Genomic DNA, 129,123 nt, shown 5'->3' on the forward strand with positions numbered 1-129,123 from the left:
AGCTAGAATCACTTGAAGTGATCATTTTTGCATGAGAGTCATGTAATAAAACCACTCTTGATTGAGTGGAAAAGCTGATGCAATCACTAAATTGCTGAGTTTTTTAAGGTTGAAGAAGTTGTTCTCCAACAAGCTGAAAAACCAGAAAACCTCTCCTCTAATTCCCTAAGTTCGAGCTTGTTTTGAGTTCTACAACCCAATCTAAAACTCCTAAAGAATAGTAGGGAAGCTCTAGTGGTGGTCCATAGCAAGAATTGGAGAAGATTGTAGCTGAATTTCGAGTTTGAAGAGGAGCTTCAAAGGTATGTAATGAAATCCTCTTAATACTCTATGAACATGCTTATTTTGATGTCAAAATTAATGAATTAGAATGCTTAATGATCTTGTTTTCTTCTGCTGCATGTTTCTGTATTCCAACAATGGTATTAGAGCATCATTTAAGCATTCAATTCGAGTTAATTTTGGCTTGGTGGGTGTTTTTCATAAGTTGTATGAAAATGGTGAAATGATATGATTTTTCTGAGTTTTGGCATTGATTTCCTTTCAACTCTGTTGTAATTTTTGCAACTGACTCTCGATTGATGGGCCTTAATATGTGATTAAGTGTCTGTAATTCGATTGGAGTCATAAGAGTTGCATTTAGGTTGTAATTGAAGATAGAAGTAAAGAACGTTGAGCAGCAGAAACTATTTTTTCAGCCACTGCCCCATACTCGATGAAAATGCAATTGGTATTAGAGCATCATTTAAACATTCAATTCGAGTTAATTTTGGCTTGGTGGGTGTTTTTCATAAGTTGTATGAAAATGGTGAACTGATATGGTTTTTCTGACTTTTGGTATTGATTTCCCTTCAACTATGTTGTAATTCTTGCAATTGGCTCTTGATTGATGCGCCTTAATGTGTGATTAAGTGTCTGTAATTCGATTGGAGTCATTAGAGTTGCATTTAGGTTGTAATTGAAGAAAGAAGTGAAGAAGGTCGAGCAGCAAAAACTGTTTTTTCAACCACTGCCCCATACTCAATGCACGATGCCATACTCGATGGTACTCGATGGCATTTAATAGATGATATTTTGGTAAATACTCGATGCACAATGTCATACTTGTTAGTACTCGATGGCATTTAATCAATGGTATTTTGGTAAATATTCAATGCACGATGCCATACTCAATGGTAATCGATGGCATTTACTCGATTGTATTTTGGTAAATACTCAATGCTCGATGCCATACTTGATGATACTCAATGGAATTTACTTGATGGTATTTTGGTGCATACTCGATGCACGATGCCAAACTCGATGATACTCGATGGCATTTACGCGATGGTATATTGACAAATACTCGATGCACGATGGTACTTGATGGCATACTTGATGTTCGTGCTTGATGGCATACTTAATGCATGTTGACATACTCGATGCTTGATGACATACTCGATATTCAATGGCATACTCGATGCTTGATGACATACTCGATATTCAATGGCATACTCGATGCTCAATGGCATACTCGATGCTTGATGGTACTCGATGGTTTTTGCTCGGTTTAACCCAATTTTGAGCATTGGAGGTCCGATTTGAGAGATTCGAGTTCGGTTCAGGGCAGTTCAAGTGGTCCAAAGTGTTTTGAGCAAGTTTTTTTTATTATTGTAATAATTAGACCTCTGTTTGCTTGAGAATGCCAAAACTAAACCATACCAATTTGAGTTTAATTATTTATGTGTATGATGTATGTTATAATTAAATAAATCTTGTATGTGCATATAGTATGCCATGTAGATTTAAAATCCCACCATAGGAAGCATGTTACATGCAATTAAGTATGTTATAAGGTGTTATAATATATAGTATGCATGTTTAGGGTTTCATATGTTTTAATATAAGTGTTATATTAAATCATGATGTATGTTATGGATGTACACCATGTCTAAAGTTTTATAAGTTGTTATAAAATTAGATTAGATATTAAAATCCATAACAAAGATAAGTTGCATGCTCACGTAGGCTAACTACTTGTTTTAATAGTTAAAATAGATCGTTATTTTATAAAACTTTGGTTAGAAACTCAACAGGTATATAATCTTGTCTAAGGCTGGGGGTATTTAAGTTGATAGTCTACGGAACACCTCCTACTTGGGAATTATGGGCAAATAATTGAATGTTGTTAACCAGTTTTATGAGCAATACATGAGCGGTGTGAGGTTTTAAAATTGGTTTATCACCTAGACATCGCAGGTTAAATCAAAATATAAACATTATACTTGGATAAACCTCTGAACTTAGGTTGTTTAATTAGCTGGAACATTCCTAAGTAAATATATACCCAAACAAATGTTAGGATACTTCAATGGAAGTTTAATAGCATATATGATATGTTATTAGAACACTTCAGTGGGAATTTAAGAATGCTTCAGTAAGAGATTAATAACATATGCGATATGTTGTTTTTAGCTCTCACGTTATTAAGAGTTCACAGTCGAGATTCATGTTTCACTTCGTGTCACCCTGGGAGTGACCTCCATTTGGAAATTGTTTACATAAATCAAGACTATGGTGAATAGGGGAAGTTGTTCACAGTAAAATCAAAAGTGATGTTTTGATTTTGATTCTCATGTCCTAAGAGGTTCACACTGTGAGATTCATGCGACATTTTGTGTCACCCTGGGAGTGACCTCCATTCGAAAACACTTTCATGAGTCAATATCAAATATATAATATATTGATTTCAATATTAATTCAAATATACGATATATTGATTTCAACTCCCACGTCCCTAGAAAGTTCACACCGTGAGATTCATACGAAGCTTCGTGTCACCATAGGAGTGAACTCCATTCGAAAAGTATTTGTATGGGTCAAGATCAAGATGAATGGGGGAAGTAGTTTATAGTAAGTAGGTGAAGGATATGTGTCAATGTGTTCTGCGGTCTCTTCCGTTGGTTTGGACCGTGAGATTCCTATGTTGTGCCTGCTAGTTAGCTTTAGGAAACCCTTGCTAGTTGTTTAACGACGACTATCTCCTCGGAGGGTTGTAACATAGGATTCGAAACAACTCAAACTCAAGAAATGGATAGGATTTCTTAGGTCGTTTTCCAACCTTGACTTTTCAATTTGGTAGCATCGTTGGGGCCGACCTCTAAGGTCTAAAAGTTGATTGTTACATTTACAGAATTACTAAGTGTTAGTAAATTCTTAACCGAAAACGGTAGCTAAATGACTATCATAATATGAGTTATTTTGGAGATAGTATTTAGTCAAGAATGTCTTGCTTTACTGAAAAAAGTATTTGACTGCCCCTCCGTAGCACTTATTTTGACCTACTATAGTATCATTGCAAAAAATAATGAAATTTGTGTACATTATTACTTCACTAAATCTGATTGGGTTTAAAAGCAATTCACTAACAAAGAAATTGTTTATTTTTCAGATGGACTAGTTCATTAGTACAAATGTTGGCTTCAGATTAATTAAATAGGGACAATTATGCTACATGGAAATCAAATTTGAATACAGTACTTGTGATAGAAGATTTAAGGTTCGTTTTGATAGATGAGTGTCCTCCCATCCCTAGCTCAAATGCAAATCAAACTGTTCGAAAAGCATACAAAAATTGGACGAAAGCGAATGAGAAAGGTCGTGTCTACATTCTTGCCAGAATCTCTGATGTCTTGGCTAAGAAACATGAAAGCATGAATACTTCCAAAGAGATTATAGAATCTCTACATGGGATGCTTGGACAACCGTCCATCTCCCTGAGGCATGATGCTATCAAATATGTTTACAATTGCCGAATGAAAGAAGGGGCCTTTGTTAGAGAGCATGTCCTGGACATGATGGCCCTTTTCAATGTGGCAGAGGTAAACAGAGTTGTTGCAGATGAAAGAAGCCAAGTCAGTTTTATTCTAGAGTCTCTTCTGAAGAGCTTCTTGCAATTTTGCACCAACGCGTTAATGAACAAGATAGAATATATCTCGACTACACTTCTCTATGAGCTACAAGCTTTTTAGTCCATTTTAGAACAAAAGGACAAAGAAACAGAGGTAAATTTTACCGCTTGTTGAGAAAAGGGATCGTCCTCTAAAAAGTCTGATGTTGCTTCTTCTTCTAAGAATAAGAGTATTCCCTTGAAGAAAGAAATAAGGGGAAAGGGAAAAAGAAAACTTCTACTGGCCGCAAAGGCAAGGCCAAAGCGGCAGAGGTAAACGGAGTTGTTGCAGATGAAAGAAGCCAAGTCAGTTTTTCTAGAGTTCTTCTGAAGAGCTTCTTTGCAATTTTTGCACCAACGCGTTAATGAACAAGATAAAATATAACCCGACTACACTTCTCTATGAGCTACAAGCTTTTTAGTCCATTTTAAGAACAAAAGGACAAGAAACAGAGGTAAATGTTACCGCTGTTGAGAAAAGGGGATCGTCCTCTAAAAAGTCTGATGTTGCTTCTTTTTCTAAGAATAAGAGTATTCCCTTGAAGAAGAATAAGGGGAAAGGGAAAAAGAAAACTTCTACTGGCCGAAAAGGCAAGGCCAAAGCGGCAGATAAAGGAAAGTGTTTATACTACAGAGAGGACGAGCACTGGAAGAGAAACTATCCACGATAACTTGTAGAGAAAAAAGTGGAGAAAGAAAAATGAGGAAACAAGTTCCTGAGTATTGCTTGTAGTGAGATAATGCTCCAGATTGTGAACGTGGGAGAGTATCTCAGTAAAACCACTAGGAGACTTTGGAATTGCTGACAAAAGATGAATTCAGTTACTTTTAGTAATGTAATAAAAGTTGTTTTATCTTTCATAAAGGACATGTTGTATAAAATCTTTTGTTGTAAATGAAATGTTCATTTGCAAAAGATATATTTTTGTTCTACTTTAAAGCAATTTCTATGTTAAAACTAACCAAGATTAAGACCATTTCAAATATTTGGATATTTAAAACGGCTGAAAAATAATAAGGCAAAAGATGTATTTTGGTACTTATCTTTGGTAATTAAGATTATTGTCACATCATGTCTTAATGAGATTAAGAAAGTTAAAAGTGGTCATCTAAATAAGTTAGAAGACAAATCTTTTAACTCTATGTGTGTCTTATCTTGAAGATAAGATGATCAAAAGAATCGAAGAACCCTTAAAAGCTTATACATTCAGATCTTTATAGTCTGGTGAATGCTAAAGCATATGGAAGGGTATGAATATTTCAGTAGTTATTCTAAAGTATAGTTGTATTTACCTAAGTTGTAAGTTTAGAACACTTGAAAGGTTCAAGGTGTATAAAACTTGTTAGATAAAATAATCAAACCACATCGATTAGATCAAAGTAGAGAGTATAGAGAATCAGAGATTTCCATGGCTATTTTGATAGAACATGAAATCTAGTCACAATTCTCTACATCTAGTTGTCTTAAATCGTTTTGAACGTCATTCCATTTTAAGGTGTTTTTGAAACTCCATATGAGATATGGAAAGCTCATAAAAGCTGTTATGTTAAAGATGTTTACATAGCTTAGAAATATGGAATAGATCGACACATGTGTTAATGTCGAACCCTTAAGTATTGGAATATCGTTCAGATGGCATACCTATCTATAAGCAAACCAAAAGTAGTATACTTTTCAAGAAATATAAAGTCACGTGTTTGTGTTGACAAAGGCTAATTTTTTTTCTAGAAAAGTATGAGAGATCACAATGTATGATTTAGTTTCCATAAAAAGCAAAGTGTCTATCAATAAAGAGTTATTGATTAAAGATGACACTGTAACAAAAGTTGTTTGGACAAGTCAGATGCATCTTACTCAAAGAGTTGAGGGTATCTCGATGTTGTGGGAGGAATGAATAACAGCCTAGCCATTATTTGGGTTTAGTGGAAACTCAAGTCATCGGGTCTTGGTGACAGTATCGAAAAACAAGAAGTTGTGGGAATAAGATACATTCCCTATATTGTTTTGAATCGAAGTCTGTTGTACACTAATATGTTTACAGAGATTCTCTTGGCTAAAGTGTTTAAGGATCACCTAGTGGGACTAGGTCTACGGGTTATATAACCTAGGGCAAGTTAGAGAAAAACCCATGGGTATGTGATACCTAAGGATGGGTATGTAATACCTAAAGGCAAACCATGGGTATGTGATACCCTAGTTTATTGTATTTCTCTGTAAAACTAAAAAAACTCAGTATATTCATATGTATGTTACCACTAGTGTTTTAGTCCAAGTGGGAGTTTATTAGATTTTATGTCCTAAAACTCGTGGTTTGTAAACAATAAACTTATTCTGTAAATCGATAAAGTTGTTATTGAATATATAAATTGCTTATTTTATTTTAGAAATAAATCTAATAAATTAACAGATCCATAACTATTACATGAGAATGTGAACTTTATGTGGAGACATCAAATTGTATAAGGTTCGAGTAAATAGTCAAAATTATCTATAGTATACGAATAAGGTTGGGTGGCTTATTCTGGTAACACTATCGGATGCGGTCCACTCTATAGTTGTTACAAAGAGTTGTAAAGTGCTACAAACGAAGTGATCCTGATTCGTTCATGTGGTGATATGAGCAGTAGGTGCGTCCTATACAATGAGTTTGCATAAGGATGAACCAAGAAATAAGACACTCTTACTTTATAACGCTGTTTGCTGTTTAAGACTGACTATTTCATAACGATGACCTAGGTAACTTAACCTTATCCTGAGTTAACTATGAACTCCTGTTTATTCGGAGTTATCCTTAGATTTTCATGGGTGAAGGTTGGCTCAATAGCGCCGATTCAATAAGCCTCCATTTTCAAGCGTAAGACCGGATAGATAGTTGGGGACATAGGGTGCAAGACGAAATTCACTCCTACCTGCTTTTAGGGATAGTAGAGAGGTTGTTCTCTTAAGTGCTGATTTTTAGTCTTGAACAAGGGGCCCCACCCTCTTATTGACTTGAGACGGACTCAATTTGATGATCAGATCAAAAATCAATTGTTCGTTAGAGGATTAGTGGGACTTAAGAAACAAGAGGTAATCTCGGATGTAAAACAACCTTTTGACCCAGCCGTTATTACGAACAACCTGTGAAGGGTTAACTGACTAATTATGGTTATATCGAGTGGACACAAGATATCTACAGTGAGGGGAGTGCAACTACTGGGCTTTAGTGGAGTGACCCGATAGTTAACGATTAGGGGGTTAATTCGGTGTAAAGAGTTTAGCCAATTAATCTCGGATCGTTAGAGCCCATGATCTGTAGGTCCATTAGGTCCCCCTACTAGCTCACAAATGGATTAGTCTTAGAATAGCGTGATGAGTTGATTTGAAACGTTCAAAATCGAATTAAAGGAATTAGTAATTATATAAGATATAATTACACGTTTAATTTTAGAATTAAACGTAATTGGAGAATCGATTAACATATAAATATGATTTAAATATTAATTTCATGAATAGGGATTCGTGGTAATGGAATTTGTGACAAATTAATTTAATATTTGATATTAAATTAATAGAATTAATTAAATTGTTTAATTAATTATTAATTATTAATTTTATTAGAAAAATTGATTATTGAATTATTTTTTGTAAAATTAATAAAATTTCAATTTTAATTAAAGAATTAAAATTGGAAAAAGTTTTGATTTTAAAAATCAATTTCAAAATTTTTTTTTAAAAAAATGAAAATGGAGAAAAATCTCAATGTGAGATTTCCCCACTTTCAAGCAAAAAGGTTAGTCATCTTCTTACACACAATTCCACCACCAAATTCAAGAAATAGTTGGAATCACTTGAAGTGGTCAGTTTTCCATGAGAGTCATGTAATAAAACCACTTTTTATTGTGTGAAAAAGTTGATGCAATTACTGAATTGCTGTGTTTTTTAAGGTTGAAGAAGTTGTTATTTAACAAGCTGAAAAACCAGAAAACCTCCCCTCCAACTTCCTACGTTCAAGCTTGTTTGGAGTCCCACAACTCAATCTAAGGCTCTTAAAGAATAGTAAGCTGTAGTGGTGGTCCACGGCAAAAACTGGAGAAGATTGCAACTCAGTTTTGAGTTTGAAGAGGATCATCAAAGGTATGTAATGAAACCATCTTAATACCCAATTGAGGAATTAGTAGAATATCCTGTTTTCTTCTGCTACATGTTTCTGTATTCCAACAATTTCAAATTTTATATATTTTAAAATCTTTTTCTAATTCGGTTATCTTTACCAAATACACATAATTTTGAAATCTTTAATGCAATTTATAATTACCAATTCAATTTAACAATTATCCAAATTATTTTTTTTAGAAATGCAAACTAATTTTTTTTAGATGGATCTCAGGTGATTTTTTAAAGTTTAGAAAAGATTAAATTTTACGAAAAAAAATATAGATAAAATATGAAAAATATATAAAATCTCGGTATTACAGATTAACACCCATATTCTATATATTTGGACTTTTTCGGTGAATTTTCGGAAAAATTAAGAGCGAGATTCTATATATTTCTCATATCTTCTTCTTCTTATTATTATTATTATTATTATTATTTTGTGAAATATGATATTTCTAAAATTTTTAAAATCACAAATCTATCGCTTTAAATCCATTTGGATTATTTGAAAATGCAATATTATTGTAGAACCATAAATTGAAGATTTGAAAAGTTAAGTAAATATTTGATATAATATTTCTAACTAATTTGTAGAAGATTTGAAATTATATAAGATTTGGTACAAAGTGTTTAAATAATATTTGAAAAAATAACCGAATTTGAGGAGGTTAAATAATATTTGGAGAAAAATAACAGAATCTAGATATAATGACAGAGAAGGTCCAAACATAAATGAATAAATTAGAAAAAATTGATTTTTTAACTATATCTAGCTGACCAATCTTGCTCGAGATGGATCTAGAAAAACTATTCTAACGAGTTTGCAAAAAATTATGCTAGTTTTGAAAAGTGAAAACTTGGAGAGATTATTTTTGACAATTTTCCATATGTGTTAGAGAGATTGAGAAGGAACGTGAGAACCAAAAACTCGATGCAGGAGAGAAGAGAGGAGACAGTAGAATAGTGGGTGACTTTGGAAGTTCTTGCTCCCCGGATGAAGAGGCAAGGAAGATTAGTCCATTGGGAATATGGTTGATCATGAGTGTGAGAGTTTTGAACCGAACTTAGATGACAAAACAGAACACACAAGCAAATCAACAGAATAAATCGAAAGCAATAAGAACGAAGACTAAAATTATAGTGGTTCAACCAATTTGGTTTACATCCTCTTTGAGAACCAGCTTGAATCAATTTTATTACAAGTAATGAGGAATCTACAATTACAGATAATCAATAATAATCACCAATCTATAATTTTGGTTACCCACGGATACCGATAGATCCACACACGACGTCACATCTGAAACTGAGAACAACCCACGTCAAGTGCACTACAGCCCGCCTCTGACCGGCGAACTCACGCTACCCTCACCATTGGACGCAACCCTGCACGGCTAAACAGAAACCTGAAATCCCACCCCGACAGACCCATGGTCGAAACCACTGCCTCGTCGGATGCAACCTCTACGGTCAAAAAGAACCTGCGGCCGGACGTACCAGACCCATACGAAATCGCTTGACGAACTCACCGGCCACGCATTTCTCGCCTGTCGAACTCGCCGGACGCAAACGTTCATCGCCCCATGAATTAACCAAACACCTCTCTCTCTCACGGTGGTCTACAACTTCAGCTGTCCCTCTCTTCCTCAAAAGGTGTTTCACGATTTTCAGCCCTAAAGAATAAAAGATGGGTTTATTTACAAAATTGCCATTTGTCCATAATTACCAGAATGTCACTGTGCCTTTAATTTCACCAAAAACCCAATAAGGCCTACTTAAATACCTTGTTATTTTCTAAAAATCTCCCTCATGACAAGAATATTTAAGTATCAAGTTGATTCTCCAATCTCTATATCATCCATATTTAATGTTCAGCCCATCTAACAGGTATTTAAACCTATGGGTATGGGCTGAAAGAACCCTGATTAACATATCTGACCAATTCTCAACTGTATGAACCTTTACCAGTTCAACATCTTTCTGGGCCACAACTTCTTTGATAAAATAAAATTTGACATCGATATGCTTAAACCGTTCGTGATGAGATGGATTCTTTGCAAGATGAATAGCACTCTGGCTATCACAATGGACGATAGGAATGAACTCCTACGACAACAACTCACCAACTATCCTTTTCAACCACACTGCCTTTTTAACAACTTCACCTACTGAAATATACTCTGACTCAGTAATAGACAAAGTAACACTTGACTGTAGAGCAGCCTTCCAACTGACCATATTACCAAACAATTGAAAAATGTGACCTGATAGAGACCTTCTTTTGTCAAGGTCTATAGTATAATCTTCATCTGTGAAGCCTTCCAACAGTACTGATTAATCACAATCCTTGCTAAATACAATGATACATTGGCACAACCTTTCAAATATTGAAGCACCCATTTAACTGCATTCCAATGCTCATTCCCATAATTTGACATAAACCTACTTATCATACTCATAGCGTAACCCAAGTCAGGCTTAATACAAATTATCAAATACATAATACTTTGAACAACATTAAAATAGGGAATATTAGACATCTCTAAGCTTTCTTGTTCAATAACAGGACACTGAGACGAAGAAAGCCTAAAATGAGATGCTAAGGGTGTCGAAACGGCCTTACAACCAGACATATTATACTTCTCAAGCAGTTTATGCACATAACTCTCATACGAAGCGGTTAACAAACCTTTCTCCCTATCTCTTTTCACATCCATACCTAGGATCTTTTTCAGTTCACCTAAATCTTTCATCTCAAATTCACTACTCAACTGTTTCTTGAGATCACAGATATCAAAATAATCCTTAGACACTAGGATCATATCATTTACATACAGAAGTAGATAAATATATGTACCTTCCTGAGATAGTTTTCAGTACATGCATGCATCATATAAACTCCTATGAAACCCCTGCTTCAGAATAAAGGTGTCAAACCTAATATACCATTGTCTCGACAATTGCTTCAGTCCATAGATGGACTTGTGAAGACGAAAAACCATGTCTTCCTTTCCCTTCACCTCATAGCCCTTAGGTTGAGCCATGTAGATCACTTCCTCAAATTCTCCATGAAGGAAAGCTGTGGTGACGTCCATCTATTCAACAAACATATCAAAGTGAACAACAATAGATAAAATTAATCGAATGGACGAATGCCTCACCATCGGAGAGAAAATCTCATGAAAGCCAACTCCTCCTTCTGAGTGTAGCCATTGGCTACGAGTCTAGCCTTATTCCTAGGCTTGTTGTCACCTCCTGTACCTGACTTGATTTTATAAATCCACTTTGACTGAATGAGTTTCTAATTAGGAGGCCTTGGAACCAATGACCATGTCTGATTCTTCTGCAACAAGAATAACTCTGCTTCCATAGCATCCTTCCATTGTTCCTTCGAATCAGATATAATTGCGTCTTCAAAAGTAAGAGCCCCATCTTCAATACTTTCAGCTACAAAAGTAAAAGCATAAGCAACTAAATCAGCATAACCATACCTCGTAGAAGCCTGCTTCATCCGCTGAGGCCTGTCACGTGTAAGCTAATAGATCTGTAGGTCACTGTTACTTAGACTTTCTTCACCGAAAGCTCTCTCATCGATCAAAGTCCTCTGTAGTTGAGGCTGTCTACCATCAGAACTGGATGACTGATCACTGGATTCACTTGAACTAACTGATGGTCGTACTTTAGAATCAATTCTAACCTCTACATCAACCTGATCAACTGTCTGCTGTTTCTGCTACTTTTTGACACAAAATGGCAACTCTGCTTCATTAAAGGTCACATCTCTGCTGATAATACATTTATTTCTACACTCTTCCAAGCACCAAAGTTTATATTTTTTTATCACCCCGAGGATAACCAATAAACATATATTTCAATGCCTTCTTATTCAGCTTCCCTTCTTTAACATAAGCATAAGCTGAACATCCAAACACTCTGAGATGATCCAAACTTAGAGCTTTTTCTGTCCATATCTCCTGAGGAGTCTTTAGGCCTAAAGCGGAAGACGAACTCCTATTAATGAGATAACAGGCAGTTTGGGCAGCTTCCCTCCAAAACTTCAAATGTAATGAAGCATTTGTCAATAGACATCTTGTACGCTTCATAATTGTTCTATTAAATCTCTCAACTAAACCATTCTACTGTGGAGTGTACGTAACAGTGAAATGCCTCATAATTCCCTCAGATTTGCAAAACTTATCAAATTTGTGATTCACAAATTCTAAACCGTTGGCTGTCCTTAGATACTTTACTTTCTTGCCTGTTTGATTCTCAACCTACTTTTTCCATTCAAGAAATTTCCCAAAAACTTCATCCTTTTGTTTCAGTGGATACATCCACACCTTCTTTGAAAAATCATCGATGATCGACATGAAGTATCTCGAACCTCCCATAGAAGGTACCTTTGTAGGACCCCACAAATCTGAATGAACATAATCCAAAATTCCTTTGGTAGAATGCTTCCCTTTCCCAAACTTCACTCTGGTAGACTTTACCATTATGCAATGTTCATAAAATGGGAGTTCAGTGTCTTTAACTCCGCGAAGCAAACCTTGTTGTGAAAGAGCTTGAAGACCTCTTTAATTATATGTATCAATTAGTTTTGGATTAGGGCCTAATTTAAGTTCTTCGCCTAACTATGCAAACTACAACCAACTTCTATAAGTTTACAATAAACTTCAATACCTTGCCTTTGATCAATGCGTTATGCACTAAAATACATCAAGTAATGGACGTTTTGAGGAATAAGAAATCTTACTCAGTATCGCTATAAGAATGCATAAAGTTGAACTCTCTGTAACCACTGAGCTTGATCAGTATGGTTCCCCGATTCTTTTCACTCCATTCGACACACTCGTTTTCTAGGAGTTTGATAACCTGCACCATGAAAATGTTGATATTATATGATTCTTAGAGATGGGTTTTGGAAAATGTTTGCTTAGTTTAATTTTCCAAAGCCACAACATGAAGTCAAAGCAACATGCAGACTTAATATTTATTCAACTCAAACATGGGTAAAAGCAAGGGATGTTCAACACATACCGAAGTTTTCAACTTTGATCTTCCTACACCATGTGATCTACATCCAGTGATAACCTTGAGAGACTGAATGGCTAAAATAAAAAAGACAGAAAAACTCATTTTTTAACCTTGTACGTTAGCTCAATAAGTCAATTTTAACCATCAACTTTTTCAAATCGAACTTTAACTTGAATAAGTTGAAAAATTATTCCCCTAAATTAAGTTGTTCTTTTTCTATATGAAAGAAAAACTCATAGCTTCATGAATAAAGAGATCAAGAAATATTCTTTTCAGATAAGCATAATTTGGCTTATCATAAAAACAAAGTGATCGATAGTGATAGAAATATGATGCAAACATGGATATCCATGACATAATGCCTAGAAAATAATTAAATTCAATAAGACACAAAAGTAATGTTAAAAATACTTCAAAATTTACATTTGAGAACAACTTACCTCAATAGATGTAGAAACTTTTTTTTCACTGATTTGATATGACATGTAAGGCCTTCTCTTATGCAGTTCTCAAGTGATATTGTAAGGTCTTCTCTTATGTAGTTATCAACACCGAACTTAAATTATAAAACAGACATGTATATATTCTTAGAATTACAAATATGCAAATGATGAGCAGGATTTGCAAAACAATCAAATGAATACGTAACTGACCAGATGAACAGTTTTCTTTAATTTTCAGAAATAAAGAAAAGACTCTACAAAATGTCTACGTTTCCTCTTCTCATTATAACACAAATAAATTTCAGATCATGGCAAACCACAACAAAAATATAAAATTTAGAACTTTAAATTAATTCAAGCATATTTCATGAGCATGAATTCAGGTAGAATATACAACCTTCTCGATTTGAAGATCTTTCTTTTTAAGTAGGGCTGCATATTCAGAACTGGATGAAACAGGGGTAGGGTTCCTCAATTCACTCTCCAATCTCGCCAACTCTTTCTGCAAAAAAAAAAAAAAAAAGTACGACACAAGATGAATTAAAATAATAATAATAAATAATCGAGCCGAGTGATTCTTGTACCAATCTAGACAACTTTACACTTTGTTTCCATCGCAGATGAAATTTGTCAAGATCTTCCTTTTGTTCTTTCCTAGAAATATGATAAAGTTCAAGGGGACTGCCTAAAAGCTATTATATATACATATATATATATATTCATCCCCAATCAAAAGACACAAGCTAAGCTACTCTAATAATAAATTGCTCAATCAAAAGAAATTAGGCTTCTTCTTCTACTTAAAGCAGATTATGGAAATGAGTCCCTAAGTTATGGAATTGTACAGAGAGATTACAAACCATAATCTTTCATTGTCATTTTTCATGGTTATCTTCAGTTGGGTCTATCTTGAGTATTAAAGGCTGCTTGAAATCTAAAAGAACATCAGCAACAATCGGTAGCTGACCCGATGTGATATCGTCATAATCCTCATTTTCGGCCAAAGCTTTATTTAGAGTAAAGCTTTTTTGGTTATTAAAAGGTCAACAAAGCTTCCAACTATACCTAAGGAACCAAAGTTGTGCAGATTGTAGAAGATGTGGAGTTAGCTGAACATTAGCATTAACTAACAAAGTCCAACAAATATGATTCTATTGCTAAAGTAAACATGGTACACAATGACTATCAAATTTCAAGAACCGAGTTAATTCTATAGCTAATTTATTCATGTTCCATGATAGAAATTCGGTGTCTCTTAAAAGGAATTCAATAAGACAAATTGAAGGAAACAAAATATTAATCATTAATGATATGATAAGTGTAATCAGTTTATCTAAATACACAATTTGATTATGTATATTCATGATTGATGAACTCAAAAGGAGAAAAAAGATCTGCAAAATTGACCCTTCACAATACTCACAGTAAGGGAAAGAGAGCAAAACATCTCTAATCATAGGTATCTTGTTAGGATCCTTTTCTGTGCATCTCAAAGCCACCAAAACCACCTTCTTAATCTGCTCCCTTTGATCAGCATCTACAAGTTCTTCGATCATAATCACCACATAATTTGATACTTCAAAACAAAAACATGAGAATGAAGAGCTAATTCCTAATGTATGTGTAGAATGATACCTGGTGTAATGTAGCCAATTGTTCCTGCAAAAAAAGAAGAAGACCTTGGTGTAGAAGTTTGGTTCAGCAGCTTTGCAAGACCAAAATGAATATGAGGTTCCATCTCCGAACCTAGGAAAAGGAAGGGAAAATAAGCGCATCTAAGTGAAGGAAGAGAGAGAGAGTAGGCGGAGCTAGAATCGTAGTGTTGAATTAAGATCAGAACACTTACGAGTTTAATTGCAACCTCTTCATTCGTCTGTAAATAACCTGCAGATGGAATTGAAGCATTAAAATCTAGTTTTTGTAATAGAGTAGCATAATGAGAAGCTGAAATAAAGAAAAACCAGAAGAACCAAAATAGATCTCCCCGAAGGAGCCGCTACCGATCTTCGGCCAAGGCGAAACTTATTGCCGATGAGAGGTTCTATATTGGAAGGAAAAAGAAGAAAGAGAAATGTAGAAATGGGAGATGATTAGGAGAAGTTGAACATGGAATCGAGGGAATCGACGATGAGAAAAAGAATCAAAGGTTCATCGATTAAGAAAAAAATGAATGAAAGTGAGAAATTGCAATTGGAGATCCAGGGTAGGGCAAGGACGGCTAGGGTTGGGTAGGTAAAAACTTAGAAATTGCAATTAATATCACTTGCGCATAGCCTATCGTTTACCTACCGCGTTGATCGTTTAGTGCTGATGCCTTATCGTCTAACACTTCCGCCTATCGCTTAACGTCATCGTCCAGCGCCTGCGTTTATCGCCCAATGTCCATTGCTTAGTATTCTGCCTATCGTGTAGCGTGTCTCCTCATTGTTTAGAGCAGCACGGCTAGCGTCTAGCGCTATCGTCCAACTTCTACGCTTATCGTCTAGCACTTTCATTGATCGTGTTGTACTTTGCCTATCGTATAGCCTGATCATCTAACACGTCAGCCCTCATCATTTAACGCCGCGTGCATTTTCACGATCGTCAAACGCATCCGCCTATCGCTTAGTGTCATCGCCCATTGCCTGCATCTATCGCCCAATGCCCAACGTTTAGTATTCCGCCTATCGTGTAGCACGTCTGCTCATCGTTTAGCATAGCACGGCTATAGTCTAGCGGTATCGTCCAACTTCTATGCTTATCGTCTAGCGCTTGCACTGATTGTGCAGTACTTTGCCTATCGTATAGCACAATCATCTAGCGCATCACTCCTCATCGTTTAACGTCGTGTGCATCTTCACGATTGTCTAACGCATCCGCCTATTGCTTAACATCATCGCCTAGCACTTACTTCTATTGCCCAACATTCATCGCTTAGTATTCCGCCTATCGTGTAGCATGTCTGTTCATCGTTTAGCGTAGCACGACTATCGTCTAACGCTATCGTCCAGCTTCTACGCTTATTGTCTGGTGCATTCACTGATCGTGTAGTACTTTGCCTATCGTATAGCCTGATCTTCTAGCATGTCACTCCTTATCGTTTAACGTCATGCGCATCGTCATGATCGTTTAACGCATCTTCACGATCCTAACTTTTCTTAAAGATTTTTATTAACCTTCAATAAAAGGTGCATATTTTTCAAAGGACTTATCAAAGCCTTCGATAAATGTATGTCTTTCTCAAAGGTTTTTATTACCCTTCGATAAAAACTATATATTTCTCAAAGGTTTTTTTTCAAAACCTCCAATAAATATATATCTTTTTCAAAGGTTTATATTAACCTTCGATAAAAAGCATATATTTCTCAAAGATTTTTCCAATACCTTCAATAAATGTATATGTTTCTCAAAAGTTTTTATTAACCTTCAATAAAAGGTGCATATTTTTCAAAGAGCTTATCAAAGCCTCCGAAGAATGTATGTCTTTCTCAAAGGTTTTTATTACCCTTCGATAAAAACTACATATTTCTCAAAGGTTTTTTCAAAACCTCCAATAAATATATATCTTTTTCAAAGGTTTTTATTAACCTTCAATAAGTACATACTTTTCAAAGGTTTTTCTAATACATTCAATAAATGTATATTTTTCTTAAAGGTTTTTTATATTCTCCGATAAAAGATTGTCAAAATAGCTCAATTTTCTTGTAGTGACTTTTGATTCTGGGGCTACTTTTCATTTTGATACTTATAAAGGGACCCCTATACAATTATTGAAATTAGTGTACTTCACAATAGATCCAAATATGAGGAATATTTGAGTACATCTTAAATAGATTTATCTTGTGCATCCTACTCTAATCACACTCACAAAAAATAAATTCAAATATTTTTTTAAAAAAATTAAGAAGCATTAGATGATATGATACTAAATTTGCTTAAACTAATCAAACTTAAGTGTTTAGGTCAAACAGGGATTTAAGATGATATCGAACAAATGGCCAAAGAAGGTATTTTCCTCCAAATATTGCTCGCTTTAGAATATTTTAAAATTTTATATATGTGCAGAAGCGAGAAAAAGAGAGAAAAAAATAAATAAAATAAAATTTTAAAGGGAATCCAAAGACAACTATAACTTTCTCCAGACAACAAATTTAGTTACAACCTCCAAAAATGATGGAGTTCCAATTCCCCTCCTTTAACCCAGAATCCATCGCAATGCTTTTCGTTTTGTTTTTCATTTCATGTTATTACCTTTGGCGAAAGTTGGAACAGCACAACGTTAGTGAACGGAAACAGGCCCCGGTGCTGCCCGGAGCGTGGCCGATAATCGGCCATCTCCATCTGATGCACAATGCGAAGCTCCCCCATCATGCTCTTGGAGCCATGGCGGACAAATATGGGCCCATCTTCCGGCTGCAGCTTGGGTCACGGTCGGCTTTGGTGGTGAGCAGTTGGGAAATGGCTAAAGAAAGCATGTGTGTTAACGACGCCGCTGCTGCCTCCCGTCCTGGAGTCTCTGGCACCAAACATTTTTCGTATGACTTCGCAGCCTTCGGGTTGGCTCCTTATAGTCCTTACTGGCGAGAGATTCGTAAGGTCACTCACATGGAGCTCCTCTCTAATCAACGCGTTGATCAGGTTCTAAACTTTATATCATACGCTTAAATTACAAATTTTGTAGTTATAATTTCGAGAAAAATAGAATTGAGTCCTTATGATTGGATAAATTATTGTAAATGGTTTATATAGTAATGAGTTTATCAATTATAATAATTAAAGGGCTTCTTTGCAAAAGAAATTTAAAAAATCAGGTCAATTGCCTAGATTTATTACTTTTGCCAAAATAGCAAAAAGAAAGCTCATCCTACATGATACACTTGGATATACCCCATACACTAAATACACTATTGATATACATTTGATACACTACTAGTATACGCTTGATACACATGATACATTGCTGATGCATAGACACTTGATCCACTCGATAGTCAGTTGATCCACTCGATATATTATTGATACATGGTTGAAAATGATTAGATATTAAGTGTTTAAAAAAAATTTGACAAAAATGTTTTTTTAAAAAACACTTTTTTCTGTAATTATTCCAAATACGTCCAAATTGTCAAAATGATTATACTAAATTGAGTGTTAATGAGCTTCAAGTTCAATCTCCTAAGCCTATTCTCAACCTATTGTACATTTATATTTTATGAAACAAACAATATCATTTAAAAAAGAAAAGACTACAAAAGATACAAAAGGTGTAGTAAATACAAAAATTAAAGTGAGTAATAATTCATATTGCTGCAAATAAAAAATATAAAAGGTATACAAATCAATGGAAAAAATACATAATTTATATACTTTAAATGTGGTATATTAATTGACTGATATACCAAAAAACGTGAATTTTTTGTCATATTTATAATTTTTCATATGTTAAAGACACATTCCTAATTATATATTTTGGCTTTACCAGGCATGGTAAATTTTCATAATTAAATACTAACGTTTAAATTCTAATACTTTTCCAATTATAGAATTAAATTTGTAATTCAACCTTCCTCTCTTACGAAAAAATTAAAATCGTCAGTGTACTCTAGTCCATTGTGTCTTGTATATTTCAATAATTTAAAAATGAGTACTCCCCCATCAAGTTTGTTCAATAATTTTAAATGGTCCACTCCACACCTACCTTGGGGGTTGACAATTAGTTTTTTTTTTTTTTTTTTTCTTTTTTTTTTCTTTTTTTTTCTTTTTTTTTCTTTCTTCTTCTTCTTCTGTTGACTTGACAGATAGAAAAAAAAGATGTGACATCTTGCATGGGTAACATGTTTTGTGGTTAAAAAATCATTTCAGCTATTGTAGTTAAGAAACTCTTTCATTTTCACTCAGGTTTGTCAAATGAAAAATATATTTCGACTTACATTCGTTTTTGTAGTGCAACCTTTAAAATTGTCCTATTATAAATATTCATGACAAATTTATCTCTTTTAAAAAATATATTCTTTATATTTATTTCCTCATTTTGTAATTGAGAAATGTACGTAGATGAGGACAATCTAGACTATACTTGATTATTATCATATTAAATTAATTAATTTAATGTTCAAATTTATTCTCATGGTAAGAAAAAAAGTGCTTGATTAGGGTATTTTAATGTTCTAATTAATATTACGAAACGACACAGTTTAAGAACACCATGTTTGGTGAGATCAAGACATCATTGACAGAGCTGCACAAAACATGGGCAGCCCAGAAGGACGAATCCGGGCAGGTTCAAGTGGAGATGAAGCGTTGGTTTGGGGATGTGATATTGAATATGCTTCTTAAGATCATCATCGGAAAACGATGTGTCGGTCCGAACGCTGAGGGAGGCGAAAAACAAGCTAAGGATTTTCAGTTGGCAATTAGGGACTCCTTCCATTTGATGGGTCAAGGGTTACTGAGAGACTACATTCCTCTGATCGGACGGCTGGGATTTAATGGACAAGTGAAGGTGATGGAGAATATAGCCACACGATTCGACATGGTTCTAAGGGAATGGCTGGAAGAGCACAAGCGTAAGAGAGCTTCTTCTTCTTCTGGTAAAAAAAATGAAGACTTTATGGATGCTCTCCTTTCTTTATATGATGGCAAAAGGATTGAAGGTTATTATGATGGGGATACCATCATTAAAGCCACAACCCTGGTAGCTACCCTTAATTCTCTTTTGTTTTTATTTTATTATTAGGTACCCTAACGATTGAAATTGATTCAATTATGAAGTTTATAGTTTCGATATATCGATATAATTATTAATTATTAGTTTGAGATTTTAAATTATACAACTATTCACAAACTTTAATAGCATAATTGATTTTTTTTTCCTTTTCTAAAAATTTGCAAAAATTAAAAAGAAGTAAAAGATGCAACACACATATGCCCAAGTCTATGTTTCGATGTGAAGATGAATTTTCTTTTTTACACTTGAAATCAATATATCAAATTAAATTTATCGGAACACACCAACATAAATCTTTGAGTTTAATGATAATTTAATATGGTATTAAAGTAAGAAATTTTATATTAAAAGGTAGATTTAAATTTATCGTAGTCTACTAATTTAAGCTTTTGAATTTGATAGTAATTTAACGACGTATATTTTATATGTGCAGAATATGATAGCAGGTGGAACTGAAAGCACAACGGTGACTCTAACATGGGCGATGTCATTGTTACTAAACAACCCACACGTCCTTGAAAAGGCACAACAAGAGCTCGACACGGTGGTCGGTCGAGATAGGCGGCTGAAGGATTCAGACATACCCAACCTTGTTTATTTACACTGCATAATCAAAGAAACAATGCGACTGTACCCAGCAGGGCCTTTATTAGGACCACGTGAGTTCTACAAAGACTGCATTGTGGATGGCTACTTTGTCCCCAAAGGCACCCAATTGATCCCAAACATTTGGAAGATCCAAACCGATCCACGTGTCTGGCCCGACCCGTTTGAGTTCAAGCCGGAGCGATTTTTGACGACTCATAAGAATGTGGATTTAAAAGGGAATAATTTCGAATTGATTCCATTTGGGACCGGGAGGAGAGGGTGTCCTGGAATTTCGTTTGGGCTTCAAATGGTGCATTTTGCTTTGGCTGGGTTTTTACACTCCTTTGATGTCAGAAAACCGACCAAGGAACCTATTGATATGTCGGAGAATTTCGGAATGGCTAATGAGAAAGTGGTTCCTCTAAATGTTTTGGTCACTTCACGGTTACCTTCTTATCTTTACGCACTCAATTAGTCGCTTTCGCAATGGTGAATTTTCTGGTGCCACTTTCGTTTGTATTGTTTTATCTTATGTTGTTGGCCACACAACAAGAACACATGTGGTACCGAATAAGGGTGGTTTTATCTATCTATCTATATATATATTGCTTCTCTTTTTCTTTTTTGGGTTCAATTATTGAAGTACTCTTAGAAAGTATTGTTATAGTAATTTCAAAATTTTCAATATTATAATTGACATTTCATAAATAATAGTTTACGATTTTGGATGAAATTTGGGATCTAAAACTAAATGGTGTGACAGATAATGGTATTGTGTTCGAAATTTGTGTATTAAGTCACCACAATATCTAAAAATAATGGAAGGATAAAAGAGGAGAAGATTAGACGGAAGAAAGCAACGACCGTAATTTCCATTAGATGGAGAAGAGAATAATAATGGAGCAATAATTAGGTGTAGTTTAATGGAGTTTTTTTTTTTTTTTTTTTTTTTTTTTTTTTTTTTTAATATCGTGATTAGGGAAAACCTATTTAGGGAAATTTAGTGGTTTTGAAACTATTAGAAAATCTATGGTTGTTTGAGAGATTTCGAAGTGGGGATTTAGTTTAAAATATTTTGTTGAGGGTTCAACCCTCGACCTGTTGAAAACAAAGAAGAGATCGAGAGTTTGACCCTTGACCTGAGAAGAGGAACAAGGGTTCAACCTTTGACCTGAGAAGAGGACAAGGGTTCAACCCTTGACTTGTTCTAAAATTAAAGAAGATATCGAGGGTTGACCGCTCGACCTAATGAAAATTGAGAAGAGGACGATGGTTCAATTCTCGACCTGTCAAAACTAAAAGAAAGATCTGTAAGGAAGATGAGAAAATTTGAAAGAGACCCTCGACATCTGGAAAATTAGCGCCTATCGTCTAGCTTCCAGCATCTATTGTCTAGCATTCAATGTCTATCGTCTCCGTCCAATTTCTATCGTCTAGCACCTAACGTCCATCGTTCTAGTGCCCAACGTCTATCGCTTGCTCAATCGTTTAGCAAACGATCTCGCTCTCAATGATCTCGCATTCAGCGATTCTCGCTGATCTGCTTTCATACGATCTCAGCCATAGCCTATCGCTTAGCTACTGTGAGTATTCGTTTACCTCCGCGCAATTACTACACGATCGCCTACCTCCTCGTGTAGTGTCATTCACTTACTAGACGATCACATACCCAATCGAATAGTGTTGCTCATCTGCTACACGATCGTTCAGCACCTTTGCTCGCTTACACTTGAGGTTGCCGCAAACCTTATCAATGCATCATGCCTTTCAACCCATGTGTTCATCTTTAGTACCAATGCATAGTTTACCCTTGCCTTCAACACTTAACCTCTACAACCCTTCCCTATACATTCTTTATTAACGTACAATAGGTGAATACTTCCGGAAGAACAAGTGAACAATGAAGAACTTCTTTATTAGAAGCTAAACGATTGTTTATAATCTCTCCACGATTACTTAGTATGACTAAACGATCACTTACTAAATCCTCTACGATCGGCCACAAACTCCTACATGATCACTTAACTATTACTATTACACGATCGCCTTCTCTTAACCTATATGATCACATACCTTTTACTACACGATCGTATACCAAAGTCTACATGATCACTGAGTTTTACTACATGATCGTCTAGTGGAAGTAGACATGAGTGGCACGCTGTGATGGCCTCTCAGCGACAGCGTCTTCCGAACTCCCACTTTTGAGAGCTCTCTTTCCTCACTATACGATCGCCCACAAACTCCTACACGATCGCTTAACTATTATAATTAGACGATCGCCTTCTCAAAACGTATACGATTGCCTACCTTTTACTATACGATTGTATACCAAATGATACGCGATCGCTAAGCTTTACTACACGACCGCATAGTGGAAGTACACGATGAGGGCACACTGCGATGGCCTCTCGAGAGCTCTCTTTTCTCACTACACGATCGCTCACAAACTTCTACAAGATCGCTTAAACCTATACGATCACATACCTTTTACTATACGATCGTATACCAAATGCTATACGATCGCTAAGCTTTACTATACAATCACATAGTGGAAGTAAACGATGAGAGCATAATGGAAGTATTCATTTTATTGTATATTCAATTTTTTTATTATAATTTATAAAGTTGTACATTACTCTTTTAATTAAGTTATACATTATTCTTTTAATTAAGTTGTACATTATTTAATTAAGTTGTACATTATTCTTCTAGTTGAGAAATAAATATATTTTTTTAATTGAGAAATAAATATTTATTTTAATTGAGAAATGAATATTTTTTTTTCTTTCAGATCATGGCTTTAAACCCAAGACCTGTTGATCCTGATGTTTTATATGACCAGTCCATTCATCGATCATCTGTTATATGGCGAGATCGTACTACTAGAGAAATATCTTGCAGGCGTCGAGGGCAGTTCTCCAGCGCACTATCCCAGTCCACCCTCGAATACTACTGCTACTGCGCACATTTGGATTCTATGGGATTGCTAGATTGGGATTTATTCAGTTGGACTGGCATCTGATCACAACCTTGGTTGAGAGATGGAGGTCTGAGATGCATACATTCCATATGTCTGTTGAAGAGTGCACTATCATTCTACAAGACATAAAAGTGTTGTTGGGGTTACCTGTTGACGTTGAGCAGGTCACCGTAGTGATGTACGATGATTGGTCACAAGTTTGTCAACTGTACCTCGGTGTGACCCCACCTGCCGATAAAATTAAAGGAACGAGGTTAAGTTTGATATGGTTAGGAACACAATTCCGTGAGCTCACAGATGATGCAGACGAGGAAACCATCATAAGATATGCTCGAGCATATATACTACAAATGATGGGTGGAAGTCTGTTTTTCGACAAATCAAGTCATTTTGTGCACTTGATGTTCCTACCACTATTAGCTAACCTCTATGTTTGGCATGGTTGTATAGACAACTATGCAAAACAATAAGACCTGAGGTTCGAGAGATAGTTGGGCCTCTCATACTTTTGCAACTATGGGCTTGGAAGTAATTTCCAACAATGGCTCCACAGTTACAACATGTTAATGACGCTTAGTTAGCTAGATGAGCCTACGGTTCTCGGTATGTTGTTTTAATTCAATTTAATTTTTATATCACTGATCTAGATAATTTAGATTCTAAATTATCAATTTAAAAATTTAAGTGGAGAGATATTTTGTGTGACTAGGACAGCCACACATGTAGTCAGCCAGTACAGATACATGTTTGATCTGCTTTAACTTGATCAAGTACATTACACTGAACCTAATTGATTATTTTATACAAATTTGTATTGTATTTGTCTTTAATGTTCTCCAATAAAATATTATGTGTTTCAAGTTATTTGGGAGCCGTACAAAATTATTATGCATACTTTGCCCAATTTCTGTACGAATGGTAAAAACATATGGTGGACGATGAATTCTCTCATATGTTTTCATATTGGTGAGTGACATCTTCTTGACAAGGTGATGAGACAATTCGGTTTTCAGCAGGATGTCCCATAACCTTGTAATACTGAACCATTACTGCATGATATCGACTTAAGGACTGTAAATTGATCTGAAAAAGTTGCACATTTGGTAGTACGATAGCACTATGATGCAAGGTTTATTACAGTGGGGGTTTCTATTGAATAGTTTGATAGGGATGTCACTCAAGACTACATTTATTGGTATAATAATACCACAAGGCGCTACGTCACTCGTTCGGGAGCAGCTGCGGTTCATCTGGTAAATGAATGAATATTATCTAATTATTTTTAATTTAAATTTATTTTAAATATTATCTAATTGTTTTATAATTCATAGAGATCGAACAACAGTAGACTCTGTGATGTTATGAATGATTCGAACCAAGTTCTTGCTATATGTAGTGACAACTAAAGCTATATGGAGGAGATGCATTATATGTACGATATACTTATTGTTCCTCCACCAGCTCCTAGACGTAGAGAACCTGTACGGGAAGAGGACTCTCATATCTCAACATGAATGATTTGTGGATCACATCGTTTGTTGCACCTTACAACTTCTTATAACAATTATAGAGTGGGCTGCATCCAATAGTGTTACCAGGATGAGATATTCAATGTCATCCATATACTTATTAGACCATTTAGGCTATATACTGTCAACTTGATCCTGTTTATGTCACTATATAAAGTTACAACATTCAGACTATAGCCAAGGATGTGTTTATTGGATTTTCATAATAAGATGCAAAATCATCAAGTTATTGTTATTGATAAAATAAAATGTTTAACACGAACTGTGAGTTCTAGGACATTTTCAACAGGCTGATCCATTTACAAAGGCCCTTTCTGCTAAAGAGTTTGAAGGTCACCTAGTGGGACTTGGACTGCGAAACAGATAGAACTAGGGCAAGTGAGAGAAATAATGGGTATCTAATGCCCTAGTTTATTGTATTTATTCTCTCATTACTCAACATTGTATATATATTTGTATATATATATAAAAGCCACTGGAGTTTTAGTCCAAGTGGGAGTTTGTTGCGTTATATGTTCTAAAACTGTAGTTTGTAATGTTAAACATATTCTATTATCAATAAAGATGTTATTGAAGTTTATTCAATAAATTTATTGAATATATGAATTGGACTTGTAAAGTCTAAATCCAATAAACTAAAGATCCATGGCTATTATATGAATACATGAATTTTATGTGGAGACATAAGAGTGGATCAAGTTCAGTAAATAGCCAAAGTGGTCTATAGTAGACGAATAAGGTTGGATATCTTATTCTGGTAACACTATTGGATGCGACTCACTCAGTAGTTGTTACAATTTGTTGTAAAGTACCACAAATGAAGTGATCCTGATTCGTTTATCTATTGACATGAGAAGAGGGGGCGTCTTATGCAATCTGTTTTCTTAAGATTGAACCAATAAATAAGTCACTTTTACTTTATAACGTTGTTTACTGTTTAAGGCTGACTATTTGAAAGCGATGACCGAATAAAGAAATCTTCCCGATCTTTGAATATAAGATTGATACTGTGATTAAATCTTATAGGTTTGATCGGAATGTTATGAGCCTTGTCTTTACAAGAGAATCATCAAAAGTTCAGTAGCTTTTCTAGTGCTACATATAGACGATATCCTACTCATTGGGAATGATGTAGGCCTACTGACTGAAATTAAGAATTGGCTAGCGACCCAATTCCAAATAAAATATTTGGGAGATGTGCAGTTTGTTCTGGGCATTCAGATCTTTAGAGATTGAAAGAACAAAACGCTAGCCCTATCTTAGGAATTGTATATTGACAAAATGCTTGTCAAGTTTTCGATGTAGAACTCTAAGAGAGGTTTAATACCATTCAGGCATGGAGTTATATTGTCTAAGAAATAGTGTCCTAAGACACCTCAAGAGGTTGAGGAATTGAGATAGATCCTCTATATATCGACTGTTGGTAGCCTGATGTATGTGATGTTATATACTAGACCTGACATCTTTCATGCGGTGAGGATAGTCAATAGATATAATCACTAGACTGTAACGACATACTCAAGTATCTACGGAGAATGAGGGACTACATGCTCATGTATGGTTATAAGGATTTGATCCTTACAGGATTCACAGAGTCTGATTTTTAGATTGATAAGGATTCTAGGAAATCCACATTAGAATTAATGTTTACTCTTAACAGAGGAGTAGTAGTCTGGAGGAGTACCAAACAGGAGTGAATTGCTAACTCCACCATGGAGTCTGAGTATGTAGCAAATTGTGAAGATGCTAAAGAAGTCTTCCGATCAGAGATCATAGACATTAGTGCAATAACCTCACCATGAGAGTGATGGAAAACCACGCCTCAGTTGGGGGTGCAGTCCATTTAAATAGGCTAAAAGTACTCGAGCCTTAGCCCCTCTATGGGGCTCATGACGCGAAAGCGCTATAAAATTTTATCTTTGATATGGAGTAGAATTTCAGAGATATGAACATTGCTATTGAAGTGTCAAAGATCACTTTAGGGACAATACATCCAAGAGGGCCGATGTATCATCGACACGTGGGAGAGACCGAAACAGGAGTTGCATTCTCAATTCTTCCACGAAAATGTTGAAATTTTGACAAGGCATAAGCTACGAGAATTGAAACATACTTGCACTATTACGGACTATGTGAAACAATTTTTCAGGCTGATGTTGAACATTTGGGATATGTTCGAAAAAGAAAAAGTTTTCTATTTTGCCCGAGGTCTGAAACTGTGGGCAAAAAAAAGAACTACATGAATAAAGAGTACAGGATCTCCCTGTCGCGTATGTAGCAGTCAAACGATCCTTCGACTCAACTAATGAATCTCAGGAGATTAGGCAACAATCAAGATCCTCAATTAGCGGGAGTAAGAGCAACTGTTCAAGCACATCGAGAAATAGTAGGGGAGACAGAGACACTAGTGGGGATGGCCAACCACTTCAATAGAAGACTGGAAATACGTGGTGGGGGCCAAATTAACATAATTTTTATCAGCCCTTATCTTTGTTATATATGCGAGAGGTAGCACAAGACAAGCAAGTGTTCGAAACGAGCAACCTTTAATGCCTTTCAAGTCTTATTAGCCTCATACTCGAAAGGCAAAGTTGTTCACACAGGCAAAGTTATTAACACAAGTTGCGACCCTAAGATTCTTAGCTGCCTTCCAGAGGAACATGGGAGAAATAAGGGAATCCCAACAGGGGGGATTGATGTATGTAGATGCTTGGGTCAACAATAGATTGGCCAAGAGTACCATGGTCGATTCTCGAGCCAGTCATAATTTGATGTCAAAAATAGAAACCAGACGATTGAAACTCCATTGGGAAGGAGGCATAGGGACAATGAATGTAGTGAACTCTATGACCTTACCTATTACAGGAATCGTAAGGAGAACAATCGTAAAGTTGGAGGATTAGTGTGGTCCTGCAAATTTTGTGATCGTTAAAATGGACGACTTTGACGTGGTGTTGGGTATGGAATTATTGCTCGAGTACAAGGTAATATTGATACCTCTCATCAAATGCTAGTAACATAGGGTCTACGCCTACCGTTGTGCATGCTGGGATCAAACAACCGAATGACATATAGATGATCTTGGCCCTTTGATGCGTTATTTTATGTGATGAAATAATGGAATGAAATGCGGTGATGGAAATGCATTGAGCAACAAGTTTTCTCAGCAGAATCCAAGTATAAACCCCACTGAGTTTCTTGGTAAGTCCAGGGTCGAACTTAGATACTAGGGAAAATAGTATGCGATGATAATTTCTAAGAAGACTTTGCGGTAACCAAATAATCAAATAGTTGTTTTGAGTTGTTGTTTGCGGTATAAAATAAATATATGCGGCGAATTTGAGAAAAGATCGATTATGCAGTAGATACACTGAGTATGTGGAGGAACGGGTTGAGAAGGTCATTCGCTAGCGTTTCCCGAGAATACGTCAAACTATGCGATCATGCTACACTCATGCGACAGCAAATCATTTTCTAATGCAAATGCGGTGCTCCTAGTTCTAGGACGCATGTGTTGAATGCAATAAAGTCCATAGAGCTTATTCCTAAGTCTCTACTCCTTTCCTATGCGATGATGCAAGATGCACACAAAGACAAGGTGACTGCACACAATCATATCCTATCTATAGGATGCATGCGATGCATTAATAGTAAACAATGCTTATTTCTAACCTCCTATATCTTGATTATGCGTTCTAATTTGACTCTCCCGAGCCTAGATTCTAACCTGACTTTTCCAAACCTAGATTATGCCCTTAGACTACCTTCCCGAGTATCTCTAATGGACGAATGATGCATACATAATACAAGATAATCGCATAGAATGAAGATCCTCAGTTCTGCTAGCTAAGTGCTTCTCAACTCATTCGACAGATTTAGCTACTATGCGTAATAAACAGAGAGTGAATAGATATAAAGAAGTAAATTCTATTTCTATAGATAAGTTTAAGTACAAAATGACAATAGAAGATAAGGATAGAGAGCCTGGTAGCAATCCCCTGCTTCCCAAGGCTTTTACACCGTCAACTCTATTCTGTTCAAAAGATATTCTTGCTTCCGCAGGAGTTGGCCCTCTCTCTGATCTCGATGCTTCTGACACTCTTCCAAGTTCACCGGAACAATCTCTCAGCACAATCTCGCTTCTCTCACTTCCGCCTTAAATAAAAGAAAAACTAAGAACAAGGCTATTCTATCAAAGGAAAAATTCTCTAACTATCCGAAGTTCTTTTTTGAAGGTTGCCTTCCGTATTTATAGAGCTTTGGGGTGAAAGGCGTCTTCTCACTTATAATTGCACTGATGGGATGGCTTTAATTCTCTATCTGATGTGCCGAATATTTGTCACCGAAAAGCAGAGTGTACTTGCTACAGTAGATCGTTAGCGGCTTGTCAACTTAGTTCGGACTCAACCATCATCAGCTTTCTGTCCCATCATGATTAATTATGCTTTTCACCCAGATGCGCCTACCAAGTTTCGTCGGCTCTATGCGGCAATCCTTCTTAAGCAGATGTTTGCGAGCACAAATCACCGCAAAGCCTTGCGGTAACGCTGTGCTCGACCGTTGATTTCTTGTGATCGCATTTCACGCTTTGCGTCAATGCATATTCTGCACAAAAATACAAAAGTTAATTGTTTTTATATGATGAACGTATGCGACCGCAAAGTTATAAACTTAATGCTTTTTGGACGCAATCTTATATATTTTATCAATGCAAACCTGCATTGTTTAATAACTTAGCACTGTAATAACGTGTATTTCTACCCGTTATCACCCTTTAGTTGGAGAGAGACCTTACACACAAGTCAGTTGATACCATGGAAGGGAAAGCCCCTCAAGACATTTTGTTGTCATGGAAAAGTGTTGCATTGTTGAGTCGGATAGCTTACACAAGTCCCTGCCTCCAAAGAGGAAGAAAAGGAAGCCCAGACGTTGAGAGTTCCTACCAGGGGACAAAGTTCTGTTAAGATTGTAACAGTTTCGATTGCAAGGCTAAAGAGAATTTCGCCTCGTAAAAGCTATAAAGGGCTAGTAGAAGTCATTAAAAAGGTTACGAAAGCCTCTTATCAGGTGCAATTACCATCGTGGATGGAGATTCATCTTGTCATCCATGTAAGTAAATTGAAGCCCTATCACCTCAACCATGCTTGAGACATACGCAGCGGAATTGGGACCTAATTACACTCTGATTGCTCTTAAATTAAAGGAAATAAGCATGCATCATGAAGTAAAAACAGTGAATTAAAAGTGTAGAGATGCTACTTTTGAAGCTCCTGAAAGTCGCTTCTCCTTGTTGAATCTCGATTTGAACTCTTTTGAACCACAACTAGAGTTGGCCTACTATCCTCTGGACTCAGAACCGAGTGGTGGGACCCGGTGGATGAAGAGAAAAGAGATGAAAATAAGGAATGGAATTTTTTGAGTAGGTTTGGGTGTTTCCTTTTCTTTTCTTTACAAAGTTGTAATTTACTAGCCCAAATATCATAAAACTAATTTTCAAAATGGCAAAAGTCTTTTAACTGAATTGAAGAGCCCAATTTATAGAAAAAAGGTATGCAACAATTGCATGAAAAATCTTCACAAAAACCAACACCTAGAATCCACTCACTTAGTGGGCTTAATGTCTCCACTATAAGCCAACATCTGCCCACTATTTTTTTAGTGGAATTATCAAACAAAATTTTAGTTTTTCCCACTAACTATAGTCAAAGGGCAAAATAGTCATTTGGTCAAAGTCAAACTTTGACCAAAAAGTCAACATTTTGACTTTTTATGATTTTTTCTGTGTTGACTAATTTTGACCTCCCGAGCATGAATCCTCATTCATTTTCTCGAAATTCAAATCACATTTGAATATAAAGTCGGTCAAATTTTTGACTTTTCAAAGTCAAAAGTTAACTCTTTGACTTTTTACAACTTTGACCATTTCCATCATTTTCGAGCTTCCGAATATGAATGTATTCATATTCTTGATATTTAAATTACATTTAAATATTAAAGCTGTATCTCTAAGCTAAAAAAAAGACCCGACCACTATATCACATATACTTGTCGGTTTCTCTCTCTCTACCTAATTCGAACAATTCAAATTATTCTATCATACTGTTCTAAGTTTATTCCATATGAGCTAATAGGGGAACCTAATGAACCTATAGATCATGGGCTCCAACGATCCAAGATTAGCTAGCTAAACTCTTTAGACGGAGCTAATCAACATTCGTTAACTAGGGTCATTTCACTAAAGTCCTTTAGTTGCACTCCCCTCACTATAGATATATTTGTGTCCATTTGATATAACCATGATTAGTAAGTTAATCCTTCACAGGTTGTTCATAATCTTGGTTGGGTCATAAAAACCGTTTTATCCCCAAGACTACATTTTGTTCCTTAAGTTCCACGGATCCTCTAGTGAACAATTGGTTTAAGGTCCAACCTATAAACCGAATCCCTCTCAGGCCAAGGAGAGGGTGGGGTCCCTTGTTCAAGACCTGGATTCAGTACTAAAGGAAACAACCTATCTACTGTCCCTATAACGGGTAGGAGTGAATTTTGTCTTGCACCCTATGTTCCCAGCTATCCACCCGATCTTACCCGTGAAATGGGAGGCTTATTGGGCCAGCGATATTGAGCTGCCCTCACCTATGAAGATCTAAGAATAATTCTGAGTGACATGAGTTCATAATTAGCTCAGGATTAAGATTACGTTACCTAGGTCATCAATTAACGAAATAGTCAGTTTTATACATAAAACGGAATTTAGAACATAAAAAGTGACTATTTCATGGTTCAGTCTTATGTAAACTCTTTACATAGGATGCCTCCACTCACATATCTCTATATGAACGATTCAGGATCACATCGTTTGTACTAACTACAAAGTAGGCCACATCCATAGTGTCCCCAGAATAAGGCGCCCAACCTTATTCATATACTATAGACCATTTTGGCTATATATTTGAACTTGATCCACCTTTATGTCACTACATAAAGTTCAAACTACATTAAATAGCCTCAGGACCTTAGTTTATTGGATTTAAGATTACAATTTCAATAACAAATTTATCGAAAAAAAAAACAAAATATATTTATTAATTTACAAACTACGAGTTTTAGGACATAAAATCCAACAGCTGATGTGTGATGTAGTGTTGTGACTTGTCCGCCTGCCATGACAAAGAGAACGACAAAGGAAGAAGTTAATGAGAGACTTGTTGGAAGAAACAATAGAGTTAGAAGACCAAAAGAAGGTTTGGAAAAGTCCCTGGAGAGGTGGAAAAGCCTCCAAGATAGAGAAGACCGTTAGGAGTGCATAGAAGACCTCAAGGAAACTACTAAAAAATTTGCTGAGTTCAAGTAGCGTCAGTTGATAAGGATGTCGACCAATTAAGTGAGGAAGAATGTCACAATCATGCTTGTCCAGCATGTTGCTCAAGGTCGCATGTCCGCCTCCACCTTTTTTTACCATGCTTTCATCCTATGTATTTCCTTTTGCTAGTTAGTTTATTTTCTATGTACTTTTCTTAGTGTATGACCGCTCGCCCGTTTCCATATGCAAGAGTGGTGGGTGTCTTTTTGTTTGGAATGCACTGTGTGGGGTTATGACTAGCTATCCTATCTTCACATCCGAGAGTCTAGGTGATAACTTGTAGAAATACAAGTTATATATACTGCTTTATTTAGATATTGCGGCCAAAAGAGATGAAAGTTGCGTCAATTGTATGGAAATTGGCTAAGAAATACAAGAATTATTAATTTTCGTCAATACATCCACTGACACCATTGCGATAGTAGAAAAGAATATTTTAAGTTTATTTTGCAAGAAATCAAGTCACCGTATGCATTCATTGCTCAAGAGAAAAAGATCAACGCATCTACGTTGCATCGTGCCCGTCATTCAGGAATGAATAGACGATCAACGCAATGACGATGCATGCGAAAATCGATCAAGAGCTAAGCGATCAACGTAACTTCAACCGCATGCGGTAATAAAAAACANCGATAGTAGAAAAGAATATTTTAAGTTTATTTTGCAAGAAATCAAGTCACCGTATGCATTCATTGCTCAAGAGAAAAAGATCAACGCATCTACGTCGCATTGCGCCCATCATTCAGGAATGAATAGATGATCAACGCAATGACGGCGCATGCGACAATCGATCAAGAGCTAAGCGATCAACGTAACTTCAACCGCATGCGGTAATAAAAAACATCACCGCATGTGGGCAAACAATCGAAGATGCAAAAGAGAAACGCAATTGCGGAGGATTCAGACACGTGTACAGCTGACCGTTGTGCATTTCTGACGAGATTGATCGCGTAATAGAAGAAATATTCACTCCACCATTTCTAGAATTGACATAACAATAAAGTGGAGTCTACATTGCAGAGAGTCAAAGCTGAGCCTATAAATAGCCTGAAATTCTATGAGAAAATATACTTGATATCGGGGATAATTGATACGAGGCTATTGAAAGAGAGAGGCTGATCTGAGTGCTGATCGGAGAAGATCCGGGAAGATAAGAGGCAAGGCCGAGAGGTGAGTCTCAGGGAAAATCATTCCAAATCCCCATCGTGAAGCTCCGTACCTAGATCAACTCTACCAATTGAGCAAGCCTTAGAAGGAAGCTCATCCTTCTGTTCACTCCATCTATGCCGGCAAGCAATCTCTCCATCCAAATCAATGTCAAGACATTAGCACTCTTCTGTATCTGTTTCTAACTCTTATTCATCAATTGTACTTCATCTTCTTAGTTTAAATCATTCACAACCATGTATCAGACGCTTGATTTTATAATTAATTGTCATGATCATTCTCATTTTCACATTTCTATCTATTTCCGTTCCTCCATTAATCGCTTTCTCCACGATTTTTTCTTAATCCCTTGGTGATTAATATTAATTAAACAAGTAACTTAATCTGTGCTAAAGAAATAAAGATGTTTAGCTAAAGCATGCTAGACGACATCTTCACCTGTGAGAGTAGAAGTGAAGATGCCATTCTGATCTGTCGAGAGAAGGTTAGAAGAATACATTAACTAAAGCAAGAAATACTTTCAGAGATGGAAGCAACCTTGTGTTCACTACGTTCGTCCCTGTTTCACCACAGAGATGTAGGAAACGCGGCCGATCACCGAGAGGTGTACGCCAAGGGAAAATAGAACCGTACTTATATCTTTAACACAATTAAGGAACTTGCGATGTTTATATTAATTATCCTTTCTATTTCTGCTTCGCACATAAGCCTTGCCATCGCATAACACAATCTTTGTATATTTTTCACCGTTAGTCTCAACCTCGGTATCTTATATCATGTAATCTGTATCTTGTATCATCATAGCTTAGGTTTATTTTATCGTACTTTACCTTTATCGTAATTTACTTTATTATCGCATTTTTTATCGCTTATCTTTATTTTACTACACAATTTAAGTTATCGCATTTTTAAATACCTATACACACAACTTTTATTAAATTGAAAAACCCTAGGTCGCATATATCACGAATATAATGCAATTAACCTAAAACAATCATTGTGTTCGACCTCGGATCACACCAAGAAACTTACGGAGGAATTATACTTGGTTCCAACGCAAGGAAACTTATGACAATGCATGGTATACTACAAGATTCTCATAAATAATGCATATCTAGAAGTAGTATCACATAAATAGAGTGTGTCTGAATAAGCATAACACGGCATCCGCATTCCATTTCCATCCCAAGTCATTGAGTTTATGGTAACATGAGCTTGTATGATCCATTGTTCATCACCATCCATATGCCTATTAGAATCACCGCATCTTAAGCGTTGTATGACATAAGAAGATAAATTTTATGCACATCAAGTTTATGGCATCATGGCATTCTAACATCATTGCATTACATCTTATGTCAGTAACACTATGCTATAAAGAATTGTTAATCCTTTTATTGCTTTGTAGCTGTACGACTAATCTTCATTGCTCAATCATGCTTTCAAACATTTGCGAAAACCCTTTTCTCTAAACCCGTTTTCTAAAAACATTTTCTCAAGAACAGGGATGGAGGTTGTGAAGAATGCCCATTGTGCCATCGGCTATTCGAATTTGGATCGGTTGACTTATTCCAGGGTGAGAATAAGTGTCGCACAATCTCCTTGAGACCCTTATGAGGGTGCGAGTGTGACACTTGGCACCACCCATTGCACGCAAAGGCAGTAGGTGACCATTAGCGAGAGCACCGTGGTGCTCGATGCATTGGGCGCAGCATAGCACTGCATGTGCAAGGCTACGCTACGACACCAATGGCGAGAGCATAACTGTGCTCGACAATTGTGCCGCTGCATTTTGGCCGATTCTATATATAATCCCTTGATTTGTTTTTCAGGGTTTGTTGACATGGAGAAAGAGAGAGTGAACACATAGAAATTGTATCCCCAACAAGTGGTATCAGAACATTTGGTTCAAGAGTCATGTAATCATCAGAGCCAAGAGGTTTCGAGGGAATTATGAAATTGACGGAAAAAATTTTAGGTATTGGAAGATGCAGGTTAAGGATTTGTTAACATAAAAGAAATTGTAAAAGGAATTAAAGGAGAGTCTGAAAGGTATGTTGGATGAAGATTGAGAAAACCTAAATGGAGAAGCAGTTGCAATCATGAGGACGTGTCTTTCAATGAACGTTGCTAGTCTTGTAGCCACAAGTAGACATAAGAAATCATCTCCCAATAGTAAGACTTATCTTCTTAAGAAGTATTTTAACATGCAAATCGCTGATGATGCTTCTGTTAATTCTTATATTAACGAGGTTACCACTTTAATTAATTAGTTAAAATTTGTTAAGATAGAATTTATTGATGAGGTGTATACTATTCAATTATTAATGTCTTTACCTGATAGTTAGTAGACCATGGACTGTAGTGTCTAATTCAATTGGGGTTAACACATTAAAGCTTTAAGAGATTTGTGATTTAACTTTATCTGAAGAAATTCATTAGAAAGACAATAGTAAAGAACCTGCTGTAGATTCAGCTTTACCAGTGACTAGAGGTAAAGGCAAGATAGACCCTAAAAATGATGGGTCGAGTTCCAGTGAAAAAAAAAAGTGGAAGAATAGGAATAAAGAAACAAAATGTTTTTATTGTTGCAAGAAGGGTCACTTCAAAATTCAGCGTAGAAAATTATAAGATGATCAAAAAAGAAAACAAGAGGCAAGTCTAATTGAAACTAAAGAAGAAAAAGTAAATCTGGTTGAAACTGCACAAGGCTACTATTTTCTTTGTTACTCTCAACACAGGCATAAACATCACTAGTTGTGCTATTCGGGATGTACCAAAGTATTTTTCTATCTAAATGTAAGATGCGAATTATAAAGTACATAAATAAAGTACATGTACTCTTTATTTATGTCAATGAATTGTTTTATATTATTAGTATTTTTAACATACCAAGTAAAGTATATCTTGACATTTTTTATCTATGAAGATGACCGATGGTTTTTATACTAGTTGTTTTGATGTTTTTAAAAATGTCAATTACATTAATAGTTGACATTCAAAAAGTGTCAAGAAATTTTTCTTGTAACATAAAGAGAAAGAGAGGGAGGAGAGTGTGAAAATCACCCAAGGTCGGAGGGATTGCTCGTCTCCCAACCTAATGCCCAATAGTGATATTTACAATTAGGAATACCTTTCTTCCATAATTGTTATTGTCATGTTGTAATTGGTGTTGCAATTCGATGGCCAAAGTTGCCACAAGGAGAATTTCTAAAACTGTATGGTGTCACAATGCCATATGGCAGCGTCACATCATACGTGCATTATTGATTCTACGATGAACGCTATAGTACCCCTACATTGGTCTTATTTTCCTTGGGCCGCCCACTAGCATTGCGACATTTGGATTTACTGGAGCATTTTTGTAATTTCATCTTTGTTTGACTTAGTCCCGCGTACCGTTTTTGACTCCAAATGTTTTATTTTAGTTTGATTTTAAATCTAAACGCTGAAATCTACCTCTCTACTGTTCAATACCAGCAAAATCATAGATTAATGATACTAAAATGCACAAAAAAATTCAAGTTAAACGGAGTAAAATGACATATTTTAGATAAAGAAAAATTCAATACGCCTCCTATGGTAAGATAAACAAAAATAATGTGTCCAGAATTATGTTCATGCACTCAAGAAACAATTGCACATCTAATTGAAACATCTAACAGCTAACACGTGTACTTAGATGCAAATTACTGTTTTAGCTTCGAAGATGATTAAGCATATTAATGAAATAATTAAAAGCCAAAAAAAAAAAAAAAAAAAAAGAGGCAAACATGATAACACAATTAAAAGTATACCTGCCAATACACTCCAAAGTAACTCTCACTAACTCTCTGGATCACTAACTTTCACCAACTCTCACTAGGAATATAATATTATCATTGAACAATACGAAAGTAAGCAAAATATATTTTAAAAATTAAATTATTAGTGTCGTTATAAGTGGTTATGAAGTATAAAATAAGCTCAAACATACAAATCAAGTCTTCAACAGCTTTTTATAATTTCTTTATAATTTGTTATGTAACTACTTGTATCAGCTCAAATTATAAATATGCATCATTTACATTTAGTAGTGTGATATTTGATAAACTTACAAGAAAGCTACAAGATCTGTACAGAGAGTGACTTAGCTCTTGAATAATAAAAGTTTCTTCTCCTTCTTGTGGATGTAGGCACTCCATTGCCTAACCACATACATCTTTGTGTAGCTCTTCTTCTCTTCTTTCTCTTTATCACATTGCATGTTTCATCTTCTTCTTCATTCACACAGTAAACTCACGCAAACAATCGAAAAAGAAGATGGTTAGAGAGAGTTTCTGTAAACAGAGGACTGAAACGAGACAGAGAGAGAAAATAAAATTTGTTTGTCATTTTTCTTTTCCTATTAGAAGTGGTGTCTCTTCCATCAAGTAGTGAAAGTGGTAATAACCATGTGTTGCACATCAGTTGGAAGGTTGTGGAGCAACCAGATCCAAGCAATCTACCTACCAAGTTTTGGGACAAATTAACTAAGACTTTTGGATCATGGATCTGTTCAGCTGAAGTCATTTCATCATTTGGGCTTTTCTTGAATTTAAGAAATTAAGTGAGCAGGACCAACAAGTGGATTTAAACTAATCTTGAAAATTAAAAGTATCGTGGGGTTAATTTTAAAATAATTAATAATGAATTGAATGAAAATTGTGTTTAGTTTTATTCACATATTTTTTCTTTTATAATTTCAATACACTTTCAATTTGTAACATATCTTTTTCACTTTCATATTCATTCTACATAAGTCTGAAATTTCGATGAATATGTAACTACTTTTCATATATCAAACACAATATCACAAATAAATATAATGACGTGCTAGTAACAAGAGATAGATAAGACAAACTTAATATATAGAGATGGTATTTCAATTGGATGTAACCACACTTACGTCTGGGAGGCACAGTGCCTAAATAAAAAAAGTTTCTCTAGTAGAATCAAGCGATTATGAAGGAATTCTTATTTGATAGTTAAACAATCTTGATTCGCTAATAGCTATTCTTCTAATGAGCAGTTTAGGCTCCCCTAAACTTAATGCTTCTTCTCAATGGAACTTCTGTTAAGAGTGCGAATAAAATCCCACATTGGTCAGAAAGTGATCATGAATATGTAAGTAAGAACAATTATCTCAGCCATATCGGTAGAATTCTCAAGTTGAAAGTAGTTATGATGTAATTAAGTGGGTGCTTCTATGAAGAGGAGTAAGCCTTAAATAAGAGTTAAACGGAGTTAAAATCAATTTTGTTTTTAATCATTTAGAATGAATTTTGAAAATATGAAATTTGTATTTAATCGTGTAAAATTAAATTTGAGTGATTAATATGTATTTTACAAATTTAAAATCACTCCTAATATGAACTAGAAAAACGTTGTAACTAACTAGATCAAATTTCTCAATGAAAATACAATCATCGAATATATTGTGAAACACACCTGCATAGGTAGGTTTCGAGATGGCTTTCTACCACATCCACATATAAGAAATTTGATCTTGTGGTTTATTGTTACGTGATAGTGAAGGCTCATCAAACAGTATTTTGGTTCTGTGGTGGATATTTACTTGTCAGTGTTCTTGTCGAGCCACTATAAATAAACCAAAAAACTCGATCGATTACGATCATTCTCGCCAGCTATAATCCAATTCCAATCCGTAAACAAACAAATAATGGAGTTCCAATTACCCATCATTATTTTCCTCTTCATTTTTTCTTGTTGTTATCTGTCACGAAAGTGGCTGAAAATTAGGGTAGTTAGTGAGCTGAAGAAGGTCCCATCGCCGCAGGGATCATGGCCTATTATCGGCCACCTCCATCTTCTCAACAAGGCCGGGAAGCTTCCCCACCATGTTCTTGGAGCCATGGCTGACAAATATGGGCCAATCTTTATGTTGAATCTCGGCTCTCGCCCTGCTTTGGTGGTTAGTAATTGGGAAATGACCAAAGAAAGTATGTGCATTAACGACGCCGCCGCAGCCTCACGGCCGGAGCTCTCCGTCTCAAAGAATTTCTCTTACAACTTCGCCATGTTTGGCCTTGCTTCTTATAGCCCTTATTGGCGTGATATGCGTAAAATTACTCACTTGGAGCTCCTCTCCATCCCACGTGTGGATCAGGTTTTAAACTACCATTCGATTCAGAAGTTTATGCCAGCATTCCATTTAATAATTATTTAGTTTTTTAAAATTAGTCTTATAAACACTTTTCCACTCTTAAATTTATTTGCAATATTTTCAAAAATCAAAAACAAAAAACGAAATGGTTACTAGTTTGTATTGAAACGGTAATTTTTAAACTCTTTCTTGTTAGATACAATTTTATTCAATTTAGACTTTAATTCTATTTGGTTTATAGATTATAGAAAGTAAGGATTGATTTTTGGTATTTGGATCTAATTTTAGAAGCTGGAATTTGAGTCAACAGTACCAAATAGTTTATTTTTTCTTTCTTTTTTGTGGAAGGATGTTCCCAAATAGGTTTAATCATTAATTGATATAGCACAATAATAACAGACTTTCTAATAATCAATATCGGAAGGGATTTTTAAATTGTTAGAATCACTTTTAAACACATTTTTTATCATTCAAAATTAACTTAATATTTAATTTTACATCTTTCAAATGCAACTTTCATATCAAACTATACATTCATTACCTTAAATTCCGTCTTCGATAACAACAAAAAGATATTTTTATTTTATTGAAGAATCGGATGACAACTTTACATCATCTGGCTCAAGCACAAATCAAACGAACCAACTAGATCCAGATAAAAATCGATATCTTATCCAAAGTTTTAATTTTGAGGAATTATAAAGATAATTCATAGCAATTTTAGAAACAACAAAAGAGATTTAACTATATTAGAATCAGGAACAAAACAACGTTAAAGATGTAAACTCAGTTACATACCATTATAATCCGTCATCATTTAATATATATTTCCGCACAGGTTAAGAGCGTCATGTTAAGTGAGGTGATGACATCGTTGAAAGAGTTGTACACAAGATGGGGTGGTAAGAAGAAGGAAATGGAGGAGATTTCAGTGGAAATGAAACGTTGGTTTGGGGATGTGACAGTGAATATGCTTCTTAAGATCATCATAGGAAAACGATGTGTAGGTCCAAATGCTGTTAAGGAAGATGAAAATGATGCATTAGAGTTGCAGATGCGAATTAGGGAGTCATTCCATTTGATGGGTGAAGGGTTATTGAGAGACTATATTCCTTTGGTTGCAAAGCTTGGATTTAATGGCCATGTTAAGGCTATGGAGAAGATAGCGAAACGAATCGACGTCGTTCTTGAACGTTGGCTCCTAGAACATAAACGGAAAAGATCAGCTAATGATTTCGATCAAAAAGATGGTGACTTTATGGATTCTTTAATTTCCTTATGTCATGCCAAGGAGCTTCCGAGTTACTACGATCAAGATACAATTATCAAAGCTACAACCTTGGTACTCTCTCCTTTTGTTATTTTGTTTTATTTATTTTGTTTTATTTGAAAACATCGTATTTTCTTGGATGAAAATTATTATAATTATTTAATTAATTTTGGTAAAATAATAATAAACCTTGAGGAATTAAGTTTAATATTGGTTAAAAGTACAAGAAGTAAAATTGAATAATTAAGCTCCCATTTAGTAACCATTTTGTTTTTTGTTTCGATTTTTGAAAATTAAGCTTATTTTTTTTCTCATTTCTCACAATGATTTGCATTTTTCTTAAGTACAATTGCTGAATTCTTGACCAAATTCCAAAAATAAAAATAACATTTTAAAAACCACTTTTTTAGTTTTCAAATTTTAGCTTGGTTTTTTAAACAATCAGTAAAAAGAGGATAACAAAGGAAGAAAATTGGAGCTAAATTTAGTATCTATAGATTTAATTTTTAAAAATTAAAAAAACGAGGCCTAAAAGTATAAGGACTAAAATTGAACAAACTTTAAAGTACGATGACCAAAATGATATTTATACCTTCTTTTTATAATATTTTAATATTTTTTAGTTGCATTTTAGGATGCACACTCTAAGTGAAATTCATGTCAAATACCCAAAAAAAAAAAAAAAATGGAAAAAAGAAAAACATGTTTTCAAGTAAATCTAATAAAGATTGTATTATATATATACAGAATGTGATTGCTGGAGGAACTGAAAGCAGCACCGTGACTCTAACATGGGCGATGTCTTTATTACTAAACAACCCATTGGCCCTGGAAAAGGCTTATCAAGAGCTTGACCAAGTTGTAGGAAGAGACAGGCAACTGAAGGAATCAGACATAGACAACCTTGTTTATTTGCAAGCCATTGTCAAAGAGACAATGCGACTGTACCCAGCAGGACCTTTATTGGGCCCGCGTGAGTTCTACAAGGATTGTTTTGTTGCTGGCTATTTTGTCCCCAAAGGCACCCAATTGATCCCAAACATTTGGAAGATCCAAACCGACCCTCGGGTCTGGCCCGACCCGTTCGAGTTCAAGCCGGAGCGGTTTTTGACGACACATAAAGATGTGGGTTTGAAAGGGAATAATTTTGAGTTGATTCCATTTGGGACTGGGCGAAGAGGGTGCCCTGGAATTACGTTTGGGCTTCAGATGGTGCATTTTGCTTTGGCTGGGTTTTTGCATTCTTTTAATGTCAAAAGTCCTACAGACAAAGCGATTGATATGAGGGAGCATTTTGGGATGGCGAATGAGAAAGTGGTTCCTCTTAATGTTTTGGTCACCCCACGGTTACCTTTGCATCTTCACGGTCCAATAGTAATGTAGTTTGCCTTCCCCCAAGTTGACTTTTGGGAGTTTAATTATGACGAACTTTTTATTTCAAGCCTTGTTTTCTATTTTTGTATATGTGATGTATGCATGCGAGAGCAATGTATTTATCATATGTCATTGTAATATCCATGATAATAAAAGGGTATTTTGGGTAAGAACCGTTATGTTGTATTGATATTTTACATAGAAAAGATGAGGGGAGGGAATATATATTTTTTACTTTCTTAATTTGCAAATGTCATATCAAAACTAAAATAGTATAAAAATATTAAATTAATCTATAAAATGATAGCGACTTTCTCAAACCTATTTTACAAAATTGAGAGTCTAAATTAGTTATATTGAAACTCAAGGGATTAAATGCACATATTCGTGAAAATTTATAGCTAAAAGTGCATTTTTTTTAAAGATATATCTACCTCAAAATTTTCTTAAACAATCTGTTAAAATATCTATATGAAGACTTAAAGTAATTTTTAATGCAATATTCAAACATGATAAAACAATTAGAGTTTTTTTGTATGGATGTCTCGTCTCGAGCATGTTTATATTTTCTATTAAAATATTAATATGAAAACTCGAAGTAATTTTTAATGCAATATTCAAACATGATAAAACAATTAGAGTTTTTTTGTATGGATGTCTCGTCTCGAGCATGTTTATATTTTCTATTAAAATATTAATATGAAAACTCGAAGTAATTTTTAATGCAATATTCAAAGATGATCAAATAATTGGAGGGTTTTGTATGAATGACCCGTTCTTGGGTGTGCTTATGCCTTTTTTACTTTCCCCATTAGAAACGTATGGATATGCTTACACCATAATGCAATATCAGCATTTTAACAGGCATCGCTTTATGGATGACCTCTGCAGTTCGACGATAGCTTATCTCTGACGCAATTACTTGGGGGGAGTGCAACATCCCATTTTTTCACTTTTTTTCCATTCAACCTCGTCTTGCGTTAAGGATGTTCATTCAAGGCTAATTCTTTTTCCTCAGGCTATCCCACTTTTTGAAACCCATCCTGATATTGAAATAAAATTGGACTCATAAACCCACGTGAATTAGAATATAACAGAATCAGAGATCCATGCAAAGTAAGTGTTGGGCTAACCACTCTTCAAAAGGCCCAAATACTCAAGATCAATGCTGGAGAGATGAAGAAATGACTCAGAAATATTGTGTCAAATTCTTGATACTTGGAACTCGATGCTCAACTGCTTCCTACTCGATCTTCGATGAGAATTCCCTTCTTCGTCTGACGAGTCTCTGTTAAATCCTCAATGGAACTCGATGACAACAGAACTAATACTCGATCGTACTCGGCGGTTCTATAACGATACTCAGTACGACTCGACAGTGAAAACGATGTACTTGAAGCTACTCGATAGCGAAGAATTGATGCACGATTGACTCGATATTCAGATCACTCGATGCGATTTGAAAGATAATTGAATGACACACGATTTGTAGTAAAGAAACATTTGAATGAACAAGAAAGATAAGGTAAAAAGATGGAGACACGGTGTTTACGTGGTTCGACATGATTGCCTACGTCCACTAGAAGATTTGAATTCTTTTACTGATGAAGATTGCATACAGATTTTTGTTGTTTATAGAAAACTGAGAAAATGATGATAACTCCCTTATATGAATTTAAAATCAGTGGTATTTATAGAGTATTCCAGCTGACCATTTACAAAGTTAGTTATAAACAAACAAAAATTCCTTGCTTCGGGCATTTACAAAAATTTATAGAGTATTCCAACTGACCATTTACAAAGGCGCTCACTTGTACCTTTGGGCATAATTTCTTGCTTGGATAGTGCTTGCATCCCTTTTTCACTAATATGAGATAGTCTTTTGTGTCACAAGTCAGCCTCTGTTAAGCTTGCTGTTGAAGCCGTGTAGGCACTTGTCATCATCTATACTCCTCTCACAATGTAAAAGTCATTGACCTTCTCACCTACCAACACAACTTAAAATCCTTGATCACCTTAAGAACTCCACCTTTTCATCTGCATTCACACCCAATGCAGTCCAACATGCAAGATATATCAAGTTTCTTTTCAGCAAAGGTACATGTCTCACATTTATTAGAAGCTTGATTGATCCATCCTCTAGCTTCAAGGATACTAAACCAACCTCTTTTATCTTGTAGGCTTCATTGTTTCCCATGTACACAGATTCTCCATCTATTTCCTTGTAAGTATTAAACCAAGGTTTGGAAGGTGTCATGTGATAGGTACAACCGGAGTCAAGTACCCAGTCATGCTTCTCAAGAGGATTTATTTGGTTGGTTTGATTTCTGGTGGAGGCTAAGACATCAGAATAAAAGTAGGAACCTTCAACCACTGAACCTTCTGGTTGTTTTCCCTTCTGATCCTTCTCTTTTTCTTGATTTTTCCTTTTTAGGTTGTATCAATCTCTCATCAAGTGACCTTTCTTCTTGCAGTAGTTGCTTTTCCCTTAGACTGGTTGTTTTCCCTTCTGATCCTTCTCTTTTTCTTGGTTTTTCCTTCTGGTTGTTTTCCCTTCTGGTTTTGCTTGTTCTTCCCCTTGGCAAACAACCCCTCTGCACTAGGCTGCTTCTTCTTGACTGACTGAAGCTCTAACTCTCTAGTTCTTAATGCTGAAATGATGGCATCAGTGGTAATTGATTCTGTGCCATATTTCAAAGCATTTTTAACCTCCTTATAGGCTTCGTGTAGAGAGTTTAATAGCACAAAAGCCTCATTCTCATCACCAATTTTCTCACCAAGCATCTTGAACTCTAAGACAATCCTCTTGAACTCATCCAAATTATCTGAAAGAGGCTTGGCAGAATCCATCTTGAACGTGAAGAACTTCTCCCTTAGATACAACTTGTTGGGGAGAACCTTAGTTGCAAAAAAACCTTCTAGCTTGACCCACATCTTATAGGTTGTGTCTTGATCAATTACTTGCCTTAAAATATTATCATTGGGATTCAGAAGCAAAGTCCCATATGTTGTAAGCTCCATATCTTCTATTTCTTGTGTTGATATAGTGGAGGGCGGAGTTGATGGGTCTAAAAGGGCCTTGTGTGCTCTTTGCTATCCAAGAATGGCTTTGATTTTGGCCTTCTATAGGCCAGAATGCCCTTCCTATCAAACTTCTCAATCTCATACCTTGCAACAACCATTTCTGATCTGATTGAGTATCAAGTCTTCATTTCTTGAGAATCTTGATGCTCTAGGAAAGTTGACCTTGATTATCTTTAAATGCTCTGATACCAAAAATTGTTGGGTTGACCACTCTTCACAAGGCCCAAATACTTAAGATCAACGTTGGAGAGATGAAGAAATATCTCAAAAATATTCTGCCAAATCCTTGATACTCGGAACTTGATGCTCGACTGCTTCCTACTCGATCCTCGATGAGAATTCTCTTCTTCGTCTGACGAACCTCTATTAAATCCTCGATGGAACTCGGTGACAACAGAACTAATACTCGATCGTACTCGACAGTTCTTGAACGATACTCGGTGCGATTCGAAGGTGAAAACAATGTACTCAAAGCTACTCGATAGCAAAGAATCGATGCTCGATTGACTCGATAATCATATTATTCAATGCGATTCGAAAGATAATTGATTGGCGTGCAAGTTGCAGTAAAGAAACACTTGAATGAACAAGAAAGATAAGGCAAGAAGACAGAGACATGGTGTTTACGTGGATCAGTAAGATTGCCTATGTCCATGGGAAGATCTGAATTCTTTTACTCATGAAGATTGCATGTAGATTTTTGGATTGTACAGAAAACTAAGAAAATGATGATAACTCTCTGATTTGAATTTAAAATTAGTGATATTTATAGAGTATACCAACTGTCAATTTACAAAGTTAGTTATAAACAAACAAAAAAATCGAGGTATTTGAATCAAAACTTCTTCGGTAAGTTTAATTAAAAAAGAATATTCCTTCGTTAAATGTTTGTCAGATGTTGTCCTGTTGTGTCCTGGATGGCCAGCTGGAGGTTGAAGAAGCTATGCATTGGGAGTGGCTTATCGATAGGCGTCCAAGTCACACGCCAAAAGCACTTTGTGTACGCCAGCCTCACGACCACCGAGTATCTTGAGCACCAAACAATGGAAATGTGTGGGGAGTGAAGTAGCATCCACCCTGTGCGAAGCTTGCCGCACACCAGCTGCCATGCATGCACGTCCCAACGCCTATGCCTATCATTAGCACCTAGTGTTGTAGGTCCCAACACTATGCGCCTAACCATGCTCTGTGATAGCCTGATGGGGGAGGCTGTCATGGTTAAAGTGAGGGCCGGTTAGAGTAGGAAGTTAGTGAGCCTAAGGATCAAAGGGAGCTAGCTACTCTGAGTAGTTTTTATACCTTGAAAAGTATTTTATTGTAAAGTATATTTCTATGCTATGATAAGTACTAGTAAGCATGGTTTAACAAATGAACTCAATGCATGATTTATATAGGCTTTTTTTATCTAAGGTTTTCAAAAGGTTGGAATTATAATATGCTATGATTTCTAATTTGATTTAAAATAAGCCTGTTTATGATATCAAGACATGATTTATATCCATTAAGCATGACTTAGATGCACATGATTTATCTATGGTTTCTAGAAAGGATTTGATGAATGATGTGAACTATGTATGATGTTTAACGATGGTTTGAGGGAAATAGATTTCATATCGCCACGTACCCAAAAATGTTAGCATCCTTCGTAGACATCTGACTAGAATTGTTAGCATATTCTGACGGGAATTGTTACCGTGCTCGAGTATGTCTAGCGGAAATTGTCGACATGTGCACATGGATACAGGATAAACAGGGTGTGTGATTTTTCTTGGATATGATTGGAAATTTATATGATTTAATCTCTTGTTCCATTAAAAAAATGTATTATGTTGTATTCCTAGACTTACTGCAATTTTTATGAGTTAATCTCTAATTTCATTGAGATAGAAAGTATGATGTTTTCCTAGTTTTACGAGAACTATTTATAAGTTTAACCTCTGGTTTGAGGAAAATTAATATGTTTTTACGTGGACTTATTGGTATTTTATAAGAATGAATTCTCTAGTTTAATTGAGACAGCTTAAGAGCAAGCTAGTTTTAAGGCAACCTATGTATAAGTTTTCTGAAGTAAAGTTATTATTTGGTTTTAACTGAGAAGGTTTATGAATCATGAAGTTTTCTAAAAGTAGTGGTGTTTTCAAGATGTCCTAAGTAAGAATATGTCAAGCATGTTCCAAAGGTTTAATGTAAAGTTCTAGTTATCTTATTGATGTTGCATCACATAAATGTTTTCAAAATAAATTTCTATAGTAAAACCTATGTTCGAATAAAATATACCATTTACTGGGTTCCCCAGCTCATACTTTCAAATTGTTTTATTTCCCCGCTTCCCCCAAATAACAGAAGAGTTCCAAGGTTCCAGAGTTACTAGTTGCTTGTTCTACCAGTTCAGTCTGCCATCATCTCAGGGAGTTCATAGGTCAAATACTAAAAGTCCTTTAAGTTGTAAAGTTATTATGTACTCTGTAACCTCAGTGGAGGCAGGTTCAGAGTCCTAGATTGTAAATAAATTTGTATACGATAACCTCAGTAGGATTGTGCAAGATGTCTGTATGTTATTCATAGTTGTTGGTTTATTAATTTATAGTTGCTTGCATATATTATGTTAAGTTTAATTCAAAACAAAGCATGGTAGAAGGATAGTAGATGTCATAAGAGGGTTGACATATCCTTTTCTTATGCCTCCTCTTGGGTGAAAGAGGTAAGCTCGGGAGGGGTGTGACAAGGTGGTATCAGAGCAAAGATTTACAAAAAAGATGGGAAAAGATAGAAAGAGTTAGTCAAAGTCAGAGCAAAGGCTTCAGAAAAAACCTGAGGGTTATGTGCTCAGGGAAAGTCTATGAGTTTGGCATTCAGGGGAACCTAAAGGGTAAAGTTAGAAAGGAAAGTCGATGATTTTTGAAAAACTTGGAAGACTAGGAAGTCAGTTATGTTGGGGTTGGTGCCCTAAATCTCGTAGGATCTTGTAGTTTTTAATTGTATTGTACAAACATTTTATTTATTTAATAAAATATAAGATATTTTATTTGACATTTAGTACTATTAAACCCACAAACCAATAAACTAACATCCAAGGTTATCTTTCATACCTTAAACATATATGTAGAGACACATAGGTGGATCATGTTTAAGTGATAGCCTAAATGGTCTATAGTAGATTGATAAGGTTGGCTACTTTATCTTGGTGACACCGCGAGTATGGCCCGCCTTATAGATGTTACAATTGTTATAAAATGCTACAAATTATTTGATCTTGATCATTCATGTGGAGACATGTGAGCGAGAGTATTCTATACAAAGAAGTTTGTATAAGACTGGAGCACGAAATGACTAATCTCATTATATAACATCGTTCATAATTGAGACTTACATTTCACCAGAATGACCATAGGTGACATGACCTGAATCCTGAGTGAGTTGTGAACTCCTACTCATGAAGGCGGTCCTTTGATTTGTATGGGTGAGAGTGGCCAGACCGTCAACTCAACAAGCCTACCATTTTGGGGATTTGTTTGATTGGGGAGTTGGGAACACAACTACATAGGACGAAATTCAATCTTTCCACAATGTCGGGAAAAGTAGATAAATTTCTCCCTTAAAGGCTGATTTCGAGGCTTGAACAATGTGTCTCGACACCCTCTCCTAGGCCTAGAGGGGTTTAGTCATAGTTGAACTATGATTTATTGTTCATTAGAGAGGTCAGTGGTACTTAAGAAGTTAGATGTAACTACAAGCGCAAAACGATAATTTTGTCCTAGTTGTACTTAAGAGCAATTTGTGAAGGGTCATCACACTATTGACTGGTTATATTCAATGGACACAAAAATATATCTATAGTGTAAAGAGTGAAGTTGTTGGTATTTAATGGACTGCACGACAGTTAATTGATGTTGAATAATTTAATTAAAGAGTTTAATTAATTATTCAAGTATTGTTAGAGCTTCAAGTTATAGGTCCATGAGGTCTCCTTTGTAGCTCAACGGAGATTTATATGAATCAATTTTGGATTAATTTGAATTATTCAAATCAATTGAGAGAATTAATCATATGTGATATAATTAATTTAATTTAATTATATATGATATAATTGCTATAATGTATTTGATACATTATAATATAAAGTTTATTTGAGAGAAAATAAATACTTGAATATGATTCAAATATTAATTATATGAATTAGATTCATATTGTTGAATTTAATATAAATGTGATTTATTTTAAATACCACTTATGAGAGGTTTAAAACTATAGGTTATACTATAAATGATACAATGTTAAACCATAGGTTATATGTTATATATAATATAATATATGGTAATATATATATATATATTAAGTTAGAATTTATATATGTATATATATTTTATATTAAAATTAATTAATTATTTTTTTTATTTTAATATTTTGAAATTAAGGTAGAGAAATAATTTCCCTCCGTTAATCTCTCTCAACTTACGACGTTTGATTGTGGGGATGGGTGTGTTTTGGGATTGGTTTTTTTCTTCTTCCTCGTTTTGACAAGAACAAAAAACACATAATAGTTCGAAACAAAAATTTTCTTAATCTCTCGTCTCCTCTATAAATTTTCCGAATCTCTCTTCTCCTCTCTAAATTTTTCTTTCCCTCACAAAATTCCAAGAGCCCACAATTCCTTAGATTCTCATCCCAGAAAATATAGAGGACTCTTTCGTTGTGATGGTCATTTAGAAATCATTTTGATCGTGATTGTTCTAGAACAAAGAGGATTCATGTTAAGAAAAGGGTCTTCAAAGATAAGGGTTTCTTGAAACTCTAATTTTTTTTTTTTTTTTTTTTTTTTTTTTTTTCTAATTAGCATGCTATAATTTTTAATTTAATGCATAATGATTCTATTGTATGATTCTGTAAAATTGGGATTTAGGTCCAATTCTCACTTCCGATTAAGGACTTTCACCTGTTTCTTCAATTGGTATCAAAGCGGGATTTTTCGCACAATTTTTTTTTTCCAAATTTTTATCATGAATTTTACGATTTCATGGTGGGATTTCATCCATTCTGTATTAAATTCATAGTGTATGAATGAATGGAATGTATTGTTTACAACTATGGATGTTTTCGCGATTAGATCTAGTTTGACAGCCTGTTTTTATTTTATTTTATTTTTTGTAACTTTGCTTTGTAAAGGCCTGTGTTTTGGGCATATTTCCCGTATAGAGTCTGTACTTGGTCAGTATTGTGTCGTCGATCGATTTTTGGAGAAGACGGGGCCAAGCTTGAACTCAGTTCCTGAACCGATTGGTTCGCTTCCAATAAGGGCCGCAGTGTTGCAACGTTGTGCCCTAGCATTGGAATGTTGGGATAAAGAAGAACGATTTGTTCTTTCCGTAGTGGTTCAATGTTGGGCACAACGTGCAACGCTCCAAGACGGAAAGAAGAAACCAGTCCTCGCACAATTCAGTTCCGAACCGATTGGTTCGCTTCCAGTTCGGTCAATTCGAGCGGTTCGGGTCTGGTTTGGGGGCTGGGCGGTTCAATTCGAGTGGTTCAAGACCCAGTTCACTTGTTTTCAAACCCGTCGACTATTTTTATGTAATAGATAGTTATTTTTTGCTTCTTAAATTAATATAATTGTTATATTAATTTAATTAATTGTTTATGAGCTCAATCCTGGTCCATTAATTGTTTTAAATTATGCATATGATGTATGATTTATTTTTTATTATATATATGTCATAATGTATGTCATATAATATAAAATCCCACCATAGGATATGCATTTAATTTCATGCATCATTTATATTATAAATGTTATAATATATAGTTGCATGGTTTTATTTTTATAGCATGCTCATGCATTATATAATATAAATGTTATAGTATATGTTTGCATGCATTAATAACATAGCCATGCGTTATTTATATTATAAGTGTTATAATATATAGTTTAATGTATGTATGATTGATGTTATTAATTATTTCATTACCTTATTATATAAGTGTTATATATGGTTAATAATGAAATTGAAATTGCATGAAGCATGACACTATCTTATGTAATTTATAATGGTTATAATTTCCTAAGTATGTCAATTAATACGATTTTATGATTTTAATTTATTTCATTTATTTTATAAAAGTTATAATTATATGAAATTAGAAATTAAAGTCAATAATTAAGACTTGCATGCAAACTTTAAGTTAAAATAATTTTTTTAAATAGTTTTAAAATACGATTTACATAGACCTAAGATCACTTTTCTAATAAGATTGGAAATTAAGTTTAATCTTTTAATCAGTTTATTAGGATTAAATTGATTTTTAATTTAAAGATTAAATTCCTAACAAATGTATCTATAAAGGACCTTTTATCTAAGGTTAGTTCTGTCTAGGCTGGAGTATTTAAATTGACGGAAATATTACACCCCTACTTGTGACCTACTTGGAAAGGTGAATTAGATAGATTTGTTACAAGCATGCAATGGTTGATTGAAGTTTATTAAAGTGTTTAATAAACATTAATCAAAGTTGTTTAACCATCCTACGTAAGTGTTATTTTTGGGCAAATTAAACAAACACTTAGTTAAAAATTAGTAGCTGGATTTTCCTAAGTTAAATAACCCCAGGTATAATACTCAGTAGGAGGAAAATCGGGTATATGATACTTCATTTTACTTTTTCACGTTTCTCCCTAAAAGTTCACACCTTGTGATCTATACTCGACCTTAAGACATTTTTGCTTCTGTCACCCTACGAATGGTGTTTGTATAGGTCAATATCAAGGTGAATGGAGAGAGTGTTTATATGGGTTATGAACCCACTATATCGCTGCATGGGTTTAACTGAAGCCCATAACATCATTTCTAATGATGGAGTCAAGGATCCATTTGTCTTTCAAGAAAGCAATGGAGGATATTGACATGGATGAGTAGATTAAAGCCATGAACCAGGAAACGGAGTCTATGTACATTAATAACATCTGGGAGCTTGTGGATCCGCCTGATGGGGTAAGACCTATAGGGTGTAAGTGGATCTATAAGTGAAAGCGATGTGTAGGAAAGGTGCAAACCTTTAAGGCTGGACTCGTGATAAAGGGTTCTACCCAGGTCGAAAGAGTGGACTATGAGGAAACTTTCTCACATGTTGTCATGCTCAAGTCTATCTGGATACTCTTGTCCATAGCCACATTTTATGATTATGAAATATGGAAAATGGACGTCAAGACTGCCTTTCTTAATGGTAATCTTGAGGAGACCATCTACATGACTCAACTACAGGGGTTCGTAGATCCAGATCAAGAGCAAAGAGTTTGCAAGCTTAATAGGTCTATTTATGGGCTAAAACAAACGTCTGGACCATGGAACATTAGATTTGAAAGTGCGGTCAAGTTGTTTGGCTTTAATCAGAACATTGATGAGCCTTATGTTTACAAGAAGATCATCAACAACTCAATAGCTTTCCTGGTACTATATGTAGATGATATCCTACTCATTGGGAATGATGTAGGATTTCTGACTGACATTAAGAAGTGGCTAGCTACCCAGTTCCAAATGAAAGATTTGGGTGAAGCACAGAACGTTCTAGAGATCTAGATCAATCAGAGTCGTAAGAACAAGAGGTTACCCTTGTCTCAGGCATCGTACATCGATCAAATCTTGATCAGGTACAAGATGCAGGATTTCAATAGGGGTTTATTACCCTTCAGGCCTAGAATCGTTTTGTCTAAAGAGCAATGTCCTAAGACACCTCAAGAGGTTGAGGAGATGAGACAGATTCCCTATGCTTCAGGTGTTGGAAGCTTAATGTATGCAATGTTGTGTACGATACCCAACATTTTCTATGAAGTAGAGATTGCCAGTCGTTATCAGTCTAATCCAAGATTTGATCACTGAATGGCAATTAAGACGATCCTAAAGTATCTTTGGAGAACGAGGGACAACATGCTCGTGTATGGAGATAAGGATTTGATCCTTACAGGATTCACAAACTCTGACTTTCAAACCGATAGAGATTCTCGTAAATCGACGTCAGGGTCAGTGTTCACTCTGAATGGAGGGGCTTTATTGTGGCAAAGCATCAAGCAAGGATGCATCACGGACTCCACTATGGAAGCCGAATACGTAACCGCTTGTGAAGCAGCTAAGAATGTTGTTTGGCTGAGGAAATTCCTTACGGATTTGGAAGTTGTTTCAAATATGGATTTGACGATCACTCTTTATTGTGATAAACAGCGGGGCTATGCCAAATTCGAAGGAACCTTGGAGTCATCGTCGATGCAAGCATATAAAGCGAAAATATCACTTTAACAGGGAGATTGTGCATCGCAGTGATGTGATAGTCATAATGATCGTGTCGGAGCACAATATAGCTGATCCATTTAAAAAAGCTCTCATAACTAAAGTGTTTGAGGCACTTGGAGAGTCTGGGTCTACAGGACATGTGGCATCTTGTCTAGGGCAAGTGAGAGATGATACTAGGATATACAGGGGTAAGTAGATAGATTGCTCCCTTAAGGGTTGATTCCGAGGCTTTAACATAGTGGCCACAACTTCTCTTTGGAAGAGAGGACTCAGTTATAGTAGGACTATGATTTATGTTCATTAGAGGGATTGGTGGTACTTAAGGAGTTTGATGTAACTACAGAGGCATAACGATTATTGGCCCAACTGTACTTACGAGCAATCTATGAAGGGTTATCACACTATTGATTGGTTGATATAGACACATAATATATATATAGTAAGAAGAGTTAAGACTATTAGTTCCTAGCGGAAATTGGAAACTGGGAAGATGATGATACATGTTAAAACTAAGCATGTCATGTCAACTATGGCAGTGGGAGGGCATAGACTCTACTCACATAAATCTTATATTTTATTAGATAATGTATATGTGGTTCCAGGCTTGAAAAGGAACATGATTTCTATAAAACATCTTCTTGAACAACATTATTCTCTTAATTTCTAAGTAAATAAAATGTTTATTTACAAGAATGGAGTATTAATTTTTTGTGCTAATCTTGAAGATAATTTTGTACGTGTTAAGACCGTAGCAACTAAAGCCCACCTTAATACCGAAATGCTTAAAACTACCGTAACACAAAATAAAAGACTGAAAATTTGTCCTAAAGAAAATGCCCGTCTTTGGCACCTAAGATTTGGACACATCAATCTCAATAGGATTGAAAGAATGGTCAAGAATGGACTTCCAAGCGAGTTAGAAGAAAATTCTTTATCTGTATGTGAGTCATGCCTTGAAGGAAAAATGACTAAAAGATCTTTTACCGGAAAATGTCATAGGGTCAAAGAACCCTTAGAGCTTGTACATTCAGACCTCTATGTTCTAATGAATGTTAAAGCAAGAGGAGAGTTTGAATATTTCATACTTTTATTGAAGATTATTCAAGATATGGGTATGATTATTTAATGCAACCGAAATCATAAGCCTTTGAAAAGTTCAAAGAGTTTAAGGTTGAATTTTAAAATGCATTAAATAAAACGATTAAAACATTTTGATCGGATCGAGGTGGAGAGTTTTTGGATCTTATATTCTAGAACTATTTGATAGAACATAGAATCGCATCCCAACTCTCAGCATCTGATACACCTCAGCAGAATGGTGTATCAAAAAGGAGAAGTCGAACCCTGTTTGACATGGTTCGGTCTATGATGAGTTATGCTTTCTTGCCTTACTCGTTTTGGGGTTATGCAATACAAGCTGCAACATATATTTTCAATTATGTTCCATCCAAGAGTATTACCAAAACATCTTTAAAATTATGGAATGGTCATAAAGTAGTTTATGCCATTTTAGGATCTCGGGTTGCCCAACACATGTGCTTGAGACAAATCCTATGAACTGGAACCTTGTTCAAAATGGTGCCCTATTTGTAGACTTACCCGAAAAGAACAAGAGTTTGTTACTTTTACGATCCTAAAGAAAATAAAGTGTTTGTGTTGACAAACGCTACATTTCTAAAGGAGGACCACATTAGGGAGCAAAAACCACATAGTAAGATTGTGTTGAATGAAATTTCCAATTAAACTACTGAACCTTAAATGAGAGTTGTTGAAGAATCCAATACCTCAACAAGAGTTGTTGACGTTGGTTCATTTAGTAGGTCATGTCTACCTCAAGCGTTGAGGGAACCTCGACGTAGTGGAAGGGTGTTAAACCCGCCTATCCATTACATGGGTTTAACAGAAATATTGGCTATTGTAGCTGAAGGAGATGTTAAGGATCCATTGTCCTACAAGAAGGCAATAGATGATGTTGACAAAAATGAATGGATAAAAGTTATGGATATCGAAATGGAGTCTATGTACTTCAATTCTGTTTTAGATCTTGTAGATAAACCTGATGGGGTTAAAACCTATAGGTTGCAAATGGATCTACAAGAGAAAACGGGGTGCTGATGAGAAGGTGAAAACCTTCAAGGCTAGATTTGTGGCAAAGGGATATACCCAAGTTTAGGGAGTCGACTATGAGGAGACTTTCTCATATGTTGTCATGTTAAAGTCTATCTGGATCCTTCTATTCCTTGCCTCATATTTTGACTATGAGATTTGGCAAATGGACGTCAAGACTACTTTTCTGAATGACAATCTTGAGGGGACCATTTATATGAAAAAGCCTAAGGGATTCATATCCCAAGGTCAAGAGCAAAAAGTTTTCAGGCTTAATCGGTCAATCTATGGATTGAAGTAAGCTTATCGATCTTAGAATATAAGATTTGATACTATGATCAAATCTTATGGCTTCGATTAAAATGTTTATGAGCCTCGTATTTTGATCAAAGCTCGAGATTTATCGTTGCTTATAAACCCTTAATGACCAAATAAAATTTATAAATTTTTGGACAAGACTAACAAGTAGTACAAGTGGAAAGTCCGGATCGATCAATAGATAGTTGGTTTAGATTTTATAATTTAGAAACTTATAGGAAGGGGAACATAACAATTATATTATAAAATAATGAAAACATGTATATCCATTCATCCAAACTATATATTATAACAATTATATTGTAAGATGATGCATGAGCATGTTATTAATGCATGCAGTCATATAATATAACAAACATATTTTGTACAATGCATAAGCATGCTTGATAAAATCATACAACTATATAATATAACACTTATATTAAAATTTATGCATGAAATAATATTTATCCTATGGTGGGATTTTTATACTATATGGCATATAAAATTTTATATAATTAAATAAATCATACATCACATGTATAGAATAACACAAGCAACATTGGATCGAAAATTGGCATCCTAAACATTAATTAAATTAATATAACCATTATATTAATTCAATTAATGAAAATACAAATAAATAAATTAATAATTAAATAAAGCAAAAATTGCCTCCAACTGCATGCCAGGAGACTCGAAGCCACGATCTGTAAACCATCTTATATGCGTGCAGACCATTTTTGAAGTGTAACGACGCTCAGTGCATCATCGTTATGCTTGCTTTTGCTTTGTCGCATAGTAGCCCTACGCTACATACAGCATCGCTACACTAACTTTTGAGCTACCGTAGAGTAGCTTTATGCTACATGCAGCGTCGCTACGATTCGCATCAGCACTGCAATACTGCTACCGAGCGTAACTATGTTGGTCATTATGCCTTATAGTTTAATATACAATATCGCTACACTCCAAGGCAAAATGCTTCCTCCATTTTCATCTTTCATCCGTTTTGCTCCGCTCTTACTCCAAAAAACTCCAAATTGAAACCGAAAACTCACCCCGAGTGACACGAACTGTTATAGACTCAATCGCAATAAAAAAATGTCCAAAAAATACACCGACCTTTTACAAATCGACTAAAAAAAATAATAAAGCTAAGCCTATTTTCGAAACATCCAAGTGTCAAAACCAACATACATTCATATTCCGAATTCAATGGTTTATGAAGATGATATATGTATTTGCATGAAAATTAAAGTCTGCAAGTGAATTAAAATGTGTGGAGTGAGTTAAGTGAATTTTTTGTAAAAACAATCAATCGAACAAAACACCTAGCTTGGGTTAACTTCATTTATTCCATTCCCTTTCGATTCTATTGTGGACTTATACGAAAGATCAATGCAAGAATTTCCAATTAAAACTTAGCATACTCGATTAGAATCCTAACCGGTAGTCCTTACGAATGAGTTAATTAAGAGAATTAGCGAGAATCCTTTACTAATCAATAAATCAACAAGCATTAAGATTAAGGGAAATGCTAAGCGAAACAATCAATTTCCATCGTCTCATCAATTATTGAGCGAGATAAGTCTAGGTTAGAAAGTAATGTGTATTAAATGGGATCCCAATTTAACTTCACAATCATACTTAGCCTTTGCCTCTAGGTGATTAACTACCTAATGATTACAAATTAGGGCTAATCGAAGTAATCAATCAAACAATTATAGCTAATTTGTCAGATTGTCCATGAAATATCGATTGAAGAATTATTACAAGATAAAATCTCTATAAACTAGAACAATCCTCAGCAAAATACAACCAAATCTCAAGTAGGAATGGAAATAAACTACAATCCTAAGCTAAGTTCTTACCTGTTAGCCACAAATCATGCACTAAGTTTAGTAATACCCTTCAATAATGCTAAAAGTGGCAAAGTATTACCGGAATCTGAGGAAAAGAGAAGGAAAAATCGAGCTAAAAATGGAAAACAGTGTTATGACCAACGTTTCGGACGAAATTTTGATATATAGTAGCTATTACAGCATTGCAACACTGCACAAGGCATTGAAACACTGTGCAGCACAGTACCCATGTCCGCCTCAAATTCAAAGTGTTGCAACGCTACATATAGTGTTGCAACGCTGCCCTGTTGCTTCATGGAATAGGTCGCTTCTATCTTCTAGCATTGCAACGCTCTGGCTCGGGATAGTTTCATAATTCCTTGGCCTTCTTTCCCCTTTTGTGCAATTTAGCTCCTATCTTGGCTATTTTATCGTCTTTTCATCCTGAACGCTCCATTTGACCTCTTGTGTACTCGTGACTTACAAAATCATCAATTAGACACATTAAATAGCCTAACGATCTCGAATTAAGAAGTGGGAGATAGCACATTTTTGGTGCTATTAAACACCCCCAACTTAGCTCTTGATCATCATCGAGAAAGGTAGAACAAGTAATCATAGAAAAATAATTAGTTCACTATGCTACAATATTCCCTACTCAAGCTTTAACATTCAATTAGAATCATGCGTGCAATCCAGTAGGCAACCAAAAAGTATTCAACCATTCCAAAACAAATTTGGAAATTCATTTCAAGTTTTAATCATGCATACATAAGTACAAAGTTATCTATTTTGAACATGAGTCAACCCGTAACGACCTTATGAACACTCAGTTTTTTTTTCGCCTACTCTGGCTCGAAAGATACAGAACTGGGTTCCCTATGTTAAAAGTGATAATGTAAATAAATTTAAGTGATCAAAATCAATCCACTCCTCACCTTTTATTACATATCTTCTTTTCTTTTCTTTTTTTTTTTTTTTGTTCATCAACTCTCCTAGAGGGAAACTTTATTAAGGAAGATGGCTTTCATTTTGGCTTGCCCACACGGGTTACGTGAAAGACATCCAACTACGGGCCAACTTCCCTTCAAAAGTGCCAAAGCTTACTCATTCCTTTGTGGCAAATTAGCTAAAAGGAAAACTACAAGTGTCATAGTCGCCTTAAGTTAATCATACCCTTCAAGAAGAAGAGTAAACCCTTCCTTATTTCTACTTCTTTCATATATATATATATATATATTAAGGTGAATAGTGATGTCAATAAACTACGTTTCAAGACATGCATTACTAAATTGAACCTTGGAAAAACTAATATCTATCACTAAGGTCTTTCAAAGTGACAACAAACCTATGGCCTCATAATTCGATTCTAAGGATGCAAGGGTCAAGATAGACATGTAAAGAGCTTGAAGACGCATGAAACAAAAATCAAGCAAAATTTTAAAAAGTGCCAACAAAATCATGAATTCTTTCATCTGATCTATTTTCATGCAACATAGAATTCATACAAGTGTGTCATAGGCCGATCATAGCAAGGAACAAAACAACAAGGAAAACAACAACAAACAAGCTCATCATACAAGCAAAGTTTGACCACAATGCTCAAGGACCCCAATTAGTATCATCATCCAAAATCCAAAACACCCCATCCTCAACATTTAAATCACACATTATCCCCAATGTGATTGAAGTTAAAGCACAAGGGAATCATAATACTTCCCTGAACAACGGAGTGAAGGGGGGATCTGGGACACTCAAATTATCTCTTCTTCATCAACAATCCTAAGAAATTCAAGAATGATTGAAATTATTAAGCTCAATAATATAGGAAAAACCTACAGAAATGAAATCTAATCTAGGAAAGCGAATAAATTTTTAGGGTCGGTTGCTCAACTGTGATGGCTCATTGTCAGATGTAAACCGGTGAGTCCAATTGGTAGATGATGTCAAAGCAATCTAAAGACTCGTCATCGTGAAAGACCTTTAACCTATGGCCGTTCACTTTCAAAACTTTTCTTGTCTCAAGATTAGTAATGTCTATTGCACTATAAGGGTAAATGTCAGAAACGCCAAATGGCCCAAGCCACTTGGATCGAAATTTTCTAGGCCTAAATTTCAAACGTGAATTGTAGAAATACTTTTTTCCTACCTCGAACACCTTTGGTGCAATCATATGATCGTGCAATTCTTTTGTTCTTTCCTTATAGATCAAACAGTTGTCATAGGATTCTAACCTGAGCTCTTCCAATTCTTGGATCTGTAAAAGTTTAGCTTCACCAGCTATTTCAAAATCCTAGTTGCACTGCTTAACTACCAAATATGCGTTATGCTAAATCTCAACTAGAAGATGGCAACCTTTTCCGCAGACCATCCCATAGGGTGACATCCTAATAGGGGTCTTAAAAGCCGTTTTGTAAGCTCAAAAAGCATTGTCAAGATGGAGGCTCCAATCCTTCCTTCCTGGGTTAACCACTTTCTCTAAAATACTCTTCACCTCCTTCCTCCGCCTGCCCAATCTTCTGAGGGTGGTAGGGCGTGGCAATACGATGTTGTATACCGTACTCTTTCAGCAAGGAAGCAATGACTGGATTACAAAAATGTGATCTTTGGTCGCAGAAAATTGCTTTTGGGAAGCCATACCTACATAAGATGTTAGACTTCAAGAACCCTACAGCAACCTTAGCATCATCAATAATGGTGGCCTTTGCTTCCACCGATTTGGAAAAGTAGTTCACTGTCAGCAAAATATACTCAAACCCACAAGAGAAAGGACCTATAAAATCTATCGCCCATATATCGAATATCTCACAGGAAGGAATATGGACTTCTGACATTTCATTCCTATGGGACAGACCTTCTGACTTTTGACAATGTTCATAAGTCTTACAAAGAAAATATGAATCTCTTAACAAAGTGTCCCAATATAGACCATAATCTAAGACTTTTTCAAACAGTTCTTTTGGGATTAAAGTGTCTACCACATGCATGTTTATGAAAGAATTCTAAAATGGAAAAGAACCCATCATTAGGAACACACCTCTTATTAGCTTGATTTCAAAACAATTTCCAAAGGTAAGGTTCTTCTAAGACATAATATTTTGACATACCTTTGATTTTATCATGTCTATGCTTCTTCAGTCCATAAGAAAAAATCACCAATGGTCAAATAATTAACGAGGTCAGCATACCAGGGAGTCATGGAAATACCGTTCGCCTGCTTCACTGTATGGTCAAGGAAGTCTCCATTAGATTTGAGACAACCACCTTTACCCATGAGCTTACTTAAGTGATCGACAACAACATTTTCACATCCCTTTCTGTCTTGAATCTTCAAGTTAAACTCGTGGAGGAGAAGAACCCACCTCAATAATTTGGGTTTGGACTCCTTTTTTGACATTAGATACCGCAAAGTTGCATGATCAGAAAAGATAACTACTTTGGATCCAATAATATAAGAACTAAATTTTTCAAGAGCAAACACAACAGTTAAAAACTCCTTTTCTATCATGAAGTAGATGTATTAGGCCGGATTTAGGGTATTTGAGTTGTAAAAGATCACATGATGTTTCTTATCAACCTTCTGGCCCAAAATCGCTCCAACAATATGGTCGCTTGCATCGCACATGATCTCAAAGGGGAGATCCGAACGAGGAGCCTGAATAACTGGAGCACACAACAAAGTGTTCTTCAGCATGTTAAAGCTTGCCTTGCATTCATCACCAAATTCAAAAGCCATGTCTTTTTTAAGATGAGAGGTCATCGACTGAACAATTTTACGAAAATCCTTGACAAACCTATGATAGAAACCTCATACCTAAGAAAAGATCGAACCTCCCTCACTTTTGTAGGGTAAGAGAGCTTAGAAATAACATTAACTTTGGCAGGATTAACCTCTATACCATGCTAAAAAAATAATATGTCCTAGTACAATTTCATGCGAGGCCATAAAATGACATTTTTCGAAATTAAGCACGAGGTTAGACTCAATACATCGTTCAAGCTCTCTAGAAAAATTTGACAATCAATCATTAAATGAGTCTCCATAAATAGTGAAATCATCCATAATAACCATCATGCAATTTTCAATAAATTCAGAGAAGATACTCATCATGCCGCGTCGGAAAGTGTCAATAGCGTTACATAGCCTGAACAACATCATTCTGAAAGCAAAGGTGCCATAAGGGAATGTAAAGGTCATCTTCTATTGATCTTCCTGGTTAATCAAGATTTGATAGAAACCTGAAAGACTAAGAAAATAGAAGAAAGGCTTTCCAGCAATCTATGAATGGAATGAGGAAGTGGTCCTTTCTAGTGACAGCATTTAACTTTCTAAAGTCTATACACATTCTCCATCCATTTTGAACTAGCCATGGACCTGAAAATGGAATCTATGTACTTCAATTTGGTCTGAGAACTTGTAGATCAGTCGAATGAGGTAAAACTGTCACACCCTGCCCCAAGCCCGCACTTCTGAGCCTAAGGAGAGGCGTGAGGGACCGTAAATACCACCCTTTTGTGATACCTACTGCCCATCTGAATCTCTGTGTACTCAATAAACTTTAAGTCAAGGAGATAACAACAACTAACTAAGTAGGCCCATTTTATTACTTAAATGTAATGTTTATACAACTCCAAGACTTAACTACAAAGTTTACAACAATAACTATAAAACCCTAGAAGTGTAACTGTGGCTTGTGGCAGACCTTGACCTTAGCAGCACCCTGGAACTCCTCACCTTTCGCTACCTGGGAAGAAAAAAATTTGAAACGGGGTGAGGTTACTAGCCCAGTGAGTGACAAGAAAACTGATTCTTATGTAAAAGAAGTACCATCATGCCTTAGGTATTTTTGCTCAGATACCTTCTTAAAATGTCCTTCAGTATCGAGCTGCTCGGATACCTTCTCAAATGTCTTTCGGTATCGAGTTTCAAGTAAAACTAGTCATATAACGACTTTCTTTAAAAAAACATAGAAAACATGTCTTTATCTGAAAGATTTTTCTTTAGAACATGGTTTCTTAAAACATTGTAAATATTTAGTTACTCACCTTGATCGTTTAGGAACCTTTCTCTCTAGAAGTTCCTTGATCACCTCGGGCTCCCTTTTAAACCCTAAGATCCAGATTCAATTTAAAGCTCAGATTACTCTTAGTTCTAAGCCTTATCTCGAGATACTTCCTTCTACAAACATGCTATAATGTCTCAAGAAGCTTACCACAAAATCTTAGCTCAGAACTCCTCGTGGTTTGGCCGGAATCCTCAAAAAATCAAGATTGGCCCAAGCTTACCCGACAGCTCGACCCTTCTGCCTTTTCCTCATTCTCTAGCCCAATTCCTTGGAGTTTCTTCTCTGACAGCCCTACCCTGAAAACCAGACTCTCAGAGATTTCAAGTGGCTTTGAAATCACTCCAAATGCATGAGTATTCTAGAAGATATTCTCATCCCAAGTTGATGCTACTTCCAGACTTCATTGTCCGACAGCATCTCCTTCTCTTGGAACTTCATGACCGACGCATGATCTTCTCCTAACGCATGGTCTCTTTTAAATTCATCTTCTAATACTCTTCCATACACTTTTTGAAGAGGATTTAGCTTATGAATGGAAGAAAAATTTGCGGTGGTATTTATAGGCGAAAGGAAACGATCCTTGTCATCTTTACCAAGCCTCAAACGCATGACACCTCCTACTTTGGGGTATTTGCACCATGTTTTGCCACCACCTACTCCATTGACATTCACCTACTCTCATGCCATACACTTATTTGAGTTTTTCTCCTCATGCATAAGACTTCCTTTGCATGAAACTTAATTTGTCCAGCTCTTACTAACTCAAGTCTACCCATCTCTCATTATAGACATTTGTCTAGATGAGTTCATCAATCCTGCATAACGCAGGCCTCAGCACCATTCCATCGTTTAGTTCCTGAATCTATCGCTTAGCTCTAAAGGCCTATCGTGTAGCTCAATCATTTAGCAAACGATCTCGCTCTCAATGATCTCGCACATAGCCTATCGTTTAGCTACCGCACCCATCATTTACCTCCATCGTTTAACACTGACGCCTTATCGTCTAACACATCTGCCTATCGCTCAGCGTCATCGCTCAGCGCCTGCATCTATCGCCGAACGCCTATCACTTTGTATTCTGCATATCGTGTAGCACCTCTGTTCGTCGTCTAACGCAGCACGACTATTGTCTAGTGCTCACGCCCATCGCGTAGCGCCATCATGTAGTCTATCGCTTAACGCTATCTTCTGGTGCTATCATTTAACACTATCATCCAGCTTCTACGTTTATCGTCTAGCGCTTACACTAATCATGTAGTACTTTGCCTATCGTATAGCCCGATCGTTTAGTGCCTCACTTCTTATTGTTTAACGCCGTGCACATCTACACGATCGTCTAATACATCGCTTAGCTCGGCGCATTGCTACTCGATCATCTAGTGCCCGCCTACATGATCGCCTACCTCATCATGTAGCTCCCTGCTTTGCTACACGATCGTCCAGCGCTCGCCTACATGATTGCCTACCTTATCGTTTAGCGTCGCTCACTTACTATATGATCGTCTACCTCATCATGTAGCACTACTCATTTGCTACATAATCGTCTACCTCATCGTGTAGCATCGCTCAGTTGCTACACGATCGTCTGCTCAGCAACTTGCGCTCTTGCTCATACAAACTCAACGCATGAGCAACTCTTAACAACGCCTCTTGCCAATACTTCGGCCAATCATGCATCCAACCTCACAAATGCATGGTTTCCTTTCTACTCATCTTATGCATTAATGTCTCTCAATGCATGGTTCCTTTTTTACTTTACACTTAGCCAAATTTCACCAATTAAGGCTTAACTCAAAACTACTCAAGGAAAATCTATTCAACACATAAAATTTTCTTCTCTCCAATATAGGATTTAACTCATACTTAGTTAATTCCCTTAGTTTCCTATTTAAGTAGGAAAAATGGAAATCCAGGTTTCACAAAAAAATATTGGTTTTAAATGGACCTACAAAAGGAAACGAGACCAAGCTGGTAAGATATAGACATTTAAGACTCGACTAGTGGCAAAAGGTTATACCCAAAGAGAGGAAGTGGACTATGAAGAAACCTTCTCTTCTATTGCCATGCTAAAGTTGATTAGAATACTCTTGTCCATAGCCACATTTGATGATTATGAAATTTGGCAAATGGATGTCAAGATGGATGGTGTTGACATTCAATATGCAGAACAAATTAGGATCTTAAACACTCTAATTTCATCAATTTTAACAAAGAAGCATGCAAGATTAAATAAAAATATAGGTAGGGTTTCTGAAAATCATACTTATATTGAACTCTCCAATTCTTGAATTCCAACTCGAATTTCTTTACCAACAAGTTATAGACCACCACTTGATCTTCCCTACTATCCTCTAGGACCTTAGATTGGGTGGTGGAACCCAAAATGAGAGATCAATTGAAGGGATTTTATTGGAAGGTTATCTAAAAAAAAAAAAAAAAATTAAAAAAAAAAATTAAAAAAAAAATAAAAAATCTTATGAGAAAACACTTTTTTCATCAGAATTTCTATATAAGTTAGAGTTATAAACATATTGACACTTCGTCCCCATGAACTTTGAGTGGGCGAGGTGTTGAAATAGTGAGATAGGTGGGAAAAACCCATTATCCATTATTTCGTTATTTTTTAACTTTTTAAAAAATTGAAATCAAAATGAATTTTAAAAAAAAAAAATCATGTCATTAAATTAATTTTATCTAAAGTTAATTTAAATAACTAATTAAACAAATTTAATTTATTAAAATAATTTAATATCAAATATTAAATTTTAGAAATACAAATTCCTTACGCATGAATCCCTATTTATGTAATTAATATTTAAATCAAATTTAAGTAGTATCCAATTATGCAATTTCATTTAGTTCGATATCTAAACGTATAATTATATCGTATATAATTATTGAATCACTTAAATCAAATTTGAATGTTTCAAAATTTCTCATCATACTATTCTAAGGTTTAATCCATTTGTGAGCTAGTAGGGGGACCTAATGGACCTACAGATCATGGGCTCCATCGATCCGAAGTTAACTGACTAAACTCTTTAACCTAATTAACCAACATTCGTTAACTATCGGGTATCTCCACAAAAGCCCGGTAGTTGCACTTCCTTCACTGTAGATATATTTCTGTCCACTCGATATAACCATAATCAGTAAGTCGACCCTTCACAAGTTGTTAGTAATATCAACTGAGTCAAAAGTTTTTTTACCCCTAAGATTACATCTTGTTTCTTAAGTCCCACTAATCCTCTAATCAACAATATGTTTGTGATCCAATCACCAAATCGAATCCTTTTTGGGCCAATGAGAGAGTGGGGTCCTTGTTCAAGACCCAGAGTCAGTACTTAAGGGAACAACCTCTCTATTATCCCTAAAAGCGGGTAGAAGTGAATTCCATCTTATACCCTATGTCCCCAACTATCTACCCGGTCTTACCCCTAAAATGGGAGGCTTACTGAGCTGGAGTTGTTGAGTAAACCTTTGTGCATACAAATCTAAAGATAATCCCGAATAAATAGGAGTACATAGTTAGGTCAGGATTAAGGTCAAGTTACCAAGATCATCGCTTTGAAATAGTCAATCTTAAACACTAAGCAGTGTTATTAAGTAAGACTGACTTATTTCTCAATCCGATCTTATGCAAAATCTTTGCATAGGATGCCCCCACTAGCATGTCTCCACATGAACAATTCAAGATCACATCGTTTATACTAAATACAAAGTGGGGCATACCCAATAGTGTTTTCAAAATAAGGTACCTAGCCTTATCTGTAAACTATAGACTGTTTTGGCTATCTACGAACTTGATCCACTCTTATGTCTCCATATAAAGTCCAAGTACTCATGTAATAGCCATGGATCTTAGTTTATTGGATTTAGTTTTTACAAGGGTAATTTACATATTCAATAACAGTTTTATTGAATAAACCCCAATAACTTTTTTATTACAAATAGAATATGTTTAATTTTACAAACCTCGAGTTTTAGGACATACAACCCAACAAACTCCCACTTTGACTAAAACTCAAGTGACTTTACATACATACAAATATATACAATGTCGAGAATGAGAGAATAAATACAATAAACTAGGGCATTAGATACTCATGAATTGTCCCACTTGCCATATATTTATCTACCTCATAGTCCTAGTTGTACTAGGTGACCCTAAAACACTTTAGTCAAGAGGGCCTTTGTAAAAGGATTAGCTAAATTTTGTTATGAGGCTACCTACGTGACAATCACGTTTCCTCGGTGTACTATCTCCCCGATGAGATGGTACTTGCGCACGATATGCCTTCCGCGCTTATGGCTTTTTGGTTCTTTGAAATTTGCCACTATTTCACTGTTATCACAATAGAGGTTGATCGATAGATATATATTTGGAACCACTTCCAAGTTGGTCAAGAACTTTCTAAGCCATATTGCATCATTGGCTGCTTCACATGCAACTACATACTCTACATCCATAGTGAAGTTAGCAATATAACTTTACTTTATACTCCTCCATTTAGAGTGAATACTGATCTTGAAGTTGATTTCCTAGAATCCACATCGGTCTGAAAATCAGTATCAGTATATCTTATAAGGATCAGATCCTTAATACCATACACGAGCATATAGTCCCTAATTCTCCAAAAATACTTTAGGATGTTCTTAACGGTAGTCCAATTATCATATCCAGGATTGGACTGATATTTGCTGACTATTCCAATTGCATAACATATGTCGGGACGTGTACACAACATGACATACATCAAACTACCAACTGCTGATGCATAGAGAATTTGTTTCATAACATATCCTCTTAAGGTGTCTTAGGACACTTTTCCTTAGACAAATGAATTCCATACCTGAAAGTTAACATACCTCTCTTAAAATTTTGCATTTTATATCTAGAGAACATCTTCTCTACATAAGATGCCTGAGATAATCCTAGTGTTTTGTTCTTCCCATTTCGAACTATTTGGTTTCCAAGAACATATTGTACATCTCCCAAATCCTTCATTTGGAATTGTGAAGCTAGCCATCTCTTAACGTCAGCTAAGGAATTCTATTTCATTTCCAATGAGTAGAATATCATCAACATATAAAACCAGAAAAGCCACAGTCTTGTTAACAATCTTCTTGTAAACACAAGGTTCGTCAATGTTTTGTTCAAAGCCATAAGATTTTATCACAATGTCAAATCTCATATTCTAGATCGAAATGTTTTTCTCAACCCATAAATGGATTTTAAGCTTGCAAACCTTTTGCTCTTGACCCTTCTCTATAAACCTCTCTAGTTGAAACATATAGATAATCTATTCAAGATAGCCACTCAGAAAGGTTGTCTTGACATTCATTTGTTATATTTCATAATCATAAAAAGCAACAATGGATAAAAGCATGTAACGATCAGGATTTTGAACAACCCTCTCACTATGTCGAGGCACTCTCAACTGTTGAGAAGGAATGAAGTACCATTTCGATCAACAATTCTTGTTGAAGGACCTGCTTGATCAACAACTTTTGTTGACTTATCTATAGCTTCTATAGATATTTCATTTAATACAAGCTTATTGCGATGTTAATGATGCTTTATGTGATCTTCCTCTAAGAAGGTCGTATTTTTCGATACAAAAACTTTATCTTCCTCTATAAATAGGCAAAATTTTAATGGCATTCTAATTTCGTTAGGTGTTTTATCAACACATGTGTTGGGCATCCCCAAATCCTGAAGTGACATAAACTATCTTTACGTCCTCTCTATAACATGTGAGATGTTTTCGAACCACTTTTCAAAGCATGTTCAAAATATACATAGCAGCCTCTACTGCATGTCCCCAAAAATAATTAGGCAATTGAGCAGTTTTGTTTCTCTTTTCCACTAACCCATTCTGTTGAGGTGTACTAGGTGCTGTAAGTTGCGACTGAATTTCATGTTCTATTAAATAGTCCTAGAATCCTAAGTTCATATACTCACTACCTCGATCTAATTGAAATGTTTTAACCTTTTTACCTAATTGATTCTCAACCTTTGTCTTATATTCCTTGAACTTTTCAAAGGTTTCGGACTTATGATGTATTAGGTAAAAGCAGTCAATATCTAGAATAATCATCAATAAAGCTGATGAAATATTCATACCCTCCTTGAGCATTAACATTCATTGGGCCACAGAGGTCTGAATGTATGAGCTCCAAGGGTTCTTTGGTTCAAAATCTTTTATCGTAAAAGATCTTTTGATAATTTTACCCTTAAGATAAGATTCACACAGTGGCAGAGAGTTGTCTCTAACTTGTTTAGGAGTCCACTCTTAACTAATCTCCCAATCCTATTGAGATTAATGTGCCCAAGTATAGGCATTAGGATAATTTTTTCGTTTTTTAATTTTAATTTAAGCTGTTTTAAACATCTCTATATTCAAAACATCTTTTACCTCTATTGGTTTTTAAACACGTATAAGTTATTTTCCAGTTTGTAGAACATATTTTAATACCTTTTTGAAATAATGAACACTTCATTATCTTCAAAAGAAATTTTGTACTTTTGTTCTAACAAATGTGAGATAGATATTAAATTCTTCCTCATGGAAGGAATGTAATAAACATTTTCAAGTAAAATGAATCTATCTTCAACAAATAACTTCTTATCTCTCACTGCTTTAGCTGAGACAACCTCCTCGGTCCCTACCTTAAAAGTTGTTTCACCTTCTGTAAGTTGCCTTCAAGAACTAGTTGTCGCAAATATGATTAGCGGCACCTAAATCTAATATCCAAGTTAATTTATCATTTTTCACTAATCATGTCTCAATGACATGTAAATCATATTTACTTTTTTGTGTTATCTTAGTTTCCTCATTTATGACATTCGTATTTATTACTTTTAACATATCCAGAGCTTGTTCATTAATAAAGGTTCTATCCTTTATGTCATGCTTTTAAACATCTTCAAGAATATCATTCCTGACAAAGTGTTCAAACAATGTATGTAACGAATCCATGATTTCTTTAGCAGAAACCATGTTCTTGAACTTCTTAGCTAGTATCTCTGAAATATTTGCTAAGATACGGATTCAGGCCTTTTCGTTTGCCTTAGTCCATCTGTCATATGCATTCTAAACTCTTTCGTTTGTAGATGAGCTGGGAGATAGAGGACATTCCTATGTTAAAACAAATTTTAAATCATCAACTTCTAGTATTGCATTTATATTTGATGTAGAAAAATTAAGACTAATAAACTTGTCAGAAGCGAGTAATTTAGAATAAATTGTCATGCTGAAAATATAGACGAATTCTAATCAGTAAATTACTTTTAAATCAAAACAAATTTGAGCAAAAGTAATAATGTACCCAAATTTCATTATTTATTTTCAATGATACTTTAGTGAGTCAGAAATGCTACCTAGGGGTAGTCAAATACTCTTTCACTAAAGCAAGACATTCTTGACTAAATACTAATTCCAGAATAACTCTTATTCTTATTATCATTTAGTTACCCTTTTTTTCAATAACTTAATAACATTTAGTAACTCTTATAAGTGTAACCCTCCATTTCCAGACATCAGAGGTCGGGCACAACAATGCTACCTAATTGGAAAGTCAAGGTTGGGAATAGGCCTAAGAAATCTTATCCATTTATGGAGTTTGAGTTATTCCGAATCCCATGTTACAACCCTCTGAGGGGATAGCCGCCATAAAATAACTAGCTTATTTTGCCTAAAAATGATAAGCAGTGCAACATAGGAATCTCACGGTCCAAACTAATGAAAGAGACTATAGGATACTTTGACACACATCCTTCGCCCACTTACTATGAACTACTTCCTCTACTTACCTTACTATTGACCCATGTAAACACTTTTTGAATGAAGGTCACTCCCAGGTTAACACGAAGCCGAGCATGAATGTCACTGTGTGAACTCCTAGGGACGTAAGAGCTACGGACAACATATCGTATATGTTATTAATCTCCCACTGAAGTGTTCTATTTATTTTGGGTAAATATTTACTTAGGTATATTCCGGCTAATAAAACAACCTAAGTCTAAGTGATTTTCCAAGTATAACGTTTATATTTGGATTTAATCTACGATGTCTAGGTGATAAACCAATTTTAAAACCTCACATCACTCATTCATGCTCATAAAATCGGGTTAATGACACTCAAGAACTGGCTAAAATCCCCAGGTAGCAGGTGTTCTGTAAACCGTCAACTTAAGTATCTTCAACCTTGGACAAGATTTTTAGCTCGGATGAGTTTGTAACCAAAGTTTTACAAGATATCGGCCTATTTTAACTCTTTAAAACAAGTTGTTATTTGTTAACCCTAAGTGAGCATGCATCTTATCTGTGTTATGGATTTTAAATGTCTAAACCATTTTTATAACAATTTATAAAACTGTAGACATGCTTTTCACCCATAACAAACACCAAGTATTTCAACATTTAATACAATTATTTATATTAAAAGTATAAAACCCTAAATCATGCATACTATATATTATAACAAATTATAACATACTTTTAATGCATGATACATGCTTCCTATAGTGGAATTTTAAATCAACATGTTATTTAATTATAACATACATTCATAATGCATAAATAATTAAGTACACACTGATATGAACCAATTTTGGCATCCTAAGCAAGCAAACAATCTAAATTATTACAATAATAATTAAAAAGAACCTCAAAAGCCTTTAGACTTCACGAACAGACCTAAACCAAACCTCCCGGGCTCCAAAATGGGTTGAATCGGTCTAAAACTGGCTGAACTAAGCCTCATTGACTCGAACTGGTTGAACCGGTCAACTTCAACCGTCGGTCTGTTCGCACGCCTGCCTTTTGGCTTGGGATAAACTGGTTGCAATGCTATAAACCCAGTGTTACAACGCTATAAGCTTTTGCTTCTTTTGAAGGATATCTGAAGAATAGCGCTGCAACGCTCTAAGGCTGCAAAGCAGTAGTTTCTTCTACTACAACCAACTGTTGAACTTACTTCGATTTTTATTCAATTACAACCTAATTTCAACTCTATCAACTCTAACAAATTACAGACACTTAATTACATATTTAGGCCCATAAAAAAGAGCCAATTACAACAATTAACATTGAATTGAATAGAAATCTAATGCCAAAATTGAAATTATCCATATCAGCACCCTTTTTCATACAACCTATGAAAATCACCCACCAAGCTAAAATTAACACGAACTAGGTGCCTAAATGATGCTCTGATACCAATTGATGGTGTTGACATTCAAAATGCAAAAATAATTAGGATCTTAACTACTCTAATTCTATCAATTTCAGCAAAGAAAGATGCAAGATCAAATAAAAATACAAGTAGGGTTATGATTGAAGATCATACCTTTGTTGTACTTCTCAATCCTTGAATTCCGTCTCGAATTTCTTAACTAACAAGTTGTCGATCACCACTTGATCTTCCCTACTATCCTCTAGGATCTTAGATTTGGTGGTGGAGCCTAAGATGAGAGATCAGTTGAAGGGATTTTATTGGAGAGTTATCTATGAAAAAACCTTATGAGAAAACACTTTTTTCATCAAAAATTCTGTATAAGGCTACTTTTTTTTTTTCCTCAATTTTTTTTTCTTTTATTGAAGATATACATGCGAAGTGAGAGATATCAACCGATTGACACTTCATCCTCATGCACTTTGAGTGAGAGAGGTGTTGAAATAGTGAGATAAGTGGGAAAACCCCACTATCCTTTATTTCCTTATTTTTTAACTTTTTCAAAAATTGAAATCAAAATGAATTTTAAAAACAAAATTTATTTCTTTAAATTAATTTTATCTAAAGTTAAATTTAATAATTAATTAAATAAATTTAATTAATTAAAATAATTTAATATCAAATATTAAATTCTAGAAACACCAATTCCTTAAACATGAATCTCTGTTTATGTAATTAATATTCAAATCAAATTTGAATATTATCCAATGCTCTAATTTCGTTTAATTCGATAATTAAACGTATAATTATACCGTATACAATTATTATTTCCTTAATTCAAATTTGAATGTTTCAAATTTACTCATCACGATATTCTAAGGTTTAATCCGTTTGTGAGCTAGTAGAGCGACCTAATAGACCTATAGATCATGGGCTCCAACGATCCGAGTTTAACCCACTAAACTCTTTAACCTAATTAAAAAATATTTGTTAACTACTGGGCCACTCTACTAAAACCTAGTAGTTGCACTCCCCTCACTCTAGATATATTTCTATCCACTCCATATAACCATAATCAATAAGTCAATCCTTCACAAGTTTTTCGTAATATCGACTGGGTCAAAAGCTTTTTTACCCCGAGATTACATATTGTTCCTTAAGTCCCACTGATCCTCTAATGAATAATTGGTTTATAATCCAATCACCAAATTGAGTTCTTCACGTGCCAATGAAAGGGTAAGGGTGGGGCCCCTTGTTCAAGACTTGAAGTCAGTACTTAAGGGAATAACCTCCCTACTATCCCTAAAAGCGGGTAGGAACGAATTCCATCTTACACCTTATGTCCACAACTATGTACTTGGACTTACCCTTGGAATGGGAGGCTTATTGAGCTGACATTATTGAGCCAACCCTCACCCATGCAAATCTAAATATAATACCGAATAAATAAGAGTTCATAGTTAGCTCACGATTTGTTAGGGATGATGCCCTACACTCTCATTAGGTCCTTTAGTTTATAAACACAATTTTGAATAAACGCTTGTGTTGTATAATATATGTTATTTTCTTCAATTTTGTCTATGCAACATTGGATGTTTTAATTGCTTCACCACAAACCAATAAACTAAGATCCCTAGTTGTTATTTGTAACTTAAGCATGTACGTGGAGACATACAGGTGGATCATGTCTTAAGTGATAACCAAAATGGTCTGTAGTATATGGATATAGGAGGGAAACCTTATCCTGGTAATGCTATGGATGCGGCTCACTTTGTAGAATAGTTACAAGTGTTTGTGACTTGCTAAGATGGTCTGAGCTTGATCATTCATGTTGAGACATGCGGGCAGGAGCGTTCTATACAAAGGAGTTTATATAAGACCGGACCACGAAATGTTATAGTCTCGTTAAATAACATCGTTCATGACAGAGACTTCACTTCACTAGGATGACCATAGGTAACATGACCTCAATCCTGAGTGAGTTGGGAACTCCTGCTTTGGAGGGCAGTCCTTTGATTTGCATAGGTGCGAGTGGCCAGATCGCGACTAAAACCTATAATTTTGGGGATTCGTCTGATTTGAGAGTTGGGAACTCAGCTACACAAGATGGAATTCACTCCTTCCTCAAAGCAGGGGCAAGTAGATAGATTGCTCCTTTAAGGGCTGATTCCAGGGCTTGAACGATGTGGTGCTACACACCTTCTCATTGCCTGAGAGGTGTCCACACATAGTAGGACTATGTTGTATTGTTCATTAGAGGGATCAATGATACTTAAGGAGTTAGATGTAACTACATGGGCAAAATGGTAAATAAGCCCAACTATACTTACAAGCATCTATGAAGGGTTTTCGTATTGTTGATTGGTTATATCCGATGAAACAGAAATATATCTGTGGTGAAAAGAGTGTATTGTCGGTCTTTAGTAGAATTCCTGGTAGTTAACAGATGGTGGATCTCGTGGCTAAAGAGTTTAGTCAGCTATTCACGTACCATTGGGACTTCGAGCCATAGGTCCATAAGATCCCCTTGGTAGCTCAATGGATTCAAGTTGAGAATCAGTTTTTAGGTTAATTTGAAGTGTTCAAATTGACAAGAAAAATTTCGACTATATATGATATGATTGAACTGGTCAATTATATATGATATGGTTGACATGATGTATGAAATATATTAATTGGAGGAAAATTATATAAATATGATTTATATCTAATGGAGGAGAAAAAGACTATGGTTCATGTATTGCATGTGATGTGATATTAAACCATAGGTTATAAATATAATAAGATTATATTTATTTTTTAATTTAACAATTATGGGATAATTTTGCTAGCTTTTTCTCCGTAACCGAATGAGTTAGTGGGAGGTTGCATTCAGTTTTCATAAGTGAAGGATAAAATGAAAATTGTTCTCATTTTGCAAAAGAATCAGACATTGGCTCACCAAATTGTGTATACTGCCTATCGCATGGTAAACCAAGAGCATACATGATAGCTTAACGTTTCTAAACGATTATATACACGCATGCAGTTTACTAAACGATCGCATAGATTTTACTAAATGATTGTCTAGCTTTTTCCTACACGATCGCGCGCTTGAGCATTTAGTAAACGATCGTCTATATGATCTCGCCCCTTTTACTACACGATCGTGTTGGAAATGTCCTAGAACTCACAATTCGTGTTAAACATTCTATTTAGTAACTTATTCAATAAAGTTGTTGATTTTGCATTCTATTGTGAAAATCTAATAAATATATCCATGATTATAGTGTGAATACTTTAACTTTATGTGGTGACATACATAGGATCAAGTTAATAGTATATAGCCTAAATTGTCTAATAAGTAAAGGGATGAAATTAGGTATCTCATCCTGGTAACACTATTGGATGCGGCCCATTTTGTAGGTAGTACAAATGATGTGATCCACAAATCATTCATGTAGAGAGATGTGAGTGGAGGCATCCTATACAATGAGTTTGCATATAGACTGAACCACGAAAATAGTCCCTTTTCTTTATAATGACCGTTTACTGTTAAAACTAACTATTTCATTATTAAGTAACCCAGGATAACTCGATCTTAATCCTGAGCTAGCTATGAACTCTTGTTTGTTCAGGATTATCCTTTGATCTGCATGGGTGAGAGTAGTCCAATAATACTACCCAATAAGCCTTCCATTTTGGGTATAAGACCGGATGAATAGCTGGGGACATAGTCCTGAAAGATGGAATTCACTCCTACCTAATTTAGGGTTAGCAGATATGTTGTTCTCTTAAGTACTGATTCCAGGTCTTGAACAATCGGAGCCCCGCCTTCTCTTGATAAAGAAAAGACTTGATTCCTAACTATTATGAATCAAAATTGTTCATTAGAAGGTCAGTAGGAACTTAAGGAACAAGATGTATTCATATGGGTAAAACGGTGATCTTGACCCAGCTGTGATTACGAACGACCTGTGAAGGATCGACTTACTGATCATGGTTATATCAAGTGGACATAATATATCTACAGTGAGGGGAGTTGAACTATGGGCTTTAGTGGAGTGATCCATTAGCTAATGAATGGGGGTTAATTTGGTATAATGAGTTTAGCCAATTAATCTCAGATCGTTGGAGCCCATGATATGTCGGTCCGTGAGGTCCCCTTACTAGCTCGTAAATGGATTAGCTTTAGACTAGCATGATAAGTTGATTTGAAATGTTCAAATTAGAATTAAACGAAATTGGAGAATTTTTATTTAAATATGATTTAAATATATGAAGGTGGATTTGTGTAAAAATTAATTTAATATTTGATATTAAATTAATTGGAATTAATTGAATTATTTAATAATTAATTGAATAATTATTTATTAATTTTATTAGAAAATTTATTTATGAAATTAATTTTATAAAATTAATAATATTTTTAATTTTAAAATCAATTTGATTTTGAAATCATTTGATGAAAAATTGAAAAATTAGAAAATATACACAAAATGAAAAAATGGATTTTTCCATTACCATCTTCAACTAGCTCACACAGAATCCATGACGAAGAACAGCTGCATGCTCACTTAGGTTAACAACTAGTTTTAATCATTAAAATAGATTGTTACCTTATAAAATTTGATTACAAGCTCAAATCGTTTTGTAAAACTATCTAAGGCTAGGGGTACTTAAGTTGACGGTTTATGGAACACCTCCTACCTGGGGATTATGACCGAAAGATAGAGCATTGATTAATTGATTTTATGAGCTTATGTGAGCAGTGTGAGGTTTAAAAATGGTTTAAACACTTAGACTTCGTAGGTTAAAATCCAATTATAAGTGTCATACTTGTATAAACCATATAGACTTAGGTTGTTTAAATCTATGCATTTTATCCCTAAGTAACTACCCAAACATATAAAACACTTCAGTGGGAGATTAACAATATACTCGATATATAGTTATTAGCTCTCACGTCCTCAAGAGTTCACACCGTGAGATTCATGCTCGGCTTCGTGTCGCTTTTACCATGACTGCTCCATTCGAAAAGTATTTGCATGGGTCAATAACAAGGTGAATGAGGGGAGTTCATAGTAAGTAGATGAAGGAAATGTATCAACATTGTCCTACGGTCTCCTCCATTAGTTCGAACCGTGAGATTGCTATGTTATGCCTGCTGTCGTTTTTAGGCGGTACTAGCTAGTCGTTAACCACGAAGATCCCCTCAGAGGGTTGTAAGATAGGATTCAAAACAACCCAGACTTAAGTAAAATGAACAGGGTCTTATAGTTCTGTCTTCGGTATTGTCTTCCATTTCGGAGGCATATTCATACCGTTCTATAAGATTTGAAAATGGTAGGTTACACTTACAAGAATTACTAATTGTTAGTAAAGAACTTGACCGAAAACGAAAACCAAAAGAACTATAGGAGTAAAGAGTTATTCTGATATAGTATTTGGTCAAGAATTGTCTTGCTTCAGTGAAGGAATTCTTTACTGTCCCACGGTAGCAATTGTTCTAAATCACTAAAGTATCGTTGCAAATAGATAAAGATTTCTAGGTTATTTATTATTTTGCTAAAAATGGATTTAGATGCATAAATATTTAATAGAATTTGTTTATATTGTTTCAGCAATGTCGAATTCAATCATACAATTGCTAATTTCCGACAAATTTAACAGTGAAGGATATTCAAACTGGAAATCCAACATCAATAAGATAATAGTTATGGATGATTTGAGGTTTGTGTTGACGAATGAATGTCCTCTAGTTCCCAGTACAATAGCGAATCGAAATGTTTCGGACACCTATGATAGGTGGGTAAGGGCTAATGAGAAAGCTCGGGCCTATATCTTAGCAAGTATATCTGATGTGCTTAATAAGAAGCATGAGGTTATGTCCACTGCTCATGAGATAATGGCGTCACTTCAAGAGATTTTCGGGCAACCGTCATCCTTTGTTCGACATGAAGCCATTAAGTATGTTTACTTTACTCGCATGAAAGATGGAACCAACGTTAGAGAACATGTTCCCGATATGATGGTCCATTTAAATATTGTTGAGGCTCATGGGGCGATGATAGATGAAAAGTGTCAAGTAAGTATGATATTGGAATCTCTCTCGGAGAGTTATCTGCCATTCAGAACCAATGCTATTATGAACAAAATTACTTATAATCTGACCACGTTGTTGAACGAGTTATAGACATATCAGTCGATGATGAAACTGAAGGAAAAAATAAATAAATGTTATTTCTAAACCTAAGGAGTTTTTCAAAGGGTCTACGTTTGGAACCAAACCCACTGATAATGAGAAGTCTATTCCTTCTTCTTCGAAAGACAAAACCGTACAAATGAAGAATAAAGAAAAAGGGAAAAAGAAAACCACTGCTAAGAAAAACAAAAACAAAACTCCCAAAGGAAAATGTTTCCATTGCGGAGAAGATGGGCATTGGAAGCATAACTGCTCAAAGTATTTGGCTGAAAAGAAAGCGGAAAAGGCGAAACAAGGTAAACCACTGTCAAACATTTTGGCATATAAGCATCATACATCACATGTATAAATATAAATGTTGATGAACTGGGTAAAATTGCCTTAAAAACACAAAATTAAAGCTAACTATTACAAAGACAAGAAGTCTCCAAATCAAAATGGCGAACCGGGTCTTGAACCACTCGGACAAAGCATCGCATCTCCAACCATCGTGTACTAAACTCACCACAGTTGTCTAGACGATAAAACAAACGCTTTACTCCATCGCTTACCAATGCTTAATTACTACATGATCATGTATCTTTTACTAAGTGATGAAGCTTGAGGTACGAGATCGTTTAGCACGCTCCGCTCAACGCACGCCTTTCGCGATCGTCTAAACGACTACGATGCCACAAAGCACCATCGCCTAAGCGATTTCTTAGCTAGCACCTTCGTATCATATACGCGCGATCTTGTAGGGAGTAACTAAGCGATGAGGCTTGTTAGCTATACAATTGTCTAGCGTGCACCTTTTACTAAACGATGAGCATCACATGCTCCCACTATGATCATCTACGTCCAACACCTATGCGATCAGACAACCAATGCTACACGATAGAGTAAACGATTTACCCCATCGTTTAGCATTAGCTAAACGATCGTTTAGTAGATCGTCTAGAAAAATCTACATGATCGCTTAGTTAAATCCCAATGATCATTTACCTGAGGCTACATGATACGACCAATGCTTGGTCTTCTTCTTCGTTGAGAACCGCATCTCCATGCTTCGAAACTTCATCATGAATGACTCGACTAACTCAAACTCTTTTAATTACAAACTCTATTGCAAGTTAATTACGCCCAAAAAACACAGGGGCTTTTACAAATTAACACTTTGTAATTGAAGAAAGCTTTAACTAAAGGAAATTAAACCTGCAACATTCATCAACTTCATCTACAAATGCACTTAACGATTAAACACAAATGCAGAAACCCACCTCCACTGTAAAATGGAGATCGAAATAGACTTGTAATTTGGAATATCAGAACAACTTGACTCTGATACCAATTGAAGGAAATCGATCACGAGGATTTCCATGAGCAGCGAAAAGATCATTCCAAATTACAATCATGTATGAACATTACAATTATAGTCAACCAGAACGATACAGTTATGCATTCATTATAGAAATTATAGTATGATAATACAATGAATAAAGGAGAAACTCTACGCACCTTGGTAAACTCATCGCCAATGCTCCTTGATCATGACCACTTAAGCAATGCAACCTCGAACACTCGAACAACTCAACCGCTACACAGCACGAACATCACATATTCGAACTCAGCAATAGCCTTGGTCACGAACACCCAAACAAAACGAACAACCTCCACAAAACCTCGTCGGTGTCGAGTTGAGTATGACACCACCAAGAAGGCTACCTTGGTATTCTCAGTGTGAGAATCCAGAGGATAGGCTCTGTGTCGACTTGGATTAAGGCAGAAGAATGGAGGAAACAACAATTGTGTAAACGATTGAGCAAGTGGGAGATGACTGAACCTATCGTATAGGTCGATGCCCAATCATTTAGAAAAAGCTAAGCAATTGTCTAGCAAAAGCTAAGCAATTGTTTACCTCAACGCCTAGTTATGTGTCTGTCACTTACAAAACACTACACGATCGTTTATCTTTGTAAAGTTGTTGCTTAGTAAATTTTATTTACTTGACAACTTCCGTGAGATTCTTTTTTTCGAGAGAGAGAGAATTCACAAAATCTCGAATTTCAACATTACTAAAATTAGGAAAACAATTTTTCTTTTATCTCACGGTTACCATGAACAACCGATAACCTCCCACTCAATTTGTTATTAGAGAAAAAGATTTTATTCTACAATAATTAATATTATTATAAATATGAATGTTAACCAACTTATCATACTATATTTATAAGCTATAGTTTTAATATTTCATCTCATGAAACATATAAAACATAGTTCTTTTTCTATTCCATGGTACTTAATGTAAATCTAATTTACATCAATCCTCCACTAGATGTATCTCATACATCATACCGATCATATCATATATAATCGAATTACCTCTTGTCAATTTGAACATTTCAAATCAACACCAATAACTGATCCTCAACTAAATCCATTGAGCTACCAAGGGAACCTTATGGACCTGTAGCTCGAAGCTTCAACGGTACGTGAATAATTGACTAAACTCTTTAGTCACGGGATCCACCATCCGTTAATTGTCAGGCAGTCCACTAAAGACTGACGACTGAACTCTTCTTACCACAGATATATTATGTGTTCATCTTAACTAATTAGAAGTGCGACAACCCTTCAAAGATCGCTCGTAAGTACAGCTGGGCCAATAACCATTATGCCCCTGTAGTTACATTTGACTCCTTTAGTACCACTGATCCCTCTAATGAACATAAGTCATAGTCCTACTATGACTAAGCCCTCTCTTCCAAAGAGAAGCTGTGGCCACTATGTTCAAGCCTTAGAATCAACCCTTAAGGGAGCAATCTCTCTACTTATCCCTGCTTCAGGAAAGAAGTGAATTCCATCTTATGGATTGAGTTCCCAGCTCCTAGATTAGACAAGTCCCCAGAAAGGTAGGCATGTTGGGTTAGCAATCTAGCCACTCTAACCTATACTAATCAAAGGACCGCCCTCAAAGGCAGAAGTTCCCAAAACACTCAGGATTGAGATCGTGTCACTTATGGTCGTTTAGGTGAGATGTCAGACTCTATTATCAACGATATTATATACAGAATCTAGTCATCATGTGGTCTGGGTCTTATACAAACTCTTTGTAAAGGACACCCTCGCTCACACGTCTCCACATGAATGGTCAAGATCTACCATTTGTAGTAGTTTACAACACTTGCAAATCTCTACAAAGCGGGTCGTATCCGTAGTGTCACCAGGATCAGGTATCTCACCTTAATCCTTATACTACAGACCTATTTAGGTTATCACTTAAGGTATGATCCACTTGTATATCACATATACATGCTTAAGTTCACATAAGATAACCAAGGAACTTTGTTTATTGGATATGAGTAAATACCAGAATGAAATAACAATTATTTTAGTCATTACTTAAGGTATGATCCACTTGTATATCACATATACATGCTTAAGTTCAAACAACGAGACTCCGGGAGAATTAGGACACCAATTCCAACAATCTTCCACTTGTCATAATTACTCGGGAGACTAATGTACAATACAATATAAAAAAGTACAATATACAATAACCTAGAGCATACCCCAGTATCATCTCCCACTTGCCCTGGACAAGATGCCGCATGTCCCGCAGACCTAGACTCTCTAGGTGATCCTCGAACACTTTAGCCGTAGGGCCTTTGTAAAGGGATCAACAATGTTGTGCTCTGATGCGATCTTCGTGACTATCACTTCACCCCGATGCACAATCTCCCTGATCAGGTGATATTTCCATTCTATGTGCTTACCCTGATGATGACTCCGAGGCTCCTTTGAATTTTCCACAGCCCTGCTGTTATCATAATAAAGAGTGATAGCCAAATCCATATTTGGAACAACTTCCAAATCTGAAAAGAATTTCCTCAGCCAAACAACATCCTTAGCTACTTCACAAGCGTCTACATATTCGGCTTCCATAGTGGAGTCCACGATGCATCCTTGTTTGTTGCTTCGCCACACTACAATCCCTCCGTTCAGAGTGAACATTGACTCCGATGTTGATTTGCGAGAATCTCTATTGGTCTGAAAGTTAGTGTCTGTATATCCTATAAGGATCAGATCCTTATCTCCATACACGAGCATATCGTCCCTCGTTCTCTGAAGATACTTGAGGATCCTCTTGATCGCTGTCCAGTGATCAAATCCTGGATTGGACTGATATCGAATGAAAATCCCTACTACATAGCAAATGTCGGGTCTGGTACACAACATTGCATACATCAAGCTTCCTACAACATAAGCATAAGGATTTCATCTCATCTCCTTAACTTCTTGAGGTGTCTTAGGACATTGATCCTTAGACAAAACGATTCTATGCCTGAAGGGTAACAAACCCCTCTTGGAATCTTGCATCCTGTACCTGATCAATATTTAATCAATGTGCAATGTCTAAGATAGGGCTAACCGTTTGTTCTTACGATCCCGAATGATCTGGATCCCTAAAACATAATGTGTCTCACCCAAATCTTTCATTTGGAACTGGGCAGTTAGCCATTTCTTAATATCAGTTAGATACCCTACACCATTCCCAATGAGTATGATATCATCCACACACAGTACCAGAAAAGCTACTGAGTTGTTGATGATCTTCTTGTAAACACAAGGCTCGTCAATGTTCTGATCAAAGCCAAACAAATTGACAGTAGTGTCAAATATGATGTTCTAAGATCTAGATGCTTGTTTCATCCCATAAATAGACCTATTAAGCTTGCAAACTCTTTGCTCTTGATCTGGAACTATGAACCCCTCTGGTTGAGTCATATAGATGGTCTCCTCAAGATTACCATTAAGAAAGGCAATCTTGGCGTCCATTTGTCATATTTCATAATCATAAAATGTGGCTATCGACAGGAGAATCCTGATAGACTTGAGCATGACAACAGGTGAGAAAGTTTCCTCATAGTCAACTCTCTCAACCTAGGTATAACCCTTTGCCACGAGTCTAGTCTTAAAGGTTTCCACCTTTCCATCTACACCTCTCTTTCGCTTATAGATCCACATACACCCAATAGATCTTACCCCATCAGGTGAATCAACAAGCTCCCAGATGTTATTGAACTACATAGGCTCCATTTCCTAGTTCATGACCTTAACCTATTCATCATTGTCACCATCCACCATTGCTTTCTTAAAAGACAATGGATCCTTGACCTCATCATTCATAATGATGTTTTGGGCTTCAGTCAAACCTATGTAGTGATCTGGTGGGTTCATAACCTTCCCATTACGTCAAGGCAGTCTCAACTCTTGAGCTAGTTAACTAGATGTTTCGACCTCAACAACTCTTGTTGATCTGTCGGCCTGTTCAACAACTCTTGTTGAACCCTCAGCAGTCTTAGTCTCACTAGAGATCTCATGAAAAACGAGCTTATTTCGTGGCTTATGACCCCTCATGTGGTCTTCTTCCAAGAAGATAGCATTTATATAAACAAACACTTTGTTCTCACTCGAATCATAGAAGTATCCACCTCTCGTTTTCTTGGGGTAGCCTACAAAGAGGCAAACCCTCGAACGCAGTTCCAACTTCTTTGGGTTAGTCATTAGCACATGTACCGAACAACCCCAAATCCTAAAGTAGCGTAAACTACCTTTACGGCCTCTCCATAACTCAAAAGGTGTTTCAGAAACACTTTTCGAGGGAACGTTGTTCAGGATATAACATGCAGTCTCCACTGCAAAACCCTAAAACGAGTCTAAAATATGAGCATAACTCATCATAGACCGAACCATGTCCAACAAGGTTCTGTTTCTTCTTTCAAATACACCATTCTGCTGAAGTGTACCAGGGGCCGAGAATTGGGATGCAATCCTATATTCTATCATATAGTTTTTGAATTGGAGGCCTATATACTTTCTACCACGATCAAATCGTAGTGTTTTTATCTTCTTACCTAACATGTTTTCAACTTCAGCCTTATACTCCTTGAACTTGTTAATGGCTTCAGACTTACGTTGCATTAGGTAGAGATACCCAAACCTTGAATAATCATCTATGAAAAAGATGAAATATTCATACCCATCCCGAGTTCTAACATTCATCGGGCCATAAAGGTCTGAATGTACAAGCTCCAAGGCTTCCTTGGCTCTGTAACCTTTTCCAATAAAAGGTCGTTTGGTCATCTTGCCTTCGAGGCATGATTCACATACCGGCAAGGAGTTTTCTTCTAAACTCTTTAGAAGTCCACTTTTCAACAACTTCTCAATCCTATTGAGGTTGATGTGACCTAACCTTCGATGCCAAAGATGGGCCTTTTCTTTAGGAAAAACATTTGGTCTTTTAGTTGTTGTTGCCGTACTGAACATTTCAGTGTTAAACAAGGCTTTTTAACTAATGACCTTAGTACATATAAGTTACTCTCCATTGAACCATAACCAATCTCTATTCCATTCTTGAAAATAAAAATTTTATTTTCAGAAAGGGAGACGGTATAGCTTTGTTCAATAAGACAAGAGGCCAAGATTAAGTTCCTCTTAATATGAGAAACTACAAAAACATTATTCAGCAACAGATAACATTTTTTGTCAACAAATAACTTCAGCCTACCAACAACAACAACTGAAACAACCTTACCAGTACCGACTCGAAGAGTCATCTCTCCCTGTGACAGCGTTTGCTAGGAACTGAATCTTTGGTAAGAAGAATTGACATGATTGGTACCACCTGAACCAAGGATCCTGGCAGAATCATCATTCTCTACCAAACACGTCTCAAAGCCCAATAAATCAGATTTACTGTCTTGTCTCCTTTTATGGAGAGTAGTGAGATCGAGGTCGTTTGCCACGAAATACGTTTCACATGATTATTTCCATTGTATGTAGTCGGTCATTTTAAAAGCACTAAACAGAAATACTAATGAGTTGCTTAAAAGAAAAGCACATTGACCTACGTTAGGTTTTAAGCAAATACCCGTTATAGAACAAAACAACATCCAATGAGGTTTTAGCAAAAATAGTATGAACCCCATATGACATCTAGTTTCGCAATGACACTTCAAAGGTTTAGGACAAAAGTTGTCAAAGGCAGGTCAGTTATCCCTCCTTTGAATTGAGAAGTTCTCAATCAGCCATTAATACTATAACAACTTTTGCTCCTATAACGACTAGCCATCATTTATTTGGCCAAGAGATCATTAACTTACTTAACAATCTCCCATAAGTGTGACCCACCATTTTAAGTCCTAGAGGTCTGCCCAGAAGGCCAATCCGAAGGAAAAAAATCCGATTAGGGCAAAACCTAAAGCGACCCTATCCATTTCTGGAGTTCACCTTGATCTTGACCAACTACACAAAACCCATCCAAAAGTGGACGCTCCCAGGGCACTACGAGGGAGTACATAATGATCTCACGGTGTGAACCAATGACAGAGACCATAGGACATGTTGACACATACCCTTCACCCACTTACTATAAACACTCTCTCCGTCCACCTTGATATTGACTCATGCAAACACCATCCGGAGAGGGATGTTCGCAGAGCACCACGAGGCCAAGCATGAATATCACGTTGTGAACATACAAGAGAAATGTGAGTGGAATCATAGACATATCAGATACATATCTTCCTCCCACTGAGTATTTTATAATCTAGGGTTTAGCTTACTTAGAAAAAACAAGGCTAGATATTTTAACTAAGTGACTTTTAGGTTTTCCAAAGATTAACTTTTACCTTGGATAGTTAAACAACTTTTGATCATCATCCATTAAACTCTTTAACGGAGTCTTTGACCAAATCGTCGCATGCTTATTGAAAATCTATCTAATTCACCTTTTTAGATAGGTTCCTAGATAGGGATGTTATGTTTCTGTTAACTTAAGAACCTCAGTCTAGCCAGAACCCGCCTTAGACAAAAGGTCCCTTATAGATAGATTTACAACAAATTTATTCTTTTATGCTAAACAATTTTATCCTATTAAGCCGATTTTAAAAGATTAATCTAGGTTACTAAACTCTTTAGAACCACTTGAACTTAGGTCTATCTCGATCCAATTTTAAAACCCTTTTAAAAAGCTTGAGTTCACCTAAGTCCACATGAAACTCTTTCTTATTGATTTTAGGTCTAACTTCCTTTATAACACTTATAAATGGAAACCAACACCACAATGCGAAGCTAACACATGCAAGGCATTCATAACGTTTATAAACAGCTTAAGTGTCATGCTCAATGCATTGTTCATTCATTGCTACTTCTTTTATGTAACATTTATACAAAACAGCAATGAAACAAGCAAAACATACTTCCATTCACCCTTAGACTATAACACTTATAACAAAAGAATGATGCATGATAATGCTCACTGCATGCAAAATATAACTCTTATATTTCATGATGCATGCATATGCTTTCAAGTAATTTCTTCATGCTCGATTATAACATTTATAATACATGATGCATTGCACAACCTAAGGTGGGTTTTAAACTATATGTCAAACACTTTGGCATATAAGTACCATACATCACGTGTATAAAAATAAATGTTGATGAACCGAGTAATGAGTACCATTGATCCCTCTAATGAACATAAATCATAGTTCTACTACTATGATTGAGTCCTCTCTTCCAACGAAAAGTTGTGGCCACTATGTTCAAGCCCCAGAGTCAGCCCTTGAGGGAGCAATCTCTCTACTTATCCTTGCTTCGAGAAAGGAGTGAATTCCATCTTTTGTAATGAGTTTCCAGCTCCTAAAGCAGACAAGTCTCCAAAAAGGTAGGCATGTTGAATTGGCAATCTGGCCACTCTCACCCATACTAATAAAAGAACCGCCCTCAAATGCAAGAGTTTCCAAAACACTCAGGATTGAGGTCGTGTCACCTATGGTCATTTAGGTGAGATGTAAGTCTCTAGTATCAACGGCATTGTATACGAAGTCTAGTCATCTCGTGGTCCGGTCTTATACAAACTCTTTGTATAGGACACCCTTGTTCACACGTCTCCATATGAATGGTTAGGATCTACCATCTGTAGTAGTTTACAACACTTGCAAAGCTCTACAAAGCAGGTCGTATCCATAGTATCACCAGGAATAGGTATCTCAGCTTAATCTTTATATTACAGACTTATTTAGGTTATCACTTAAGGCATGATCCACTTGTATATCACATATATATGCTTACATATGATAACCATGGAGCATTGTTTATTGGATATGAGTAAATGTTCGAATGAAATAACAGTTATTTCATTCCAAACAATGTGTATTATTACAAACAACGAGACTCCGGGAGAATTAAGACATCAATCCCAACATTATGGTCGTTTAGGTAAGATGTAAGTCTCAAGTATCAACGACGTTCTATAAAGAGACTAGTCATCTCATGGTCCGATCTTATACAAACTCTTTGTATAGGACACTCCCGTTCGTATGTCTCCACATGAATGGTCAGAATCTACCATCTGTAGTAGTTCACTTGATTTAAGGGAGCTCGAATCCTATATAGACAGAATGACCCTTCTAATGATGAAATGTATGGTTATGTAGATGTTGATTATGCAGGGGACCTAGGTAAGAGGCGTTCACTACCAGGATATGTTTTCTTATGGGGAAATAACCTAATAAACTGGAGGGCTAGCCTACAATCTATTGTGGCCCTATCCACAACAAAAGCTAAGTTTATAGCATTGTCTGAGGCAGTCAAAGAAGGCTTATGGCTGAAGGGATTACTAAATGATTTCGGCATTACACAACCTAAAGTGAGAATCTACTTTGACAATCAGAGCACTATCTATTTATCTAAAAATCAACAGTTTCACAGTAGAACTAAACACATTGATATTAAATACCACCTCATCAAACAAGAAATTGAGAAAGGGGAAATAGAGGTACTCAAAATACATACCTTAGACAACGCGACTGATATATTGACCAAGACCGTTCCTCAAAGCAAACTTGGTCATTGCTTGGACTTCCTTGGGTTCGAGTTATCTGAAAAGGGTTAGCTCAAAGTCAGCTCTAGAAGCAAAAGGGAAGGTTCTCTGGATGATTACAAAGGTGGAGATTGTGATAGAAAGAAATGAGATAAAAGAGTAGTAGATAGCTTATCTTTAATTCTTCTTTCTGTTTTGTTTGTTGTAACCACTAGCTCACTATGAGCTTTTTCCATTGAAAATGAGAACCTATAAAAAATGGGAAGAATCTGAGAGTAAGGCAATGAATTCATTCTGTAAAAGAAAATTCAAAGAAGAAGCAATAAAAATATACCCTCCCTTTACATAGTGGATGTAGGCCCTTAGCCGAACCACTTAAACTTCTTGTATTCTTTCTTCCTCATCTATCTTCTTCTTCCTCTTTGCATCTCCTACACAATTTTTCTCACATGCAGGTGAACCATTGAGATTTGAAGCTCAAGAACATCGTCTTCCCTTCTGAAACCCTCAAGTGTAAGTTGAACATAAAAGAAATGGTTTTCTCTCTCGTATAGCCTTCAGACTTCTCTCTAATTTTGCATTCAGAGTGATTGACAATCTAAATTGAATGCTCTGACCCAGCTGATACGTGGCACAGAAGGATCATCATCAGGCTAAAGCTAATCTTTCCTAATTCCACTGACTCAGCAATCATGGGCTGGTGTTTTTCCACCGAGTTGGGTTGTCTCCAACATTCAACTTGGGCCTGCTAATGAAGAATAGTTAGTCCATTGGACCTACAAAGGCCCAATTAAAGATTTGGATAACAATTAGACCAATTCCTCAAACAAACACAAAGAAACTCCACATAACCCCACATATTTTGGCTGCCTTCCAGTCACTTTTTTGACACTTCAGAATCAAAGTTTAGATAGGGAAGCAAATATTAACCCACCGTCTCACTCTCACTTACCGAAAACCCTTTTTCTATTATAAAAAATCATTTTCTATTGTTTTCAGAAACTCCATTAAAAAAAAAAAAAAAAAAAAAAAAAAAAAAACCTCTCCTCGCAGGCGAAAGATACCAATTGAAAAAAAACCAGGTTACTCTGACTACGTTTTACATAATGTTACAATACTTCCGAAGACATAGTAAATCACATAGACATAACACAAGGTGCTACAAAATATAGTTTCACTATTATAAATTCAAGCAATTAAAATATTGTACTTATCTGTAAACAAATGATAATTACACTGACACATGAACAATCTAACTTAGTGATTTGATCACTTTGATTTCCTATAAGTGTGAGACTCCGTCTCAACAAGAACTTCTATCTTTTCACCTTCAATTGAAGACCACTTTACTTGGAATACTTAAGTTTTCCTAAATAAGAGAATTTCTACTCAAGTTACAATAGACAATTCACTAAAATATAGAGAACCACTCAAGACCAATAATAGTAGAAACTTCACAGACAACACAATGAAAATCTTCGTAAGTAACACAAACAGCTCAAAGATGTCTTCAAAGTCATAACATCAAAACAAACAATACAACTCATATACATACACGACAGAAAAAGATAAACAACCCCAAGTCAGCTAGCCGAGCTCCTTGAAGGACAGAATCCTATAGGAATAATCTTTAAAGAAAAAATAATTAGACAATCAACATTTTGTGAAACATCTTGTGGGACATACCATACCATGGAAAAAAATATTAAACATATATCTCGTGGAACAAGGAGAACCACAAGATTACCAATAACCACAATACAATTAAAAAAATAGTCAACATCAAAGCTGTAACACCAATAATAGGGGAGCCGTTGTATATGATCAATACTTACAAAAAAAAGAAAAGTTGGATGGTTGAAAATGTGAGGCTCAAAATATTAACCGGTATAACACATAAATAAAAAAAAATAAAAAATCAAAACTTAGATTCAATTCTCGAAGTCAAGTATATGTCGCTAATAAGAGTTTATCATTAACAAAAGTCTATAATCGATATAGTCTATCATAAATAAATTTTGCTACATTTATAATTTTTTTTAAAATATTCATTAAAAATATAATTATTAACCCTAAAATACTAACATTACAATTACCCAAAAATACTCGCTTCCATAAATACGAGATTGTTAGGATACTAATTCTTGAAATTCTTTATTAACGTAACAGGTTGGTATAATCTTCCGGAAAAGCAAAAACGATAAAAGTCAAACAAGACTAAACGGTCGCTTATAGTTGATACCCGATCGCTTACCAAATACTAAACGATCGTTTACAAGTTCTACACGGTCGCTCAGTGTTACTAAACGATCGCTTACAAAATACTCCGCGATCGTTCACAAACTCCTACACGAATGCATACAATCTATTACACGATCATTTACTAGTTTCTATACGATCACCTACTAATTGCTATACGATCGCTTACCAAATGCTACACGATCGTCAAGTGGAGATAAACGATGAGCGGTACACTGCGATGGCTTCTTCACGGTAGCATCTTCTGAACTCCTACTCTCGAGAACTCTTCCTCATTCCTAATATTCAGAATTCACTATCATTTCTTTTCATTTCCTTCTTCTTTTAAACCTCCACTTCTCCCAACGGAATTGGAAGGCGTTCTTAATCAATTCAATCTCCTCTCCTCTATTCCTTCTTTCTTGATATTGCCACATAATTGGGTCCTATCATTACGAGATATATCTTGAGGTTTTAAATTTTTTTTTTAAAACAGTGAAACCGTCTCGACGGAAAATGTGAATTAAATGTTTGAAGAAGCTATCACCATCGATGGAAAATTATGTGCGAACAGAAATTTTGAAGAAAACGAAAGTCGTAAATAGGGACTGCGATATTTTTAAGAGAGAAGAAGAAACTCCCATTTCTATAAAATTATTCAAAATATATATATATTTGAAATGAGGGAGAAATATACCTTTTTTTTCAAGTTGTGTAAGTTTGGGTCAAATTTTGGTTCATATTTACGTAGTTACCATGTGTATTAATAGACGTGTGGTCTGCATAAAGTTCAAGTTGACATCTGCAATATTGATCGAAGGTGTTGGAGAAGTTCCGACCCATTACTATCTTCAACCATGTGATGCCTCGCGGCCTCTTCGATAAAGATGAAGGTGTTTGATTTCTTTTAAATTTAATATTATCTTTTAATCTGGTCCATGTACATTATCTATTATTTTATCGTTTAGTCTATTCTTTTATTAGACCAATTAATTAAAAAAGTAATTTTATTTAAATAAAAGATAATTTTTTAATTAAACACCCTAATGAGGTATCTATATAAAGATAAAACTCTACGGATTGGTCATCTCTCTCCCTCATTAAGTAGTTCTTTTCTCTCATCAACAAACCTAACTAAGTTCTAAAGAACGCCAAAAGAGAGAAAATTCAACCATTATTATGGATCAAGACATGTTATTCTAATTAATGTTATGAAAATCATCTAGTTTTAAGATCATTATTTTATACAATATTAAAATTTTATTGTATAATCATGAAGTTAAAATGCACTAAATAAATCATTGTTTGTTGCCGTCATTCCTACTTTAATCTATGAATTTAGATTTAATGTATCATTATTTTTTGCTGCAAATGATTATAGTTATTTTTCTTTAATGGATTTTTCAATTTGATTAAGGTTTAGTTTTGACTAACGTGAGAAAGAAGCGTTGGTTAAAAAAAAATCATTTTTATTTATCCTTTTGATAAAATTTATTGAAAATACTTTTCAAAAGTTTATCTGAGTTGTTGTCAAACGTTTTTTTAAATGATTTATTTTTTAAATTAAACACTTAAAATGTATTTCAAACATATAAAAATTATAAAATTTATGTACGCCAGCTACTCTTTTGAGAGTTCATCCATGAATACCTAAGCACAATCGTGAGGCAATTATTCTACTATCAGATTTTAGTGCCTAGGTTATCGTTTTGTTTATCAATTGAAAATTTTTTATATTGATATCGATATTATGTGTTAATATTATTATTTACCTAGAATAATCATGTTTCTACTAATGCTCCTTTAACAATTACGTTTTGTTTTTTAAAGCTTTTAAATTGTATATAATTGAGTTTTAATGTTCTTTCGGTAAGCTTCTTGATTATGGTATTAAGGAAGTGAAAGTTGAATCTATGATTGATCCTGGATAAATTTAAAAGTTATCTGCTATGAAGCATCCTTGATTTCATGAGTTTATCTCTTTATTTAATGTGTTGTGTAATATGTATATCATGACAATGTTCTAAAGCATGCAATTATTCTTGTGATTTTAATTACACAATTTTGAAAGTACGAAGTTTAACTTTCATAAATATTCTATTATTAATATTTTTTAAATTGTAAATTATTTGGGATCATTTTATTATGACATCTATAGTATGAATAATTTGTTAGTCACCAAAGTGACCAAATTAGTAAGTGTAAGTTCTATAGATATTAAATTAAAATTAATTCAATTACTCATGTTTATGATTGTTTTATTGTGATATACACATTACAAGAATTCTCGATTTTAATGTCAGTTTAAAACCGACATTAAAGGGTTTTAATGTCGGTTGAGTTGGTTTTATTGAGTTGGTTTTGTTTAAGTGATCTCTTGTTGGCTTGTTGACATTTGAGTAGTGATTTAGTTGAAGTAGGAGCTTTTTAATGTAGTGAATTCGTGTTGGTCATAATGCATCCCCCTTCCCCTTCCCCCTCTCTTAAATGAACTTTTTATTTTATTTTATTTTATGTTCAATGCTTTATTGGGTTGGTTTCGTTTAAGTTATCTCTTGTTGGCTTGTTGGCATTTTAGTAATGATTTAGTTCAAGTAGAAGTTTCTAAATGTTGTGAACTTGTGTTGGTTATAAGCCACCCCCTCCCCCCAATGGCTCATTGGCTTCTTGGCATTTGAACGATTTCATGCATTTTTTTCCTAGGAGCGTATTGAAGAAAATCGTGTTGGAACGTCTCGTTCAAATAGTATAATTGATGATGCAATTAGTAGAGTTTTCGGTACCAATCATGACCATGTACGAGGATTAGGATTCGGTGTAACTTTGTCGAAGTTGTCTACATCAACTCAAAAAGATGAAACTATTGCATCTCTTGAAAGAAAATGTAACAACCTAACAACAGATGTAGATGAACTGAAATACATGATAGCTTCCTTAATAAGGGACAAGGTAAATTTTTCCTAACTCTCTTTACCTATTGAAATTGTGTTTTATATAATAATTTGAATATGTTGTTTCTATAGGAAAGAATGAAGGAACGAGATTCTAATAATCTTGTTAGAGAATCAAGATTAGCAAATAATCCAGTTCCAGTCCTAAATTCCCCATAGGTAAATCCTATTTACTACACGACCATATACCTTCTTCTAAACGATCAAGCATTGTCTATATGATAGACTCTGCCCTTCTCCCACTAGCTTGGTCGTTGTATACGATCTTCTTTTCTCCTTCCCTCTACAAAATTCCAGTAGAGCCCATTCTTTGGATTCTCACATTGAGAATACCAAGGGTTCTAAGTGGTGGTGTCATCCCCATTGTTGCAATGTTCGTGTGGAGGCCGTTCGTGAGTAGACGACGGGAGTTTCGGTGAACGATTGCTTGGACGTTCCAGTGAGAGTGAGAGGATTCATTCCTTGGAGAGAGCGAGATTTCGATGAAAAAAGTTCTTCAACTGGTACGTATTCTTGTTCTCTTGTTATTTATTATTCTAAGCATGTCGGTAATTATTGTATAATGCATATCTGTTTTGTTTGAATGTAAATGTGGTAATTCTATCACAATGTATTTGGAACAATCCGCTTTCGCTCAGAGGTATTATTGTATAAGAGTTCCTTTAATTGGTATCAAAGCCAAGTTCTGATATTCCAAATTCATTGATGCAAAGAATTGCATTTACTTTCTCGGTAGATAAAAGCATGTCTACTCTCTGTTTAAGCATTAAATCGTTTGTGGATGTGGGATTAATTATGTTTCTGAGATGAAGCCTCAGATTGTTTAAAATTCTTTTACATTTGAAGTTAATTGTAAAGGTCTCTGTGTTTTTGGGCATATTAACTGCTATCGAGTCTATAATTTCGAAGAGTTTGAGTCTGTGAATCGTTTGTGAAGAAGCTTCGTAGCAAGGGTTGTTGTTCTTCGAGGATGAAGACGACCAAACGTTGGTCGGGTCGTGTAAACGATGGGGTAGACGATCATTGAGTATCGGATACTCGAGAGCTGGTTTACGCACACGCACTAGATGATCGTGTAGCTCAGCAAGCTTCATCGCTTAGTTACTGACTATACAATCGCGGGGTAAATCGTTTACCTATCGCGTGTTAAGTGATCATCTAGACGATCGGGCTTCGCAGCTTCATTCGTTTAGCACCCGCATGTTTTTGTCTTGTGCGCTAAACGATCGTATACCTGGCCGCGTTTACTAAACGATAAAAACTTTGCCCGGCGATTCAAGACTCGATTTTCCTGTGAACCGATTTGTTTAATGGAAAATGTAATAGATAGAATTTCCATTCTGTTTTTTTTAGGTGGTTCATCCCGGTCCATTAATTATTTCTATATGTACATAGGATGCATGTTTATTTATATGTCATATGGTATGCCATATAGATAAATCCCACCTTATGTTATGCATTGGTCATGCATCATCTCTTTATTATAAGTGTTATGATTTAGAGAAGTATGATTTAAATTACGTAAGAGCATGCCCATACATCATATAATATAAGAGTTATATTTATGCATGCATAAAGCATTGACATGCATCATCTTTATATTATAAGTATTGTAGTATAAGGGTGTATGGAGCATATTTGCTTGGTTCGTTACTTGTATGTAAAAGTTATGTATAGTAATGAACGGACATTGCATGAAGCATGACACATAGGTTAAATTTATAAGAGTTATAAATACCCATTTGCGTGACAATGTATGATTTTATTTGTTTTTTTTATAACAGTTATAAGGAAATTAGAACTAAAATTTATAAGAAAGACATGCATGCCAACTTAGGTTTAAACCATGGTTTTAAAAGTGTTTTAAAACTTGGTGGAGATAGACCTAAGATCAAGGTTCTAATATGATTAGCATCCTTAAGATTTAATCTTTTAACCAATTTAATAGGATTAAATTGACTAACAAAAAGTTAAAGTGTAGCAAATCTATCTATAAGAGACCTTTTGTCTAAGGCGGGTTCTGTCTAGGCTAGGGTATTTAAGGTGACGGAAACGGAACATCCCTACCTGGGAACCTACCTGGAAAGGTGAATTAGATAGATTTGATGCATGCATGCAAGATTAAGGACAATCCATTAAAGATTTAATGTGACGACTTGAACTTGTTTCATTTTAAAGACAAAAGTTGTTTTTAAGCGGATTAAAAATGATTTAGACTAAAAATCAGTAGCCGGATTGTCTAGGTTAATGAACCCCTAGGTAGAACATTCAGTGGGAGGTACTTGGGGCATCTGATGCTTCATTTAAACCTCTCGCGTTTCTTCTTTATTGTCCACACCGTGAGATCTATCCTTGGCCTCATGGCACCCTGGGAGTATCCCCCTAAAGGATGGTGTTTGAGTAGGTCAATATCAAGGTGGATGGAGAGAATGTTCATAGTAAGTGGGAGCGGGAAGTGGGACAACATATCCCATGGTCTCTCTCGTTAAGTTGAATAAAGTTTCCGCACATCGCCTCGAGGCACCCTGGGAGTGTCCCCTATAGAATGACAGTTTTGTACATTTCTTTATTTGATCTCCTGTATAGAATAAGGTTAGTCTCCTGTCCTAATCTACTTTTTTCCTACGGTGGGTGCATTAGGATGGGACTCTGGGGCCGAAAGTGAGGGGTTATACTTACGCGGAATTGTTAAGGGTTAATAGTTCTGGACGGAACAAATGGTGGCTATTAGGTTCAGTTCAAAAAGATGGTTTTGCCTAATGGTTGAGAGTGTCTCATCCCAGTAAAGGGGCATCTGATCACCCCACTGGTGACGTTTGTCCTGCCTCGTTGGGGCATCATTACAAAATAGAATTCTTAATCACTTAGGGTACTTGGTAACTGTTTTGCTAAAACTAATTAGTGTTAAAATGTGGTTTAGCAAAAGACATATAAAAGTTTGTTCGTTTTTCAGCAATGGTTTTAAAATGGCTACAACCACTATTGCTTTACTAAGTGTTGACAAATTAACTGGCGATAATTATGCTAGTTGGAAACATATGATCACGAAATACTAATCATCGAGGATCTTATGTTCACCCTTACAGAGGAGCATCTTCCTATTCCAACTCCAAATGCCGTTTGGAATGTTCGGGAGGCGTACGAGTGATGGACACATGCGAACGAGAAGGATAACTGTGTCTGGCTTTGTATGTTAGTTCTTTCTATCACAACTTTTAAGTCAGATATAGAACAATGAACCTAAATGTTGGGAATTTAAAATTAAATATAAGTAAAATGTGAAAATTAAATTGTATCTAAAATTTACAGGAGCCAAAAAAGATAAACCATCATAAATTACTAAAATAATTAAGAGGAGAAAAAAGAATAGACACCGAAAATATTATAGTTTGCCTTAAACTTGAGATTACGTCAAATCTTCTATAACTACCTACTATGATGAAGATTGTAAAGTTCCAAAACTTATGTTACAAAACTCTCTCAAATAGTCCAACACAAACTATTTGATTCTTTATACCACATTTCGGTATTTTAGAATTAACAACGAAAAGAAATAAAAACCAAAACAACACTAACTTTCAAAATATTCTCACTGCTGCACACGATTTGAAAGGATTCTTCAAAACTCTTAAAGTAACCGCTTCTGCCGCAAGAAATGCACCGCCGATTTTCCATTTTTTCAATTTGCCGTCAGCGTTCTTTTTCTTTAAAACCAATCCGTCACCCAAAATCATAGACATATATATATATATTATTATATATGTGTGCGCTTGGAGAAAACCTAAGGCAAAGAAACAATAATTCCCTTCAATTTTGACTTTGGTCAAAATTGATTAAAATTAATTAATTAATTCATTATATTTTTATCATGGACTTCTATGATTGGGTCTTATGGGGTTTTATCTATACAATCCCGACACTAAATTGATAATAGGATGGATGTTCCCACTTCAGTCTATTATTTAGTTAATTAGTTGAGTGACTGAACATTAATTGTATTTTCTTTTACGAACACATATTTTTTCTCACTGTAAGGAAATTAATTAGATAAAAAATATACAGTATGGAAACATTACAAATGGATGGGTATACTAAATATAATATGTTTATTTTTGTTATATTTAATTTGTAATTTTTTTTATTTTTTATTTTTTTGGTAGATAGGGGGAAAATGGGTGGTAGATAGGGAAGAAATGGGTGAAAATATCTGGAGGCATTTAAGAAGAAATTCAAATCATGATGATAAAGAACATGAGATGACAGATCTCAAATCATGATGATAAAGAACTCCTGATGATAAAGAACAAGAGATGACAGAAGGGTACATATAATACCGACCACACATTTATTTAATATATATATCTCGAAAGCTTCGTAAATTTCGACTATATAACCCTTTTAATTCATCAATATATCGGATAGAGTTTTTTCACAAGTGACCCCACAAAAAATCCAGTCTATATTAGTTCTGTTCTCAAGTTGTGTTGAGTTAAAACGATTTTTATTTTTATCGGGTCGAGTAAGGTCTCATGTTGAATAAATTTTTTGACTTCCTATCCATATAGTCTAAATAAATAGACTCAATTACATAATTATCTAAATTTTTTCCGTTTATTACATAAATCGCTAATGAATCTAGGGGTGATCATTGAAATCGTAAAAATCGAATAATTTCTAAAAATCGAAGCGAACCGAAAATTTAGTAAAATTGAAAAATGCGGTTTGGTCCGGTTGAAGAAATTTTGAAACTTAATTAATTTGGTTTGGTTCGATTCGATTTTAATTTCGAAACCGAATTTGAAACCGAACCTAATCATTTTTACCTAATACATATATATATTTATTTATTTATATATCTATATATTTTTTTCAAAAAAAAAAAGGAAAAATCAAATTTAAAACCCAATGGTTTTTAATTTAAAGAACGAAACTGTATTTAAACCCGAATTGTTTTTAATTTTAAAAAATATAATATGGAACTTTTTGAATACCAAAATCGAATTTAAAACTGAATCGAACCGCATATATGTGGTTATGCAGTTCAGTTCGATTTGAGGTATGAGTGAATTATATTCTGAGAGGCTGGTCATCGCAAAAGAAAGTCAGAGGGTGAATATTGAATTTCTTGAGTATAAAGCATGCTTGAGGACAAGCATGATTCTAAGTTTGGAAGTGTGATGACTGGCAGAAATGTACATCATTATAGGTCTTTTATTTAGAATTATGAGGGTTGTTAAGTAGAAGATACGGCGATTATACTTATAATTCATGAGAAAATGAGTTTGCGTCTATCGACATTAAGAATCTCGGCTAACCTACTATTATGCATTATTATGCATTCAATTGTTTATTTTTGTAGCTAACGCAGGGATCGATCGCATGCACAGGAGCCATGCTATCGCAAGGATGGCCGCATGGGAGGAATCTCTCCATCGTAGAGGCGAACGCATACGTTCGACGCATGAATATTGCGTCCATTAATCGCATGCGGTGATCGCATATGTTAGTTGTATGGGTGTTGTAGTTATCAAGCGAATGCGATCATCGCAGGGAGATTGAGGCTACAAATTAATAACCATAATAGAGGGATGAACGCAAGGTTGGTGGAATGCAAGCATGAACGCATACATGGAATTATAAAAAAGATGATGTTGACATTTCACCTACCACGCCGTTAGCAGCAGAGATTCAGAAAAGGACTATCACGTCGCGAGTGTTAGATTTAGGGCAGGTTCATTAATACTGTCGGCGATTAAGCTCTATAAATTGAAACCGTTGAGCAGAACTTCAAATTGTCCAAGGTTTTCCATCCAAGGTGCTCTGCCTTCGGGTATATCCTTGTGATCCAGACGAAAGCATGAGAAGATAGCCTTGAGAGTTCTTCATCCCCTCAACAATTCTGAGTGACGATTGGAGCCTTCGTCGGAGTTAAAGCTCGAGAGAGTCTACTCCACCACCCATCCTTGGCACCACTGCGAGCCTTGACACACATCTGATGGAAGCAAGACATTGGTTCCATCCACCCCTCCATATCACTTTTATCCTTGTATTGTATCGTATTTTGGCTTAAGGAATTAATACATTTTGTGATCAATGCATTTCTATATTTTCCTTCGATTCCATCTCCATCTTCATTTACTTAGCATCCTTCACTTTTATTGCATCACTAAGTAAGACTGCTAGAGTATTGCATACTCAGTCATACGGCATAGAGATATGAAGCATGTGGCAAACCACCGGGAGGTGTGCGTTGCGTGAGTGTTGTGAGAAAACCGTATTTGTAGTGTGAAGTTGTAGCAACGCTTGTCTATAAGCAGTCGCAATGCTTGTCTATGAGTAAAATCAATGGCAACCAGCTGCCCGGGAGGGTAAGTAGTTGATCGCATTAAGCAATGTAAGCAAGTGTTCACTAGAGATAGGAATAATCTTACGTCAACTATGTTTATGTGATTACTTTGTCTTATGAGCACATCATTCATCATTTGAACATACTTGGGAGAGTAGTCTAAAAACCAAATCTAAGACTCGAGAGAGCGGATTGGATCGCATAAGTAAGAACGGGGAACTTAGGAATAAGCTCCGTTTGCTACTATACAGCGTATGCACCCTTTAAGTAGGATATGGTGGTATGTGGTCATCTTTCTTATGTTTGAGAGCACGTGAGCGGTAATGTAGAGGCTTAGAAATAGGCTTCTCGACACTATCGCATATACATCGCATGTGTCTACGTCAAGTGTGTATAGTATGATTGCATAGCTTGTGTTGGCTGGGGTTGCCCTTGCGGTCAAGCTTAGTGTTGCAGTGAAGACATCCTCGCCTTTTCATCTATTTTTCCATGCATTTTACTACACGTTAACCGTTGTCGTGTCTCTACCTCTCGGTCATACTTCCACTGCTTAATCTGTTAGTTAGGAGTAGGAGTAGTGCGTAAACCTTTCAACCTCAAATTCTTTTATTCTTCGCCGCAAACACATTACCGCATAACATTTAGCTACAAGTCCCTGAGTTCGACCTCGGATCACTCGACAAACTTGCGATCTCGTTATACTTGCTGAGAGCGGAAGAAAACTCGTGATAGGAACGCATGGTCATTGCATATAAGATTAACACATACTTTCCATTCCAACGCATGACCACCGACGCATGAGACCAAATGCATAACCTAAGACATACATCGCATAAATTGCGCTACCAAATTCCCGTCACCATGGATCATGCCTTAAGATATTTTCTTCACTGATGCCTATGAAATATGAGATATTTTATTTGCATTTACCACAAACCAATAAACTAAGATCCCTGGATGTAGTTGGAACTTAAGCATGTATGTGGTGACATACAAGTAGATCATGCCTTAAGTGAACCTAAATGGTTTGTAGTATATGGATAAAGGAGGGATACCTTATCCTAGTGACACCATGGATATATCTGGTGACATACAAGTGGATCATGTATGTGGGGACATACAAGTAGATCATGCCTTAAGTGATAACCTAAATGGTCTGTAGTATACGGATAAAGGAGGGAAACCTCATCTTAGTGACACTATGGATACGGTCCGCTTTGTAGATGTTACAAGTTTTATAAAGTGCTACAGATGGTCTGATCCTGAACATTCATGTGGAGACATGCGAGTGGGGGTGTCCTATACAAAGGAGTTTATATAAGACTGGACCACGGAGTGTTTAATCTCGTTATATAACATCGTTCATGACAGAGACTTTCATTTCACTAGGATGACCATAGGTAACATGACCTTAATACTTAATGAGTTGGGAACTCCTGCCTATGAGGGTAGTCCTTTGATTTGTATGGGTGCGAGTGGCCAGATTGTCGACTCAAATCTACCACTTTGGGGATTCGTCTAATTGGGGGGCTGGAAACTCAGCTACAGAGGATGGAATTCACTCATTCCCCAAAGCAGGGGTAAGTATATAGGCTACTCCCTTAAGGGCTGATTCCTGGACTTGAACGATGTGGCCCCACACATCTTCTCATGGCTTGAGAGGTGTCCACTCATAGTAGGACTATAATGTATTGTTCATTAGAGGAATTAGTGATTCTTAAGGAGTTAGATGTAACTACAGGGGCAAAATGTTAAATTGGACCAACTGTTCTTATGAGCGATCTGTGAAGGGTTATCATACTATTGATTGGTTATATCCGATGGTCTCAGAAATATATATGTAGTGAGAAGAGTGCAGCTGTCGGTCTTTATTGAGTGCCCGACAGTTAACAGATGATGAATCTTGTGATTAAAGAGTTTCGTCAGTTATTCACGTACCATTGGAGCTTCAAGCTATAGGTCCATAAGGTCCCCTTGGTAGCTCAATAGATTCAAGTTGAGAATCAGTTTTTGGGTCAGTTTGAAGTGTTCAAATTGAAAAGAAGGAGTTTGATTATATATGATATAATTAAACTGGTTCAATTATATGTGGTAGAATTGATATGATGTATGAGATACATTAATTGGAGGAATTTGATATAAATATGATTTATATTGAATAAAGGAGAAAGGAACTATGGTTTAAATGTTACATATGATGTGATATTAAAATTATAGGTTAAAATAATATGATAAGTTGGTTATTATATTTATTTATAATTAAAAAATTATATGATAATTGTGGGTGGTTTCTCCTTTAACCATGCGTGAAAGTGGGAGGTTATGTTCAGTTTTCATAACTAAAGGATAAAATGAAAAATGTTTTCATTTTGAAAGGAATCGCTTCATTGAGTGCATCACTCATCGTTTAGCTCAGAGAGACTGCATGATAGCCTTCTAAGCGAGACTCTAAACGATCGTGTAAAGTGCATTTGACTAAACGATCCTGTAGACAATCCAGTGTGATTTACTAAGCGATTGCGTGCCAAGCGAGATTCTCTAAATGATCGTGTAAACGATTAAGCCTGTTTTACTAAACGCTCGTGTACCTCTAAGTTTTACTAAACAATCAAGCACACAAAGTCTATGCGATAGACAGTTCATTCTCTCACTTGCTTGATCGTATAATTCGATCATTGCCTTCGTTCAACCCTCTACCAAATCCAATAGAGCCCACACATCTTGGATTCTCACTCCGAGAATACCAAGGTTGCTGAGTGGTGGTGTCTAAGATGTTGTTTGTTCGGGATCTAAGCGACAACGAGAGATTGGGTAGGCATGCTAAGCGACAACAAGAGGTTGCTGTTCGAGTCTTCACGAGAGCGAGAGTTCAGTAGAAGAAGAGTTCTTCAAAGGTATGTCTCTCGTTCCTTTTGTATTTAATTATGAAAGCATGCTGTAATTTGTTAGAAGGTGCAAAACTTTTCTATATGTTTGTGAACAACTTTAATTCTGTCACAATGGGCTTGGAAAGATCTTGCTTCCGCTCATGGATTCTCTTGAATAAGAGTTTCTTCAGACACACCTTAACCTAGGAAGGCATGAGGAAGACTAGGTGAAGTAATGATTAAAGGTGACACACCTTAACCTAGGTTAGCATGAAGTAAGGTGATGGACAAAGGTGACACATCTTAACCTAGTATAGCAATAGGAAAACTAGGTGAAAGGTAGTGGAAAAAGGCGACACACCTTAATGTAGAATAGTATGGAGAGTTGGACAAGAGGATTCCTTTTCTTAGCTAAATAGTAAAGCAATTAAGCAGTTAAGTACAGTAGAGAGCGGACAAGATGGTTCACACTCAGATAAGAGGCTAGGTATTGGGAGTTGAGCAAGAAGGCCACTCTCAACTGAGGAATAGTCCAGCTATGTACAAATATTATATGTGTAATGTTTTATGTGAATAATTTATGAAACCCTGTAATGGAAATGTGTTAAGTTTGATTGATCAATTCAGTATGTATTTAAGAATGTTGTTTTCCAAGGTTGAAAGGTTCCACACCTTAGCCTTGGTTAGAGCGAGAGTTGGACAAAAGGGTTCCCTCTTTCAACCTAGCATCAGTTTAGTTATATTTCCAAGTATGACATGTTTTTAAAAGGTTTTATATAAAGGCAAGGTTTACAGTTGGGGAATTGAACAAAAAGGTTCTTTCTCAACTGAGGATCAAACCAGCTATGCTCCAGAAATATCATGTTTTTAAAAGTTATACACGAATGTTGCTTGACTAGTTTTCAATTACAAGTTTCCAGTTCAAGCATGAGACTTATGTTTTAATTTAGTCACTCACTAGGCTTCTTGAAGCTCATTCTTTTTCTCTATGTTTTTATTCCCAAATAGCGAAAGAGAGAAGTTCTAGGGTGTTGTTAAGGTCAAGGGGGTGCCACACCACAGCCACACTTCCAAATTTAAGTTGTTGTTGTAAACAGTTGCAGCTAAGAGTCTGGAATTGTTAAGTTAAGTCTGAAGATTGTATAAACATTATACTGTTTGTAATAAAATAAGTTGACTGCTATTGTTTATACTTGGCTTAAAGTATAGAAAGAGAAAAAGGTTCGGATGGGCAGTAGGTATCACAAAAGGGTGGTATTTGCCGTCCTCACTTCTCCTTCTGAGTAAAGGTAACAAAGCTTAGAGGGGATGTGACAAAAAAACTGCTCTATTACCAAGTTCGAACACGTAACCAATAGTTGATTGTCGTGTAACGTGATCTGTAGCATAATTAGCATCGTAGAAGCCTTCTAACTTGTAATCCTCACATTTATTGCATAAAATGCCATATTCACTTGTTCCTTTTAGATATCTTAAAATTCTTCGAACTGCTTCAAGATGAGGATTCTTTAGATACTGCATGTAACGACTCAAAACTTAGACCAAATATGAGATATCATGTCTTGTTAAGGTAAGGTAGATTAAACTATCTACCAGTTCGCCATACATTGTTGAGTCTACAATATCTTTTCCTTCATGCATGAAAAACTTTTTATTAACCTCCATCGATGTAGATATTGGTTTGCAGTCACTCATGCCATACTTTTGCAAAAGATACTTTGCATACTTCTGTTGTCCAAGGAACAATCCTTTCTCTGAGCACTCTATCTCTAATCTAAGGAAATGCTTTAGTTCTCCAAGCTCTTTCATTTCAATTCGGACTAGTAGATGCTGCTTTATTTTTCAAACTTCTTCTATGTGGTCTTTTGTTATGAATATATCATGTACATAGACTAATATGATTGTGATCTTTGAGTCTTGAGCTGTGACAAATAAGTTGGAATCTGCTGGAGTTACTGCAAAGTCACTTTCAACTAGAAATTCTGCAATTATTCCGTACCAGGCTCTTGATGCTTGCTTCAAACCATATAAGCCCTTCTCAACTTTCAAATGTAGTCATGATGAGCTTCACCCTCAAATCCTTTTGATTGCTCCATGTATATTTCTCGATCTAGCTCTCCATTTAAGAAAAAAAACTTAAAATTCATTTGTCGTAACTTCCAATCTTTACTAGCAATAAGTTCTAATAACTTCCACTACGGAACTTCACCATTCCTTTAGAGAAAACCCTTGAGCCACCAGTCGAGCTTTATATCTTTCTACCATCCCATCTACTCGAGTTTAATTTTGTAAACCCATTTACAAGATATGAGTTTAACATCTTTAGGCTTCAACATCAAGTTTACGTTTGATTCTTTCTTAATGCATCAACTTCTTCTTCCATGGCTTTTCTCCATTGAATATTCTTTGATGCTTCTTCGTATGTTGTTCGCTCTTCAAATGTTGCTAATTCGCATTCATGTATCTGGAATTAGGTTTTCTTAGTCTTGTTGATCTTCGTAATTGTGGCTCTTGATTATGTACTCCACTTTGCCAAGGACTTGGTGTCCTCAATTACTCTTCTTCATCTTCGTCGTTTTCTTCTTCTCTTTATATTGGAGCTTGTTGTACTTGACTTATTTCTTCTTTTGATGCTTCTTTGAAAAACTTCTCATCTTTGGGTGCCTTTTCTAATTCGGGTGCCTACCATAATGATACTTCATCAAATATCACATTCTTTGATGTATAGCATCGTCCATTGATAGGATCAACGCACCTCCACCCTTTTCTTTGGTTATCATATCCAACAAAGATATATCTGATTACTTTCTTGTCAGACTTCTTTCTCAGATGATCTAGTACAAACACATAATACACACAATACTTTGGTTATCATGTCACTTTTTATAAGGTGACTTGAACACAAGCCTTTGTTGGGGAAGTTGTTAACCACATGGGTTGTTGTTCCCATGCATTCAACCCAAAATCTTCCTGACACATTATTTGTATGTAACATGCTGCAAAATACTTCTACAAGATGTCTATTTTTTCTTTCTATCACTCCATTTTTTGTTGTGTAGTGTTTGGACATATCAACTTATGACGTATCTTATATTTTTGCAAGTATTGAGAGAATTCATTAGATGTATATTCTCCCCCATTATTTGTATGTAGCCATTGAATTCTCTTTCCTAATTTTCCTTCAACTTGTTCTTTGAATTCTTCAAACTTTATAATTCTTTCAGGCTTCTCTTTCATAAAGAAAACCCAAACATACCTGTAGAAGTCATCAAGAGGTCACCATGTAGTGCATACCACGTTTTAAAGATTGCTTCACAGGACCAACTACGTCAGAATGCACCAGCTTCAATGGTTGCTCTGCACTAAATTTGGACTTCTTGAATGCAGTTGATGTGTCTTTCTATATTAGCAACCAGCATAGACCATGTCTTCTTTGACATCAAGTTGAGGTAGCCCCTTAAGCATAGACTTATTCATCATTATCTTCAATTTTCTATAGCTAAAATGACTAAATCTTGCATGCCACATATCTACTATTTCACTCTTTCGTGTTTTATTCACGTAGGTGGTCTCTGATGACATGACATAGATGGAGTCTATTCTTCGCCCTTCCATCAATGACATACCACTAACTTTGAGATTATGGTACACTTTGACACTTCCAGGTTCAAACACGACGAATTTGCCTACTGATAGCAATTGAGATACTGACACAAAATTCTTCTTCATTTCAAGAACATAAAATACGTTCTCCAATTTCACGTGATTGGAATTGAAGTGAGGCATTATCATAGTTTGCCAACGTGGCTATTGGCAACTTCGAGTTGTTTGCAGTTACAGCAACTGACTTCCTTTGTACTCAGATGTGTTTTGTAGCTTCCTTTTATCTCTTATCATATGGTTAGAGCAACCTAAATCTAAAATCCAATCATTTTCATAATATACCTCTTCTACATAGAGAGCCAACACTTCGTTCTCCACCATATTGGATGTGGATTGGGGATTGGGATCTGCTATTGCAAAGCATGCCTTTGCATCCAACTCTTCTTCACTGATTCTCTCAGTCTGAGAGGTGACTGTGTTGCTTTCTGCTGCCTTTTTCTTTTGATGATAATCTCTAACATAGTGGCCTATCTTGCCACAGTTATAACATTCACCCTTTTCTATGCTCATGATTTTGATTAGTTTTACTAGCTCCCCCTACTTGAGAGCATTTTGGGATTTCTTCATCTCCTTTTGATCCTACTTTATTTTGATATTTTTATTGGCCTTTTCTTTGGCCACTAAAGAGAGCTTCTTCGTTATTGTTCTTTATTGTGACCTCCGACATTTGCTTAGCCAATGCTTCTTGACTCCCAAGTATATTTTCTATGTCAATTAGAGAAGATTGGATTGCCTAACCTTGAATAGCAGCAATAAAGCTTCTAAATTCAAGTTTAAGTCCATGAATAATAATTCTTCTCACCCTTGATTCTAAAATAGCAGAAGTAGGATCTAATTAAGAGATTTCACGGCATAGAGTTTTTACCTTGGTGAAGTATTGGTTGATAGTCATCTCCCTTTGACCAAGTGACAAGAGCTCGTTCTCTAGAAACTGCAATCTTGTATCATTTTTCTTCGAGAAAAGTGTGGCCAATATGTACCATGCGACTTTGGTGTCTCCTTTGTATTGAGGTGCTCCAACATTTCTTCATCAGCTATAGTTTTGATTGCAAACATGGCCTTACCTGCCTTAATATTCCATTTCTTCAAAGCAGTAATATCCTCAGGTAAACTAACTTCAGTGCCTTCTACAACATCTCACAAGTATTTGCCTTGGAGATTACGACTTCATGCATGTGGTGTCACACCCCCTCCCAAATTACTGTCTTATTCCGGAAGAGAATGTGATGCCAACAGTTACCAACCATTTGTAACACTTATTACCTTTTTGATATCCTTAACCTGCTTAAAAAACCCTGGAAATAAAAACTCAACAATCAATATGCTAAAAGAACCTAAAACAACTTTAGTAACCTGGGGTTCAACAAACAACATAATTATAACATATATATATAGAAACAGAGGTCAGTGGGTCTTGACATTTATCACTAGTTCCTAACATGAACACACATATGTACAGACATTTACATGTAAACACCTAAAACTTCTCTTTATCTTGTCCTTTAACTGGAGTCTTCCAGTGGCGAAGCAACAGTACAGTTAACTTTTGGGGAAATGATCACTACCTAGGAAGGAAGAAAACATTTAAAACGAGTGAGCTATTAGCCCAATGAATGACCAATTAAACATAAACATCGTGCTTTAAATTGAAAACTGCCATGTAAACTCGTACTTAAAACTTTTAAACATGAAACTACTAGAAAATATTAATCATTTGTATCCTTAATCGAGAGAGAACTCTTTTGCTCGATCCCTCAACGTCAATCCTTGGTTGGTGTGGAGTAACCTCAACACTACTAATGTCAACTCTACCTACGTGCACGTGGTAATAATTAAGTATCGTCATACCTTAGGTACTACTACCCAGATACCTTCTCATAGTCCTTCGGTATCGGTTCAAGATATACATCATAAAACCTTAATCATTTAAGCATGTATACTTGGAAGCATAATAACATGGAACATGAGATTTAACATCTCTATCATATAAACATAACTTCAAATGCATGCTTGTGATCATAAAGCACATATCTACTTAAGACATGCTTCCATAAACTTCCTTTAAAACTTGCACGTGTTAATAGCTCTTTAAAACTTAGTTTTCTTGGAAACTATCTTAAACATTCTTTTAAAATAAGCACGCATGAGTCCAAACTTTTAAGTAAAGCATGGGTTACTTAAAACATTTAGAAAACTCTTAGTCTTGTCATTCACAGTCTTGAGTATTCTTCCAAGGGTTGATAAGCCTTTCCTATTTGGGTTAACCCTATGGACATGAATAACATGTTTAGCTATTGTCAATGGTCTCCTTGTGAGACTTATCTCTCATAAAGAAGCTTAACATTTAACTTTGAACATCACATTTTAGCTCAATGCATAACTCTCTTCTGCGTTCAACACTTAGAATTTTCTTGAGTTATGATTCTATTCTATGTGGCCATAAGACCATCCATGTGCCCATCGCATGCCTCATGTACTCGCCTAGTTGCGTGGCAACGCATGCTCTGTGTGGCCGTTGCACCCAGCGCCTTGCACTTAGCGCCTTGTGCGCACACGCACTAGTGCCTCTGCCTAGTTGTTCATGCTGCTTGCTTGTTCATCCTAAGTAGTTGTCTGCTTATTCAAACCAAAATTCTAGATTCAACTTTGAGCTCGAATAACTTATTTTCCAAACCATATCTTGGAAAATTTCCATGTACAAACTTATTTAAAAATGTCTTAACTTACCTTAAAATTTGAGCTGTAAACCCCTCTTAGTTTGTCCGAAAACCTCCAATTTTCATCACTGACCTAGATTCAACCGAGAGCCTTGTTAGAGTACATTAACGTGCGGTGGAGGAAAAATAGAATCAATAAGCACTCTAATCATACTTAATTTTAGTTTAAAACATGTTTCAAAGTAACTTTTACATAAGAGGGTTTGTTGAACACAATACCTTTGAAGTATCCTTTTCACACCAGCTGAGTTCTACGTGAAACAGCTTTAACCTTCAAGTAGACAACCAACAAGATCTTCTCTACTATTCTCTTGTAAGGATTGTGTGGTGGAAACACTAAATTGAGCTGAATGTATATGAGATTTTAAGAGGGTTTGGTGATTTTTGTAGAGTTCCTTTTGAAGTTCTTGTAAGCATGAATCATTATTCATTTCAGTGCTTCAATTTATAGAGCATTCACATGAATATTCATGGCTTGTATGAAGGGTAGCTCCTACTTCATGGAGAAAATGGAGTTGTGAATAAGGAAGTTCCATACATAGTGGAGATTTCCATCTTTTTGGAAATCTCCACTTTGAAAAATGATTTTCAAAATTTTTTTCCAAAAAATGATTTCTAAAACCATTTTTATATTAAACTTATTTAATTTCATTTATTAGTTCTATAAAAAAATCAATTAATTAATTTTTAAATAAAATTAATTAATTAAACCTTTTAATTAATTTTGTTAATTTAATATCTAATATTAAATTAATAATGAAATTAATATTATATAATTAATATTTAAATCATATTTTAAACATTAATCGTTTAACCAATTTCGTTTAATTTTGATAAAATTAAACATTTTAATTGTACGAATTCAATAGATAGAAACCCTAATTGAATTTGAACATTTCAAATTCTAAACTCTATTTTCAAATCTTATCAAGATTACTTAATTTACTAATCCAAATTATGAGCTTATAGAGAGACCTTATGGACCTACAATCATGAGCTCCAACGACTTGTAATTAATTATTAAACTCTTTAAACCGAATTACTTACTATTTGTTAACTACCAAGACATTCCACTATAGCTCCATAGTTGCACTTTTCTCACTCTAGATATATTTTTGTCCATTTTAACCATAATCGGTAAGTTAATCCTTCACAGGTCGTTCGTATTTACAGCTGGGTCAAAGATTACCATTTTACCCCTGTAAATACATCTTGCTTCTCAAGCTCCCATTGATCCTCCATTGAACAATTGATTTATAGTCCAACTTATAAATCAGAACCCTCTCTATCATGAGAGGGTGGGCCTCGTTGTTCAAGACAAGGCATCAACGCTTAAGAGAACAACCCATCTGCTAACCTTTAATCGGGTAGGAGTGAATTCCATATTGCAAGGCTATGTCCTCATCTATCAATTTGGTCTTATCCCTAAAATGGGAGGCTCATCGAGCTGTTGGACTACTCTCACCTATACAGATCAAAGGATAATCCAGAATAAACAGGAGTTCATAGTTAGCTCAGGATTAAGATCCAGTTACCCTATGTCATTGAGTTTGAGATAGTCAGTTTTAATAGTCAACAGTTGTTATAAACAAAAATGACTATTTTGAGGTTCGGTCTTATGCAAACTCATTGCATAGGATGCTCTCACTCACATGTCTCTACATGAATGAGTTTTGGATCACATCATTTGGGCCACATCCAATAGTGTCATTAGGATGAGGTACCCAATCTCATCTGTATACTTATAGATCATTTTGGCTACATACTAAAACTTGATCCATTCTTTTATGTCACTACATAAAGTTAAAGTATTCATATTATATCCATGATTCGTTTATTAGACTTTCGTAGAAGGATGTAATATCAATAGTGATTTATTGAATAAAAAAGTCAACAACATTTTTATTGATAAATAGAATATGTTAATAACATTTACGAACTGCGAGTTTAGGCCATTCCTAATCATGACAGCTGGCCCACTCAAGTTAGTGGTTAATCTATGATCATCCCTTAACCCAACGCATGGCTCATCAGCTGCTTGCCATCGCACAATAGCCTTTTGACGCATACACCTCTCGGCCAATGCATGCCAACATCACCTCGCGCCATTGCACAATGAAACCCCATCACCTAGACACCCTTGCCATGTTGCGTGCGTCCTTGCCTCTCTAGTCTCAACATGGGTTTGGTTGGTGCATTGCCCATGCCAATGCATGACATCACTTTGGCCTAGGGGTGCCCATTCAAACCGCAAAAATCGAACCATTTCTAAAATCGAACCGAACCGAACCAAAACTCTGTGAAATCGAAAAATGTTGTTCGGTTCGATTTGAAGAAATCTTGAAACCGAATTAATTTGGTTCGATTCAATTTCAATTTCGAAAACCAAATTCGAAACAGATTTGAATCGTTTTTAACTTATATATATTTATATATATTTAAAGAAAGAGTAAAACCGAATTTAAAACTGAACCATTTTTAATTTAAAGAACAAAATGGAATTTAAAACCGAACAGAATTGTATATATACAATTTGGCTTGGTTCGGTTTGAACCAATAAATCAGTTCGGTTCACTTTCACATATTAGAAAATCGGTTAGGTTTGGTTTGACTACCAAACCGAACCCGAATCGAACCGTTTCCACTCCTACTTTGACCAACACTTAACCTTATGGCCAATGCCTTTCATGCGCCTAAATAACCTCAATGGACATGACTACTGCACAGTAGGCAACATCCTTCAACGCATCTAGGCTTCCAACGCAAGACTTCCATACTTAGCCAAATTTTCCTCACTCCATGCCTACATACTTTGCTACCCAAGAGCACCATTCTCAACACTTAGAACATTTTCTTCTTCTTAATCATCCTCAATAATTTCCTACTAACATAACATTAATTTATACTTAAACTTAATTAACGTACTAATTAACATACTTAAGTAGGGATAGTAGGGTTTCAAATTTATATGTGGACCGTGTTTTGTAGTTCTGAGTGTTGAGCTTCTTGATTCCTCCAACAACTTGAAGCTCTACCATCATCTTGTAGTGATGAATGCACTCCACGAGTAATTGTGTTCCAGATGACAAGTTTCACAATTCCACACTATACTCGATCTTTAGAAGCTCCACCACAGCAAGTTATGGTTGTTTGGCTCTGATACCACTTGTTGAAGAAAGACACTTTTTTTAAGAAATTTATAAGGATGAATACTTAGTAATTACACTTTCACTCTCAAGACATTCACTCACTTTTCTACACTAGCTCTCTAGCTTTGATTGGCTCACATATGAGATAACACCTCCTATTTATAGGTATGGGATCCTTGGAGCCCAAGTAAAATGATTTTTTCTAGGCTATTGTTGGATCCTACAAAATTCTAAATGTTTAGATTATCCTTAATCTAAAGGTGTTATCTAGAATTCCTTGAATCTAAGAAAAATCTATGATATTTCTAGATCTTTTATTTTGAGATATCTATTTTACATATTACAACATGCCTCTAGAAAAAAATCTAATTTACATTTTTATGTTATATAATAGATACTTCAAGTATCTTTTAGTCTAGTTTATGTTGTAAAACATATATATATATATATATACCTTCTAGAATCTTCTACAAAATTGTCCCCAACGCATTCGGGTGCTACAGGAAAGGGGAGTTCAATAGAAATTAATGATTGGCACAAAAATGTTTTCAAACAAATTATAATAAAAATATCTGAGTGCCTATGCACGTGTTCAATACAGGTTGTCAAAAGGCTTTTCTGTCTAAAAAGAAAGCGTGTTTTTCATTTATGTGCTTCGTGATTAAAAGATGAATGGAGATAGATGTTGAAGTGTTACCAAATATTAGCATAAAAGGAATCGATCATCTCATTCATTCGAAACACCATAAACAACAATGGAGTTGGCTGTCGCTTCTTTGAGCCCAATATCGATCGCAACACTCTTCATTTTTCTCTTCATTTCCCATTACTTTTTTCAAAAATGGCGGCACCACCAGAAAGTTGGCAACCAGCAGAAACAAGCCATTTCACCGCCAGGTGCATGGCCCATAATTGGGCACCTCCATTTGCTCCGCAAAGCAAAGCTTCCCCACCATGCCCTCGCCACCATGGCCGATGACTACGGCCCAATCTTCCGCCTACAGCTCGGCACCCGGTCGGCCCTAGTAATTAGCAATCGGGAGATGGCCAAAGAAGCATTATATCACAACGACGCCGCCGCCGCATCCCGCCCCTCCTTTTATGGCATGAAAAAATTCTCATACGATTACGCACTCTTTGGGTTGGCCCCTACCAGCCACTACTGGCGCGAGATGCGTAAAATCATCATCTCCCACCTTCTCTCAAACCAACGTGTAGACATGCTTAAGACCGTCATGTTTTCCCAAATCGAAATGTCGTTGAATGAGCTGTACGACGCTGCCCGACGGAGCAATGAGTCGGGCGGGGTTTCTGTGGAGATGAGGAGGTGGTTTAGAGATGTGGCTTTGAACACGGTTCTGAAGATCATAATGGGAAAACGATGTGTCGGTCCAAATGGTTGTGATGAGGATGCGGCGAAAGAGCTTCAGAAGACGATTACGGAGTCGTTTCGCATTATGGATGGAGGGTTGTTGAGTGATTTTTTCCCTTTATTTGGATGGTTGGGATTAGATAGGGATGTTAAGAAAATTGAGAAAATAGCGAAACGATCTGATCGGGTTCTTCAACGTTGGCTGGAAGAGCACAGGCGAAAGAGATCCGGTTGTGGGAGTTTGAGTTTGGATACAAAAGAAAATGGAGATTTTATGGATTCTCTTATTACATTACATGATCGTAACAAGCTTCCTACTTGCTTCGATGGTGATACCATTATCAAAGCCACAATTCTGGTACCCTTTTTCTTTGAACCTAAATTCAATTGAATGTTGAATGAAAACTGATATATGAATAACGGTAGTTTCTTAAATATTTATAAAAGGTTAGTAGATAGTATTTTAACTTTTTTCCTAAGATAAAATTGAGATATTTTTAGTTGGAAAAAAATACATTTTTTTTAAAAGATTTTTTACTTTAGTTTCTATTTAGATATCTAAGTTTCAAAGTATTACGCTCAGTCTTAGTCTTGAATTTCATTAATCTTACCCTTGATGGTTGAGTTTTTCTCTCTTTTTCAATTTAGTATGGGATTTATACTTTTTATCTCAATTTATTACTAATTATTTACTTTTAATCTTTCATGTTAATATCTATTAATTTTAAGTAATTATGGAGTAAAATTTTAATATTAATTTTTAAAATTAATGAATAGTCTTTAACACTAAAGACCAAAAGAGAGTATTTAGTGAAAATTTGAGATTAAAATTGCAAATGATCTTAAAATCTAGAGACAAAATTAAAACAAAACTCATATCTCAAAGATAAAATTGTGATATTTTAAAACCTAAGAACTAAATTGAAATGAAATTCAAAACTTAAGGACCGAAAGTTTAACATTTTGAAATCTAAGAACAAAATAAAAATTAGACTCAAAATGTAGAGACTAAAAATATATTTTATTTTTTTCTTTTTAATAGAAAGGGACTAAAATAGTCACTTTTGATAGTATGGAAACCAAAATGTTATAAGTCTTTGAATTTCAACTATTTGTTTAAAAGTTAATTTCAAAATTCTAGTAAATATGCTTTGTTAAATAAACAAACATACATGTGTGTACGTGTAGAGTATGATTTCAGGGGGAACTGAAAGCACGATGGTGACACTAACATGGGCAATATCACTAATGCTAAACAACCCACATACCATAGAAAAGGCACAACAAGAGCTGGATGAAATAGTTGGGAGAGAAAGACGAGTGAATGAGTCAGACATAAACAAGCTTGTTTACATCCAAGCCATAATCAAGGAGACGATGCGATTGTACCCAACAGCCCCATTGATAGGACCACGTGAGTTCCTTCAAGATTGCATGGTCGGAGATTACTTCGTCTCGAAAGGAACACAATTGATTCCAAATGTTTGGAAGATCCAAACTGACCCTAAGATTTGGCCTGACCCATTCGAGTTCAAGCCGGAGCGGTTTTTGACGACCCATAAGGATGTGGAACTCAAAGGGAAGAACTTTGAGTTACTTCCTTTTGGGACTGGACGAAGAGGTTGTCCTGGAGTTGCGTTTGCACTTCAAATGGAACAATTCATTCTGGCTGGGTTTCTACACTTGTTTGATGTCAAAAACATGACGTCTGAATTGATTGATATGTCGGAAAGGTATGGATTGGCGAATGAGAAAGTGACACCTCTCTATGTTTTGGTGTCTCCTAGGTTGCCTTCTCATATTTATGCCTAAAATACATGAATAGTATTGAGATGCATTAGAAAAGAGAAGTAATAAGAATTTGCTATATGATAAATTATGGTTATGTAATTAGTATGGATGCACAAAGGTAGATATGTAGTCTAAGTTCCATCATATATTTTTATTTCAAGTTTAGTTTGTTTGCTCAATTTTCTATTTTCTTTTTACTTTGTGTTGGATGTACATAAATGTACAATGATGTGTGTTTGGAAATGTTTTTATTTGAAGTTATTTTTATGGCAATAATAAAACTCACAACCCATATCACAAAATATATATTTTCTAATACAACCCATATTTGAGATTTGAATATTTGATCTTTTGATCAAAGACAGTACATAAAGTAATTGAGCTATGCACACGAGTTGGTGATATATACAAACTTTTTCTACTTATAATTACAACATGAGGGAAGGAGAATCAAATCTTTAATTTTTAGATTGATAGTATATATTTTATGTTACTTGAGCTATATTCATTTTAGCACAAACTTTTTTCAATTTTATTTTTATGTTTAATAACATTTGGGTGCAGAGGTTTCAAATCTTTCACTCTTTGTCTAGAGTATACGTGTTAAACAAATTGATTTATGTGTATACATCGTATTTGGTCCGATTTCGTTTTTTTTTTTAATGATTTGTATTTTTTTTCCCTTCATATCACTTAATTAATAATTTTCTTTTACCCGTTATAAGGAGGCAATGATGAAATATGAAACACTCTAACTTAAAAAATGGAGAAAAGGAAAGAAGGAAGAAAATTAAAAAAAAAAAAAATCTTTTAACTAAGATAACCCTCATCTCGTTATTTTCTTCTTCACTCTACTACAAGAAATTAAACCATTGATGTCGGTTGAAATAATAAAGCACCAAAGTATAATATCGGTTGGAGAAGCAAAAAAAAATAAAATTTTAATGTCGGTTTTGAATTGATATTATAGGTAAGTCTACAAGCTTCGGCATTATAGTTAAAAATAGAGTAGAGTGTTTAAGTAATTATGTCCAATGGCAATTCTGAAAATAAGATGTTTCATTCATTGTGGGGCTTCACGGTGGAATACACTTATAGAAAGAGATCCAACCGCATTTCACCTCTCGAATCTTCGCATTCGTCCGCCTGTCACCACAACGTCGCCTCCCAGCCGATCGTCGATCCGTCCAGTCCTTGCGCCACCACAACCGCCAGTCTTTGCCGACCTCTGCGCCGTCGTTGACAGCAGCCTCAGGTAAGCCCTTCACGTTCTGCGTTCTTCCTCTCTCTGTTTTTTTTTTTTTGTCTTTTGCTTTCTGATTTTTTCAATCCTTTTCTTCTTCTTCTTGTATTTTGTTTTGAACAAGAGATGTTCAATGGATGTTTTAATGGTGATCGTCGGATCGGAGGCACCTTACTGTTAAGGATGTCAATACAAAAATTACAGTTTTGCCTCTCTACCAAAAGAGTAAGGGTTACCAAAGGAATAGGATTCTAACAATTTGTTTTGTTGAGTTATTTTTGTATTCCCAAATTAGGGATTTCATATTGTATAAATACATCACCTATGTACATTTCAATGCACAAGAAATTATAAAGGAAAAGTTGGCTTGCCACTATCGTGTACCGTTTGAGTTATCGTCTGCCTGATTGAAACTATCGTCTACCTCCTGACGCTATCGTCTACACGATATCGTCTATCTCTTGAGCTATCGTCTACCTCTTGATGCTATTGTCTACCTCCTGACGCTATCGCCTATTGTCTATCTCTTGAAGCTATCGTCTACCTCCTTCAGACGTCATCGTCTACCTCCACCAAATGCTATCGTCTATCTCTTGACACTATCGTTTGCCTTGTCTAAGTACTATCGTTTGCCTTGTCTAAGTACTATCGTCTGCATCTTGACACTATCGTCTACCTCTCCAGCACTATCGTCTACTGTCCAGTTATATACCTCTTCAAACGACAACAAGCACTTCGACTTGCCGCGTGAGTCAGCCATATCCTTCAACCTCACACTTTAACTTGGTATCAGAGCTAATAATGACCAACATCAATCAAGGAAACCTAGGAGCCACCCTCGACACAACCAACTTCAGCGGCCCACCCTTGAACCAACTCCTCAATCAAATAACCTCCATTAAACTTGATCGCAGCAATTTCTTCCTATGGAAAAACTTGGCGCTTCCAATCCTTCGGAGTTCCCGACTCGAAGGACACCTGACCGGACAAAAGGTTTTTCCCCAATGTTTCTGCAACCTGCAGTCGGTGAGAGCATACCGACTAGATCGACTGGAGTAGAAGCTGCTTCGCATAGCACAGAAGGAAACTCTGGTAGTGGTGCCAGCTCGTCGACAACACTTGAGGTAAATCCTCAATACGAAGCGTGGATGGCTGTAGATCAACTCCTCCTCGGCTGGCTGTATAACTCCATGACACCAGAGGTTGCCATTCAAGTGATAGGATGTGAATGTGCAAGGGATTTGTGGACCAGCATTCAACAACTCTTTGGTGTTTAGTCCAAGGTTGAAGAAGATTATCTAAGATATGTGTTTCAAACAACCAGGAAAGGTAATTTGAAAATGGAAGAGTACCTTCGAACAATGAAAATGAATGCTGACAATCTCGAGCAAGCTGGTAGTCTTGTGGCACCAAGAGCTCTTGTTTCACAGGTACTATTAGGACTTGATGAAAAGTACAATGCCATCGTGGCCATGATCCAAGGGAGAGCAGAAATGTCGTGGCTTGATATGCAGTAAGAACTTCTCCTGTATGAAAGGAGATTGGAACATCAATAAAACCAAAAGACGATAGTAGGCTTCAACCAAGTTAGTAATGCATCAATGAATATGACAAACACTAGACATGTCAACCAAAATAACAAAACCAATAGCAGCAATTAGTCTACTTGGGGAGGACAACAAGGTGGTGTGGTCATGGCAGAGGTCGAGGCAGGGGAAGAAACAACAACAAACCTGTGTGTCAAGTCTGTGGGAAGGTAGGACACATAGCGTTCTACTACTTCAACAGGTATAACAGAGATTTTGTTCCCAATTCTCCTCAAAACAAGGGATAACCCTTCCCCAACAATCAGAACAAAAACACAACCTCACCCAACAGCCCTAGCCACTGCTTATGGAAGTAACCCCTTTCTAACAAGACAAGATAACATGACTGATGCAAATTGGTATGCTGATAGTGGTGCCTCCAATCATGTTACCTCAAACTTCAACAATCTTGACAATCCAACTGAATACTCAGGTACTGAAGCAGTCACTGTAGCTAATGGTAATACTCTACAAATTTCTCATGTTGGAACTGTATGTCTGTCTAGTGATGCCTGCAATTTGAAACTGAATGATATGTTATGTGTGCCTGCCATAGCAAAAAATTTGGTCAGTATATCTAAGCTAACAAAAGACAATAATGTGTTTATTGAATTTCACACGGATTATTGTCTTGTTAAGGACAAGGGTACGAGACAAACAGTAATGAAGGGAATGCTTAAAGATAGACTATATCAGTTAGAGGGTGCAGAAGTCAGCTCAAAGTCAGTAGGAAACGAAGTACCATCGCAACCAGTGCACAAGAATAAAGATCTGTCTGCTCTTAGCATATCTTTGAAGCATAGGGTGTCTAAGGTTACATGCCATAAAAGGCTTGGCCATCCTTCGTAAAAAAAACTAGAGTTTATTATCAAATTTTGTAATCTCCCTATGTTATCTAATGAAGAGCTCAAATTTTGTGATTCTTGTAGCTATGGTAAATTGCATTCTTTAGCCTTCCCTAACTCTAACTCAAGAGCATCTGCAACCTTTGAACTTATACACACTGATTTGTAGGGTCCAACTCCTTTCTCGTCTACAGATGGGTACAAATATTATGCTATCTTTGTTGATTATCACAGTAGGTACACATGGATCTATCGTCTGAGGTTAAAAAGTGACACACTGGCAGCTTTTCAACACATTCTCACCATGATACAAACTCAGTTCAATACACTGATCAAGTCCCTACAGTCGGATAATGGTGGAGAATTTGTCAAGATACACAAAGTCTGTCATTAGCTTGGCATTGCCTCTAAGTACACCTGTCCATATATGTCAGCACAAGATGGAAGGGTTGAGAGGAAGCACAGACACATAGTGGAGACGGGGCTAACCCTACTAGCCCAAGCACATCTTCCCTTACATCATTGGTGGGATGCTTTCTTATACTCAACTCTACTGATTAATGGCCTTCCCACCCCTGTCCTAAATGGACAGTCTCCAATGGAAGTTATGTTAAAAAAGAAGCTCAGGTTTGAGGAGCTTCGAATATTTGGGTGTGCATGTTTCCCCTGCTTGAGAGCATAAAATTCACACAAGTTGAGCTATCGCACAGAGAAGTGCATCTATATCGGTTCGGCTGTGAATCATAAAGGCTATAAATGCCTCAACCCCAGTGGTAGGTTATTCATCTCTCGGCATGTTGTGTTTGATGAAACTAACTTTCCGTGCCAGGTGTCTCATTCAGCTTGTAGACCAGCCAAGGAAGTAGTTGCTGTCCACCTGGTTTCCTGGCTGCCCCTCAGTCAGGACACACCGCATAGTGACTCTATGCCCTCTACGTCCATAACCTCACCCTCACTAATTATCAGAACAACCCACACCCAATCACCAGCTAATACCTCTACAGACAGCCCAACCTTCCCACCTTCTTCTTCTTATCGTCCACCCACCATTTGTGTACCCAACGATCGTTTTCCCTCATCGTCTAGTGTCAAGTCCACTGATCGTCTATCCACCAGTTACTTACCTAGCGATCGCTCACCCAACGATCGTTCACCTACCGTTCAATTACCCAGCGATCCTTTACCCTCAACGTGTAATGTCCAGCCCAAGGATCGTTTACCCACCGATAATTTACCCATCGATCGTTTACCTAGCGATTGTTTACCCAGCGATCGTTTACCCAGTGATCATTTACCCAACGATCGTTTACCCAACACCCACTTACCCACTGATTATTTACCTTCCGATCGTTTACCACCTGACTCACCATCGCCTACCACCTAACCCACCGATCGTTTACCTTCGTCGTCCACTACCTAGTCTTCACTCGATACTGTCCCATTCCCTGTACCCGTATCTACTCATCCCATGATTACCCGAGGAAAGGCAGGCATCTTCAAACCCAAAATACTGTCCTCCCAAACCCAAAAAGACTAGTCCCTAACCGAACCCACCCCAGTCAGTAATGCGCTCAAAACCACGCAGTGGAACAAAGCGATGAGTGATGAATTTCAAGCATTGATGCAAAATCAGGCCTGGACATTAGTTCCTCCTTATGGGTTTTATGTCCTAAAAACTCGCAGTTAGTAAAATGATAAACATTTTCTATTATACTTGTTATTGATCTCATAAATTGTATGAAAGTCTAAATCCAATAAACTAAGACCCATGCCTATTGTATGAGTACTTCAACTTTATGTGGAGACATAAGAGTGGATCAGGTTCGAGTAAATAGTCAAAATGATTTATGGTACATGAATGAGGTTGGGTACCTTATTCTGGTAACGCCATTGGATGTGGCCTACTTTGTAGTTGTTATAAAGACTTGTAAAGTGCTACATACGATGTGATCCTAATTCGTACATGTTATGACCTGAGGAGTGGGGGCGTCCTATGCAATGAGTTTGCATAAGATCCGGACCAAGAAATAAGTCACTCTTACTTTATAACGTTGTTTACTGTTTAAGACAAACTTTTTCACCTAGATGACCTAGGTAACTCGATCTTGATCCTGAGCTAATTATGAACTTCTGTTTATTCGGGATTACCCTTAGATTTTCATAGTTGAAGGTTGGCTCAACAGCGCTGGCTCAATAAGACTCCCATTTCAAGGGTAAGACCGGATAGATAGCTGGGGACATAGGATGCAAGCCGGAGTTCACGCCTACCCGATTTAGGGATAGGAGAAAGGTTGTTCTCTCAAGTACTGAATCCAGGTCTTGAACAAGGGGCCCCACTCTCTCACTGTGCTGAGAGAGTTTGGTTTGGTGATTGGATCACAAACCAGTTGTTCATTAGAGAATCAGTAGGGACTTGAGGAATAAGACGTAATCTCGGGGGTAAAACAGATATTTGACCCAGCCGTTATTACGAACAACCTGTGAAGGGTCGACTTGTTGATTATGGTTAAATCATGTGGACATAATCTATCTACAGTGAGAGGAGTGCAACTATGAGCTTTAGTGGAATGACCCATTACTTAACGAATGAAGATTAATTTGGTCTAATGAGTTGAGCCAATTAATCTCGGATCGTTGGAGTCCATGATCTGTAGGTCCACGAGGTCCCCCTTTTAGCTCCTAACGGACTAGTTCTAGAATAGCGTGATAAGTTAATTTGAAACGTTCAAATTAGAATTAAAGGAATTAGTAATTATATGAGATATAATTATGTTTAATTTCAGAATTAAACGTTATAGGAGAATTTATATATTTAAATATGATTTAAATATATAAAGATGGATATGTGTTAAAATTAATTTAATATTTTATATTAAATTAATTAAGTTTTATTTATTAATTAATTAATTTATGAAATCAATTAATTTTTTCATTTTTAAAATCAAATAGATTTAATATATCAAATTTTGATTTTTAGATAAAATTGAAAAAGAAAACAAAAACAAATTTAAATGGAAAAATGGATTTTTCCATTATCCATCACTTAACTAGCTCACTCATGAAGCAACAATTTGGCCTTGTCTTCTCCAAGCATGAGCTGCAACACATGCAATTCTTTTCTTTGCATGTTGATTTGCAATATAATAAGAAGATTGGAGTGAAAATCGGGCATGCAATCAAAAGGTTTTTTAGAGAAAAACTTGTTTGAAGAAAGGTTCTTCAACCTTGTTGCAGCAGTGAGCTTTTCTCCTTCATCCCTTGATTCAAGCTTGTTTTGAGTCCCACAACTCAATCTAGAGCACCAAGAGAATAGTGGGGAAGATTTTGAGGTGGTCTACAACAAGATATGGAGAAAATTATAGCTAGAGATGGAGTTTTGAAGAAGTTCTTCAAGAAGTATGTCTTGAAACCCATTTTTCTGTAGAAGCATGCTTTATATTATGCCAAAATTAGTGAATTTGAATGCTTAGATGATCCTTGTTCTTCCGCTGCAATTGATAGAATGCTACAATTAATTTTTGTTTGGTGAGTGTTTTATATGAGAAATATGAAACTGATGCACTGATATGATTTTTTGAGTTTTGGCTGTTTAATTTTCTGTAATTTCTCATTTAAATTTGTAATTGGCTCTTGCTTGATGAGTTTTAATGTGTTCCCAAGAGTCTGTAATTTATTTGGAGTCATTGGAGTAGAAACTAAGTTGTAAATCGAAGAAAAAAACGAAGAGGCCGAGTTGTCGTTCCAGAAAAATCAGCCTCTGTTCTTATCGTCGTTATGGTTCCAGTTGCCAAACGATTGTCTAGCTCTAGACGCTACACAATGTGAAGAAAATCTAGACAATCGTATAGCAATGGGCCCTGGTCGTTGTGATGTTGAACGCTAGACGATCGTGTACCTGCGGGAGCTAAACGATGCGTTCAATTTTCTATACGATAGCAGTAAGTGACCGTTTGGTTCTATACGATAGAACTAAGTGATAGTTATAAGAGCTATATGATAGCCCTGAGCGATCGCTTACTTCAATCGTTTATCTTTGATCGGTAGCTAAGCGATGCGTCGAGTTGCTATGCGATAGCACTATACGATCGTTTACCTCTATGCGGGAGCTAGGCGATGCATTGAATGCTATGCGATGGCATTAAATGATCGTTTACCTTTTCGCGCGCTAAACGATATGTTGAACATGTGCAAGGGATGCCGGTTCAACTGGTTCTCTTGTGGTCTTGTCCGGTTTAGCTTCGAATGGTTCTTGGCTGGTCCGGTTCAGACTTGGCGGGTTTGGTTCAGATGATTCGGGTCCGGTTCAAGCTACTTGAGTTCGTTTTGGAGCGGTTCGAGCGGTCCGGGAGCGGTCTTGAAGCTGTTTTGTAATAATTAGGTTTTGTTTGCTTGTTTTTGCCAAAACTAAAATCATATCAGTCTGTGTTTAATTATTTATGCATTTGATGTATGTTATAATTAAATAAATCTTGTAAGTGCATATAGTATGCCATTTAGATTTAAAATCCCACCATAGGAAGTATGTAACATGCATTGAAAGTATGTTATAATTGTTATATTATATAGTATGCATGTTAGGGTTGTATTTAATATAAATGTTATATTAAATTTGAATGTCTCATGTATGTTGTGGATGTTTAGCATGTCTAAAGTTTTATAAGTTATTATAAAATTGGGATAGACATTTAAAATCCATAAACAACAGCTGCATGCTCATCTAGGTTGACCACCTGTTTTAATTGTTAAAACTTATAAAACCTAGGTTACAAACTCAACTGGTATATAATCCTATCTAAGGCTGGGGGTACTTAAGTTGACGATTTACGAAATACCTCCTACCTGGGGATTATGGTTGAATTATTGAGCGTTGGTAACCGATTTTATGAGCATACGTGAGTGATCTAAAATGGTTTATCACCTAGTCATCATAAGTTAAAATCCAATTATAAGAGTTATACTTGGATAAACCACATAGACTCAAGGTTGTTTTATTAGCCGAAAAGAACCTAAGTATAAATATACCCAAATAGAACACTTAAGTGGCAGTTTAATAACTTCTATATGATAGAGTTATTAGAAAACTTTAGTGGGAGATTAATAACATATACGATATGTTATTTTTAGCTCTCACGTCTCTAAGAGTTCACAATCCAAATTTAAGCGGTACTTCGTGTCACCCTGGGAGTGACCTCCATACGGAGAGTTTTATAGCTTAAATCTAGATTTCGGTGAATAAGAGGAAGTTGTTCAAATATAAGTCTAGATAAATAGATTTCAACTGCCACGTCTCCATATAGTTTACATCGTGAGATTCATATGACGCTTTGTGTCACCCTGGGAGTGACCTCCCTACGGAAAGTGTTTTATATGAATCAATATCAAGGTAAACGGAGGAAGTAGTTCATAGTAAGTGGGTGAAGGATATGTGTGAATATATCCTGCAGTCTCCTCCATTAGTCTGAACCGTGAGATTCCTATGTTGCGCCTGCTGTTAGCTGTTAAGCGGCCTCTTTGCTAGTCGTTTAGCGATGGCTATCCCCACGGAGGGTTGTAACATAGGATTCGAAACAACCCAGGCTTCAGTAAAATGAATAGGTTCTTATAGTTTCGTCTTGGATGTTGTCTTCTATTTCAGAGGCAAATTCATACCGTCCTATAGGATCTGAAAATGGCGGGTTACACTTACAAGAATTACTAAGTTGTTAGTAAAGATCTTGACCAAAAATGATAACTAAACGACTATAGGAATAAGAGTTATTCTGGAGACAATAGGAATAAGAGTTGTTCCGGGGATAGTGTTTAGTCAAAATTGTTTGTTTTAGTGAAGGAGTATCTGACTGCCTCATGGTAGCACATATTCTGACTCACTAAAATATCGTTGCAAATAAATAATGGTTATGGGTATATTATCATTTTTGCTAAAACATGACTTTGGATATAGTTACAATTTGCTAATTAGAATTTGTTTGAATTTTATCAGCATGTCGAATTCTAGAATACTCGCCTCCGATGTACAAAACAGTAAAATCAAATCAACAAACAAATTACTAGCGGTTGATTATACCAAAAGAGTTTTAATAGAGGATTGTCCTCTATCTCCTAACTCATCTAAAATTATGAATCATGTAGATGAGAATGCTGAATTCGAGCAACAAGATAAATATGATTTACTTGTTATCGAAGCATGTTTAGTGGAAAATGATAAAATTTGGATAATTGATTCAGGTGCCGGTAATCATGTATGTACTATCTCACAGGAAACAAGGTCCTGGAGACAGTTGACAGAATGTGAAACAATCTTTAAGGTAGGGACCGAGGAGATTTTTTCAGCTAAAGCAGTGGGAGATATGAAGTTATTTATAGGAGATAAGTACATTTATTTGAAAAATGTATATTATATTCCTTCTATGAAAAGGAATCTAATTTCTATCTCCTGTTTGCTAGAAAAAAAATTATAAAGTTTATTTCGAAAATGGTGAACTGTTCATCAAAATGGGAAATAAACAGATTTACTTTGCAAAATTAGAAAATAACTTGTACATGTTAAAACTAACTGAGGTCAAAGCTGTTTTGAACATAGAGATGTTTAAAATTGTTGAGACTCATAAGAAGAGGAAGATTTCTCCAAATGCCTATCTTTGGCACTTGAGACTAGGTCACATAAATCTCAACATGATTGAGAGATTGGTTAAGAATTGTCATCTAAATAAGTTGGAAGACAGTTCATTACCACCATGTGAGTCTTGTTTTGAGGGTAAAATGACAAAAAGATCTTTTTCTGGAAAAGGTCTTAAAGCCAAAGAACCCCTAGAGCTGATTCACTCAGACCTTTGTGGGCCTCTAAATGTTAGAGCAAGAGAAGGGTTTGAATATTACATCACTTTTATAGATGATTATTCAAGGTATGGGCATATTTACCTAATGCACCAAAAGTCTGAAATTTTTGAAAAGTTCAAAGAGTATAAGGTTGAGGTTGAAAACTAATTAGGTAAAAAGATTAAAACACTTCGATCGGATCGAGGTGGTGAGTATATGGACATATAATTCTAGAACTATTTAATAGAATATGGAATTTAGTCTCAACTCATAGCCCCTGTCACACCCTAGCAGAACGGTGTGGCAGAGAGGAGAAACAGAACCTTGTTGGACATGGTTCGTTCTATGATGAGTTACGCTCAATTACAAAATTCTTTTTGGGGACACGCAGTTGAGACTGTGGTGTATATTTTGAACATAGTTCCCTCAAAAAGCATTTCTGAAACGCCTTAAGAGCTCTGGATGGGACGTAAAGAAAATTTACATCACTTCAGGATTTGGAGTTGTCCAGCATATGTGTTGGTGCAGAATCCTAAAAAGCTGGAACACCGTTCAAAAGTATGTCTATTTGTAGGCTACCCAAAAGAAACAAAAGGTGGTTTCTTTTATGATCCTCAGGAAGATAAAGTACTTTTATCGAAAAATGCAACCTTCATGGAGGAAGATTATATAAAGAACCATCAACCTCGTAGTAAGCTAATAATAGAAGAAATGTCCAAAGAAATGACAAATGTATCAACAAGAGTTGTTGATCGAGCAGGGCCTTCAATAGAAGTTGTTGATAAAGCAGGCCCGTCAACAAGAGTTGTTGATGAAACTGATACTTCACATCCTTCTCAAGAGTTGAGAATGCTTCGTCGTAGTGGTAGGGTTGGTACATGGGTTTAACTGAAACTCAAGTCATCATACCAGATGATGGTTTAGAGGATCCATTGTCTTTTAATCTAGCAATGAACGATGTGGACAAAGACCAATGGATTAAAGCCATGGACCTTGAAATGGAATCCATGTATTTCAATTCTGTCTGGGATCTTGTAGATCAACCGGAAGGGGTAAAACCCATCGGTTGCAAATGGATCAACAAGAGAAAACGAGACCAAGCTGGTAAGGTACAGACCTACAAAGCTACACTTGTGGCAAAAGCGTTTACCCAAAGAGAGGGGTTAGATTTTGAAGAAGCCTTCTCTCCAGTTGCATTGATAAAGTCTATTAGAATACTCTTGTCCATAGCCACATTTTATGATTATGAAATATGACAAATGGATGTCAAGAAAGCTTTTCTGAATGGCTATCTTGAAGAGAGTATCTATATGTCTTAACCAGAAGTGTTTATACAACAGGGTCAAGAGCAAAAAGTTTGCAAGCTTAATCGATTCATTTATGGATTAAAACAAGCTTCTAGATCCTAGAATGTGAGATTTGACGCTGCGATCAAATCTTATGGCTTTGAACAAAATATTGACGAACCCTGTGTCTATAAGAAAATCGTCAACAAAACTGTCGCTTTTCTAGTGTTGTATGTTGATGATATTCTACTCATTGGGAATGAAGTAGAATGAGGTAGAATATTCTACTCATTGGGAATGAGGTAGAATATCTAGCTGACGTTAAGATATGGCTGGCTTCAGAATTCCAAATGAAAGATTTGGAAGAAGCACAGTATGTTCTTGGAATCCAAATAGTTTGGAATCGTAAGAATAGAACATTGGCATTATCTTAAGCATCTTATATAGACAAGATATTATCTAGGTATAAAATTCAAAATTCTAATAAAGGATCTTTACCTTTCAGGCATGGAATTCACTTGTCTAAGGAGTAGAGTCCTAAGACACCTCAAGAGGTTGAGGAGATGAATCGAATTCCATATGCATCTGCAGTTGGGAGTTTGATGTATGCAATGTTGTGTACTCGTCCCGACATATGCTATGTCGTAGGAATTGTCAGCAGATTTCAGTCCAATCCATGTCATGACCATTGAACTGCTGTTAAAAACATTCTCAAGTATCTTCAGAGAACGAGAGATTATATGCTTGTGTATGGTCCTAAGGATCTGATCCTTACTGGATACACTGATTTTGACTTTCAGACCGATATTGATTTGAGGAAATCAATTTCGGGGTCAGTATTCACTCTGAATGGAGAAGCAGTTGTGTTGAGGAGCATCAAGCAGAGTTGTATTGTGGACTCCACAATGGAAGCTGAGTATATAGCTGCAAGCGACGCAGCAAAAGAAGCAGTATGGCTCAGAAAGTTCCTGACAGATCTGGAAGTAGATCTTAACATGCACCTGCCTGTCACTCTCTATTGTGGTAACAGTGGCGCAGTTGCAAATTCAAAGGAACCACGAAGCCATAAAAGGGGAAATCATATCAAACGGAAGTACCATCTCATCAGGGAGATTGTACACAGAGGAGATGTCATTGTCACTAAAATTGCTTCCTAAGACAACTTTGCCGATCCATTTACGAAGGCCCTTAAGGCTAAAGTTTTCGAGGGTCAACTACTAGGACTAGGTCTACGAGTTTTGTATCACTAGGGCAAGTGGGAAAATTGATGGGTATTGTAATGCCCTAGTTTATTGTATTTGTACATTTTATTCTCTCCATGTAAACTCAACATTGTATATATTTGTATATATTGATCCACTGGAGTTTTAGTCCAAGTGGGAGTATTATTGGGTTTTATGTCCTAAAAACTCGCAGTTTGTAAAATGATAAACATTTTCTATTATACTTGTTATTGATCTCATAAATTGTATGACAGTTTAAATCGAATAAACTAAGACCCATGACTATTGTATGAGTACTTCAACTTTATGTGGAGACATAAGAGTGGGTCAGGTTCGAGTAAATAGTCAAAATCTATGGTACATGAATGAGGTTGGGTACCTTATTCTGGTAACGCCATTGGATGTGGCCTACTTTGTAGTTGTTATAAAGACTTGTAAAGTGCTACAT

At 35.8% G+C, this 129,123-nt stretch overlaps 6 protein-coding genes and 1 long non-coding RNA gene across 9 annotated transcripts; 4 read left to right on the forward strand and 3 right to left on the reverse strand.

Moving 5' to 3' along the window:
* Nucleotides 1-17,571: 17,571 nt before the first annotated feature.
* Nucleotides 17,572-21,477, forward strand: LOC120085223 (cytochrome P450 CYP82D47-like). The gene is made up of 3 exons (XM_039041119.1): nucleotides 17,572-18,166; nucleotides 19,722-20,222; nucleotides 20,689-21,477. Exons 1-3 carry the CDS (start codon nucleotides 17,699-17,701, stop codon nucleotides 21,316-21,318), a joined length of 1,599 nt encoding a protein of 532 aa, XP_038897047.1. The 5' UTR covers nucleotides 17,572-17,698; the 3' UTR covers nucleotides 21,319-21,477.
* An 18,046-nt stretch (nucleotides 21,478-39,523) lies between these two features.
* Nucleotides 39,524-42,860, forward strand: LOC120086145 (cytochrome P450 82A3-like). The gene is made up of 3 exons (XM_039042616.1): nucleotides 39,524-40,033; nucleotides 40,869-41,372; nucleotides 42,048-42,860. The coding sequence occupies exons 1-3, from the start codon at nucleotides 39,587-39,589 to the stop codon at nucleotides 42,681-42,683; spliced, it is 1,587 nt and encodes a 528-aa protein (XP_038898544.1). The 5' UTR covers nucleotides 39,524-39,586; the 3' UTR covers nucleotides 42,684-42,860.
* Nucleotides 42,861-71,956: 29,096 nt separating this feature from the next.
* LOC120086749 lies at nucleotides 71,957-91,298 on the reverse strand. 3 transcript variants are annotated; one of them, XR_005484309.1, is made up of 5 exons: nucleotides 91,011-91,298; nucleotides 88,917-89,327; nucleotides 88,555-88,831; nucleotides 80,209-80,287; nucleotides 71,957-72,816 (listed from the first exon to the last, which is right to left on the reverse strand). It is a non-coding gene; the product is annotated as an uncharacterized LOC120086749 (long non-coding RNA). The 3 variants fall into 3 exon arrangements; XR_005484311.1 differs by lacking the exon at nucleotides 91,011-91,298 and adding an exon at nucleotides 90,138-90,215; XR_005484310.1 differs by lacking the exon at nucleotides 80,209-80,287.
* Nucleotides 91,299-91,576: 278 nt separating this feature from the next.
* LOC120087197 lies at nucleotides 91,577-97,002 on the forward strand. The gene is made up of 4 exons (XM_039044105.1): nucleotides 91,577-91,713; nucleotides 93,524-93,769; nucleotides 93,844-94,274; nucleotides 96,858-97,002. Exons 1-3 carry the CDS (start codon nucleotides 91,708-91,710, stop codon nucleotides 93,928-93,930), a joined length of 339 nt encoding a protein of 112 aa, XP_038900033.1. The 5' UTR covers nucleotides 91,577-91,707; the 3' UTR covers nucleotides 93,931-94,274; nucleotides 96,858-97,002.
* Nucleotides 97,003-104,283: 7,281 nt separating this feature from the next.
* Nucleotides 104,284-104,793, reverse strand: LOC120084810 (uncharacterized mitochondrial protein AtMg00810-like). The gene is made up of 2 exons (XM_039040629.1): nucleotides 104,578-104,793; nucleotides 104,284-104,499 (listed from the first exon to the last, which is right to left on the reverse strand). Exons 1-2 carry the CDS (start codon nucleotides 104,791-104,793, stop codon nucleotides 104,284-104,286), a joined length of 432 nt encoding a protein of 143 aa, XP_038896557.1.
* Nucleotides 104,794-106,389: 1,596 nt separating this feature from the next.
* Nucleotides 106,390-106,770, reverse strand: LOC120084811. Its single transcript, XM_039040630.1, has one exon. The coding sequence runs from the start codon at nucleotides 106,768-106,770 to the stop codon at nucleotides 106,390-106,392; it is 381 nt and encodes a 126-aa protein (XP_038896558.1).
* Nucleotides 106,771-113,159: 6,389 nt separating this feature from the next.
* LOC120085440 (cytochrome P450 82A3-like) lies at nucleotides 113,160-115,855 on the forward strand. The gene is made up of 2 exons (XM_039041401.1): nucleotides 113,160-114,243; nucleotides 115,074-115,855. Exons 1-2 carry the CDS (start codon nucleotides 113,269-113,271, stop codon nucleotides 115,695-115,697), a joined length of 1,599 nt encoding a protein of 532 aa, XP_038897329.1. The 5' UTR covers nucleotides 113,160-113,268; the 3' UTR covers nucleotides 115,698-115,855.
* Nucleotides 115,856-129,123: the final 13,268 nt, after the last annotated feature.

Source organism: Benincasa hispida, chromosome 9 (genome assembly GCF_009727055.1).
Source record: "Benincasa hispida cultivar B227 chromosome 9, ASM972705v1, whole genome shotgun sequence".
Lineage (NCBI taxonomy): Eukaryota > Viridiplantae > Streptophyta > Magnoliopsida > Cucurbitales > Cucurbitaceae > Benincasa > Benincasa hispida.

What these genes read in the sequence shown, in the direction of transcription:
- LOC120085223 (XM_039041119.1), top strand. Translation starts at nt 17,699, where the DNA reads ATGATGGAGTTCCAATTCCCCTCCTTTAACCCAGAATCCATCGCAATG. An exon ending in CTAATCAACGCGTTGATCAG is followed by an intron (nt 18,167 to 19,721) that starts GTTCTAAACTTT and finishes GAAACGACACAG; the next exon opens with TTTAAGAACACCATGTTTGG. An exon ending in TCATTAAAGCCACAACCCTG is followed by an intron (nt 20,223 to 20,688) that starts GTAGCTACCCTT and finishes TTATATGTGCAG; the next exon opens with AATATGATAGCAGGTGGAAC.
- LOC120086145 (XM_039042616.1), top strand. Translation starts at nt 39,587, where the DNA reads ATGGAGTTCCAATTACCCATCATTATTTTCCTCTTCATTTTTTCTTGT. An exon ending in CCATCCCACGTGTGGATCAG is followed by an intron (nt 40,034 to 40,868) that starts GTTTTAAACTAC and finishes ATTTCCGCACAG; the next exon opens with GTTAAGAGCGTCATGTTAAG. An exon ending in TTATCAAAGCTACAACCTTG is followed by an intron (nt 41,373 to 42,047) that starts GTACTCTCTCCT and finishes ATATATATACAG; the next exon opens with AATGTGATTGCTGGAGGAAC.
- LOC120087197 (XM_039044105.1), top strand. An exon ending in CTTCCTTAATAAGGGACAAG is followed by an intron (nt 93,770 to 93,843) that starts GTAAATTTTTCC and finishes TTGTTTCTATAG; the next exon opens with GAAAGAATGAAGGAACGAGA.
- LOC120084810 (XM_039040629.1), bottom strand. Translation starts at nt 104,793, where the DNA reads ATGAAAGAGCTTGGAGAACTAAAGCATTTCCTTAGATTAGAGATAGAG. An exon ending in CAACAATGTATGGCGAACTG is followed by an intron (nt 104,500 to 104,577) that starts GTAGATAGTTTA and finishes CGTTACATGCAG; the next exon opens with TATCTAAAGAATCCTCATCT.
- LOC120084811 (XM_039040630.1), bottom strand. Translation starts at nt 106,770, where the DNA reads ATGCCTCACTTCAATTCCAATCACGTGAAATTGGAGAACGTATTTTAT.
- LOC120085440 (XM_039041401.1), top strand. Translation starts at nt 113,269, where the DNA reads ATGGAGTTGGCTGTCGCTTCTTTGAGCCCAATATCGATCGCAACACTC. An exon ending in TTATCAAAGCCACAATTCTG is followed by an intron (nt 114,244 to 115,073) that starts GTACCCTTTTTC and finishes GTGTACGTGTAG; the next exon opens with AGTATGATTTCAGGGGGAAC.